The sequence below is a fragment of the Paramacrobiotus metropolitanus genome, unplaced genomic scaffold (genome assembly GCF_019649055.1).
Source record: "Paramacrobiotus metropolitanus isolate TYO unplaced genomic scaffold, Prichtersi_v1.0 Parri_scaffold0000125, whole genome shotgun sequence".
In the NCBI taxonomy this organism is placed as follows: Eukaryota; Metazoa; Tardigrada; class Eutardigrada; order Parachela; family Macrobiotidae; genus Paramacrobiotus; species Paramacrobiotus metropolitanus.
The window spans coordinates 1-109,685 of NW_026570345.1; the positions used below are offsets into that span (position 1 = coordinate 1).

The following is a 109,685-nucleotide window of genomic DNA, read 5'->3' on the forward strand; positions in this document are numbered from 1 at the left end:
GAGTGTAGACATCTTACATTTCGATTCTTTACCCCACACACCCATTGTTCCAAAAACCAAAGCAGAGAAATTAAAATTATCGCGTAAATATCCGTGCTTGTGGTTTTTCTTCGCCTCCGCCATGGTGGCGGCAGCGCCGGCTTCCTGGGATGTCTTGGCGATGTAGCTCGTGGCGTGGCCATGGTATCCGTGCAGGTGACGTCCCACACCCAGGATTTTCCTTGACTGAATGGAACCGAGGTCATGCCATCTGGCCTTTTCTGGGTATCGCGGTAAAGGCCTGGTGGCTCGAGAACGGAAGGGATACTGGCTGACCCACAAGCGCGGTGGATCACATCTCTGATTTCGTTATGACGGGAAATTTTTGCTTTCAGATGCTTGCATCCTAACCCGTGATATCCCCATTTGTCAACAGTGCTGCCGCATTTGCACCGGTGTTCGACGCATACTGGGGCGCCGATGCGCTGCGGAATGGATATAATTACTTCGGTATTCAACAACATAGTGCCGAGACTCGCCACTGGGACTGCATTTAGCCACAACCCAGACCCAGGTTGGGACACAGCTAGTGACGGAGAGATCAGTACGATAGGAATAATTACCGTAATAATCTATCCTACCGACCTACTCAATGACAGAGAATGAGCTAATAATCTCAATGTGGCATAGCTAAGTCTACGAATCTACGCGAAGCGAGAACTGCATCTCCGACGATAATTTAATTAGAAACTCCGAAACTGCCAAAACTCGTAATGAGAGAACTGGTCATGCCAAAGTACTGCCACTCACGGACTTGTATAGACACGGCGCATCCGTGTAGAGTCAACCAAAAGTAGATCCAAAAACAAAAGAGAAACGTCGAAAAAGTACAATGTACGAGTAAAGCCGTCACATTACGTACTGTACTGCTATATTCCGTCACTAGCAGCCGGGCTTTTTGGTTGACGGAATCGGTTTGACGCAATACTGCTTCTTTCTGGTAGAGAACCACCGGGATGTCCCAAGCAGGCCGCGAAGCACGCAAATTTTCATCAGAGAGTTCCGCGGGCCCCATTTCCAAGCTTGTTCCGCACATGTCATGTATGCTTCGCTGTACAGATATGTCATGTGTGGCACCAGCGAGCGTACCGAACTGACCGAGGCAGGGAATGCCGAAGCTGCTAGTCGTTCGGTGCTTCTGATGCCCAAACCGCCCACCCGGACAGGTAAGAATGCTTGTTCCCAGATTTCGTCAGTCATGCTTACGTTGGTAATTCTTTCCAGACTCCTGCGCACAGTAGAGTCGAACTTCGTCAGGATTTCCGGAAAACTGAAGGCTTCGCTAGTTCGTAAAATGTGCATCAGTTTAGGGACAGACAGGCAATTCTTCAAGAGAAACAGTGCCTGATGGGATGGCAAAATAGGCAAACGGGATGTCATCTTGCTTATCATACCGACTTTCTCTTCCCACAGTAGGCCGACCGATCACGTGTGATCCCTGCACCAAGGAGGATGACGTCTTGCTCGGTGAGGCGCTTCATGCTTGGGCATCGCTGAACGAAAAAAGCTTCGGTCAACGCGCGCTGTTCCGGTCTTCCTCCACAGATGTAATACTCACATTTTTCCTCGTTGAGTTGCAGTCCCACTTCAGCTGACATCGCCCGAACCGTGTCGATGTCTTCTCACACCACGTCGAACTCTCCTCCGAAAGTAACATCATCAGGAAATAAAACTTTTAATGTGGATTTCAAAGCTTTTGATATAGGTAGCGTAACGAGGCTGTAGAGCAGGGCAGCCAATGGGTCCCCCTGGTGAAGTCCTTCTTCTGACTGAATAATGTGCTCACCGAAAGCCAAGGAGGTTGGCTTACCGTAGCACTGAATAAAAAACGGAAAATATTCTGGCGTTTCGATTTTCACCATCTCAAGGATCTTGTGCCGCTAAACACAATTGAACGCATTCGCGAAATCCAATTTGACAAGTACACGGCATTCACCATCCTGACTTACAAATAGGTATGCGCATCGCGTGTATGGCAGCCTTGGCTCCCCCTTTCACACCGAATCCAACTTGATATTTGAACAGCTTTTCTACCATACGCTCTTTTAATCTGCGGCAAATGATTTTTGATGCAATATGGCGGATCGTATTACCAACAGCAATGGGGCGAATCCCGCCATTCGGTTTTTGAACCCCAGTCAGCGTAGAGCCATACAGCGAGGGCAGGATTTCGTCAGGTAAATCACCCGAGATCATCTTCGTCACGGCACCTGCAAGTGCTTAGCAAAGTTTTTTTCGTGGCTCGTTCGTTCCGTGTCCTATCAGGTCTTTCACATGTCGAGGGCGCATACCAAACAGACCTCCTGAAGATCCAAGCGAGAGAGAACGGACAGCGTCGAGTATTTCATCAGCGGTAACGTCAGAGATCAAGAACTGTGCTTAAGGCTTGTCAACCGGTGTCGCAGGAGCACACGACCGGGGATGCTTCTCCTGCAACAACAACGATTCTGGGGATGGACGAATAACGTTATCCGTCGAGCATAGGGCTTTGACTGCGGCCGAAATAGCACAGTCCTGGAATTTTCTATTTGCTCTTCGTGCAATGGCTTCGTCAGGATTTAATGCAACCTGGCGGGGACGGATATTGGGGACGGGGGGCGCGTCAAGGCCACTGAGATTTAGACAACCCAGTTTACAGATAACATAGTTTTCTCAGCTGGTAGGCGAAATATCTCGAACGCAAAGGTTCCTAAATTCGTCGATGCCGCCGGTGTGTTACCCGTACCGCATTCGTTAAGCACCGTGCACAAGTGCAGTGTGTTACGTGCTTATTTCGTAAAGGCGCGGATGTTACTGTGAGCTTTTAATGATAGAATAAGCTACAGGATATAGTTGTCAGCAGGCGCTTTATAAGCCGAGCTGAGTTCCAAAACACATATAAATAGATTAGGGCAGGCGCAAGATAGATACGTCTATGATATACATATAAGGAGATATTATTAATAGCTAAGCTACTCGTAACACTTCTTTTCTTAGATTAAGCTGTCCGCAGCTTAGGAAATTAACGAAAAATAAAACGAAAATAAAAATCAAAGAAAATCGAAATTAAAATTATTTCGGCTTCTCTCCTTCCTTTGGCTTTCGCTTCCGCATGTTATATCGTGGTTGCGGGTTATCCGTATCGTCCGGTTGCCTTTCATGGTAAAGGGCGTTATGTCCAAGCGAATTATCATCTTCCGGTAAATTTCAGTCATCGTTACTGAAAATAAAATTCTGACTATCGTCATTAGAAAAATTTGAAGGGAAATTGTCGTCTGCTGATTCTTTAGGCTTATTAGCCGAATAAATTATTTCATCAAACTCTTCCGTAACCGGTTTGATTCTTTCGTTGAACTTCCGCAGGCGGTCAACATGTACAGTATCAGTCTTTTTCTGTCCATTGCGGTTTATTATTTTATAGTTGACAGGAGAAGTTTGTTCGACGATTTCCCATGGTCCACGCCAATTCTTTAAAAGTTTCGTAGCTAATTTATTCTTACTGGTGATTGGCTGATCCATGTCGTTAAGAAGTTTAGGCGGTGTCCATAGTAAGACCAAATCTCCGAACAAATTCTTTCCGAACATGTTGTTTGTTGTAACGAGAGGCATTCTTGTCGTGTGCTGAGTTGATACGGAGTTTCGCTAATTCTTGTGCTGATTTCAACCATTTGTGAACTGTATCTACGTATTGCGGGATATCTGGAATTTCTTGTAATCCATCGTATTTGCATTTGAAGGTCGAAAGGAAAATAGGTTCGCGTCCGTATAAAAGTTCGAAAGGCGAGAATTTAGTGGTTTCTTTCTTTGATGTACTGATGCAGCATACTAAGGATGGTACAAAGGCATCCCAATCGCGGTGATTAAAGCTGACGTGATGAGAAATCGCAACGCTGATGGTCCGATTCATTTTTTCAGTCAATCCATTCGTCTGTGGATGGTATGCTGTTGTGGTTGCGTGCTCTATGTCGAGGTAATTTAACAAATTATCCATAAGTGAGTTAACGAAGTGTTTTCCACGGTCGGAAAGGAGTCTTCTGGGTATTCCATGGCGGATAGCTATAAAATCAATTAAAACAATGTGCGGCGTTCGAGGCGGTTGCGGAGCGCACAGCTTTCGATTCAACCCATTTCGTTAGGTGGTCCATTGCCACGATGAGGTAGGCGTTTCCTTTAGAACTTGTTGTGAGCGGGCCAAGATAGTCGATTCCAACGGTATTCAACGGTCCTGAAACTGGCAGCGCTTGTAAGTATCCAGAAGGTTTCCAGTTTGGCGACTTTGATATCTGGCAGGACTTCCAGGAAGTTACGAATTGAAAAACATCTTTCATGCAATTTGTCCAGTAATACTTCTGATGAATTTTTTCGTAATTACGGGAAACTCCAAAGTGTCCGGAGGTGTCGTGAGCGTTCTTGAGCACTGTCTGTTGTAGTGTTGCAGGTACAACCAGGCGGAAATTCATTCTGTTGTCACGAAAAACAATACGATAAAGGATTTCGTTCTTGATTACGAAGTGCACCCTTCTCTGGCGGTAATTTGCGGTAGTCGTATCTCCACGGAGGGTGTCGATAATCTTTGAACAATACGAGTCTTGCTGTTGCATTAAGGCGATGTTAAAAGATTCTAAGAAAAATAATGGAGTAGGAAGCTGGTGTTAAGGTGGGACGTCTATCGCGTCGTATAGGAATCTTGACAAGCAGTCTGCCATATTGTTAATTTTTCCAAGTCTGTATCCAGTTCACAAGTTGTAAGGGCGTAATCTTAAGATCCATCTGGATAGGCATCTAGTTGGGCTTTTTGCTTTCAGGAGCCCAGTTAAGGCGTTGTAATCTGTTATTAAGGTCTTTCCAGGGTTTCCGACGTAAAGGTGAAAACTTTCTACGGCAAAAACTACGGCGGCAAGCTCTTGTTCGGTCGTGGAATAGTTCTTTTCCGATGTGGTAAGGCTTCTTGAAAAATAGGCTGTTGGCTGAACGTTTCCATTGTTGTCCACTTGGTTGAGTACGGCGCCAAGTCCGAGCATTGAGGCGTCTGTTTCCAAAATGAGATTCTTGTTCGGGTCGAAGTGTGCCAGTAGTGGTTTGCTGACCAATTTCTTTTTGAGGGTTTCGTATCTCTTCCATAAGATCATCAAGAATGAGTAGTGTTGGCACATTTCTGTCGAAACAGTTTTCATCGTCCAAAATTTTATCCAAACCAGGTAATAACTCTATGGATTTATTAAAGTTATTAAATGCCTCCTGCCATGTACCGTAGGCGTACACGATGCGTATAGGTGCGGGTGTAAAATTATCAGGAATAGTCTGTAGAAGTCGCATGGTGAATGTCGATTTACCGGACATGGTTGGGCCAGAAATATATAACGAACACGGAGTTTTAAAACGAAAATCAAAAGTAACTTTTTCCATTCCAAACAATTACAGTTATTCCGGCTTAAACTGTGGTTTATCTACGGCAAAAATGTTTTTGAATTGTGCAAAAAATGGATATCAGTTTTTTACAACCTGGCATTCAGTTTCACCACTTTTTACTTCACAAAATTAGTAATGATTTTATCAAATCAAAAACTTCTTGAATTTGCTCCGAAGAAGTACAGCCAAGTAGTACACAACTGCCGGTATAGAATATGTGTACAGTAGCACCGCACGCTCGTAGCTTTAGTGCAGGGAATATTTCCGGTTCGTACAATCTATGTACAGGCAAGTATTTTGCTTGGTTGTAGAAATGCTCAATGTCGAGAGTCTTCTCGGACTTGTACGTACAGACGGTATTTGCTACATACTGGTCCTTAATAGTGAATTCAAAGCCTCGCGAAAACAACATAGCCTGATAAAGTTTTAACAATGATTTTGCGCCATGAAAGCTTTTAGCCCCATTTAAAATAGCTTTACCATTGGGAAAGACTTGACAGAATGTCTTAGCCTGTAAACGAAGAGTAACGGCATTGAATCCGTTTACACGAACGGCTTCGTGGGGAATCTAAATCAACAGGCTTGGTGAACTGTACCGACAGAATGACGTTGCGGATATCCATGGCTAGAGCAATACTTGCAACAATATCAACTTGAAGCCTTTATATAACTTTCAAGTTAATACTGTTGCAAATAATGGCTACTAAGCCTTTTTCTTTCTTCACAACAAATAAGAAACAAACAATGCTAAGAAAGATAAGCCTATGAAAAAAGAACTATCAAGTCAGATAGAAATGTCCCGCCCCAGTGCTGCACGTAGACTTCCTCCATCAGATTAACAAATCCTTGATACGGCAACTGAATAGTGCGGCGTGGCTGAGAGAAACGAATCATGCGTCCATACTTAGGATGAATACTGACAGTGACGTCCACACAGCCTTGTCCTGGGAGGGAGAATTTCTCTGCCCCCTTGTCCGTGATTGCACGATCCATGTATTCCTGAAGCGTTCCATTGCGTAGCATTCCCAACATAGTACTGATATCGCTGTATGCAAGGCGCACTCCCTTGTCCAGTGCTTTCTTCAACCCAGAACCATCCGGTTTGGCATCGACACTAGAATCAAACACACATCCTTGGGGTTCCAAAACATGCTAACCACGGCGTTGATTTTGTAAACCGTGAAATCATCGTGCACCCCCAAAATTTCTGAAGCGCGTACGTTATCCATTTTTTTGAAACGTTCAGTAAGGCAGACAATCCAATACTAAATTTTACTTGACGAGTTCACTAAACACATAGACTTATAACGCTAAAATTCCACTGGCGAAAGAACTCCAGTGGCGATGGGGCGCCAGTGATGTCTTAAGTGGTATACTTTGACAGTATGTCAATGTACAGGGTCTCTAGTCGGTACAGCAGAGTTTCGCTTTGCGCAATTTTCCACACGTCACCAGCCGTCGTGTTGTTTGCCAGCATGACGATAGCCGAGGCACACTCGTAGTGAAATTCCGTAGGCAACGATTCAAAGTTGAAGTTTTGAATGGAAGCCAATGAGCGGCGAAGGCCATCCCACTTTACGGTACGCAATAGGGCAACACCTTTTTTCGGGATTCTAGCACGACTGCTAGAGTTACCGTCAGCGTAAACGTCAGTGAAGCGATCAATTTGAATAACAGTGACGCCGTTAACCATCAAACACTTTGCCATTAAACCGTTCCCAAAGTCCTTGGTAAATGTACTTCTGTTGTGACAACGATTGCTAGTGTAAAAATTCAGTGCTTAGCATGAATCGTCTCGCAAATATGCCAAAACTTGCAAAAACTCTGATATGGACAGGACCAGAGATTTTTTGTAACAGCGGAATCCTTTTATCTGTATGTTGCCAGAATTTAAAATTTTGAAGTAAAAGATCTGCAAGAGTACTTGCGCTGTGCGGGAACGAAAAGTAAATCGGAAAGCTCAAACGACTCCATGGCTGCAAAATCACCAACTGACAACACTGCTTCGAAAAAGTAGAATTCCATGCAGAGGTTGAATGCTCAAGATTGGCAGAACATGTTTGTGCTTGTCTGAACATGTTCAAACCTGAACTTTGACCATCGCCATTCCTGGTCACTGAGACTTTGAAGTATCGCCAGTTGTGTTCGAGCAAAGCGGTACACATTACGATACAAAATTTCATTTTCACTTTTTGTCAGCCATGGATCAATTCGGCGGTTGTTTACTGGGCGCTCTAATTGGTGAATGTTACGGGACACCCCTGAGGAGACCTACCTCCTGTCACATGAACCTTGCGGGGGTGCGTAACATGGTTTGCACATATTGGGAAAAAACGCTACTGACTCAGGCTTATGGCAAATCACTTTTAAATATCGGTTATTATCCTCCAAAAGATGCCGCTCGCGAATGCAGTATCGCTTTCTACCACAACCATACAAAGCGGGTAGCTTTTGGTGAAATAAAAGATATTATCGCCGCTTGGAAATGGTCCCCTTCTAATGACTGGATAGCGGCTGCGGCCACAGTCCGCAACCGGGGTTCAGAGTGCAATGCCGCCACCTGGATAACGGCTTTTCCTTTATTCTTTTACAACCGAACCGAGCAGATGATCTTTTCTGTTGGTCGTGTCTCCCGCCTCACCCATTCCACCGATGAGGCCGCCGCTGGAGCTCAGTTGTAGGCTTACAACATCAGCTTTGTTTTAAAATATCCACACATGGACGAGATTCAATTTCTTTCTGCCGTTTGTGCCTTCGCTTCTAAGAATCTACCCGAAAGCATGCAGCAAAAATTTTATACACGGATGATGACTGTGTTGGATTTTGTACAGCGCCGTGAAGAACCTGAAAAGCTGGTTAAAATTATTGGAAACGGCTCCGCTCCCTGCGAAGCTATTCCCTTGGCAATTTACTGTGCAGCTGTTGGTCGTCGGGGGCATAACCACTTTGATTCTACCCTGGACACCGTTATGGCCGTGAACGGCTGCACCGATGCCATCGGCACCATGGCTTGTGCTATCGCCGGAGCGTGGTCCGGTCTGTCAAATATTCCTAAGAATTTGTTAAACAATTTAGATGGTGTGTAGAAAGTACGTGGACTGGCTAACGAGTTGTACAAGTACGTTCCTGAGCTACACAGTGACAATGGATCTTTGAGCACTTTTGGAAACTGGCCACACCTCCTGCCTTCCGCCGGAGCCATGGCCCGTGTTGGATTGTACTACACTGGAGTCGAAGATACTGTAAAATGTCATTGTTGTGAATTTGAAATGTATAATTGGTCTCCGGGAGATCCCTATGCTGACCATTCTCGTGTTTCTCCGAATTGTATTTTTGTTAAACAATGTACCGCTGTGCCTGCATATACGAATGCTGTCTTAACAATGAATAAAAGAGGTGGGGAAAAATAAACAAAAGAAAATGGGTAAAGTAAGTGCGGTCCGGTTCGGTTCAGTCTCGGCTCAGCCTCGGTCTCGGTTCGGTTCGGTCCGGTCTCGGTCCGGTTCGGTTCTGACCAATCAGAGAAGAGGGCGTGTCTGACCAATCAGAAAAGGGGCGTGTCTGACCAATCACGTGTCCCTGCCATTCTAGCTTACATACTACTGATGCCTAAGATTTTCGACACTTTGGCGAAGGATTTTGCCGTAAAATGCGTGCACCGGTCGGAGTGCATGGTATGTGGCATGCCGTACTTTAGTACGACTTCTTCGACAAAGAACTTTTCGAATTCCGAGTTTGTCTTGGTCGGCCTGGCTATGGTGAACTTCGTCATTTGGTCGACCACCACAGCAATGTACCGGTATTTCTTGGTTTGGGTCACCGGTAAGGGTCCTTTAAAATCGGCGAAGACGCGGTACCAAGGCGCAACAGCTTCGGTCGGCTGCAGCTTACCGTAGGTAGCTCGCCGCGGTACTTTGCAAAAGATGCACGTCTCACATCGGTCGATGTAGTCATGAATGTCGCTGCTCATACGGTGCCAATAGTACCTGAGTTTGGCTGCATCAATGGTCTTGCGGTATCCAAAATGGTTCCCTGTTTTTCCATCATGGAGGGACTGGATAATGTTTTTCCGCATAAACAGAAGGACAACGAATCTCCTTTCGAGTTTCGCGTTGATTTCGGTGAGTCGGTAGAGCACACCTTTGTCCATCTGATAATGTTCGGGTAACTTGGACCTTCTGTCCATTTCAGTTTGATGTTCCAACTCGTAGATTTTCTTGGCCAGAGTTGGAACGCGATGTTGCATCCGTCGCAGTTCTTGCGCGGTGCGGTCCGTAACTTTTTCTGACACGGTGGGACGTCGGGCTTTGGCTCTCCCGGTATGGGCGCCGGTACATTGATCACCCGTATGTCCGCCGTGCTAAACTCATTCCAATCGCTGATTGCGTTACAACCAGGAAGGAGAAGCTTGTCCCATTCGTCTGCGGGGTCCTCGTCAGTTACTTGCAGCCTGCACACCTTTATGATGCGTGCTGGGATCTTGTCTTTGTAATCCTCGAAGTTTGGGGCTTGGTCCAACTCTTCATGTGGACCTTTGTCATCGTCCCGTTCGAGTGGCCATCTGAATAAGGCGTCAGCGTTGTCACAGAATGTGCCTGGTTTGTACTCAATGGTGATGTCCCGTCCATGTAAGGCTAGGGCCCATCGAGTAAGACGAGGACTGATGCCGGGCCGGTTAGACTCGCATCTAAGCAGATTGGTTAAGTCTCTATGGTCCGTCCTTACAGTGAATGGTCCGTGGTGAATGTAGTGCTTGAATTTTTGGACGGCCCATACTACGGCTAAGCATTCCCATTCTGTTACGCCGTAGTTCTTCTCAGCTCCATGTAGGACACGACTAGCATAGGTAACTGGCATCCAGTCCTGGCTGAGTATGGCTCCGATGCCAGCGCCACTTGCATCACATTCGATGGTGGTCTGCTTGGTCGCATCGAATTTGGCCAATATAGGGGCTTTCGTTAGGGCCTTTTTAATTTCGTTGAACTCGGCGGTGTGGGTGTCAGTCCAGTCGTCTTGACCGAACTTCCCTTCCGCAGGAGTTCATACATCTTGGAAGTCTTCTGGGCGTAGCCCTGGATGAACTTCCGGTAGTAGTTAGCGAGTCCAAGGAACGAGCGAAGTTGGCGCTCGGTCTTGGGCGGTAGTTTCTCGGCGATGGCCGCTAACTTATCGGGGTCAGTATGGACACCGTCCTTGCTGAGGATGTGTCCGAGGAATTGGAGTTTTTTCATTCCGAATTCGCATTTCGACGGTTTTATCGTGAACCCGGCGTCTCGGAGGCAGAGGAGCGTGTTTCTGAACGCCTTCCTGAATTCCTCGAAAGTTTTGCCGAAGAATATCACGTTGTCGATGTATGCAAAGACGCCGCCTTGCTTACGGGCCGGCGCCATGATCTTGTACATTGTCATTTGAAATGTGGCTGGCCCATTGCAGACGCCAAACGGCATTCGCTTGAACCGGAACGTCCCTTCTGGAGTCACGAAGGTAGTGTAGTCCATGGACGCTGGGTCCATTGGGATTTGCCAGAATCCGGACTGACAATCTACCTTGCCGTAATAGGCGTTGCATGCACATTGATCCAGGAGTTCATCTGGATTGGGCAACAGGTAATTATTCTTTTTGGTCACCGAGTTCAGAGTTATGCAGAACCGGGTGCCCATGGTCCCGTCGCCGTTTTTCTTTGAGACGAGGATCACTGGGAAACTCCACGCTGCCATGGACGGTTCAATCACGCCTTGGTCCAGCATTTCCTGGACGAGCTTATTAATGAACTCTCGCCCCTCCCAACTCGTTCGGGTTGGGTTCATCTTGATTGGTGCAGCGTCGCCAACTTCTATGACGTGGGTCACTCCTTTAACGTCGCCGTAAGGCTTTTTGGACGTCGGGAATATGGCCCTGAGTTCCCATAAGTCCAGACGCAGTAGGGCGGTTTGCTCCTCTGTCATGCGGTCGCCAAAATGTGCGTTGGCGATGTGCGCGCGGATTTCGCGCTCCACTTCTGGATCTTCCTCCCCGGTTTGGATGGAATTAATTCGGGCGTATTCTTCGTCCGTGATTTCCTCGTAAGGCTTCTCTTGGCCCATGTTGACTCCCTTCCGGAGTATATGGGGCTCTTTGGAGTAGTTTGGCACCAGTATGGTGAAACTAGTGCCATCATGCTGGACTGGTCCGTCGAGCATGGCCAGACTCCGTTTGGTGTCGTGGCTTCCGAGGTACATAAGTTTCTGTCTTGGGTCGACAGGAAAGTCAATGCTGACGTGGACCGGGTTGATAGACTCCGGTGGGAGTTCCACTTTTGCAGTTGTCCGGACCATAGCATGGTCATTAATGGTGCGGTACCGGCTAGGATTGTTCCCTGCCACTTCTGGCCATGGTAAGGCGTCGTGCCGTCCTCCTTGATGTCTGGCTCGTACACTAGTACATGTGGCCAATTCTTGCACCTTTGTGGAGAACTCTCAAGGACTTGTTTTGGACCTGAATCTACGCATGTTCGCCGTGTCGATCGGTAAGACCAGGCGGTGTGGTCGTCTCAACGACTCAAAGTGGATTGGCCGTCCCGGGTCCTTAGTCCGATAGGACCGGACCTTAATCCAGCAGGTTGAGTATGCTGGTAAAGTGTACCGTTTAGGAAGAAAGACAACTTCTCTCTCCTCCTTAAGGCAGTCAATTAGACGTTCGGTCCGCAGTTTGCGGATTACCGGTGCCTCGGCTCGGAGTTGGAGAATTTCTGAGTCCTCTTCGTCATCACTTGACTCCTCCGATGATTGATTATCGGAGTCCGTGTCCGGTGAGTCACTTTTGCTTTGGACGTCCGAGTCGATAGACGCGGGTTTATCGTCCTGCTCTAGTTTTGGCTTGCCGTTGTCCTCGTTAGAGGTTGGCGCGCCACCGGTCACCGTTGGTGCCGGTTTAGCATTGAGATCCCCTTCTTGGATCTCTGGCGTTCCAGTTTCGATTTCCTGCTTCTCAGGTTCGTCCGGTTCCGCCAAAGTGGTTGGACGGCTCCCGTTAGGGAGCGGCGAGGCTGGTCGGCCTCCTGTCTACCGTTGAGCCGAACGGGTCTGTATGGCCCGTATTACCGCTTCAACGCCGTCTCCACAAAGAGGACAAGTCAGTTAGACTTCCTCCGACGAAGGGTCCTGCTCGTTCTGGCTGGCGTCCGTTCGATGGCCTCCCTATCCTGGGTGTGGGTCATCATTGAAGCGCACTCTTGTCGCTATGTGCGGTGCCGCTTCTGGCAGTGGTTCCGGTATGGTCCTGACGTTAGTTAGGCTTAAATCATATTTTGGCCATATGCTGACGGTTAAGCCAGGATGTTGGACCACTCTCTTTCGAAGTTTAATTATATCGTCGAAGAGGTCGGTGCACATTCGTTGGAGTGCTTTCGGAGCTTCCATGTGGTACTCCATGTATTCCCACACTAGGCCTAGGCGTTCTTCCTCCCATAAAGCTCCTTCTTGGACCAAGTCGTCCAATTCTTGGTCGAATGGTCCATATGTTCGGCTATCTGCGGCCACGTTAGTGGTGCGCCTTTTTGTTGTAGCCAGCCCTCTTCTAGGGCAAGGAGCTGGGTAGCGCGGTATTCGAGGAAATTTCTGATCCCCGTGAACCAGGTTTTGTATCGCTGAACCAGCTTCTCCTTAATTTCTCTATCAGGCACCGGCCGTTGGCCCGGTGCCCCTGGTATCGGGATAGTCTTTACTATCCCGTGATTCGGCTTAAGTGTGCCGGCACGGAATTGAGTCATGTAGCGTTCGATTGCATTGTGGACGCGCAGCTCCCATATGAGGCTTTCAATGGTGTCCAGGCATTCCCAGCAGGTAGAAGGAGAACTTTTCGGGTGATCAAGCCGATTGACTCTCACTTCATCATCGGGTCCCGGTGCCTCTGGTATCGGGATAGACTTTACCGCGTCCCAAACGATTTCTTCGTTTGGCTTCAGGATAAACGTAAGCTTGGAGTGGAGATAGTCACAGCCAAGTAATACATGCACGTCCGTTAACGTCGGTTGGACGAAGAACGTGTGGTGGCTCTTGTATCCCTGCAATGTCACCGGTACGGTGCAGCAGTGGGAGGCCACAAAGGCGGTTTGTCCGCCAACACCAAGGATTTTGGTGTTCCGTCCTAATGGCTCCGTTTTGATACCATTGGCGGTGCAAAACTGCTGGCTGATGAGGGATGTCTCCGCTCCAGTGTTCAGCATAGCGAGCGTGTGGACTGGTCCAGTTTGGACTTTGTGTGTCCATGCTCTAACAGTTTTCGGTTTACGATTTTCGTCGAGACCAACTGTCACTTCCCGCATCACCGGTACAATGGCGATTAGCGACACTGGTCCTGGATCATCAGGAGCATACTTTGGTGCTGAAAGATCCTGTTGGACGGACTCTTCCTGCGGTGATGTTTCCGCTACCCGTAGGGTCGAAAACATACTTTTGGTATTCAGGAAGGTCCGCGAATTATTGATGGTACGCACCGTTGGTGTGGTGCCGAGGGGTCGTCCACCGGTCTGGGGCCAGCAGGTGCGGGGACTCAAGAGGTTCGGCTGTCCACTCTTCTAGTGACCCGACCTCGCTGTCCGTACTTTTAACGGACCATCCTCCCGATACGTCATGTTCGTGGTGCGACGTCTCGCTTTGCCACGTGAACGGTTGGCCTGAGGGTTGACTGAGGCTCCGTAAATTGACTTGGTCGCCAGCTGGACGACTGTCGGCCTGGTCTCACTTCTAGAGCCAGACGGTCCAGGCGTGACTTCTACGGGTTCCGGCCATGGCCACACTTCTAGGGCCATGTGGCTTAGTCGCTGGTTAAGCGCTAAACTAGGATCCGCCGGTCTGCTGTTGAGCGGCCGGTTTGGGATCCACTGCACTTCTAGCAGTTGGGATTAGTTTAGCAATGTACGGGTTAGAGGTTATGTCCGGCGGTTTAGGTTCCGGTCGTAAGACGGGTGAGTTGCCGATACTCCCCGACCTTAGGCGTTTCCCGTGGTTCGGCTGGCTCGGTTAGAGCCACCGCCGTTGGTTGGCTTCACCAGCTGGTCCGGCAGGGGCGGTAACGCTGACCTCTCGTTGGCCGGCGTCTGGTATCCGCGCTTTGCGCCGTTCTGGCGATTCCCGCCACCCGACCCATTTCCTGAGCCGGTGGACTGTCTTCGGCTGCCACTCTCTCCGTTACCACGTTGTGGTCGGGGTTGTTTGGGTGGCACTAAGCCGAAGCGGTTAGGGTTGGCTGACCCGGTAGGGTAGTTCTTTGTGTAGCGGCCCCGCCAATCCAAGTACCACTTCCGGTTAGGATTTTCGGCGTAAGCCTGTTTGCGTAGCCACAGCCGTCGGTTGCGTGGTTTCCCCACAGGCAGTGGCTGCAGGTGATGGTTCCATCCTTGGACCATCGCTCGAACATGCGCTGGATTCGATCGATGTACATGTCCTCTTGTTTACGGGCCTCTTCGGGGCTCAACGTTTGGCGTTGACCAGTCTGGACCTCGCCGCCCCCTTGGCCTCGGTTCTTTCCTCCGGAGCCGCTATTGCCGCCTTGCCTTCCGCTAAAGCTGGCGTTTTGGCCCTTGGAGAAATTGCCTTTTGGCCCTCCACTGCCGTTGCCCTGGCTATAGCCAAAGTTGCCCTGGTTCCGGGCCTGGCCATAGCCGGCACCACCGCCGTTGGGCGGTGTGGTCTCCCGTTGTGAGGATGCCAAGTTGAGAGCAGCAATTGCCGCCCATGTTGCTTCAACCTGGGTTGGCTTCAGCGTTTGTGGAGGGCGGTATGGGGCCGGTGGCGTTTGTGTGGCCGATCGGATGGTTGGGTATCCGTGGCCCGCCTTTCCTTCGTATTCCGGCTTCCCTATCGTATATTGCCGGACCTAGTCCCGAAATTCGGTCGGTGTCTTGGGTATCCGGATGTCCAGCGCACGGCGCAGCGCTGGCTCTTTCACATTCTCTCTCAAGAAGTGAATGGTCATTGTGTCGTCCAGGCCGGCACGTGTCTGGAGAGTCAGCATGGCGTCGTAGTACTGCCCTGGCGTTTTGAACCCGTGTTGGTAACGACGGTGTGTGATTCCGCCCAGGGCAGTGGCCTGCTGATTTTCGTCGCCGTATCGAGTGGCAAATTTTTGGAGCCACTCTTCCACTGTCCAGCCATCTTCGTCTTCACGGTTGGCTTGGCCAGTGTACCATTTCTTTACAGAGTCCGATAGGGCCATATAAAGTCGGCTCATGAAGTCGGGGTCCGGCTTGTTCAAGTCGGGGTCCGGCTTGTTCAAGTCGGACGATTGTTTGCAGATCCGTCGGACCTGTGCGAGCCATCCTTTCACCATCGTTTTGTTGCCGTCGAATTTTGGCAATGCGGTGCGGACTTGGGTTTTTGCGTTATCTTTTCCCATTTCCTGGGCCATTTCCTTAATGGTCTCTCTGGTTGTGAGAGGTGGGCTGGCCCGTGGGAACGGTGCAGGTGTTGGCTGTTGCAGTGGTGTCAGCGGCCCCTGCTGGGGTTGAGCCAACACTGGCTGACCCGGTACGATCTTGATAGCCCAGTTGGACGCCATCCATCCGTACGCTCTGTTCGGGAGTTGGACCAGCATGGGCGCGTTCTGGCCCAGGGCTGGTTGGGCTGCAGGTCCTGGTGGCGTTGCCGCTGTTGGCGGTGCGCCTGGTGGTTGGGGCATGTTTTGGCCCGGGGGCACATTCTGGCCCGTCTGCGGTTGGGCTTGGCCCGTTTGGGCTGCCGCCGAGATAGGAGGGCCGAATAGGCTTAGTTGGCCTACTAGTGGTTGTTGCACCGTTGGTGTACCACTTTGGCCTCCCATCTGTCCTTGTATGGCCGGTGACCCGAACATTGGGCTCGGAAGGCTGGTCCGGTTTAGATCCATGCCGGTTGTGTGAGCCTGGCTTGTGGCCGGATGAGGACTAAAACTGAAGTCCATGTTCGGGAATAAGGACGGGTATAGTGGCCTTGACCCGAAGTAGCTGTGACTGGGTGTTGCCTGGCTTGGGTCAAAGTGTGGCCCGCTTGAAGTAGACGTTTGGGTCTGCGTTGCGGGCGTCACTATTGTCGTTGGACCAATAGTGGCTGATGTGGTGACCGGGATTGGTGGTGGCGGCAGCGTTACTGTCGCTGTGGATGATCCCTGGTTCACCGGGCTGGGAGGCGTAGGTATGGTTGGCCCCGTTGGGGGATGTCCAAATGATGGTCCTTCCACAGCCATATTAACGTGGTAGTTTTGCTGGTGATACACTGGCTCACGGTAGAAGCGTTGGCCCTGCCGCAAAGCCTCGTCGACTTTGTCAGGTCGACGATGTGTATCCGAGTCCGGAAAGGTATGGTACGACGGTGGTTCGGCGGACAACTCGGAATGTAAGTTTTCGAGATGTGATTTCTCCGCGTCTAAGCAGGCGTTCTCCGTGCTTAGCCTTTCCAGGTCCTCGTTGAGTTCGGTTATACGTTGGGTGGCCGCCTGGTAGTCTTTGACCAGGCCGGCGTTGTTGGCCTCCAAGGTGATGATCCGGTCATGTTGGCCCTGGATCACCTGTTTGGCTTGGACGAAGGCCTGCTCCAGTTGGACAAAGTTTTGATGTCCAATGGCGCTATTTTGCTCAAGTTAAACCCGAATGGTTGATTCGGTCTTGAGCTGGCTCTGGAAGGCAACGATCTGTTGCTGGAGTTGCACGTTCTGTGCCTCCTTCTGTTGAACCGTTTGGCTCAACAGTCCTCCTTGTTGGATCGTCTGCATGAGGTTTTGGTGGCTCTCATACAGCAGGTTGTATCCATTCCGCAGGCGGTTGATTTCGTCCTGCAGGTTGGACATGTCGTCGGTAAGACGCTCATTTTCATTCAGGAGGCGGTCCGCCTCTGAATCAGTATCGTCAATTGCGGTCCGGGCCGCTTTCAGGTCGTCCTTGGCTTGGGTCAGCTCAATCCTCATTGAGGTGAGCAATGACTCTGCTTGGGATGCGAGATCCTTGTATTTGTGGATCTCGTCCTGCATCAGCCGTTCGGACGCCAAGGCGGCTTCGGACATAGCCCCCAGCTGTTTGGTCAGGTCCCGTATTTTGGTCTGGAGTTGGTCGACTTCTTCGATCTCCACGGGCCGGGCTGCCTGGATCAGCTATAGTGGGCTGGATTTGGTACGGCTCGTGTCCCTGGTGGGCTGGTTCAAGTCCAACCTGGATGTGGCCCTGTTAAGTTGGGTCAGGTCCACAATTGGCTCCGAGTCCGGTTTGGACTGGCCAGACGCGCCGATGACGTCATTGGTTGGCGCTGGCATTGCGTAGGTTGAGCCATCGACATCAAACATGATTGGCGACTGACTCACGGGCTGTTGGGCCTGGTCATGTGCCTTTGGACCAGCCTTTTTGGCTTGGCCCTTTGCCTTGAGTCCACCATTGGCCACCGTTGGTGCCTCAGGTTGGATCTGGTCCGAGCCCGGTAGGGTTGGACTTGCTGTCAGATCCTGGACGTCAAGGTTGGCCCGGGCCAAGTTATCGGCACCGGTTCCACTAGTGCGTGTCTTGTCCTCACCTGTGGCTGCCGTTGGCGCCTCAGGTTGGACTTGGCCCGAGACCAGGTATGGCCGGTTGTTGCGCCAAGTCCCGAGGGACACTGTTGGCCCGGCTTGTCGGCGCCAGGTTGGCTGTCTTGAGGCTGGTTGGCCTCAAGCAACCCTTCGGAACGCTTCCAGGAATGTGTCGTCCAGGGTGGCGTCCAGACTTTCGTCACTGGTTTCCAGGTCGGCCGGCAGAATTTGGTTGTCCCGCCTGGCTCTGGCCTCGGCCGAACTCGTAGAGCCGGCCGAGTTTGGCTCTTCGGGGTTAGAACTGTTTTGCTTTGCGTTACGGAACCCGTAGGGTCCCATTGGCTCACGCGTTGCGTAGTTCTTCCCGAGAGGCCTGGTGTATTCATTTGGCTGGCGCCCGCCCAAAGGACTGAGTAATCTCCGTTGGAGTTGCTCATGGCTGGTGTATGGCATCACCTTGGCCAAGGCGCTGTGAGTTTGGCCCATGGTACTGGGACTTAGAAGTTTCTTTGGTCTTTGGTCTGGACCGGAACGGTAGGTTGGATCTGGATCGCGGGTCGGTGCTGATCAGGTACGCTAGAGCTCAGGTTTAGCGTTAGCTTCCTATGGCCCTATGTTACGTTACTGACCAGTGTGACGTCACGTACGAATTTGTTTTGCAATTAGCTCTACGTCACGAGTAGCGTGCCGTGAGCAAAATTTAAAAAACAATATGACTCACTACGAGTCTTATAACACGGGGAAGTTTCCCACGTGTTCTGATTGGTCAAATTTTTATGGAAAGTCACCACGCTGACGTCACGCGTTTTTTTCGCGAAAATTCTGGCTGCACAAAATGGCGGTTGTTTTTCGCCGAAAATTCACCAAAAATTAGGGAAAAATTTTGCCAGCGTTCTGTTACACTTTTCTAGTGCAGAGTTTCTCAAGGAATCCGAAAAAGCAATTTCTATGCGAATCGGACTGAAGGTTCGAAAGTTATTAAATTTCAAAGTTAGGTTCTACGCGAAAACCTCCAAATTTTTGAAAGTTCTACGGAAAACCTAGCACGCCACAGCAGGTCTTACCGGCGGTTGATCGTGCCAAACTGATGCACCGTCGTTCCACTTCACCCTCTTCTACCGTGAGGGCCGCAGCGCACCCGATAGGGCGTCAATTGGAATCAGGATCGTACCAAACGCAGTTTTTGCGCTGGGAGCCATGCTGCGGGGGGCTTACTTATAAGCCCGACCCGTAGAAGTAATCCGTTGCGCTGCAGGTTTACAGTGAAACCTGTGTGATGCAGGAAAGGTGATGGTCGCGGTTTGCTGGCCTACTTTTAGGCAATCAGCGCAGTTCGACCGAAAATGCCTTCACTGGGAATCAGAGGTCTCGCAGGAAGGAAAACCGAGCGATAATGCTACCATGTCAGATATGACACAGAAGCAGGATGAAAATGGGGCAAATATCCCTTTATTGTGTAACAATAAAGCAACAACAAAAACCAACAGAAAACCCGATAGGGAAAAAGCTGTGGAAAAAGTAGCTGCAAGCGCGCTCGTGAGAATCGTGATAATTGATTCAGCGTGCTGCAGGTATGCAACAGCTGATGCCACAAAGCATGGAATCGCCCGTAGGCGCTGGGCTACGCCCCAAGAGTGCTGCGATGCGTTGATTGGCCAGCGAGACAGAGTGAACGCTGAGTAAGCAGCGTAATAGCGCGCCACGAATGGCGTGGCCACGTGCGGGCGGGCGACAGAGCAAGCCACAAGAGGTGTCTACCGCCTCGAGTGAGCGGTCTCTGACAAGGTCTTTGCAGAACTTTGGCGTTCCTATTAAATTGCAGACCGACAAAGGTCTTGAATTTTACAATAAGGAGGTAAAGAATTTTTGAGGCCAAAAGGTTTTCCTGTTCTCTTCTGAAAATAAAGCAATCAAAGCATCCTTAGCTGAGAATGGCATACGTAATCTCAAGAAACGTGTATGGCAATTATTTCGACGCCGATAGTCTAAAGTGTACTGGGACGTTTTGAGTGATTTGGTTAAGAGTTACAACAACGCCTCTCCGTTCTTCGCATAAAGAGCCACCTAATGAGGTTAACCAGTCCAATTCTCTGCAAATATTCAATCGCTTATATGCAAAATTATTATTGGGAAAACGGAAAAAGCCAAAATACAGCATCGGTGACACAATACGAGGAGCCATCGACAAAACACTTTTTGACAAAGGGTACGAGTCAACATTTAAGGAGGAAATTCTCAAAATACACCAAGTGTTACCACAACCGCCAGAGCCACTTTACGTATTAGTGGATGAAGACGGGGACTTAATTCGCGGGAAATATTACGAAGCCGAACTCAGTCGTGTCAGAAATGGCTCATAATAGCTTTTATGTTACGCTTCCGTCGGATGCCTGTATGCAGCAGTTTCCCAAGAATAATGCAGCTGAATGGACAACTAAGCTAAAAAGCGTTTTATCCCTACCGGGACAATGGGAAACTGCATTGGTGGAAATACAGTATCCTTATTCAGTGTATAATTTACCTAACCCCAAACATTGCACGTAGACCAAATTACATCCATGGACAGCATCGATGTTTTTGTTATGGAGCGCGACACAATTACAGTACCTGCAGGTAGCTATGAGAAAAGTGGCATCATTGATTTTATTAACGGTAGAGTACCGCGGTTAAAGTCATTTCGCGATTCGTCAGTGGAAAAGAGGCTTTTCAACTCAAACTATTAAAAACGCAACCCAAACTCAAAGTAAAGTTTCCTAGCGTGCGGATTTTTCTGGATTTTCCTCCCTTCTCCTTGCATCTATCACGTATGCTGGGATTCAAAGAACGACGATTTTCTGCAGCCCATTCCGAACAGTATGAACCTTTTTTGATGGAAAAAACAAATTTTGCGTCTGCAAGTACAACACTGTCGGATCAGTTGAAGGCCCTGGCAGAGCTGCAGCTCCTGGAGACGTCAATAATACTGGCCGCCGATAAACTCGTGAATACGCACATTGGGAACCAGTTAATTTTTGTGTACTGTCATGTTGTGTATGTATAATGATTCATAAATATGTTAACTCTTGGTGAATGCTTACGCAACAGTGCATATATAAAGGAAGCGGTCTGCGCAGCGCTCCTCAGGGAGAGCCTTAACATCTCCTAACATCTCTTGAATAAAGTACCGGCAGTTCATGTGTCCGTGTTGTACGTAATACACACACACATACATATATCCGGTATATCAGTACTGCAACAATTGTGACTACGTATTGTGGGCGATGAAACTATGCAGATTTTGCGGGCTTTCCCTATTAAAGCAAGTGTTCCGCGCTTCGAAATTGTTTCGGAAATGTTCGGGGATCCACATTATCTACCTGTTTTATACTAACGACTGACACAATCGACATCAACATTGCAACTGATATGGGGGAACCGGCAATTTTTCAGACTGGAAAGTCAATGGTAAAGCTGCACTTCCGGCCCGTTCAGTATTACTATCGCTAAAAAATTCCCGTTATCCTCTTTGAACCGTCACCATCGTTCTATCCGAATTTATTTGCTGGGACCGCCACGGGTGCCGGTAGCCAGCACGGCTATGGAACCGTCTTGACACGGTATCGCGGAATTTTAATGCAGAATGGTAGTGCTTTTATGCTGCCCGATTTTCTACGCGCAATGCTCAGTAAATTAGCGCATTTTGCGGCTCCGGTTATTAAAGCTGCCGCGCCCCATGCTAGAGCAGCTATGGAAGCAGCAAGGCCTCACCTACGCGACGCGCAACAACAGTTCTTAATGAGTCGTCCAAGAAAGTAGGAGAAAAAATTTCGGAAACACTCACATCGCAACCTCAACAGCAAGGAGGCATAAAACGGCTTAAGCAGCAGCACAAGAAGACGAAGAAGTTTAAGAGACATTCCATACGATTGAAACGGCTTAAACGGATTCCCCCGAGAGAATTAGAGGACGCATTTTAAAATGGCTTATATTTCGGAAGGAAGCGTACCAGCTATGCAGGTTGAGTCGGATTTATTTTCCGTTCCAGCCACTCTTGCGGATTTTGTGCGGACAGAAGAACGCATGCTACCGACCTCAGGCCAAAGAGAAGAAATTAATTAGGAAGAAATTTCTTTTTACATCCCACCATCAACGTCAGCGTTGCTAGTGCTACCAGAAATTACACTAGAAATGGATACTGCAATCAAAAAGCAAATCGCAGGACTCGGGGGGCCACGCGTGTTGAACCACGGATCTGGTTGCACCAGTCAACCTGATAGCGCATTCGATATTCAGCTCGGTAGAGGTACATACACAGCTCGGTAGAGGTAAATATGTATGCGCGTCAATGACATTGGCACCATTCAGAGTACGGTGTTGGCCAATTTACATATTGGAGCAGGAATGTGTTTTTGTGAGATTTGTGAAGAGCTCGAGCTTTCATGGGCTGCGCCGAGGTAATTCGTTAACTTAGAACATTTCAACCTCAACTATGTAGTGTCGAAGTCGAGCGACAATCGTATCCTGCTCAAGCCTACCGACCAAATTTCGCCACGGGTGATTATTTACAATCATATGACGGTCTGTTGGAAGCGCTTGGCCGCTTGCACGCACCGGACGGGGCGCTGCCATTTGACCGTAGAGCATTTGCGGAAGGCTTTGCTATTTGGGGATTCGACCTGACGCTTTAACGGACTGGCCGGGGCCAATGAGCACCGTGCGCCAGGGAAATCTGTCGAACTGTCTGCAGTTTGCCGCCCAATTAACTGAACTAATTATGGCGATAACGATGGTGGTGTGGGATAATATCATTGAAATTAATTCCCATCGCCAGTTGAATGCGGATTTTACTTCATAAAAACAAAACGTAAGTGCGTGTAAGATTTAGCACAAAACTGTTGTTGCTTGAGCGGTACGCTCCAGGGTCGCAAGCGGGGATGGGCACGCCGTCGGCCCCTGATGACGCTGAAGCTAAACGTGACGGATGTGGTAAACAATGGGCGGCCGGAGCGCTTCGCGCTCTCGGTCGTCCGTTGTTTACAGGACAAAATCAAAAAAGCATTTTTAAATTTGATGTGATATGTGGACTGGCACTGCAATGGACTCCGCTGAAATTAGCCATGTGTTACGTTCAAGTGCCGTGGCGCGAGACGTTTTGATTGGAGTTTTTGCTGCGCACATGTTACCGTCGTCGCTGCCAGCCAAGCTGCCATGGTAATGCGTTGTCAATATTCACGAAGCTGCGAAACCTGGCTCACATTGCCTGGCGTTCTACCAGGCTATACCGGGACAGCTGGAATATAGACTCTTTTGGACAAGAACCGCATTACTACGGCCGCCACATTGAAAATTTTTGCATGAACGTGGCATAATTATTTCGCAAGCGCATCGCTTACAAATGGAATGGAGTACCGTTTGCGGACGGTACTGCTGCTTTTTTATTCTTAAACGATGCTCCGGCGAATCATTCACTTCTCTTATTCATTAATTCACCAATAGGAAAACTTCGAATGATCGAATGGTTTGCGCTTATGGTATTTATTATTTCAATTTGAAAACTGTAGTCCGTGATAACTCTCTGCTTATACAGTCTGTTTTCCGTCAGTTATTGCAATAAAGTCACGTCATCAACGCCCGCTTTTTTACGTACTGTTTGTATAATAGTATAAATAATTTGCTGTCCACCAAAGTATTTCGTTACCCCAGCGTGACGTTGCGCTGCATCCGTTTTGATGCAAATAAAATACTTTGTCAGTGGGTAACTTACAGATACAATAGGTTTTTCATCTTATTACGCAGCGAAAATTGGCGAATCCTGGTTTTGTTCTGGTCAGAGAATGGTTTACCATATTTTTGTAGACATTAAGTGGTATACGCTTAATGGGAAGCCAATTATTACGTCACTTGCAATAAATTCTGTCGCATTTTATTGCCTTTATTATACCACATTTGCGCTAGCACCAAACAATTACATTGTTAATAAATAAGGCATTTTTTCTTTGGATACTGATGCTCTGTTCGGTAAAGCTTTCTCAGAGTTAGAAGAGCAGTTAGGTCGAGCGTTTAAAAATAATGTCCGCTATGTTAGCGATCCTGCCGATGTTGTTTTCTATGCAAAAAAGGGACAAAATCGTCTCATTCTTCAACAACTACTAAAATCGGATGTCATTAATCTTGATACACTTGGCTGTCCGCGTTTTGCTGCTTTAAGTAACGACAAGTGCTACAGTCCTAACAACGCTCAAGCTTACTATAACTGGATGCTGGACAACTATCTAAAAAGTCGGACGAAATGCCAGCTTTGCCGTATGCCGATTCCTGAAGACAGAGCTCCTCACCATCGACGCCAACGACACTGCCGCAAATCAAGACCTGATCAGAATTCCTACTGGGGTATGCGCTAACATAATTCGCTTTTTTACAAAGATTTCGAAGGGGTTTATTTTATTGCAGATAACCAAGAAAACAGATGTTGCATCCGCTGCGGGGCTGTGTTACCCTCGAACGTTGATTCCGCCTAAGAAAAACGCGTTGCAAATATTATCACACCCACGAAGTGTTACCGAATGAGTCATCAGATTTTGTTGGCCGTTGTAACTATAAAATGTTGTACGGAATTTTGCTTCCACATACGAATAAGCTGCTTATATGATGCTGCATTTGTTCGAATAACAAAGTGCTGCTCTCAGATTTTTTCTTCACCATGGCACGAATTCCTGATCCGTCAGCACCGTTAGCTGCCCTTGAGACCGACGCGGAAACCGAATTTGCAGATAGTGCTCTTTTTAATCATAACTACGCGCTTTCTTGATCATAATTATTATGCAGCCCCGGCTGGTGCACATGTGCAGTAATTAAGAAGAGCTTGATCCAGGTTTGTATGATATTAAAGAACATTATGAGTTGGAAAAAACCGGAGCCAAATATTGGAAAAAGTTTTCAGTTTTATTTGAGGCTTATAAGTGTCAGATAAACGGTTTTGTAAATTTGACGTTCAAGTACGCAGTGAAGACCGTAACTCTGTTGTTGAAATATATTCTCGAAACGGTGATCTCTGTTGTTGAAATATGTTCTCGAAACGGTGATTTCCAAAATTTCTGCGCACAACTTGGTGAGAATCCGCGTATACCAGGCCGCATTGCAGTACTCAACTTGGATGCCACCTATTCAACGCGATCAACTGACTATCGAGCGATGGATGACAACAATCAAAAGAATTTTGAATTTGAACCAAGCGTTTTCATTGGACGAATCTTTTAAGCTGTCATTGCAGTATACAGATACACCAATTGGCTCATGCAGAAAAAACGTCTCCCGGTTGTTGCGGCAAATTTTGGACAGAAAACGGTGCGTCACTCAGATTCGAAACTCGGACAGTTTATGTATGGCTAGAGCAATTGTGGTCGCTAAACCGCATGCGGATGGCGATAAAGAATTTTATACAAAGCTCTACCAAACCAAGAAACTGCAGGATGCAAAAACCAAAGAATTGCTGCGAGCCGCCCGGTTGCCAAATAGAGAATACAGCTTGGAAGACATTCCTCGGTTTGAAGAAGTTTTGCCGATTTATCAGATTATTGAAGTATCTGGCGATGATGGAAACTCAGTTGTCTACTATGGTGCGTATGCTAAGAAGCAGCTTATTTTGCTTCATCATGACCGGCATTTTGATGTTCTGACATCTTTGCCTGCCCACTTTGGGCATCACTACTACTGCTACCGTTGCATGAAAGGCTACAATCATCGAGAAGACCACCGGTGTGAGTATAAATGTTACCAATGTCTGTCTGCGGTATGCAAGATGCAAAAAGATTCAAAATTTCATTATTCGGACAGTAATCGCGACTTTTATGGCCAAGAATATTTTAAAGGCACGAGTCAGGAACCAGTCCAATCTGTTCGAAGTATTTTGTATGTGGAACAAGCAAATCTTTCGTTTCTCTTGTGAGAATTCAAATGCGGACTAATTACGACGCACCTCAAGATACCCAATGAGATGCTAACAACAGCGATGACGACAAAAACGAACCGGAAATTGAACTGGATATTTACGATCAGCAACATCGTTGTGGGGAAGTAAATTGCGCGACCTGTTCACATGCCGGAAGAAAACCATGTCTGCTGTATGCAGCTCATCGAATTAACGAATTAACGAATTAAAGCAAAACATCTAAATGAAAAATTTGCTTACTTCGACCTCGAAACCTATCAAAATGATACAGGTGAATTCCGAGTGAATCTAGCAGTCATCGCCACCAAGGATGAGAGGTTTGTGCTCCCTGAGGATGGAAACATAAATGGTGACGTCGCAAGTGCTCTTGGGGATTTCATTTTCAGCGAACGTTTTCAGGGATACGCTTTTATTGCGCATAATTTGAACGTAAAAAACATCAAAATTAACAGCAGCAGCAGCTCATTTTTAACCGATTGATATGTTTTTGTTTCAGGGGTTTGAGGGGTATCTTCTGTTAAACTATTTAGTGAAAAATGGCGTTATTTCACACCCATTGATTTTCAGTGGTAGTAAAATTATGCAAATGGATTTTAGCAAACTCAAAATTAAATTTCGAGATTCCATGAACTACGAGCCACCGTCACCAAAGAATTTCGCGAGGGCGTTTGGTTTGCAAGAAACTAAAAGAGATTTTCCACACAAGCTAAATGAACCCGAAAATTGGAACAAGATCATCCCTTGGCTAGATCGGCATGACTACGGTTACCAATCCATGAAAAGATGCGAGCGCAAACGTTTCATAAAATGGCTTCGCAAGGAACGACGCCGTCATCACAATCAGTTTGATTTTAATGCACACTTCATCAAGTTTGTCCAATTTTTATTTATTATAATATTTTCGCCATATTCAGTTATTTTGCAGGTACTGTTCCCAGGACGTTCTCGTACTACAACAAGCATGTGGGACATTTCGAATGCTTTTTCAACAAGTATCTGGTGGATTGTGCCCATTTGCTTCTGGCCTTACAACGAGCTATTTTTGGAGAGGGCAAATGCTAAAGGAGAACCAAATTGCTTTAATCGGTCCACCAGGACAAGGAACAAAATCATCTGCAAAAGCAGAACGTTGGCTACGATCGATAGAATTGGATAACGATTCAAAACTGGAAAGAGAATTTCGAATCGAACACTGGACCGTTGATGGTTTTCATTCAGAAACCAAAACGGTCTACGAATTTTTAGGTCTGTCACATGATATTACGTTTTATTAGTTGTGACGTTTTACATTTAACGAAACATTATATCTGTCTTTAGGATATATGTGGCACGGCTGCGGCGACTGTACCACGAAAAGCACAATGCACTCGTTTATTGGTAAACCAATGGAAGAAGTTAAGAAAGCGTCTGTTTTGCGGCTTGATGCAATGAAAACTTTGGGATACACGCTTGTATCGATTTTGGATCACGGTTACGACATAAGATTTGCAGCTGACAGTGAGTTTCGAAAGCTAACTGAGCTCGCCAACGTCGGGAAGCCGCTGCATCCGCCGGACACTTTTACTGGCGGCCGAACAAATGCAGTAAAACTTTACCACAAATGCGGACCAGGGGAGAAAATTTTTTCGCTTGACGTTATTAGCGAATATCCATACATCAACAAAAATTTGCCATATACATTCGGGTTTTGGTTCGTTAGAGATAGCATTTTCTATATTCACAAAGACGAACTGCCTGACCCACCAACGGGAACTTGCCTCGGCGACTTGTCATCATCGTTGGAACCTAACGAGCACATAGAAGAATTTTTGGCGCTTGGTAAATCATTTACTACCAATATTTAATGATTCTTGAGTACTATACATGCGTATTACTTTACTTTATAGGAACCAAAAGCTAAGCAAATCGTACTAACACTGGTCACGAAACAATAAAAGTGAAAGGATTTACGTTAACGCGCCAGGCTAGAAAACAACTGAATCTGGAAAGCTTGAAAGAATTGCTACTGGAAAGCCTTGCACCGCAGGATGAATTAAGCGATATTATTCGTTAACTATCCCTTCAACATAACGCGGAATAAGCGCAAGTTGGAGGTTCTGTCTACGGAAATGAATAAGCGCTCCAGACTTGCCTACTCAAAACGTCGAATTGTCGACACCGAGGTTCAATCTCGTCCCTGGGGTGATGTTTACGGAGAATAGGCCTTCAATTTCCAGTACCGTACAGTTGTTAATAACAGTTTTAATATTATGGCTAATTTTAGAAAATGCTTCCAGCAATATTATTAGAATCAGCATGATGGCAATGCAGGAGCCAATTGCTGCCTCGCAGAAGTTCTTTTTGCACACAATGCGAGCCATCTTAGCAAAACTATGTTCTGGTAATGGGTTTGTTTTCTTTGCAGATTGTGTCTTTAATAGTTACTTCAATAGAAAAGTTACAATAAACATCGCAACTAAACTCTAGTTGAAGATGTGTGAATAAATGCGCATACCAATAAGTTCCATGCAAATTGCGTTGAATCTATAATTGTACAGTATATACAGTGTACAGTGTACGAACTTACTGATTCATTAAGTAGAACTGGGAACTATAGTTATAAAGTCTAACCGGCAGTGCCGCTCCACGCGGTGAAGGAATATAAACAACCTGTGCACTTCTATACAGTATACATATGTAGTAATCATATGCTCAGTTGTGCTGAATCATATGCTGCAGTTGGGAGCTGTAGGTATAAATTGCAACCAGGAATTGATACTGGAAAGTCCAGCCCCCCACTCCAGTTTATGACGTAACCGACGCCATTTTTAAATAACTGATGAGTCATATCTACTTATGTAGTATTGATTTACTACTAAATCAGTTGCGTTATAAAAGTTTAGCAATCGCGTCGTTTCTCGCTTTCTATAGCGTAGCCGCTATTTAGCATTGCTCAGCTTCTTCGGTAGGCAGAATCCCGTTAATTCTGTTCTACGGCGTAAACCCTCCCAAATTCCCGCTGTATAATATGGCGAACGGCAAAAGCTGAAATCTGAGCGCGAGTCACTTGGAGCATACCCTCACCACTCCACTCGCCAGACCACGTACTGAACCAGAGGTTGCCCATCTCCATTTTATTATGGGAATGGATCCCATTTTTCCCCATTTACCATTTTTCCATACTAAAATGGTATGGATGGGGAAACTGTATTTATGGATGGAGATGGATGGGAAAAACGAAGAAATGGGCGGAAATGGGAAATTTAGAAAGTAGGGCAAAAATGACGAATTAATACATTTCTACAACTATTTTGGTTGGCAAAATTCATAAAAATCCCCGAAACCTTCGCGCTTCGCGCGAAGATTTACGAAGGTCGTAATATTTTACACGTTAGGATCGAGAAAATTTTGGCAAAAACAGCGCTGAATTCTCGCTTTCCGTGAATAGCTGACTGCCAACGAGGTATTTCGTAAGCCGGCGTCAAGCAAGGTTTTGGTTGTACGTTGTAATTTTATTTTTAAAAAATGGGGCGCTGAAATGGGGATGGAAGGAAATGGGTCTGATCCAAAAATTATGGAACGGAGATGGGTGGGAAAAATTGTAAGAAAATGGGGTATGGATGGGATATGGAAAAAGCAGAAATGGGCAACCTCTGTACTGAACTATACATGGCGGTGGTCAGCCTTTAAAATGGAGAATTTTCCAACCAATCGGCTGACAAACTACCGTGACGTCACAATGAGGAAAAACCCAAACACACTGAACCGCACAGGCGCACACTCACTGCACACGTGAAGCTGCGAGCTCTCCACGTCCGGGTGAATTTGATTTCTTACTTATTCTGTGAATAACTAAGGCAGAAGCTCAACGTTTCACCGTGCTCAGTTCTCAGTGCTTTCTTCCGTCTTGATTGCTTCGTTAAACTGAATCCCCGCCGTCTTCGTGCCCGCTAGCAACGAACGGAGAATGGGCGAAGAAGCGCCATGGCCATCTTGCTTACGGCCCTCGCGCTCACGGTACGCAGTGTCGGCCGCAGAAATCGCCGTTAAATTGCCAGTCTCCGAGTTCGCCGTGGGATTGGAAGAATGTCGCTGGAGCTTCTGCGATGTGTCAGTGTGTGGGAAAGTGGATGACTCGCAGAAAGCGGAGTGGATTAGCTGCCACCGTATCGTGCTGATGGCGCGTAGTGCCTTGTTTCGACGCATGCTGTCGTCGCCGATGCAGGAATCGAAGCAGGACAAAATCCCACTGGATGGTGTCACCCATAATTCCCTAAAGCAGTGAGTGCCGCGACAGTGCAGTTGCAGCTTTATCCCAGCCCGAATGAATTACTGAGTGTTTCTGACGAATTGCAGGCTGATCAGCGCCATGTACAGCGGCGAGATCACCGTGAACGGGAGTAATGCCCTGTACCTCCTGCAGGCGGCCGACTACGTGGGAATGCAGACTGTCATGGAGGCATGTAAGGCCTTCCTGCTGCAAAACGTGGGCCTTCAAACTGGTTGACCATCTACCGGGGCGCGCAGCAGCTGTCCTGCCGGGATGTGGCCGAGGAGTGCCTGGCCTTTGCCCTGGAGCATTTCTTGTCCATCAGCAAGTCGGACCAGTTCATGTTGGATGGGACTATCGCGGAGGTGTGTTGTGAAGTGTCCACGATGCTGTCACACGTTGCCGTCCCTGTTAGTTATCCTGGTCTTGTATCTGTATGTATTTGCAGATCAGTACGCTGATTCAGTCGCGGCAGCTGTTCGTGGCCACCGAAGACCAGGTGGCGCATGCTGTGCTGAGCTGGCTGAATCATTCATCCGGCCGCCACCAGCACGCGGCGGCGCTGTTCGCTCAGCTGAAACTGGGCTTCCTTTCTGCGGATTATGTGGCGGGCCTGTCTGGGCATCCCCTGGATCAACAACTACGGGAGGCCGCGTTGGCTGCCGTCAGTGGCAATTACGAGCGGCGCAGTTCATACGGTTTGTTGCAGCTCCATTCAGTGCACTTTGTCAGGATACATGGGTGCAGCAGCACTTGACAACTATTTGCTACGTTGCAGAAATGGTTGTCGTCGCGCTGGTCCACAGCTGTTGTCGCCTGGTCTTCCTTCAACCGCAGAGTGTCCACTGCTGTAGCGTCCGCTGCCCTGCGCCACCTGCACGATGCGCTATTCCGGCCGTTCACGCTGGGAGTAGTGGTGATATTGTGATAACCACTTTCCGTAGTGGCCAGACCGGACTGACAACGGAGGTGTTCCGCTATCACGCCGCCGCGGACCAGTGGGTTCCTCTGGCTCCCTGCAGCCTGTCCATGTCGAAAATGTCGTTGTTTTTCGGTGGAACGGATTTATATGCCATTGGAGAAGAAAGGTTGTATTGCCATCATGAGGAGCCGTCTCGATGGGAGGCCAGAAAGGAGAAGCCGACGCGGATAGGGGACAGCGGACATCTGGTGTATGCAGGGCAGCTGTACATTTTCGGAGGTTTAGTGGACGCACCGGGTGGTCGGTCGGCAGCCACTGACCGAGTCCTGCGTTATGATCCTTTGCCGAACAAGTGGTCAGAGTTGGCGCGGATGCCGACGGCACGTTATCGCCCCCAAGTGTGCGCGGCTTCCGATGGGCTGATCTATGTTGTGGGTGAGTAAGCAGCATATGTAGCCGTAGGATGGTAGTCCTGCCTTTCTCTCAGCGTGAGATTCATCGTACTAAATTCTCAACGACGGGGTCGGGGAGGGCCCCAAGTCCTGCATGGGGTTTCCACCTTTGATGCAGTCGTGGGCTGACTGACTGAGTAACGCCTGGTGGCTGACATTCAGTGCTTGATAGACGGCGCTGCACACCAGGGCGAATGCGCTTGTGTGGTTTCTGCTCTGCTCTCGGCTTCGTCTTGTCCAGTGTCCATCTTCGACGGACCTTCGGTGCGATCAAGTATGATAATGCACTTAGACAAAACCTTCGGCGTTGGCTGCGTACATGATGCAAGAAACCCGTCGCTTTCCATGCTACGAGTGTGATCCGGCTGCCGGTATTCAGCTGAAAGCCTGAAACTGAGCCTTGGTTGCTCGCCCTTATGCGCCGCTGGCGACGACTCCAGTGGTCATGCCGTCACAGATGGTCATCGCAGAAATTACTTGCCGTTGCATGTTTGCAGCGTCTCTCAAATTAAATACAAATCCTTGTCATAGCGGTTGAATTTGTTATTAGTCACTGCTGACAAAATCAGATGCATTACGATAAACCTTGTGTTCTGCAGGTGGATACACGGATTTTCCCACATCAGCTGGCTTGAACTGTGTGGAAGCATTCGACGTGAACGATAATAAATGGCATATTAGACGTACGTCCGCTGGTGTTCCCACTCTTGGTCGTGATGTATGACGTTTGATTTCGTATAATTTTAATCAATTTTCTTATGGATTTAGGAAACCTGACCACCGACAGAGAGACATTCGGCCTCGTCCTGTGGAATGGGCAGTTGTCCGCGCTCGGCGGTCTGGCCCGTCGGCCGGGCCAGGCCGACGCCGGCCCGTGGATGGAGCAGTACGACACCGCCTCCGACACGTGGACCGCGGCAGCCACAGCCAAACCGGCCGCGATGACTAACGGCGATGTTGGCTGCGTGGCCATTCCCCGCTTCAGCGCCTGGCTCACCGTTCTTCAGCTGCCGACGCAGGCGGTCTGGTCCAACTTTTCGGCAAGTTGAACACGCAGCAACAGGATGCGACGTTTCCAGGACGGGCGCAGCAGTGTCCGCGTCTTCTTTGCCACCACTTCTACGTACCGTGTTAACTTTTCCTCCAGACGGCTCTGTATTTCTTGACCACGGACCACTAACCACTTGAGCTTTCCTCAGATGCACCTTCGTCTGCTTTTAACAACGGGAAGGATGGGAAACTGTGAGGTTTTATTTTTTTATTTTTTTCACGTTTAAATTTAAATTTCAGCGTGATGAATCTGTGTATAGCATCGGGGAGACAGACGGGTTTTATTGCTCAGGAGTTGTTGCCAAAAATAATGTGATTTTTAATTGTGTACAGAATCCGTATTGGGTCAGTTCGGCCGTATTTAAAGCTTGTTGTGATGATGAACATTTCAGTATTGCCGAATAAAATTCTCTCCGTGGCGTAACGCGTAAGCTAGTCAACTTAAAGGTCACTAGCGGTAGCTGGTAAGTCAGTTGTTTAGTATGTTGTTGGTGTAGAGTGGAGACTGAGCAGACGAAAAAGTACTGTGTGGACTAAGGACTACTGGGTTCTATTCCCGCAATCCGGGATGAATCTGTACCGGGATGACTTTTCCGCGACAACGCAGTCCGGATACTTTGGAGGCAGGCCATCTCTGCGCTCCATCAGTACAATATAGTAGCTGTATGTGTACGAGTAATAACAAATTAAAGCGCCATAACTATCGCAAGATTCCAAGATCATCAACTCAGTGAACATGTAACTATGAACTGCAATACACTACCTGCAGAAATGTCGACCTGCAGGCAAATGCTGTAGAGCGGTACAAATGCCTGGACCCGCTGGTCGCCGGGAGGTGACCGCTGGAGCTGCGCTTTGCTGTAAATAGCCTGTTCGGTGTCGACTGACTGGGTGGTAGCGTCCTGCTCATTTGGCCTGCTTCCACCGTCATCCGGATGTCATGCACGGCCAACACACGCCAATATTACCTTTGGAAGGAAGGGCAATGTTGCCCGATGCAGCGATGGAGCTGAGGGTGTTCTGCACGCCTTGGAACTGCTCGACGAGTCCGGACGCGGGAGCCGGCGGGGCGGTGGATGTGGATGTGCTCGGTGGTCATCACGTCACTGTGGGGTCCAGGGGAAAAGGTCTGACGCCTAACTGCTGACCGGTACCGGTGCCCGCGTTTGTGGTAGGGGTCGACGGCACGGCCTGTCGAAGCAGCCCCAGTAGCGAGAGGCATGTATAGGCGCCCAGTCGGGATAGCGATCCATGCGGTCGCTCGTTCAACCTGCAAGTGAACCATTACTTGCCGCAAGTTCACTCTTCACTTTGCCATCCAGCTGATAGCAATTAAGAGATCGCTGGGCGCGTACAGTTTCTACAATAACGGCACCCGCAACTAGTGGCTGCCGGTGCGACTGCACAGGAGTGGTTGATGTTCTCCCATGCGGCGGTCAACACACTGCAGCTGTGGTTGATGGCGCCGAGAGGCTGCCGCACTGGACCGCACTGGACCGGTGCACGTGGCCAGTATGCAGTGTATATCCGGTGGATGGAGGCCACTTCCAGAAGACATGCAGGTCGCCGGCGGTCCGTGAACGCCAGCCCCACAGACCGGCGATGGCTTCGAAGGGGCTTGGGGACGTACATGACCGTGACCTTTTGCAGGTGCAGTGTCCGCGGCAGTCCCTCAAAAAGGATCCCAGTTTCCCCAAGTCCGCGGGTAAACTGGCGGTTAGCGGGTGCTGACAAGTGACCTTTCGCAGCACGATCAGCGGGAGCCGAACAGCGTTCCCGTACCGCGCGGAAAGTACAATTTTAGCTAATTGTGCGCCATGGGAAATTATGTAGCTGTTCGGGGTTGTTGTAATAGCACTCATTGGCTTGTATTGTATTACGGTCATAGCGCGCATTATTTCAACCTAGCGTATGGTTTGAAGCTATTATTGCTAATTTGCTAGCGGCCCTGCATCAAAGGATTTAAAAAAATAAAAAAACGCACAAGGAGAGCAACATTTCTGATTTCGTTCACATTCTAAGGCTTCTGATTTAGTTTACAGGCGCAAATTGAAGGCGTTAAGCAAGCAGATTTTCACTGTATCAACTAGATGCTATCATTTCCGGCACAGTAGAAACAACAAGGAATAAGCTGCTTTGTCGGAGCACAACTCCTCAGCAGAATCAAATTACTGCGGTTGCGTGAAATAATATTGCAAGCCGGATAGTAAAGCACACTGCAGTACATTAGTATCAGCAAATATACATATACGCACATATAACGCAGCGGTGACGATCGTGGCGTCCATTTCACAACAGGGGAAAAAAGGGGAGGGAGGAATGTTTAGCGGTGACGGCGGGCGCAGGTTTGCTCCGCACGCCTTCGGGATGGTCGGGAGGTCGGCGCCCTCTGGTCCGCCGCGAACGGGAATGGGCGTGGTTGTGCGGGCGGGAAAGCTTGCTGAGGACAGCGGCGTGACGGTGGCTGCCATGCGGACAAGCCTCCAGCCGACTGCCGGCCGGGGACATCCGAGGCGGGGCAGGGACGGTCTGGATTAGCGGGTAGGAGTAGAGAAAGGCGTGCGCGGCCAGCGGGGACAGCAGCAACTGCGGCCGCTGGTTCAACCTGCAATTATATACACCGGCAGTAGAGATTTCGCTTATTTAGACACCGGTCGCGTTATGCGTACAATTTCAGCATCAACGGCACCCGAAACGCATGTCCGCCGGCGCCGACGGCCAGCTCGTCGCAGGCCAGACGGATGTCTTCCCGTTCCGCGGGCGTCAACTCTCGGCAGATGCGGTTCACCGCGCCGAGAAACTGCCGCAGTTGGCCGGCTTCCGGTTGCATACAGTCGATGCAGACGTTCCACAGGTACACATTCAGGTCGTCGCGAACGTCCTCCTGCGAGCACCACAGCCCGGCGATGGGATCGAAGATGGACGTTATCATGACCTTGTGCAAACGCAGCGTCCAACACGTCTTCATAAGATATCCCAGTTTGGCCCAATCCAGGCGCTGTTGCCGGTGGTTGGCGGTCAGCGGGTTTTGACAAGTGACCTTTCGCAGCCCGATTTCCGGCAGGCGGAGGTGTTTTAGCGACAAGAAGCGGTAGACCACCGCCTCCAGTGCCGGACTGAGGTGGCCGTCCATCAGCGTCAAGGACAACGTCCGCTGGTCGACACTGTGCTTCAGGACGTGGATCAAGCGCGCCCACTTGTGCGCTGGCTCCTGACCATCTTCTTCCGCACTGTTAATCTTTTGCAGGTCGATGGCTACGTGCCGACAAAGATCGGTCAGCGCGTCATACCACGCGCTACACACTCTGCAACAGTCGCAGTTCAAAACTTGTGATACCGGTATGTGCAATATAAAGAAAACATCCATATCAGGCGAAAACATCAGCAAAGATTTACAGATTACGTCAGATCGCCGCTTAATTACTCCACCGTCTTTACGTACCACACTAAATTTTATGACGTTTTATGTCATATAGTATCTTAATCAAAATTTCGATTTTGAAAACCGGCTGTTTAAGGAGTAGGAATGTTTATACCTTGTAACGAAAACTTATCGAAACTGGTAAGCGAGTGATGATCGCACTAAGATATCAAAAATGATGTTTTAATTTTTTCTCAATGAGTTTTATCGGCTTTTTTCTCAATGAGTTTTATCGGCTAGCAGCTTTTCTAACTTCCAGTTTTAACTTCAGCCATGGTTCCGATATACGCACAGATACAGTACTTTTAATACATACTTGGGCCACTGGACAAATCCTTGGCAAAAAAAATTCTGTGCGGCACTGACGGAGCCTCACAAAGCAGGAGGCGTTCGCCCAAAGGCATTCAATACCGCTTTTTTTATGTTTTAAGAGTAGCTACAGTTACTTCGACCGTAAAATGTAGATTTATCATTTATGTACAAGATCATGAAGGCATGCGATATTGCGATATTAGATATATAAACTTGGTACGGATTGACGATAGATGCGCATTGATCTGCATTGTCATCCAGCCGTCGGCCTCAGCGGTGTCAGCGCATTTTCAAGCTAAATAAACGTAACACGGAGAGAACTCGGCACGGTGCCACGAACGGTAAAGATCGGACCGTCGGTTACATCAGCAAGCAACAGTACTGAAAAACCGCTCACTCAGAAACAGCGTATGCAGCTTAACTTCAGGTAACCAGAGCGATTTCGTGCGCTGTTAAAAAAGATCCGTATAGCGGCAAAATCTTCCTCACAGTCTGACAATGAGCGGGATGTTGCCAAAGCAGTGCCTTCCACCGAATGGGAAGCCGACCAGAGGATATTGTTTCACACTTTCTTATCTCTCCTCGGCTTAGCTACACCGCTATCCCGACCAAAATGCAGTGCACACTGGGTTATCCGAGGATTCTTGATTGCCGCGGGAGCAGGCTTAGCTTTAACATACTTCATATGCTTTATTCTTGTGTACACTGAAATTTCCCCGGTAACTATAACCGTTCTCGATCAAATTCAGCTCATCCGTAATCTAATCATGTCTCTTCGTTGTCCGATCTTGATTATCGTATTCTTCCGCTCAGTTAAGATTGCCGACATTCTGAGCGTACTGGAACAGCTAGTCGCTTCCGGTTTTGTGAGCTATCGGAACGTGGCCAAGATGATTCGACGCAAATCCTGCATTTCGGTTGGTGTGGCCGCAGTGGTTTTTATTGCTATTGATTGTACAAGTTGGTCGCATCCGCGATACTCGAGGGAAGCATTTCTAAGCGTGGCGGATATTCATGGCCGCGGTGTGATGCTGTCGCTGTGGCTGCACTTAATCATCTGGGAGTTGATGACAAGCGTACCGATGTTGTACATAACCCTGCTGCAGATGCTGTTTGTTCTTTGTGGTTATTTGCTAGAGCACGGTGTGGACTGCTTTATTGTTGCAATCGAGCAAAACCAAATGGAGCTTAACGTGAAACTACGATATCTTATGGAATTCCGCCGTAAACTGGTCTGCCTGTCGAAGACGATTCACTGTCAGTTTGGAGCGTTTGTGGCCGTGGCTTTCCTGGCTGATGGCTACATTATGGTCAGCCGGATGGCAACCGCGAATATTTTGTCGGACAGACCGAACTTTGCGTCATTATACGCTACGTTAGCCGCTGCCGTGTTTCTGGTAGTCGGGTTGCTACCGTATATACGGGTTCACAGAAAGGTGAATACGGAACTTCGAATTTCTAATGCACAATTTCCAATTTTATTACCCCTTCAAAGGGTTTTTATCATATTTGAACTTTATGGTTTTGTGTTTGTGTAATAGGAAGAAGAGCTACAAAACAAACTATGTGACCTTTTGGACAATGCCGAGGAAATGGTAAGTGTGCCGCTTAGGTGCAGATAAATTACTGGATTCACTTACTCGTTGTTGCTGTTCTGCAGGAGAGCAGTGACGCGGTGAGAAAATGCAAGTCTTTACTTCGCATAAGCGATTCTGGCAGATTGTCCTTAAAGCCGGTGGGAATATGGGAGATTAGCTCGTCCTTGCTTGTTAAGGTTTGTGTAGGATATTCTTGACGTTTGATCAAGTGATCCCAAGCGATTTATGCTCGTTGTTTGCAGACTTTCACTATGATTATCAGCGTTTCCATTGTTGTTCCCGAGTTGCTACCGAAAACGTCCAGCACCTGCCCTGCCGCTGCTGCTGCTGCGGTAATCGGAATAAACTGCAGTGCGTGTTGTGCGTAAAACATGAAACATTTAAGTACAGCGTAGTGGGTCAAAAAATTTTGGTTTTTGTATACACTACAGTGCACATTGTTAATGTTTTATCGGCCGCGCATCATTGCGCGGAAAGCGAACGCTTTATTATGTAAGAAGGTCATTGCATGTCAGAGGTTGATTGCATGCAAGGCGCAAGAACGTACTTCATAGAAACATGACAGTACCCAATGAAAAAATATATTCGTCTGAATGAAATTATGTTCTGTTCTTATACGGAAGCTGGAGAAAACAACCAAAGCTCAGGCATTGCGTATTAAGTTGACACCTTCAGACTAAACCGGGTGAAACGGCCAGATATATAAACTAAGAAAATCTTTGAAATCTTCTTTCAAGGCGGGTTGTGGTTGTCGGCAATATTATTTATTCGCATTTAAGATTTCGGCGTTCGTCGCGGAGAGCTTTCTCGCTGATCTGATTGCCGTTGGCATCCACACACCACGCGCCAATCCAGTCTTGTTGTTTCTTCATCCATTTTCCGTCACTCTCGCAGGAAGGCACCCACTTGTCGGGAACTGCAAATAAAAGTTCGCATACTGTAAACAAAACATGCAAATACTATGTACAAGTAGCTCAACATTTGAGTAACAAATGAACACAGAGCGCATGGCATTCTTTCAGCTCTGTACACAGTACGTGCTATTACTTTGTTGCGCCATCTCCTTCTCGCGGGCTTTTTCACACGTGCAGCGGCCGACGTTTTTATTGCCGGAGATGCTCTTTCCATTGGGCAGCAGAATCGGGACGAACTCCATACACTGGCCGCCCATGATGGTGCTTTCCGCGACCACTACCATCAACAGGATTAGGAGGCTCAGTGGTATAAGATGCATCTTCGTTAGTACTTGTAATAATATTCCTAAGAATTAATTCAGTGGTCGTAAGATGCAGTATAGGGTAACAGCTTTGAAAGCGTTATAAGCAGAAGCGAAGTAAAGTGCTATAAGCCGGCGTTTTTGCAAAGTGACAACGTGTAAGTACAAGATGTACATCACAAAATTAGAGTCTCGAAACCCTGTACCCACATAATATCTGTTAGTAAGACTGTAATATCTGATCTTCGGTTTTATATCAGATAAAAAAGATGCAGCTGCTTTAAAAGTATAGTAGTAAAACAACGTGAAAATTATCAGTGCTATAAGCAGTATTTATATTAACTTTATAGTGTTTATAGCACTGTAGTCGACACAGAGATACAATGTGTGAGCCAGTACTCATTTTGTAATGCACGTACGAACAGGAAAAGCACTGTTCGTATGTGCATTACTACAATACAGTATATTGATATGTAGGTTTATGTAGCATGTACGGTTAATGCATTAAATTAATTTTGTTATTACGTATTTTGTCGATAATACAGCAGTGCGAGAAGTCGATTACGCCTTATCCTTTATGTACATGTAGTTCCTGTCCTTAATGCTTTGTGTACTTTTTGCGTACATCGTTTATCCTTATCCACTGTTTCATTATAAACGTTATCGAAGGTTGTTAGCATTTCGTTAGCAGTTCGATGCTTTGTATTTACTTACCTAATTTCTAAACAAATGAAAAATGCAGTGAAAATATTTCCAGCAGCTTAAATACAACTGCTAAACAAGTAACGGGTACCGGAAAGCGCTGAAACGTACAGCATACTGCGTATTCGTTATATATTTATTATAATTGCTGATATTGCATACCATAATTATCGAATCTGAAGCCCCCCCCCCCCGAAATAGAGGCCCATGGGCTTAATTAAATATCGTAAAGCCCATATTAAGAAATGTGAAATATAGATATGTGTAACCCTGGGGCATGCATGCAGGTTTACGTATGTACCGGTACATTATACGGCTGACTTCGTAAATGTGCGAGCGATATTAATGTACTTAAACGTTAACGGCACATATAACTTTGTGTATCTTTATTCTTGGATATAACACTAACTGCACAGATAACTGACGAAATAAAGTTTTATTCACTATGTATCCATCACATTAAGGCCAACAAATCAGCATCCCAGTTTTTGTTTATATAGAGATACTTTGAACTTATGTTGAATGAAAATTATTACCCCGATACATATGTATTCCAAGTCAACAGTCACTGATTCTTAGAAGAAAATGTACGGAATAAATATCCAATGCGCCACTTGACATTTTGCTCTGAATTCGAATTACGAGCGTAAAGCGTTTTCTTATGAGGCTTTCTGGCTGGTATCAGCAATTCCGCCTTCTACAGCAGTGTCAACTGTGTTGTGCAAGATGGCCGCATTTTACATAGTATACACCCATGAATGTTTTTCCTTATTGTACTTGAAAATTTGGACTGGCGCTTGCTTGCCAGTTTCTTCCCAAAATGGACTTCCGGTTGAATAGTATCCTTTGCGTTATCGTCCTCCTTCTTATCGGTAAACTGAAACCTTCTTAGAAGCTCAGGGCGGTATAGATTATGGAAGGATTGCGTGTTTAGACGAAGGTCATGCGAAATGGGTTCGAATGGAGAATGGACGAATGGAAAATCCCGAAAACCCCTGGACATTGTGGCCCAACGGAGACATTCACTTCTACCTCGATAAAGACTACAGTGAGTTGTTTTTGCACCCCTTCTTAGTAACACCACATTATTGCAATATCCGTTAAATCATATTAATCGAGGATGAAGTTCGTACACGTACGCTATTAATTTCTGCACTGCTTTCATTTTCTTTCTTTCTGCACTGCACGGCGCACAAACTATCTTGTAATCATTTACGTGTTAGCGCGCTCAGTATACATGCACCTACATGCACCTACATGAATTATGCACCTACATGTAGACGAAAAGGATTAGGATATTGAGAGCTGGGCCACGTTCTTGTATTTTAATTTTGTTTCTTATACGAGTATAACTATACGAAGTAAAAGATCCACAATAAATTCACGTTGAGAGCGCTTCTGTTACATAATATTTATAATTTAGCAACGCTGCAGAGAGCGCAGATCAAAACCGCTATGGTGCGCATTAGCCAGGACACCGGTGGCTGTGTGAAGTTCCTGGAGACAACAGCGGACGCTGCGGTTTACAAGCTAAAGATCACTCCGAATAAAGGCGACGCGTAAATTCAGAAACTTCTGACGATGATTTCTGGCATGTATTAAGAAAATAAATTGTAACTATTACAGCGGCGCGGTGGAGCATCGCTGCTATACCGTTCCCGGACGGCTCCGAGCCAACCATACCGGCGAGCAGATTATGGTCCTGACCGACGGTGATGATGGCTGTTTCCACGAAGGACCGCGATCTCTGATGAAATACTTAACATTAAGTAAACACTGCCGCCTAAAAAACTGCGGATTTTGTTATGCGCGTACATCCGGTGTTTAAGATATTAAACCAAGACATCATGCGACAGGTGTGGGGAAACGGAACGAGCACCAGAAAGCCATTCGCAACGATTTCCTGGACATCAGTTTGGACAACGTCTTGCCGAGTAATATACATACATACGACAGCTGTCATTGGTTCAGTATTAATACAACAATGTTGCCAAAGTTGTGATTTGAGCAGGCATGCGTATGGCGTTTCGAACATTTCCACCGGAAGCGGCGTATTCCGCCTGCCCATATTACGACTATTGTAGCATAACACACAACCAGGTAACCTGAATTCCGGGACATATTGTTTTCTGGTTGATTACAAAATATTGCTTTACTTTTTTATTTTGTTTAGCCGCGAGATTACACACAGAAAGGAAGCGATGCTGCCGCGTTTGTTGTCAAACAGCCACCGTACTTTATTCCTAAGATGTCCCATCTTAGCGTAAGTTGCCAAAAAATTCAAGTGATTTGAAGTACTGACCTAGAAAAACAAAATTAATTGTGCACCATGAATAATAAGTAGGTTAAAATACTACCTAATATAAAATTATATAACTGATTAAAATCAATTGCGACAAGCACTATGTACTCGTATATGCATGTCTTTTCATTGCGATGTACTTTCTTATTTGAAGGAATGCGACTGCAAGGACATAACCACGATGTATGGAGGCGACAGCTCGGTTTGCGCAAAACGTAAGCGACGTTACCCTTGGCAAATAATATCATACGTGAAATTATGGCATTAAGTTCAGAAACAATGTATTCTGATAAATAGTGGACTGTGCGGCACAAAAAATGCCGCCACAACAAAAACCTGTACCGGTGCCGGGTTCATCTGGACAAACAAACCAGAACCAGCCGGCCCAGCCTAGTGGAGCAGCCGGCGTAGGTGCCGGGCTAGAAGCGGATGACGACCTCCAGAATCTGCTGAATCAGATACTAGGAATGGAGGGCGGTGGTGGTGGCGCAGGTGCCGGTGGTGGCCGTCCCGGTGTTATCAGCGGGGGTGGGTCATTTGCCGGCGGAATGGGTGGCAACGGTGGGGGCGGTGCACCCGGAATGCCAGGTGGTACCGGTGGCGGTACACCGGGAATGGGAGGTGGTGCCGGTGGTGGCATTGGTGGTACTGGTGGTGGCGGGATGTCCGGGATGGGTGGCGGTGGCGCTGGAGGTGGATCCATGCAGCCGTCGGTGTCTCAGGGCGGAATGAGCAATGATGTCTGCTACACCATCCAGATGGTCGGAATGGGTGGAGCCAGCGGAGCCGGAGGAATGAATGGCGGCATGGGAGGAATGTCCGGAATGGGAGGCGGCGCCGGTGGATCTCCCGGGATGGGTGGAGGTGCTGGAGGCGGCATGGGCGGTGGTATGGGTGGTATTTCTGGAGGTGGAGGAAGTGCAGTTGGAGCTGGCGGCGGTTCTGGAATGGGCGGCATGGGGATGGGAAACAATCCAGGTGGGATGTTAGGAGGAAATGGAATGGGTGGAAATGTGGGTGGAGGCATGTCCGGAGGCGGTGGAATGGGAGGAAGTATGGGTGGTGGTATGGGCGGAGCCGGCGGCAGTTCTGGAGGAATGGGAGGTGGTAGTAACAGTATGACTTTCACCTTTACTATTGGCGGAGGAGGACAAGCTATGGGAAATATGGGAAGTGGTGGCGGTGGAGGAATCAGCGGTAATCCAGGCATGTCAGGATCGAACGGTGGAATGTTCGGCAGCTCTTGGGGAGCAAATGGGGCAATACTGGTGCCACTGGCATGGGTGGATCCATGGGTAATTCAATTCAAGGCGGCTCATTCAACAGTGGGATGTTTGGAAGTGGTCGACCGGTGGGCAGCGGGGGATCGTTCAGCTCTGGTAACAATTGGGCGACGAGTAGCGGCCGTGATGTCGGTCAGACTGGTTATCATGCAAGCACGGCGATGTTACATCGTACCACGACAATCATACATCCCACAACGCACCACCGATCGTCCCTTCCCGTGAACGGCCCGCCGAATGCGCAGTGCTCCGTGACTATGACGCCTGGAATGGGCGGTATGGGAGGCGGTATGGGCGGTAACGCTGGTAACTCTGGTGGTAACGCCGGTGGCAATGTTGGCGGAAATATGGGCGGAAACTCCGGTGGCGCTGGAAATAGCATGGGTGGCGGCATGGGCGGTAGCTGGAGCGTTAACTCCGGCAGTTCCGGTGGTAATGCTGGTGGTGGTATGACAAGTAATTGGGGAAGCAATACGGGCGGCAATGGCGGGGGTGCTGGCAGTAATATGGGCGGCGGTCAGGCCAGCAGCTGGAGTGTAAATATGGGCGGTAACGCTGGCAGTGCCGGAACTAATGCTGGTAGCGGTATGACCAGCAACTGGGGCGGTAACATGGGCGGTAACGCGGGTAGCTCCAACGGGAACATGGGTGGAAATGCCGGCAGTTGGAGCTGGACTAGTTCAGGCGACAGTGGCAGGCCCCCTGGAGTGCCCCCGGGAGCAATGAGTAGGCGTAGAAATTCAAAACTTTTATAAGCTGAAAAGGCAATCAAAATAAAATTTGCCGGGTTATTTAATTATAGTGTCCGCCAAGCCAGGAGATCCCATTCCGATTGGATCCGGTCAGCGGTTTAAACGAACCATGAACAACGACCAAGCGTACTATAAGTGGCCGGGAAATACGGTGCCCTACTGTGTCGATCCATCTTACAGTAAGGGTGATTGCAGATGTTTGTGCCGTCTGCGCAGTAGTTTTAATTTTTATTCTGTGCTTAATTATGCGTATGTTTTTTGATAGTTTAATTCTTTTAGATCGTTGACTTTTTCCTTGATTACATATTTGCAACTGTTTTACGTATTTTTTACTTACCGGGCGATTTTTTGTTGTTTCCACCAGGTCCCCTGGAACAAGCGCAGATCCATGCCGCTTTCAAAGCAGTTCAGGATCAAATGGGTAGCTGTGTTCAGTTTGTCAACACCAGTGCGGATAGTCCGCTGTTCAAGGTCAAGGTAGCTCCCAGCGATGGACAAATGTGAGAATCGGCTATGCCTTGTTTTGTCAACATAAAACGTAGCCGGCCTAACTGAAACTGTATCGCTGCAGCGCTTCGCCGCTCGGATCAAAAGCCTGCAGTTCCCTGCCGGGTGCTTCGGCACAACATATTAGCAGTGGAAAGAAGGAGCAGATCATGGTGTTATCCAAGGATTCCAAGGACGGTTGCTTTGATGGAACCCGACATTCGCTTATGAAATTGTAGTGTTCTGCTATTCATTGCGAAATTTTTCATAATATTACATAGGAAAATTTAGTGAAGTTAGGATATCTGCGTATGAAACATGTTGCACATTAAATTAAATGAAGCCTTTTTTATTAAATAATCTCTTGCACGTACAATTCTGTAGTGCCGCTATCGTTTTGGGACTACGCAGCATCCACAACCGGCCTGATCGCGATAATCATATTAACCTGATCCAAGGCAACATTCCACCAGGTAATTTGATGAAAAACAGCTAATTCTGTCGCTCGGAACGTTGTATTAGTTATTTCTGAAACAAACTAGCGCTTACAGTAATTGTTTTAACCAAGATATTCCGTAATTTGCCTGGCCTTTCCGCTTTTGGTGACGGCTGTGTTTTTTCTCCAGGTAATCAAGCCGCATATGCAAAATTCACCGAAGCCAACGCCACCAGCAGCACGTGTCCCACGTATGACTACTGCTCCATAACGCATAATAAAGTAATTACACGTCTGCACAGGAAATATATTGAAAGGTCGTGTAATTCTGCGTATGTTGGGTATAGATGGACGAATTCTCCAGCGCTCCCGGCACCCCGGCCTTCACTGTGCCCAATCCGCCGTATTTCATCCCGCGTCTGGGCGAACTTTCCGAGTGCGATTGCAAAGAACTCAGTGCCCTTTACAGATGCAATATACAGTGCAAGCCATGTAGGTTTCACTGATAATAATTAATAAAGCGCTGGATATGCTAGCAGAGGCTCAACTTAAAAAAACCGTAAAATACCGTATTAGAATTAACACAAGCAGCATAAGCACAAGTATATCGGATGACTCTTAGTGAACTGTGCCGGATTACCGCTGCCAGCGGGCATGTCTCGTCCTGGCGCTGCTCCACAGCCGCAACCCGGCGGACAGCCCGGACAACCCGGTGGACAGGTCAACCCACTGCCTCCTACGCAAGGCCCGGTTATCGATCTCTTCCCGCCCACGCAACCCACCCCACCACCCCGGTTTTACCCCGGGACCACCGGTGGCTCCCATTACCCAACCGGTGCCGTTACAACCAACCCTCCAATAATGCCGCCTACGCCGCCAATCAACATTCCCGGAATCTGGAGGAAATGGCGGTAACGTTGGGATCGGTGGAGGTAACATCGGAGGCGGAATCGGGGGCGGAATTGGTGGTGGCAGCACTGGAGGCGGAATCGGAGGTAACTTTGGAAGCGGAACAATCGGATCCGGCATTAATGGTATCAACAACGGGATGGGAAATAATCCACGCCCGAATCCAGGCGGTCAGTCCGGACAGGGCGGCGGACAAGTCACGATTTCTATTCCGACCACGGTGTCGTCAGCCGGACAGGGTGGTGGCTTCAAGATTTGCTACAGCGTACCAGCGCAAGGGCAGTCGATGGCATTTAACGCAGCTCCGGCGATTAACCTCCAAATCGTGCTGAATATGGTCGGTGGCGGCGGCGGTGGCGGAATGGGGGGAAATATTGGTGGCACCGCTAATCTGCCCGCGACAAGCAACTGTCCGAATCCGGGTACAATGACCGACCTTGTTTGTACGAATTTCAGAATTTCTAATTTTTCAACGGTTTGGATTGTAGGTAACCAAAATCCTAATCAGCCACAGCCAGGAAATCCAAACACGCCGGGCGGGGGTGGCAAACCAGGAGGTGGAGAAACTCCAGGAGGCGGACCAAAACCGGGCGGAGCAGATACACCAGGAGGTGCTGACAAGCCGGGAGGCGGGGATAAACCAGGAGGGGATAAACCTGGAGGAGGGGATAAACCCGGAGGTGGAGACAAGCCAGGCGGCGATAAGCCTGGAACCGGAGATAAGCCTGGAACCGGTGATAAACCGGGCGGAGATACTAAGCCAGGCGCCGGCGATAAGCCAGCGGGCAGCGGTGACAAACCAAGTGGCGATGACAAGCCCGCGGGCGGTGATAAACCGGGAGGAGATAAACCCAGCACCGGAGACAAACCCGGAGGAGACGCGAAACCCGGTATTGGCGACAAACCAGCTGGTAGCGGAGACAAGCCTGGAGATAAGCCGGCAGATAAGCCAGGCGACAAACCGTCGGATAAGCCATCCGAGAAACCCGGAGATAAACCGTCGGATAAGCCAAGCGACAAACCAGGCGACAAACCTTCCGATAAGCCCGGAGACAAACCTAGCACGGGGGACAAACCAGGAGGAGACGCCAAGCCCGGTAGCGGCGATAAGCCAGCCGGAAGCGGCGGTGATAAACCTGCAGACAAACCAGCAGACAAACCATCGGATAAACCATCCGATAAGCCTACTGATAAACCGGGAGACAAGCCATCGGATAAACCTTCTGATAAACCGGCTGATAAACCATCTGATAAACCGTCTGACAAACCATCCGATAAGCCATCTGATAAACCGTCGGATAAGCCTTCCGACAAACCGGCTGATAAACCGTCGGATAAACCGTCCGATAAACCGTCGGACAAGCCGGCGGATAAACCGTCCGATAAACCGTCCGATAAACCGTCGGACAAGCCGGCGGATAAACCGTCCGATAAACCGTCGGACAAGCCGGCGGATAAACCGTCCGATAAACCGGCTGATAAACCGTCCGATAAACCGTCTGATAAGCCGTCCGATAAACCATCTGATAAACCAGCAGATGACAAGCCTGCCGATAAACCAAGCGACAAGCCTTCAGATAAACCGGCCGATAAGCCGTCAGATAAGCCTAGCGACAAACCTTCTGAAAAACCAAGCGACAAGCCGACCGATAAACCAGCCGATAAGCCGAGTGACAAGCCAGCAGATAAGCCGTCAGACAAGCCGGGAGACAAACCAGCAGACAAGCCAGCGGACAAGCCCAGTGATAAACCGAGTGACAAGCCTTCAGACAAACCAAGCGACAAACCAGCCGATAAACCGGAGGAAAAACCTGCTGATAAACCAGGAGAGAAGCCAGCTGACAAACCAGCCGATAAACCCAGTGACAAGCCGTCCGACAAGCCAGCGGATAAACCTGCTGATAAGCCGGGAGACAAACCCGCCGATAAACCCAAGCGGAAATAATCTTTTTTAAAAAATAATGGGCTGCGAGTTACTTCTCGCTACCTTGCAGTGTTTGACTTGCGAGATGTGCAAATGAAAAATGCATTAGGTGTTGCACTTATATAATATGTAGTTACCTATTCCCTGTTAAAATCATCGTTAAATAGCCTAATATTACATTAGGTTTCTCGCCGACTGTCGAGAAGCTGGCGTTATTTGGTGTTCGCCTTTGGATTTAAATTTATTTTAAAAAATTCTCTATTTGGTTTCATGAATAGTTTATATTAAAATGTTTTATTTCATGTAAATAATGCGAGTATCGATAAGGTTTCAGCGCGATCCACTATGAACCAAGAGGGATTGCGGCTGAATTGCCAATATTTACGTTTCAGATCCAAAATTATAGTTTAAATTGGGTATCTTGGGTACTTTCAAAAACATTATTCCTGCACAAACAAGGGAAACTACTGTATTTTGATTTTCATACAAAATGACTGACATAAAGATTCTACAGATTCGCATCGATGCCAGCTGCTGCCAGCTACGACATAACCAACTTGGATAACAAAAAATTAATAAACACCAGAACAGCTTTATTTGATAACGTTTATGCGCAAAATATATAGGGTAGCCTGACTGAGTTCAAGTGCTGTATCCGTCATGCCAACGTGAATGTTTTGCCAGAAACAATGTGAGCCGCTGCTTGTGGTAGTCCGGGCATTCTTATTTTATAATTGTTCCAAAACAATCCTCAAATCACCGCATCATTAAGTCGGAAGTACCAATGGAGACTACGAGGATCTTGTTTGTCCTGCTTCTCATACATGCATTTGCTGCAGCAGGTAGGTGCATATTCTGTCATTTAGAACTATTTGTGTACCGCAGAAGTACTCGATGCTTTACGGTGACAATGTTCTTATTATTTCGACAGCGGAAGCCAAATGGGTCAATGTGAACGGTCGGTTTGTTAATCCATCCTTACCATGGACGCTGTGGCCCAACAACCAAGTGCCGTTCTATATTGATCCGCTGTTTAGTATGTACAGGCTTTCAATTATGCATGTTCGCAGACGAGAACATATTGTTAGTACAAGTATAGCTATTCTGTTCTTCTATAACTACCTGTAAAGACAGTAAAGTACTGCAGCACCTGAGGAAGAAAAGGATGTCCGAGCTGCCATGCAAATCGTGCAGTCCAGTCTGGATGACTGCGTTGTATTTGTGGAAGTCTCACCCGTTTCGGAGGTGTTTAAGTTGAGGATAACCCCTTACAACAACGATCGGTAGGTTTGCGCCGTATATTCAAGATTTTACGCTCTCGGTGTTTCGCAGTTCCTGGCGAACAAAACGGGATGATATGTGGCGCTCTTTGGCAGTCACGCGTTAAGTGATCGCTGCCGGACTTATCCGGGGAAGATGGCCAATTTTGAGAAAGCCGGCTGGACGGAACAGCCGCTGGTGCTAACGGCCGGACCAGCAGGCTGCGTGGGCCAAGGACCTCGTCCATTACTGAAATATTTCGTATTAGGTAGTAATCCCGATTCCCGAGCGAACTTATGTGAGCTTTCCTTTAATTCACAGTCAGTTACACAATATTCGTTATTTGTAGTACTTGGCAAACGCAACGAACACCAGCGGCCAAATCGCGATGAGTATGTACACATCAATGAGGAAAATTTGGATGCCGGTACGTAAATGTTTTATGTAGTATTTCTGTATGGGTTGTGCCCAATTGTGACTTTCTGGTTTTCAACAGCTTCGAGGGTGGCTTACAAGAAGTATTCCGACGACGAATTCTTCTCAGCCTGTTCCGATTACGATTATTGCAGCGTCACGCACAATCAAGTAAAACAAATTAAATGTTATTGCTCTTCTCGTACATTTTAAAAGTTTAAGTCAGTAACACCTTTACATTGACTTGCACGGAATAGCGGCACTACTGTTTACCACATTTGAATTTTAACAGCCGATGGATTTCACAAGCAACGGAACGGCGGGATTTATTGTCAAGAAAGAGCCCTATTTCATCCCCCAGCTGGATCATTTAGGCGTAAATCATTATGTTTGATCTTCTTTAGCGGTTTCTAACTCTCCTCTCCGTTGTCAGGAATGTGACTGTATGGATCTGAAAATACTCTACGGCTGCACACCAAATTGTAAAAAACGTAAGGTCTGTGCTGCTCTGATTCCTCCGCCATTGTACAGATCGCTTCCAGTTGGTGTTCTGTAGTGAACTGTGGGAGACTGAAGATGCTGCCACCGCCCATGGACGCACGGGAACAATGCTCGCCCGGCCAAGCCACACCCATACGCACCCAGTCTATCTGGACATCCGTGGAATCCTCTCCCACAATGCATCGGGTTTGCTACACCATATCTGCGTCAAGCGGAGCGATGTCGCGATCAGTGTCAACTACCATTGAGCCGATGGGGCAACAGCGCCAGGCCGGTGGTTTATGTCAAGTGACTGCCAGTACCGGAGGAATGGGAAACCCTTCAGTTGGATTCAGTAAGTGATGCAGTTACGTACTATCAATGAATAAATATATTACTAAAGCTATGCATTGCTAGCAGTAAATATATTCTAATTTGCAAAGGCATTACAATGTACCGTATTTATTTATATTTATGTAACATATTGGTGCTATTAAACTTGCACTCAAAATGGCGCAACTCCACGAACCTGTTATGAAGTTTTTGCTATTTCCCGAACCCGCCATCACTGTTCTGTAGACCTAGGTTAGTTTTTTGTGATAGGTATCTCATTCGGCATGCGTCAGAAACGAGAGATCCTGAGCCCAGTTCCAACACAACGAGCACTGAATTTTGACCCAAAATTTGCAAAATGGCCCGGAAACACTGTACCGTATTATCTTGACCCGTCCTATAGTAAGCCGAAAATTGCTTACTATTAGACTTGCACTGCTGTTTGCTTTGACCTTTTTAACACTTTTTCTTCTCAGCCCCTGAAGAACAAAAGCGCATTAAGGATGCATTCACTCAGCTGTCGACGGAACTCGGCGGCTGTATCGTGTTCTCAGAAGTGCCAGCAACTGCCCCCGTATTTAAAGTGAAGATTACTGCAACTGAGAGTATTCCGTAAGCTCACCGTTTAATGTATCTGCACGTACTGTGTACAGCTTCATTATGAAATGTATTTGCTAAGAGGAACATTTCCCGCGCGCGGCTGCCACACGTTGCCAGGAGCATCTCGTGATCGCATCGGTGTAGGAAAAAACGAGCAGGAGATGCTGATCCGCACCGGTCCCAATGGATGCGTCAATGATAACCAGACTCTGTTGCGCCTGTACGTTTGACATAAAGGACATCTTTAACTAACTAGTGGAACTGATTTGACGTTTTGATAGTTGAATTATTTAAAACGAGCGTTCGTCAGCGTTGCTGCTTTTCCGTTGTAGAGCAGCAATGGTTCTGGGAAAACGCTACGAGCACCAACGTCAAGATCGTGATGACGCGCTGACCATTAACGATGCCAACATTAGTCCAGGTATCCACAGGTTATAAAATAAATAATTTCTGGTCATTTAAGACTTCGTGGATTATGAATTCGCAGATATGAAATCGCTATTCGACAAGTACACCTTCCAAAACGCGTCATTGTTCTGTGCGTACGATTATTGCTCGGTTACGCATATCAGAGTAAGTACTGATTTCATCTTGATAGAAAACGGAGGAAAATATGCCTCAGATTTATAGATCGAAGAATTCTCCGGCACGGTCCCTGGAGGTGCTTTCAGCGTAAAGAATCCTCCTTTTCGCATCGCTCGGCTGAATAAGCTTTCGGAATGCGATTGCAAAGAGCTCAGCGTCATGTACAACTGTCCGTTGGAACGATGTGTACCTCGTACGTTTCCCGGTTATCTCACTGAAACACGCTCTGAATTACCGGTAATCTTTTCATAGTGAACTGTTCTGCCATCCCTCCTGCACTGCCACCACCAGGCACCGTGTTCTCCCCTCCGGATCGCAATGTATCCAAACCCAGGAACTCCTCCCAACAACCATAACGCGCCAGTGAATATTAACCCGTCGCTTCCGGCTGTGAATAACAACGTTCCCAACGCCCCAAACCCACCGTCACCGTTCGTTACCATCACGATACCGACAAACGTCGCACCGGGTGCGGACGGGAACATCCAAGTTTGTTACGCGTTACCCGTGCAGAATGTTCCCATAACCTTTACCGTCACTCCCGGACAGTCGATTGGGATTAGCGTGGGGAACATCCAGACGATGGTGACCGTTAACGGTTGCCCGAATACCGGTAATCAGCAGCAGCAAGGTTCTAGAATTTCTGGTCGTTAATCTGGTTTAATTGCACAGAGATACCTCAGCGACCAGAATGGCCTGTGCCAGTGATTACTCCTCCAGTGTTCACTCCGCCACTTCCACTGCCAACAGTCCCGAGCCAACTCCCGACACAACCACCTTCGACGGCGGCGACGTCTCGACCAACCAGTGCCATGTTGATTTCGACACCAGCAAACATTCCCTCTAGTTCTCCGAATGTTATGACCAGCACAGCGCAAACCACTATGGGTACATCAACGGGAAGCACAGCTCCATCGTCATCGACAGCAAGTACCATCACGGCGCAAATGTTTACCTCCAGCATCGAAACCTCATCTGCTATCTCCGCCAGCACTATAAGTATCGTCAGCTCTACCACACCGTCATCCACCATTGCCACCAGTTCTCAGGGATTGACTTCGGCGGCTCAATTGCCATCCAGTTCAACGCCGTCCACCCCCGTTATTTCTAGCGCCATCACTGCGACTACTTCTGTAACTTCTGCCAGCTCTATTAGCATCCCGAGCTCTTCAGTTACGACGCCCTCCACCGTTGCGACCGCATTGCCGAATGCGAGCACTGCCACATCTGCAGCCACATCTGTTGCCAGTTCCGGCGGAAGTACTACTACTCCGCCGCTGCCGACCGGACCCATAACACCAGTTGCCCTAAGCACTTCTACAGTAACCCCAACAAGACAATCTTCGCTCCAAACGTCAGCATCAACGCCGTTTGCGGTTTCGACATCGGTTGTAACAGCGGCCTCTTCGGTTCTCACATCCCAGCCGACCAGTGCGACTACTCAAGGAGCCAGCAGCACTGTAAGCGGCGCAGTATCCAGCACCGTGGCTGTTTCTATCTCTTCTGGTGGATCCACAACTCCGTCTACGCGAGCGGTAACTGCGTCAGTGGCAGCTAGCTCCACAGCTGTACCGGCCACCGGGCAGACCCGGGAGGCTGTACCGGCATCAGGGAGCAGTACGGCGCAGTCGGGGACGCCAGTGACAACCGTTGCGAGAACGAGCAAAGGTAGGCAAGCAAGTTTTGGGTTGCGGTATAAATATTTACAACAATTATATGCAACTAAGAACACTGGCTCGGGTATTGCGGTTGGACAGTGTGATCAAGGAAATAGTACTGGATGTGTAAAAGTTTACATATGGCAACATACTTTGTTATTTTCAGTTCCGACTATAGTGGACGACCATCGACCACAACTGGACCCCACTTTCTTCGAGTACGCTTTCCGGTCGGCAAATAAGAAACCGACAACCGTAATGCTAGAAATGTAACGGCACTCTTTTCGTTACACGTATTAATCTTATCTAAATTTTGTCAGTTATTTTTGTGCCCTGGTTTTGCTAAACGCTCCCTTTTGATATATTTTGCCCGTAAAGATGAGATTTCTAAAGATACTGTGCAAGCTAAAATATCAATAGTCACAAAAATCACGTTTTTTTAAAGAAACTACTCTACGCTGACCAGAACGGTTATTATGCAGTTTCTTAGTCATCTTACCAGTTTACTACTGCTGTAGTTACAGTTTATACATACAGTACTACACTAGCGAAACTTAGGTAGAACGTCGTCTCTTCAGCAAGGTCACGAAAAAGGCGTCACATCATTGTTCAAATTGTTTAGCTGAGCTGAAATAACCCACACAAAATATATGAGAAACGCGTCACTGCGTCAGCATCGGTTTGCAATCCGGCATATCAGTATTTACATATTATATGAAAAAATTAATTGACTCAGTCGCAAAACCGGCGCGCAAGCGCTCACCCGTCCCTTGGGTTATATGTACGGACTACGGAGTACTTACACCGAGTAGCCGCCCCTCTGCGGCACCTAGTCATTTTAATAACATGCTAATCAGACGTCAAGCTTGACCAAGTTTGCTTATAAAGCAGCTGCGCGAAAACCCAACTGAAAGTAAACATAGGTACATGTTGCTTTGTCAAACACCTCCGATGTGCTCAGTTGTATTGCTTAATCCTTGTTATCAGCTGCCAATGAATCACTCGCTTCCCTGAACCAAATAACCACAATAAGCGTTACTGACTTTTTCAATTCTTTTTCAATACAAAGTTAATCAACCACAAGACATGTACACGTATAACGAGACAACATTAAATGGCAGTATTTTTCCGCACTACATCAACGGCACCAAGATCGTTCCTCCACAGCCGGAATGGTACTTTACCATCTACACCGTTGTCACCGTTCTGCACCTCCTACTGAATATTACCGTTTTTGTCCCTTTCATCCTGCAGAGATCCCTCCGTACCCCATTTACTGTCTACGTCATCTGTCTCTTAATTTCCAACATCATTCAAGGCAGCCTTCTCAACATCCTGGAATTGGTGGGTCTGGATCACGGTGTGGTGACCAACCTGTCGCCGGCGTTATGTGCCCTGTATGAATACTTGAACACCGTGTTCTCCGGTGGTTTGACGTGCTGTCACGTCCTGATCACGATTAACCGGCTGTGGGCGTTTATCTTCCCGGTATCGTATCGGCACCATCATACCGGCAAAATGGCCGTTCTCATTTGTGTGCTAATGTGGACGTATGTACATGCTCTGGGTTTGCCGTATTATATTATTCATGAACTGTGTTACCGGCCGAATGTCCACATTTTTGGGTGTATTGTAAGTTTATTTTGTGATAATTATATGCACACCGCTGGTGTCCTGATACCAGTACTTAATTGTTCGTGATTATCTCATTTGAACAATTTTCAATCGCGCTGATCGTGTAAAATGTCCTTAGCTTTTCTGACGTTTTTCTGCAGTTAAATGCATAAAGGTAACAATTTGTTCTTTATTACCTGCATCCTGTTTTTTTCGGCAGCTAAACGAAAATTCTGGAAAAGTTTTCGATGAATACTTATAATGAACGAGACAATATAGTTTCTTTTATTAAACTCCATTTTATTCCACAAGGATTTCATAAAATAGAAAGCCAGATAATTTGATGAATTTTGTCAAAAGTTTCCCGGCAAACGGCTACGCAGAAAATCCTGCAAATTGATTTACTTTTCCGGGAGTGGTTTATAATTCTGCAGGCCAAATCACTGAGGCCAAACTCTCTGTTAATTACATTGTACAGATAGTATTTTTGGAATGGCATTACTGTGTAACGCATTGTGCATTACTCGGGGGGTTTACTTAATTTTGCGGCGAAATAACATGCTCCTGATTTTTTGCACATAATTCTTCTGGCATCACTTTCTGCGTAAAACCTTGTAAAAATTGTAGTTTTTGTTCTGGCAAACAAAGTTGTGTGAATTTCTGCAGACTAATGTCACCGCCATATCGGCGTGGAACGGCGTGGTCATCGTCACCCTCTACGTCATTCCGACCGCGATTGTCGTCTGCGCCTATCCGTTGTTGTGGTATTTCCACCACAAGCGCCAGAAAATCGCCCACAGCACTAAACTAGTAACATCTGGCACCAGAAATAGCGAGGCGTTCAGTGCGCTGACCTGCTTGACCATCAGTGTGCTGGTGTGCTGGGTACCGACGGATATCTACTACTTGGTCAACGATCTAACCGAGCTGGATGTCTCTTTCCTGGATGAGGTGGCGTCGGTGTTGTTTGTCGTACAGGGTACACTAGATCCGGTGTTATTTGTGGTGTCTCTCACGGGACTGAAGGAAGCATTATGTAAATTCCCCCGAAAAATTATGGCAAATATTGTCAAAAAATTCCGGTGTTCCCAAGCGAAAGATTAATAAATTATTTAAACCGGCAAACCGAAGAACGCGACTTACATGGTAGCGCGTCGTTTGTCGGGTGTCTGCATGACTGTATTCATTATAAAATCACAATGCTGAGTCTGGTGAGAAACACTTGACATGCCGCTAGAATCCATTATCCAGCGATTATTAAACGTAATAGCGTTCGTGTTCGCAAATGTATCCAACGGAAATCCACCTTGTGATCTCAGTTTACTGATCCGGGGAAAAATTTGCACGTTAGCAGAGCGAAAGAATGGCGGCCATCGAAAATTCCATTTTGAACGTCCTATTGGTCATCGTGATCACATTATGGCATGCTGACGGTTAGTTTGATTGTAAAACTATTTATTTATAAAACTACTATTGGAAGAACTATTTTTAAGTGATTTTTTTCAATAAATATAGGTGCTCGGATGCACAACAGTTCCAGCCATACCCATTCAGGACTGCGAACGGTCAACGTGAATTATGTATTCCAAAAGTGGCCAAATAACACGGCGCTTTATTATATCGAGCCGGGAGCGTACAGTGAGTGCTTTTATTTATAACGCATCTGATAAAAACTGTTGTACAAATATTTGCTAAGTAAAATTTGAGTAATGTAATTATATTTAGTCTTATTTTTATTTTATTTATAATTTTGTATGATTATTTTTGCGTTGAAGGGTTTTATAATGCATATTTTGGGTAGTTTGAGTATTTCGATGATCATAACATGCGTTAAATTCCTGTTGCATAGATGATACGGAATTGGTGTTAATTCGACGCGGGTTACTGCGCGTAATGTCCGACATCCACATGTGCGCCACATTCGTCGAGGTACTGCCCAATGATCCGCGGTTTAAGCTGCGCATAACACCGAGAAATTTTGACAAGTATGTGCCGCATAATCCAGGAGCCGATTATTGTCTTCATGTAATTCTGGGTTGTACACTATTGTAGTGACTCCTTAGCCGAGTACTGCTATTCGTTGCCGGGAATGGCGGAAATGCAGTACCGGCGCGGCGATGTCGAACAGCGCCTGGTTATCACGCGGGGCCAGCATGGATGCCTGAACAGCCTTCACCGGGTCATGAAACTATTCGCGATTGTACTGGGGAAACGTAATGAATATCAGCGTCCAGATCGCGATTTGTATATTGCCCTGAATCCTAGCGCAGTTATTAACCGTAAGTTCGACTAAGAAAATTAAATAAAAATTAAGCTTGAAATTTTGATCTTCACCAGAAAAAATCAGAATATTTATTAATTTACTATGTTGCAGTGTAGCAGATTTAACAGTTTCCGTGTTTTTGACAGCGATGCTGCAGCACGCGTATAGACCTGTAGAAAAAATCAGAATATTTATTAATTTACTATGTTGCAGTGTAGCAGATTTAACAGTTTCCGTGTTTTTTACAGCGATGCTGCAGCACGCGTATAGAAAATACGAAACTACCGAGGCGTTCTCGGTGTGCATGTATGATTACTGCTCCATTACCCACGCGTCGGAGTACGAATATTCCCAAACGGGACAGCCGGCGTTCACTGTGCTCCAGCCGCCGCATTTTATTCCCCAGCTGGAGGTAAGTGTAGGCGGTAAATAAACATGAAGAAAGTTTGCTCAGACGTCAGGTGTTGCCTGATATATTCCAGCGATTAAGTGAATGCGACTGTCAAGAGTTGATGGATCTCTATGGATGCCCGACTGAACGATGTGCCAAGCGTACGTACCGAAAAACTAGGCAATCGAGAATAGCAAGCAAAATTTATTCGTAATAAAATTTTTGCTACGTTTAGTTACCTCCTGGCCATCGGTGCCGTTTGCGGCCGTGGTGGAGTAACGCTTAAAAATATGTTACTTTGCTGATTAAATAATTACTATAATTAATACGTTTATTACTAATATTAGTATTATTAATAGGTACGTGAACACAATGAATTCCAGACACTTTTTAAATTTATTGAAGACAAAATTTATCAACACCTTTTTTATTACAATGTGTGGTAAACCATAGTTATGCTGTATGCATGTTATGCTCTATGAAATAAAACCAGAGCTGATTCGAACAAAATAGTACAGTATATGCGGCAAATTACGTGTTAAGTGTTCATTCTGTAATCCAGCTGATATATACTTAGTAATCGTAAATTATATAAACTGTGTTTTTTGTAGCATTGGCGTTGAACAATACTTATCGCTGCTGATCTGCTGAATTGCTGTGCTAATCTACAGAATTCACGTACAAATACTGTTAAACAGAGTGTTTTTAATTTGACTTCGTCATTTATTTTAGTCAACTGTGCTGCCGAAGTTCCACCGGCTAACCCTGCCACCTTTCCCACATTCGCACCCAACCCAACAATCCCAACGTTCCCGACATTCCCCACGTTTCCGCCTCCTCCACCGGTTCCACCCTTCCAGACATTCCAGCCGTTTCCTACATTTCCCACTTTCCCTCCGCTTCCTACATTCCCGCTTTTCCCCACGTTTGACCCCAATCCGCCGGCAACCACACCGGCACCTATGACCTTTCAGCCCTTTCCTACGGGACAGACCTTCCCACCGTTCCCAACTTTCCCACCTTTTCCCACATTTGGCCCCAATCCTCCCGCTACCACACCGGCACCGCTTACCTTTGAGCCCTTTCCTACGGGGCAGACCTTTCCACCATTCCAAACGTTCCAGCCGTTCCCAACGTTTGACCCAAATCTTTCCATTACTACACCGGCACCGCAGACCTTTCCGCCATTCCCGACGGCGCCACCGGAAGTGACCACCACGGTATCGGTCACCGATCCCACGACCACCATCTGCTACACAATGCCGACGGTAACGGCACCCGTGCAATTTGCGGCGGTTACGACACTCCAACCCAGCGTTACCGGAGCGCCAGTGGCGACCACCACATGCACAACGCAGATCGGTAAAATACTAAATTAGTGTTTAAATGCGTACAATAAAGTGTTTAAATGCGTGTTAAGTGTTTAAGTGTTAATTAAGTGTTAAGTGTTTAAATGCGCATAAGTTCATTTTACTGGTATAAAGCATTAACCGTGCCTACCGCGAAATACGATGAAATAACCCAGATTACAAATTTCAGCAAGGCAACGTTTTTTGTAGGAAACTCTGGAATCGATCGTTTCCAAAGCAGGGCATCATTTCGCGGCGACAACCTAGAGCTTTTCAATAACGTTTTCGAAGCACCGGGTGCGTAATTATTTTTCCATATAATCGAGTTTCTGATTTGCTGGGGTTAATGTTTGGTTATTTATTTAAAAATTTAGCGCATTATCGGGAGAAGCGAGCACCCCGCCAGCGGATAAAGAAACGCCCATTCCTTCGCGTCACGGACACCGATCCAAAGTATCAGAAATGGCCGGACGGTATCGTCAAATACTACATCGACAGCAAATACAGTAAGGCATCAATATCATTCGGCATATACTCTGTATGCGTATAAACATCAAAATCTAACGGATACATAGTTATAAATGTACAAATAAATATGCGAAACTTGCAAGAAAGAATACGGAAATACAAAATTTAAAATGTTAAATTAAATAATTTAATAATACGCTACTTAAAATTAAAAAGTGCCGCATTTTAATTAATAAACTACTTTAGCTCCCATGGAAAAACAGTACATCGAGAGAGCCATCAACACCGTGACCGCCAACTTGAAAGGCTGTATAAAATTTGAGCCGGTCTCTCCTGACCTCGAAGAATTCAAGCTGAAGATCACACCGGTGACCGACGACGGAGCGGATGAGAAGCAGTGCTATTCTTTTCCCGGCATTTACAAGGAATTCATGTCCGGCAAGGAACAGCGCATGGTATTGGCGCGCGGAACACAAGGCTGTCTGGGCGGGACCAAGTACAACATCCTGAAATACTTTGCTCTTGTTCTCGGCCAGCGGACGGAGCATCAGCGCCCGGATCGCGATGATTTTATCGAAATTATTAAGGATAATATACAGGACGGTTAGTCAAAGTCAGTAAAGCGCTTTCGATGGCGACACTCTCATGTCTGTATAATTAACAGTAAATATTTATTGTGTATCTAAACGTGTTATGCATGTATACCTGAACATACAGTAGAATAACTATATAACTAAAAGTAATTTTAATAAAAAAAACGGTTGCACATACGGAACGTACAGATATACATTGTAAATGTAACTATTCCATGAATTTAAGTGGATAGTACCATATTTATTGTGCATTTAAAATTAATCTACAGACTCTGTAAATGGCTGATTAGTTGCTTGTTTCAGTGCAAATTAAACAATTTTGTGTAATTTTAAAGGGATGGAATTTGCTTATGACAAATATGACTGGAGCACAGCGACGAGTTCATTCAAGTACGACTATTGCTCGGTAAGGCCAGCAGTTATAAAAGAAGGAACATAATATTATTGTATAATCATATGAACACGGGATTCCGGTTCCGTTCGAAAGGTCACGCATAATCAACCGGAAGTGTTCGCCAAACCGGGATTAGAAGCGTTCAAAGTAAAGAATCCGCCGTACCGTATTCCCATGCTGGACTATCTGTCGGAAGGCGACTGCCATGAAATCATGACGGCATACAAATCCGATAAAAATAAAAAATGCGACGCGAAGCAGTGCGATCCAGGTAGCGTATGATGCCTGAGCTGCAAGCACGCCAAGCAAGGTGTTGTCTGTGTTACAGTTAAATGCTTCGACATGACGACAACAACGACAAGCACAAGCACAACCACAACAAAACCGACCACGACAAAGACCTCTCCGACAACCACCACGAAAACAACGACGACAAAGCCCACTACGACAACCACATCGACAACACCGTCCACCACAACCAAAACGACGACTAAGCCAACCCCACAACACCCAAGACGACGACGGTGACAACGACGAAACCGACCACCCAAACGACGACGCCGCCTACAACGAAACCGACAACAACAAAAACGACAACCACACCAACCACCACCAAGACGACCACGACGCCAACGACAACCAAGTCGGCAACGACTCCAACGACTACCAAGCCGACAACGACAAAAACGACGACAAAGCCCACAACAACACCGACAACAACGAAGCCGACAACAACACCTACTACTACGAAACCGACGACAACAAAGATGACGACAACACCTACTACTACGAAACCGATGACAGACCAACAACAACGCCACGCTAACGAAAACCGACGACAACAAAGATGACGACAACACCTACCACAACAAAGGCGACCACGAAACCGACGACAACGAAGCCAACAACCACCGCGACAACAACAAAACCGACGACAACCAAGCCAACAACCGCCGCGACTACAACGAAACCGACGACCAGACCAGCAACAGCCATCGCTACAACAAAAGCAACGACGACACCAACCACCGCTAAACCAACTACAACCACATCGAAACCAGCGGCTACAACAACCAAGCCCACAACGAGAATGACGACCCCAACCACCACAAAACCCACAACAGCAAAGCCCACGCCTACCACAACAAAGCCACCGACGACACCAACAACACCGCAAACCACTGTCACGACTACCAAGACTTCCCCAGTAACAGCGAAACCAACCACATCTGCTACCACAAAACCCACCACGAAACCGGCAACAACCATTCCCGTCACCACCAAAACCCCGACCACAATTAAGGCGACTACCCCAAGCACGACAACCAAACCAACCACGTCCAAACCAACATCACCCTCAACTGTAGCACCTACGACAACGCAAAAGCCGACCACGAAACCAACGACTCCGGTAACATCTAAGCCAACAACTACCGTTGCCACAACGAAACCTACGACAACCACGGCGAAAGCGACCACTGCAGCGTTGAATACCAAGCCGACCCCGACCCGACCCACAACGAAGTCGACCGTAATATCAACTCCGACTACAACAGAGCCTTCGACACCAACAACGCCTCTGACATCGAAACCGACGACAGTTAGTGTGACCAGTAAGTCGACGAATCCGCCAACAATCGGGACTCCAACGACCCGAACATCCATATCTACCACCGCCAGTACGCAGTTTACTGCAACCACGAAAGCGACAATCACGACGGTGGCAACTTCCGCCGGTACGTTACCACCTGTGACCGTTGTAACTAATCCGCCAACACCTATGGTAACGCCACCGCCGACACCGATGCTGACGGCACCGCCCGTCACGTTTTCAACGAACTCCCCAACACCGGCACCGACGACTGAGTTTACCACGACAGCGGCATCGATGACCACGCAGAGCAACCAAGAAACGACGACAGTCTGCTTCAATGTCAACGCTTTGCCTTTTGCGCCAACCACGGTTTCGGTGCAGGCAACGCTCAGTCCGAATAGCAACGGGCAGACTGCCATCGTAGCGAATACGCTTTGCTCTACGCCATCTCGAGCTGCATCCAACTCGAGATCCAATGAAGGACGAGCGTTTTACTAGATGCTATTTTAATTTTCAAAAATCGACGTGTAATCAGCGGTTTTTAGTAAATTATTTTGTGGCGCTGTATTTCTCAATCTGAAGCTTATTTATTTGCCTAAGCGATTTCATTTATTATAACATTCTTCAAAGTTCACACAATCTTATTGCTAGTTGTAGCAAACCTCACCCATTACTGTTCAGCAGTATAGCAACGGTCATGTACTCTTATTAGATCTTATGATACGAACAAATGGTTAGCAGACAATCGTTTACATACATCGTCTGCAAATGCCGGTACATAATTCGATCTAATACGCGCTAGCGTAACCGTCACGCCGTGGTTGAACGTTCGATGAGCGTCCCATGGGCATGACGTGCCAGGGCGCTTTACCGCACTGCTCGCTGTAGGTCTTATGGGCTTCAACGATGCCGTCCCAAAAGTCCACCATGGCGCCGGTGTCGGCACTGCTGCTTTCCAGTTGTCCCGCTTGGGTCAGCTCGAAGAACTGAGGCCGCTGTTTTGAACGGGACCCAATAATTCTTCTAACAGTAAGTAACCACAATGGTTATTGTCAATCATATTTGTTAGAACGATTTGTTTTCCTGTTTGTGCAACACGCTGGTAAAAGTTTAGCGGCAAATAAGTGTTTCGAAATATATTAACCCTACCCTATATATGCGACATCTTGCAGCATCTGGCGAATACTACTGATGACCTGTTTATTAGGTTTCAAATGTGGCAACTGTTGGGACGGGTAAAATATGTTGCTGACGTCAAATGTATGAAATGCACCTGCACAGTAATAAGTCCACTTGTACAGCAATCAGTTGTAAATGATTTTGAACTGTAATATTACATAAGGTCAACACACCTAAGTTATTCCAGTCCGGATTGTAGTTGAGTCGAAACAGGGTTGTCGCTGCTCCGTTTACATTAGGAGCTCGTTCAGCTTCATAAAACCGGACTTCCTTGCCGGCCGGGTAGCCCATTAGTGCATCGGTAGCCAGCTGCAAAATTTTGCTCATAATGTGATGTATCCATTTGATCTTCTTTACATAATTAAAATTAAACTGGTTGGCCCGCGATTCGACCAACAAGGCCCTCTGCAGGAATACATGTAATTGTTGAATAACATTTTAAAGCAGCTGCGCTTAGTTCGATATACTGTCTCACATAATACAACTTCCACAGCGTTGTCGATCGATCATCAGATGCGGACAGATTGTAATGATCAGCCACTGTTTTCGCCAAATCGAGGTTCGGTGTGGTGCAATTTGGCGCGCCGCCGTTGGGCAGAAATTCCTTGGCGATCATGAGTATGATTTGGCCGAAATTAACAGGTGTTTTTGGATTGAACAGTTCTGGATGAATAACTGCAAATACATGTAGGAATCAGAGACAAGTGATTCCCAATCGGAATGTCATTACGACGCGTTTGGTACTGCTTAAAATCATTGAAGCGTCCTCGTGTAAATATCCCGTAATAATTCCGGGACCCTTTGATGCGTCGACTGCTGCTGCTTGGACGGCCTGGAATGGGATGTCCTTCAGATGGATGCCGTCGATCACTAAAGCGTATGGAAACATCCGCTGAAAATGATTGTAATTAATCGATGTTCTGTTATTTCAAGCGAACCACCCGTCCATTGAAAAACGCTTTTCGTCGTACGCATATTTCAAAAATTGATACAGATAACAATTGCATAATTATTTACAATTTTGTTTACCAATAAACGAAGCACTTTTTTATTACCGAATTAAAATTGAAAAAATAGGCAAAGAAGCTTTTTTATTTTGTCAGTAAATTTGTAAATTACAGTAAATGAAATTGGAAAGAATCTAGTAAAAACATGCTACGCTCCGTGACAGGATAGTATTCAGAATAATATTAGATTAAACGTAACATATGTTTCTGCCTTCCTACATAATTGCAGTGTGACAGAGCCGCTTGCACTCACCGGGTTGCCGAATTCAAACAGTTTTGCCGAATCGAGCAGCTTCTTCACCGGCTGACGTTTCAAGCAGTCGATAAGAACTTTGAAGCATCGAAGGGACAGCCAACCTGCCCGGCAAGTTCCACAGCATCTCTCTTTGGTTCGCGGACATAAATCGAATCGATAAGAATACTTCCGCTGAATGATACGGAGGCCCGTATGGATTCTAGGGATGCCAAATAGCGTAATCGCTGCATTCAGACACGACACTACCTGGTACTGTAACACTCAACGAAATAACCACTCATATATGTCAGAGATATGCAAAAATATGTGCAACGTGCAATTAAACAGCTAAACAGTATTACATATTATTGCACCGATTATCCGGTTACTTACTCCGAACATTGGCATCGAGAAGCATGGCGGAAGTGGCGAACGCACCAGCGCTTTCACCAAATATCGTGATGCCCTTCGGGTCACCATGGAACTTGGCAATATGGTTTTTAATCCATTGCACAGCCAATTTGCAGTCACCAAGGCCGTAATTACCACTGGCAGCATCGTCACCGGTGCTTAAAAAACCTGTTTTTAAACAATCGTTCCAAAGGTTTTCCGTTTAGTTACTTTGTACTTGTTATAATTTAAAAATTTTTTCGTGTAATTCAGTCCCGTTTACCATATAAGATAGTTTAAAGACTAATGTTTTTTATTCGTATTTACCGAAGACCGACAGCCGGTAGTTGATGGTGACAACGACAGTTTGGGTTTCTTCTGCCAACTGTGTAGCGTTGTAATCGTCCTTATACCCCACTGTAATAGCACTGATGATAAGCCGCTGGGTTACGCACAAGTTTTCTTAAAGTTAGCCAAAATGTTTACGCTGAAATCCGCCGCCATAAATCCACATCATAACCGGGAAGACATCTTTCTGGGACTTTACAGGCGGCACGTAGATATCCAGATACAGACAGTCTTCGCTCATAGTCTTATTGGCGTTGCTGCCCCATGCCGCTGGCAATGGTCCTTGGGGACAAATGGGACCTTGTCGCAGCCTCGAAGCATTGCGCAAGTAAGAGTAATCCTGATTTTCCTTGGAATGCTGCGCAACGAAGGGGTTCAGTTAACAAAAGCTGATTATTATTAATAGAATTATATGTACTCGACAACTTTACTTCGAAACGCCGAGCAGTTCCATAGCGAATGCCGTAATAAACATATCCGACAGTCTTGGGATTGTTAACCGACACGTACGGCTCGCCGACAACGCTTGCGCCTGGGACGACTTCGATTTGTCGAGCTGATAGGCAGTTTACATACACAGATAAAAACAGTGAAACGGTAAACTGCGCCGGCATTTCCCTGCTGTGTCTTAAATAACAGCAAAAGAATAAAAGTTTTATCGCTGAATATTTTGACAAACACAATAAAAAGCATCGACACAGGAATTTCTCAGGGATTATACTGACGTTATAATAACCGAGAAATTTTTCTAAAGCCGCCCATATCTAGAACGGACATGATACCGCACGAGACATGTGATAAATCGTTTTGCATTACCACACTTACGTGCCTAGTTTACAGCATCATGCAACATTTTGGCGCAAAACGTTCACAGCAGACCGTGCAAGGCTCTGTAAAACGCTTATTTTTAACTGCAAAGCCTAAATGATTCTGTATGGTACGGTCTAGTGAACAATCGCTTGCAGTTACTTGGGTTACTGATCTATCTCACTTACGATGTGTTACACTTCTTTGTAGGAGTTTCTTTATGGCCTGCTAAGATCATCAAATTACGCAACGTTTACAGTATACCACCAGTACAATTAAACCTATAAAAACATTTTATTAACATGTTGTGAGTATTATGGCGCTACGCTTCGTGCTTTCAGTTGTGTCAATTAGAATAAATAAACGTCTTCACCGACATGGCGAAAAGCTGTTTCAGTTGTGCAATCAGTGGTGTGTTGGATTTTACAGAGCCTAAGACGCTAGACTACTGCTGTAGACCATTTGTACGAAAAGTTAAGACAATACTCTTTGTCCATGGGACCGTCAGGTCATGCCTGCAACTGACCAACCGATGTAACTCTACTTTCCGTCGGTCGCTCATATTTGGCTGATTTTTTTTCCACAAAAATGAATACAAGTAGGGTACTTACAATACTAGTACAGTACTTGGCTCATTTGTGCGTACAGAGGGTTATTCAGCCAAGTGTGGTCACTTTTTGGAAAATTTCTGCTTAGCCGTTGCAGGCTTATTTTACTTTTTTAAAAATTTTATCAGATAACCACAACATTTAATCATATTCTGAATTCAACCGAGCCAAGATTTCGCTATCCTGTAGCCCAGGAAAAAATTAAGTTTATCCCCCCCATGTTGGCAACAGTTGACCAGTTCAGCTATAGGAAATGGATTCCCTTTACTCAAAATTAATTTAAAATTTGGGTTTTCGCCATAATCCATTGAAAACCTGTCAGGGTTTCGAACAATCCTTTTCAGAAGGAATTACTAGTTTTTCGATCAGGAAGCAACATCCTTGTTTTTCAGCAGTGCTCCCGGGAGCACATCTCTGGTTCTGGATGACTTCTTCCTCTCTGCCAGGCTTAATCATGGAGCGTCCTTTTCGATCAATGAACATTGTAAATTGTGAAGAAAGACCTGCGTTACAACTTTAGTTTGTGGAGGAACGAAAAGGATAGCTATAGCTCCGTGAGTAAGAATTCGCACAATGAGCATGGCTCCTGCGAGTGTCTTCCTGTTTTCGCGTTTTTCCAACCGTCCTACCGCAAGAACGCGCAAGAATATGGAATCGTTTTTGCTGAAAAATATTCGGATCGTCGTTTTTACAATTAAAACCATCCAGATTTGAAAAGCAGACGATCCTTTTAAGGCCAGATCATCGAAAGCCAAATTTTGCCTGGTCAAAGGTTTAGAGTCGGAGTCTTTAGGTCAGTAGCCAATCTTGCGGGCTGTTTAAGCTCGATTGTCACAAAAATTTGCAAAAAGCATCAAAACTAATTTGTCATAATAAAACAATTATTAGAATCTGACTCTGCGCTACAGCTGAATTATAGGAATTTTTTTAATGCGCTGACCACACTTGGCTGAATAACCCTCTGTACTTACGGTATATAAAACGGTGTGCACAAGCGTACGCTTTTTTGCGAGCTTTGTTTGGAAAGCCGAATCGCTTGTATGTATGCGCATTATGTGATAGAAATTATCGTATTTTTTATGAAAGAATATAGTTATTTTACTATTCAAAATCATACAGCTCTTCGATGCTTCTTGAAACACATCGGTTGAAGAGTTGTGGTACATAAATGGCGGAGAATAAAACATTCGTCAAGCCACTTCGAAATGTCTTTGTACACCTTTTCTTTCAATATGCTCCATAGTTGCCACTGGGACAAGGGGTCTGAGCTACTTTATCCCAAAACTCAGCCATGCTAAGAATGTCGTAATCGCCGGTGCGCCATTCCGCCGACTGCCCCAGCTCCATGTATCCGTATCGGGTGTCCGGAGAAAACGCAGTGCCTTCCAATTTCCTGTTCACATTGACACTTTTGTTAATAACATCATATTCTAAAAGCTTTTTATTGCATTCTTCTTTATGCTAACTAAAGTAGCCAAGTCATAAACGCGAAGGAAAAGAACTAAAGTTGAAAAACATACCCAGTGTACGCTACTTGGCGTAACACGCTTTGCAGACTTGTTTTTAATCGCGGATCGTATGTTTGGTTAGGGAGCAGCAACGCCGGGCCGAATAAGTAAGGCAGCTCCATCATATGGAAAGCGCCTGTGTGCAAGAGTTTCAGTTAACAATGTACATATGCAGGCTAAATACTTCTGTAAACGAGGACAAAATTACTAACCTAGACCTTGATAATGCGAATCATAAATGATGCGCAATAACTGCACGGAATTCCCAGCCAATTTCGCCGCGGAGTACAAGAGCGCCTCTTTCGCTGCCGGATAACCTTGCGTCGCCTCGCTGGCCAGCTATCGAAAAACGTTAACAGCTGATGCACCCACTGACAGAAGTTAGCTTACATGAAATAATTTCCATAATTTGTCTTCCCGTGCATCGGTTTCCGTAATGTTGTAATGCTGCATGACGGTGTCCGCGAGGGCATAATTGGGTACTGCACATAGTGGTCTCCCGCCTCTGGGAAGAAATTCCGTGGCGACAACCTGGCGAATGTCGTTTACGGTTAGTGGTTTGTCCGGGTTGAAAAGATCGGGATTTGAAGCTGGATATAAGAAATACAGAAGTACACAACTTGTTTTGATTGGTACAAAGTGTCTGTATTAGTAAAACTTTATACTTGCCAGAAAGAATGATTGACATATCTTCTCGGAGATAACTTGTGACGATGTGGGGAATTCTGGATGCCGATGCGTTCAACGCAGCCGACAGTGCTTGCAGCGGCGTTCCATGAATATGCTCGTTGTCCGTTACCAGAGCCCACGTCGAAGCAATGTAAGATAAAAGCTTGACATTTATGGAGCTTGACTTTTGTTCGGGTAGGTTTTCAACATGAGATATTACAGATACGGAGTTAAATATATTTTGTAACTATTATATTTTAAGGCACAACATAGCGCATTTTATTCTTCATCAAATATACGCATAAACTTGATGTTATGTTGGAGACAAAATTAGGTAAAACGCGCAACAAATTTTGCTTACTGGGCTGGGTGGCTGGACTGCCCGGGCAGCATGTGCCAGTCGCTGGAACGGCAGAGCTTTTAAACAGTTAACCAGGTTCGTTGTCGTGTCTATGGGGCATCCAGTTGCGCCACCCAAGCGCTGAGCGTTGTTCAACGGATCACGGATGTAGGCCCAGTCCATTAACATACTACCGCTGAGCATTACCACATTCTGGATCATATCTGCTTAAATAAGATAGTTACAAGCGCAGTTAGACTCGGACAAACCGTTTACCTCGCAGGATGGGGTCCAAGAGCATCACGGAGATAAAAGCTGCCCCGTCACTTTGTCCGACTAATGTCAGTGCATCTGGTCGTCCAGCGAATCTGCCAATGTTCTTGCGGATCCATGTCAGCGCTGTTATACTGTCACCAAGTCCGAAATTACACTTCGCGGCATCGTCGCCGGTACTTAAAAAAGCCTAAAGAGCAGACAAGAAACGGTACCGTAATTCGTAAATTTGGAATAACAAGATGTTCTCAGGGCAGATGATTGGTAACTGAGGGACGAAAAAACCGGTGAGAATGTAAAATGTGCTGGTATTAGTGAATAGTGAATATATACGTACAGTAGTACCAAATGCAGACAGCCGATAGTTGACGGTGACAATGACGGCACGAATGCCATCCGCCAATGTGGTTCCATAACTTCCATTGTATCGATCCTTACTTCCAACTGCAAACCAAAAGTTATTGTGTTTAAAAAATTAAGCTATTTATGCTTGTCTGGCAGCTGTGTGCAGATCAGCGAGTTCGAGCAACGGTAAAACGTGTAATACACTCCGTGTACCAGTACGACAGTCACAATCATCTGAACTGCCATTCATACAAGTATCCAAAATAAGACTGGACTGTTCAGCAAAAGCTAGTATAAGGCGCAACGGTTGTAATTTCTTCGATTTTTTGTGCCGGTGTGCAGTGATAAGCATGGTTACACTGTATGTGCGTAGCTCCTTAAATATTTGATGTTCATTGTACCTTGCAAAGCTCCGCCATGGAACCACACCAATACGGGAAAGGTCTCCTGCACATTGCGCAAAGTAGGCGGGGTGTAAATATCCAAATACAGGCAGTCTTCGTCTACAATTGTATCGTCAATTAAAGGAAATCCTGGCAAAAAGCCTTGTGGACAAGCGTGGCCTTGTTTTAAGCGAGACGAATTTCTTAAATAAGAGTACTCCGTGTTTTCCACTGATGCCTGCAAACGTAACTCATGTGTACTGTACAGTGCAGGCAGACATTGACGTGACCGTTTATGTAGGCGATAAAATTGATAAAAACCCAAAACTCTCAGAATGTTTTGAAATACCAACAAAATGCGCTATGCTTACTTCGAAGCGTTTGCTGATGCCGTAGCGGATCCCATAGTAGACATATCCAACCGTTCCTGGATAGCTTTCGGACGCATAACTTTCACCAGTGAGCGGCGTGTTGTCTGGAAAAATGGCAGTTCCCGGTTCACCGTTAGTGTCTTTCAGAATCAGAAAAACTGAGAGTATTAAAGGGAAAATATTCGCCAAGATAATCGGCATGCTTGTAGGTGTAGGTAACGTGTGATCTACCAATTCGCTAGCGATACCGCTAAAATCGTTGGAAGCATGATTATTTAAATACGCAAAGAAGTAAATTTCCACGCAATGAGTAGTTTTGTTCGTACGACCTTTTTACATAATTATTATTGTTCGTTCTGTGCGGAACAGACGGTCAGGTAAAACTTTGCTGATGAAAACTGCTGTGGTGGCCTTGTGAGAACGCTTTAATCCTGCCGGTTTTCTCAGCAATCAATCACTAGTACATGTATTTGCTACATTTAATGCACTAAGACAAGCAATCAGCTTTCGTTGGCCAACTTTATTAGTACACGTATAATTCGATGCATAAAAAACCATTTGCGAGCACAGAATCGAACATAAAATTTATCCCTGTCAGCGCATATTTACACATTAATCAAGGTGAACTTCTGATTGTCACTAAATTTCTTATCCTATTTTTTCCTCATGGGCCGTCAGCAGAACACTTGTAAGTTGACCCCTGGTTCGACGCGCGTTGGCTTGCATCCCGGAAAAATAAATAACAACAGGTATCAAATATTGCAATAAGAAGCAAATTTCCACAACACGAAACAGTAAAAAAGGCTTACCCATTGTTTTGCCTGCAAATCAATCTGATACGGTATGTGAAGCGCTGATTAGAGCCGTCGTTGTATTGATAAAACACGATGTGCCGCTTGGTCGGATCGTTGACATCGAAAACGTCAAATACGATGTTGGTGTAATCGCAGCGGACGAAGAATGGCCGGTTAGGATCGAAACCCATGTTCCAATAAAGGGTAAAAAATCTAAAAAAGGCTTCTGCAAATACAACCCGACCTCTTAGAATTGGCACAAAATATGTATTTGTACGCACAAAAAGGGATAATTGAATTCTGTTGTTTTTACGCATTAAATGTGTGAGCTCACGTGTTTCTCGTACCCCTTTGAACGGGTACTCGTATGCATAGAATCTTTTACACAAATTTTTTTGGCAAAAGAGTATAGTCCTTCGTCGCGAGTACAGACTGTATGTCGCGATAATTAGTCTGCTTGTTGATTTGTTTGCTTAATTCCTGTGTGAAGGTTAACATTCCATTTAAAGCATTCGCATAAACGCTGCGCTAAGTTGCAGATGTTAAGGCAGTGGACAAGGGATGGATTTTAATATCTTAGTTATGTGATATTCTGATAGCATGTCGTGCAGCTAAATAATCGCTGTCAAAACCGCATCAGCACAGTATTGCTCATCGTGGATGCGCAGATTACAAATTTATGATTGTGGTACGTTCTATTTAAGCGGCGAATGCCGGAGATAGCACATATTTGATCAAAGACATAGCTTTCTTTACTCAGTGTAAATACGCAGTAAGAATTTCAGGAAGTGTATAAAAGCGAGTCGAAGTTATCACAAACTGTTAATTCGCTATTTTGTAAGACGTAAGCATGCTTCACATGGCCCTTTGTGAGAGCCTGAGAGGAGTGTACTCGTAATAGAGGGTGTTATCCCAAAAGGCGTTTGAAACACCAAGTCAAACACTATCGAATTTACTGTGTCAGCACTCGTGCATGTACTCGTACAAAATGATACAAATCCCAAACGCAAAGAAACATTTGACACAGATTTTGCCTTAAAATTACGCTTTAACAGGCAGTTATTTAAACGCTCCCGGACACGGCTGATTGGCTATGTCCTGCCAATAATTCAGCATTCCCGCAAGGTCATACGTGCTGGCTGACCACTGTCCATCCAGGCCCAACTCGTTAACTCCGTAAGCGCTGTTGCTCTGCAGGAAAGCGGGGCCGTCCATTCGTCTAAAAGAGACAGCAAACGACGGCATCATAAAACTGAATTATCTTGCCGATTAATTTCCATTACGAGTACAGTTTGTAGTTTTTATAACCGAAGTATTACCCTTTGTGCGCCACTTGGCTGAGCATGCTCCGATAGCTGACTGTCAGGCGAGGATCATATTTTTCACCGGGGAAGAGCTGCCATTGTCCGAAAATGTAGGCTAGCTCCATTGCGTGAAACGCCCCTAAATCAAATACCTTAGTTAGGCTTAGTTAGTAATCAACGTATGTAGCGACTGTACAAGCTTGTCCGGTAATTTCTGTCGTAAAGGTACAGAATACAGATAGCACATATTTAGCGCGGAATTTGCGCTATAGCGATTGCCACTACACTACGTTTGGCGTAACACGCAAATTTGTGTACTGTACTGACACCCTGCACTCGGAGAAAGTTTTAGCTGTGCAGCCACGCGTGCGTTGTACGACTGCGTTCACTGCTCACATACACGGCTTGCAACTGCATGCAGACTGCTGGCTATTGGCCGAACGCAATCGGCTTTAAATCCACCTGTCTACAGTACCGTGCTGCTCATACTGTACAAAATTTCTCCAAGTGCAGGGTGTCAGTACAGTATCTCGCTGTTTTGAACCGGCAGAAATTACCGGGCAAGCTTGTATATCCACCAACACAATGTCACATGCTCTAGATGCGTCGTGTCATGTTCACTTGAAAATTGTTTTAATTAATAATTCACAGGTTGCCTAATAAAGTTAATAAGTACGGTAGCAGGTTGTTCAGCAGACGAAATTTATTATTTGCAGCGCCGTATTAGTTTCCATTGTAACGTACCCCATCCTTTGTAGTGCGAATCATATATTGTTCGAATCAGCTGTACTGATGGTCCTGATGGCCAGGCGTGTTTGGCGTACATCAACGCTTCCTTAGCTGCTGGGTAACCTTGTATAGCATCGGAAGCCGGCTGCAACGAAATTCATTCCAGAACTCTTAGAGCACAAATTAGTTGTCAGAATTGTAGTTCGTAGCGCACACGATAAAACTTGTCTGAAAAGGGCTTCCTCCTGTCGTGTTCCGACATATTATAGTGTTGTATAACACGATCGCCCAAGTGTGTGTCGGGTATTGGGCAAAGCGGTCGTGCGTCACGTGGCAGTAAATATTTGGTGATAACATTACGAATGGCACGGAAGGTCAGTGGAGCTGAATTAAGCACGTCCGGTACCACCGTACCGACACTGAAGAACAGTAATTAAAACGCCATACTTATATATTTACTTACTCTAGAATCAATTTATTAATGGATTTACTTTAATACCAAAAACAAAAAATATTTAGAAACGTTCTATCTGTACTGTATTTTTTATTCGATAATGAGTAAGATGATCGTATTAATACATATTTGTTACTGAACGCAGATAACTGTTTTGATCTACTGTCTTATAGGCGTCGTAAAGTGTACCTAACTACAAAGTCAAAAGACTACAAGACTTACAAGTTAATGTTAAAGAGGCATCTTCGCGCAGATAACTGGTGATAATATTTGGGACCGGTGTATCCACTATCCAGCGTCTGTTGGAGCGCACGCAGCGGCAAGTCTTGGATGTTATCGTGGTCAACCACAAAACCGAAAGCCGCATTAACCTACAACAAGTTTTCTCAAACAACGAGCGCATGTATATTAATTCAGCCTTACCGGTATCTGGACAATCGTCAGCTGAGCCTTCTGGAACTGATTCTGTGGTAGCGCTTTCAGGCAGCTGACCATTCCAGTGGATGTATCTGTGGGACCTCCCGCAGCCGTAGCGACCTTCTTCGCGTTGGTCATCGGATCACGAATGTAGGCCACCGTCGGATCCACCAGCACGCTGCCGCTGAATGCTACAGTTGCGTACGTCATGCTTGCAACGTGAACGTCGTGCTGCATACGTCATGTCAGCTTACCGTCGTTGTCCTTGACAATCAAAATTAGTTCTGGTAATAATTATTGCAACATATGTCATCAACATACCTTGCGGTCTGCAGATACATAAGTATCGGTCTAACATTGCATAAATACAGCCTTGTTTTCAGTATAAAACAAAATTAGCGCTTTTGAAATCACCAGGAAGTAATATTGACCCTGTAAAATGTACCGCGAATAGCAGGATCGAGCAGAACCGTCGACACTAAGGCACCGCCACGACTTTGTCCGAACAGCGAAAAGGCGCTTGTGTTGCCGCCGAACTTATCGATATACTTTTGGGCAAATTTTATAGCCGTTTTACAATCACCGATTCCATAGTCGCCTTTGGCAGAGTCGTCCCCGGTGCTCAGAAACCCTGATACGTAGGTTGGATAAGCCGCACCAACATACTGCACAGTTGCAACATTTGTTTTAGGTACCGTACGCAGCCAACCGGTAATTAATGGTGACAATAATTGCACCAATGTCGTCGGCTAATGATGTTGAATTATATTGATCCTTAGTGCCAACTGTAAAGCGGAATCTAAATAAATGAAATAATAATTTTCATTTTAAAACAAACAAACCTTGGAATCCTCCACCATGAATCCACAACATTACGGGAAACGTCCCTGTTGAACTGGAAGCTCGTGGTGGAACATAGACGTCCATGTACAAACAGTCTTCATCAAAAACTTTATCAGTTACTGGCGGCAATCCCTCGAGAAATCCTTGCGGACAAACATTTCCTTGCACGGGTCGTGCAGCATTTTTCAAGTAAAGAAAATCCGTATTTTCAACCGAGGCCTGCTCAGTAAACCGAAAAGCCGATACATAAAATTAAAATGTTTTATCATTAAAATTTGAGTCCAAAGATCAACTGATTCTTAAATTGTTGACGAAAAATCTGACTGTAAAATTCAGAAACTGGAGTCAGTGTTGTGCGTCAGTAGGCGAAGCCAAAAACCGGAAGGCGAAAGTATAATAATGAATTTTATACCTCAAAGCGTTTGCTGGTTCCATAGCGAATGCCGTAATACGCATAGCCGTCGTTACCGGGATACTTGTCGGATGCAAACGGCTCGCCCGTAAGCTGTACGTCATCGCGCAAGTTAACCACGCCATCAGCTGCCAGACTCATTATGATGTTAAGTAAGATTATGCAAATCGAGTTCAGTGCCGTAAACAATAAGTAATAAGTTTTGGCCATTTTCGCGATTTGGTTCAGATATTTTACGCCTGTAGCAAGCGCGTGAATCAATTGAGATTCGGCAAAGTAGATAGGTTCATGTCTAAGAGGCTTTCTCTGGAGAAATAAAAAAATCGAAATGTTTGGTACTGATTACATGAACGATGATAACTGGACTGTTAGTTCGTACTTCGTTTCGTTACAACCTTACGTTAGCCTTAAGCGCTACCGAAGCGCACAGCATTTACTGGGTTACAGTGGTTTTTTTCTTACCGAAGAATGTTCTTGTCTAATTTTATGTCATTTTCACTTTTAGATATTTTTCGCTAATCACTGTAGTGTCGTCCACTGCGAACCGTTGACAATTTTTCGACGAGCCGCTACGTCGTAGATACCGTATTACGTCCCTTCAATTAAATATTCTATTATCTTCAAAGGCAGAGACATGTCGCATAAATTACAATGAATGCCAAAACAGGTGCAATACGCTCACATTTCGTTTCATATAGGTCATAAACCAGACAGAGACTCAGGTAATAAACAAGAACCACCGTAGCTTCTGCAACTGTATTAAACCGATGGCAGGCGAGACATCACGTGAGCGATCGTAAAAATCCGTCATGAGTCTCACGAGACGTAATCGGTTTTGGCGCCAGTGCTTTTGCGCATACATCGCGAAACATCGCGTGTAGCCGGCAAAACAGTTAACATGTTAACGGTTAACGCATTAACATGTGAGCCGGGCTAGAATGTTAACGTTAACATTCCCGCCGGGCCCAAATGTTAACGACCAAAATCAAGCAAGCTATTCACTCAATCTCTGTAGCAAAATTATAATAATTATTATTGCAAATCACGAGTCATGGGCTAAAATCAAGTTCAAGCCACATTTACCTACAGTAAATTACACTTTAAGTCCCGTACGAGTTGGCTGCTCTTATGTCTTGTGATGGTTATAAGAATACTCACCTTGTTCGCGCAGTTGACCAGCCATTAACTAAAATTTAGCTCAATCACATTAAAGCCAGACTTAAACACCCGTAAGATTTGGCTGCTGATCTGATGTCCTGAATCCAGATAGTGCTAACAAATTTACACTATGGTAATAACTCCGGTGATTACGATTTAATCTAGGCTCCCTTTGATTGCAACATCGGTCTGTGCTTGTTTTCGCAGGGCATGGAGCCCAACTGTTTTAGCGCGTTTCCGGTTTGAAATTTTAATTTCTGTCCACAGCCTTCAGGGATTTGGCCTGGTACATGGTACCAAATTCGCGTACATACGCGAAAACTTATAGTTTCGCGCACCCCCAAACACATTAATTTTAGGTTTTGTTTTATGATGTTTTGTAGCCAGATTACATTTGTATAAACTGGCTTGAAAACCGTTTGTACGCGCAACATCCGGCTCGGGAATTAAAATTGTGAGAAAATTCCAAAAAGTTTTAATGCATTTTGATGTACCAAAAGTCTCGTTATCAGACGATCTTCTTCGAATTTTGCATATAAATGCACATATCCATTAAGGTCGTTTTTACACCGAACCAAATTTTGAAATTCATTTTCAAATTAAAAAAATGGTGCAACTCTGGTTGGGTGTAAAAACGATCTTCATTTGGTTGATAATGAGACTTTTGGTACACCTAAATGCATTTAAACTTTTTGGAGTTTTCTAACAGCCATAACTCGCGAAATCAAAATTTGCGTCCATAAACGGTTTTTACGCCTGTGTATAATATGTCTTCAGAATCTTAAAAAACAAAGGAAGTGTTTCAAAGTGCACGAAAGTTTAAGATTGTACACGAATTTAGTACCACGTACCGGGCCAAATCCCTTAATGGCGCCATAATACGTGCCGGCTGGAATGTTAGCGTCGTTATACTGTAACACGTGTCGGCTGAAATGTTAACGGAGTTATAGCATATGCCGGCTAGAATGTTAACGGCGTTAGAACATGTGCCGGCTCAAATGTTAACGGCGTTATAATATATGCCGGCTCAAATGTTAACGGCGTTATAACATATGCCGGCTCAAATGTTAACGGACCTGTAGCATGTGCCGGCTGGAATGTTAACGGAACGTAACAAATATATAGTCAAAGTAAAGGTTGCATTAAACCTTTTTTCTGTATGGTCAGCGCCGGTACCCTGCATTCTGCACCACTAACGCGCGTGCCGGATAGTGATGTTGACGTGTTAACTACTGTAATTTAATTTTTAAAGGGAAATTTTAAAGTGACAGGGCAAATTCAAGTTTTTAATGACGCTGTCCACCATAGGCAGGCTGAATAAAGCAGCTAAATTCAGTTTTGATCCGTCCCATTCCTCTAATATTCCGAGATTATTATTCTTTAATAACTGCATCTTTAAAAATACCATACTGTACCCGCGCAATGAGAATGCACTGCAGAATGTGGTATACCGAATTCGCCAGACGAAATTGCAGGCTCAACATGAAGGCATTAACAAAAGAACGGGGCTTAATTGGGTTATTCACATTAACATAGGTTAAAAGCAAAATTACGCAGTTCATCATTTCAACACATAATACACTTCGTCCAGTCTCTTAACAAAATGAAAGCGTTAACAGGCGAGTAGGTGTAATGTTAACGGCGTTAACAAGCGTGCCGGGCTAGAATGTTAATGGAGCTAACACGCGCTGGCTGTATACGTCAACAATTCTTACGAGAATACCGGACGCTTAAAACGATGGGTATTTAACATGAGGTTTCCAACGATTCGGTCATTTTGCGGTAACTCGCATGACGCGGCCAGTAGACGGTTTTGAGTTGTGTTAACTTAAAGATATATCAGAAAAATATTACAATACAAGTATCGGTCGCGCTAGCGCGCGACCAGCTGTGTTTGAGGTATTGAACAATGAAAAAATATGTACAAAATATACTTCGTACAGCAATAAAAAAAACTTTGTTTCAAATATAACAAGAAATGTTTCAAATATAACACCCCACCGAGGCCAGCTACGAAAGTATCTTAAACATTAGAAATGCGGAAAGTTTTCAAGCTTTCCGGTTAAATTGGACCAGTTTTATGAAAGCTATGAAAATCTCCGTAATTTTTTTTTCATGGTTCTTTTTCACGGTTATAAAATGGATGGAGTGGGATCATTTACACGATGCCCATAAAAACAATTTTTCGGCGCAGAATTAATGGAATCTTGTGGGGAACAGTTAACGGTCGCCCCAAGCGACCTCGCAGGCTGTATCTTTAGCTACCAACTGTAAGATTTTTTCAGCCATCAGTCAAGCTCGTTAGTAATTACCAAAATAAAATAAATTCATATATATTAGATTTCGAGGTTAGTGAATGCCCAAGCTACCAGCAGTATCCCAGAGCCGCTATGTGAGTAAATACGGTAAACGGGCCACGGGCCGGCTTTTAGATATTTAGAAGGAAACCGTTATAGGCAACCCCTAAAACCCCCGTTTATTATAGGCAAAAATTTTGAGTTGATATTGTATTTAATAATTATTGCATATTATAACACAATAAAATATTATTTACATATTCTGACATTAGTTATTATCGTTTTGCACGGTTGCTATTAAAGTGAAAACTTCGGCGCCGAGGCCATCGGAAGCCATGAACACTGATATACGAGTAGTATTCGCATCACTGGAAAATGTTAGAGGATTCGAAGAATTATGGACATTTTCGTGTGATGGCAGAAGGAAACGCTGTGTAGCCTTTCCTTGAGCAAGTACAAAAAGATTTTTTAAGAATGTGGGCAGTGTGCACCATTGAGGAAACAAAAAAGGGATGCCCTGCTGTCGCCGATTGTCCACCCCCCAGCTGTACCGTAGCGAACAGGTCAATGTAGTATTTCCAGTTGTCCAGCTTTAGTTGTCGGGTCAAACCAGTGCGGTCCAATGGTGTGCTCCCACATTGTTGAACTGATCTCTGGAGCATCGCCCTCGAACACAGCACTCCTAAAGCCGCGGCGAAAGGGTTTTTGGCAGACGTTTTAAAAGCTGATAAAATCTCACGGTGCCTTAAACGGCCAGGAAGAAGCCAACCTTTCTAACACGAAAGATGACCTTCTGGTTACAGCAGAGACGCGGTACTAATTTGCTCTATATTGGCTGATTTGCTAAATCGTTTTATTATCGGCTGGAAGCCTGATGTATTATCGTTTATATCATCGGAATGAAGGCGTTATTATTTATTATCTGAGAACATCTATCGTATACAATATTCATTTAAAAAGGGTGCCTGTAATAAACGGGGTGCAAAAAGGGGTGCCTAAAAGGGCACCCTATTTACAATTACATATAAATTAGACAATTAAGACCGTGAGATATTGAGGTACTTAGACATTTCTAGACGTTCTGAAAATTTCGAAATTCTGGAGGCTCAGAAAAATAGGGGTTACGGCCCCGCTGCGCGGGGCCGAGTCGAAATATTTAGAAATATTTAAAAATTCTAGAAATGTCAAAGCTTTGGAGCCGACTTTAAAAAAATTTAGTTATTTTGGGGTACGAACATGTATTTAAAAACATCTTAAAGGTTTCAAGAATTTAAAAAAAAATTACAATTTTGATGGAATTGACAATTTAAGTAACTACACAGATCTGTAGTTTAGGTTGCTAGGCGGCCAAACATGTTTTTGCTTATTCGAGACGTTTCCAGAATTTATTGGAAATATCTATCCGGCAGTCCAATTTAAACCGCTTGTTAACACCGTTAACATATGAGCTGGCACATGATATAACGGTGTCTCATTTGGGGAACCGTTCATTTCGGAAACTGTTCATTTCGAAAAGATGTGCATATCGGACATATCAGAAATGTTTCCTTCGTTTTTCTTATACTATGCTAATGCTATTCTAATGATTCGGTTCCCTTAGGTTTTCTTAAGTTAACATTCACATTATTTCTTAGGATTCTTAGGTTCTCTTTCGTTTTTAATTTTCTAATGTTATTCCTGTTTTTTTAGGTTTTTTAAACATTAGGTTTTCTTAAAATTTCTTAGGTTTCTTAGGTTTGTTTTTGTTATTCTTAGGTTTTATTAAGTTTTTTGGGTTTTGATAATGTTTTTAAGCTTTCTTATTTTTGTTATTTGTTTCTCAGGTTTCTTTGATTTGTATGTTTTCTTACGTTTTTACTAGTTTTTTATGGTATTACTAGTTTTCTTCTGTTTTCTTGGCGGCTTCGGAAATGCTGGCTTTCCGAAATGAATGGTTTTCGAAATGAACGTTTTCCGAAATGAATGGTTTCCGAACTGAGAGGGTGCCGTTATAACGCCGTTAACATTACAGCCGGCACGCGTTATAACGCCGTTAACATTTGAGCCGGCAAATGTTATAACGCCGTTAACATTTGAGCCGGCACATGTTATAACGCCGTTAACATTTCAGCCGGCACATGCTATAATGCCGTTAACATTTCAAGCCCCTGTACGCTCACGCTGTTGATTTAGTGTCGAAAAAAAGAAATGTTTACTGCTGTACACAAATCTCTTCACGGCACATGTGGTCGGCATCCTACAAACCCAAGTAGGTACTCGTAGTCGGAATCCATATTTTTAAAACGTTAACATCTTCGCTCGACATCTACGAATGTTTATTACCGCAATGTTGACTACAGCCTATCGAAGGGGTAAATTATTAAATGCTCGTATATTGTAAAAATCATAACAAAACTCGTATATTGTAAACAAATGCTCGTATATTGTAAACGAAATTCATAACAAAACTTTAAATAGCGTACCGGCTTTGTATTACATTACATTTTTTTGTACGAGGCCAGTCAATCTAAATGACCGTGACATATTCATAGCCGCAGCTCACCCATTGAGATTGCATGCTTAATCGCATAAAAGAGCAAGTTACGATTTAATTCGACAGCGATAATCGTAGGCATGCATATTCGACATGCATAATTTTTAAACAATGCGAGCATCCCCGCCGAGTACTTATGTTTTCAAACTCAGTGCAGATCGCAGACTAAATATACAGAATAAAGAAAATACAAATAACGAGTAGCCTTATACGTAGAAAGTATTAGCCTTAGCAGAAAATTAACGCGTCTTAATAATAATAAGCGTTTTATGCGTTTGTACAAGCGTTTAACGAGAGCGGTTTATGTTGATGATTTAGGGGAATCCGATTACCGTACAGTTATAGCGTGAATATCCCAGCCCGGCTCGCCTGTTAACTGCGTTAACAAAAAGCTTTACTTCCTTTAAAATTGCTTTTCCTTGTTTAACAAACAGCAAGCGCAAAAGAAGTCCACTTTTTGAAATTAAAACCTTTGTTTTAAATGTGACTATAACACGACCGCTTCATGAAAAACTGCAAAATTAATGTCTCAAATTTTTAAATAACGTGCTCTTGAAAATAACATAAATTTTCGTCAGCAATTTTAAAGAATTATGTATTAAGGCGCAGTTAAATTTATAGTTTACGTTTTTCTCCAACTATTGCTATTACAGCTATTGCTATTATTACTGCGTACAGTTTTACTGTACATTACGGTGCCGCACCGAATTTTGCTACTTTAATTTACACGAACAAGATCAGTATTGTCACTGCTTAAGAACAGGCAATTCGTACAGGACTTCAGACCGGGTCTAAATGTGATTTGAACTTGATTTTAGTCCATGATTCGTGAACTGCGATTATTTTGCTGCGGAGATTGAGTGAACAGCTTGCATGATTTTGGTCGTTAACATTTGGGCCCGGCGGGAATGTCAACGTTAACATTCTAGCCCGGCTCACATGTTAATGCGTTAACTGTTAACATGTTAACTGTTTTGCCGGCTACAATCGCGGAACGGCAGATGGTGCTAATGCCGCTACAGTCTGGTAACAAGCCCGTTTGAAAAACAATGGCCACTGACCACTACAGCCGTGAAAACCGATAAACACTGGCTTGAAAAAATTTACCTATACTTGCTTACTTAGCGATACCGCTAAAATCGTTGAAAGCATAATTATGATTATTTATTTATCCACTCAAAGGAGAATATTTCAGCGCATTGGGTACTGTTGCCCGTACGTTCATTTTACGTGACTGTTATTGTTCGGTGCAGCAACTTCATACCGTCAGGCGATCTTCGGTGCCCAAATCATGTTTCACTGTCCGGCATGATTGCCCTTTTATTAGCCTTTCAGTACGAGAATTCGCAGTTGTGTACGGAACGGACGGTCGGATAAGATTTTACTAATGAAAATGGTTGCGGTGGTTTTGTGGGAATGCTTTAATCTTGCCGGTCTTCCCAGCAATCAATCACCACTACATGTACTGGCACAGGCAAACATACAGATTTCGTTGTCCAGCTTGGGCTGCTTCGTTAGTACACGTATAATCCGCCACATAAAAAGATGATTAATTTTAAAAGCACATGCAGAGACGCACATCACAAACTTTTTTTTCTCAACACAACGCCGCCTTACACATTAACCAAGGTAAACTTCTGACTGTCATCTCTTTTTCTCTTTTGTCCCACATGGGCTGTGAGCAGCGAGCTGACCCCTGGTTCCATACAGCTGCCACGATGATCGGGATGACGTGGCTCGATCACCAGGTCATCGCCGCATTCTGACTTGATACGTCCACTTTCTTTGATTCTCCAACGCTGATTCGGCCCACCATTTGGACTGTACGTTGTAATACGCATTTCACAGCCCGGGTGGCGGTCAACATCCAGCACTAGTCTGTAGAATATATTAAGTCAGCATAGTCAACACCATTTTCACTGTCTGGTTAATTAAATTTTACCACGTTAGCTTTTCATCCCGGATAAAAATATAACAACAGGTATAACTAATGCAATAAGAAACAAATTTTAACAACATAAAATATCTTCTAAGGGGCATAAATTGAATACTACATATCAACAACTAGATGGCTGCAGAACAGTAATTTATAAATAAGCTTACCCATTTTTTTGGCTGTAAATAAATCCATTACGGTATGTGAAGCGTTGGTTAGGGCCACCGTTATATTGGTAGAACACGATCTGCTGCTTATTCTGATCGCTGCCGTTGAAAACATCTAAAACGGTGTTGGTGTGATCGTGTCGAATAATGAATGGACGGTCCGGATCAAAACCCATTTTCCAAAAATTTTCCCAAAAAGGATACGAAATAGCTACAGACAGAAAACACGTTGGTGAACTGGCTTAGAATAAGCACTACTGGTAAGCCGAACAGAAAACTTGAGCTCTGTTTATATTCCTCGCCAAATGAAAGATTTTGCAGACACGTGTTTCCGTCCCTATTGAACGTTTATATATAGAACTCTTAAGCGGAAATTTTATCGACAACTGAACATAGTTCTTTGTCAAGAATACAGCTGCGATAGTTAGTTTGCTTGTTTACTTGATTGCTTGTTGAATTCATATGCGGGGTTCAAGATTGCATTCGAGGCATCTGCACTAACGCTATGCCAAATGGCAAATGCTAAAACAATGGACAAGGGATGTGATTTGATGCTTTAATTCTGATAGCATGTTGTGTACAAGTATAATAGTCCTGTTAAAGCGCATCCAGCACAGTAATTGCTCACCGTGAATGTGCTGATTACAAAGTTATGATTGTGGTGCATTTCTTAAAAGCGGTGAACTTAGCAGATAACGCGTACTTACAGATACCTAGTCAATAATAGTAATTAATAACACACATGTTGGGAAATAAAATTTTATAGTATGTATCTGTTATGGACTTGCAAACTTGCGCATCCTGCATTCGTACTGTTTGCGCGGGTTTAAAATTACTAGTATAAGGTCTCATACGCCCTTAGGGCAAGCGGGCGGCGGTTCTTAATTTTGAGTGTATCAGGCAGCGAATGTGTGAAGTAAAGTCTTATAAACACGTAAGCGCAGAAGCTGCAGAATTAACCTTGGAAACTGATTTATTCTATATAAATCTAAGGGGAGTGCACTGCACATTTTACTATTAATACGTTTTACTCCAAGAAACTTTCGCTTTCGCGTACTCCCACATACTTTTTTACATTCTTTTATGACATTTTCTCGAATTGAATATACCCACAAGAAAGCTGCTGGTGGACGCATCATTCAATTGGAGAATTATAGGCCATAAAATTTTAATAAGTTTTTAAGTAAACCCGTATATCAAAGGTCGCATTATAAAATATAAACTACCTTGTTCAAAAACTACATGTAAATGCGCATAAATATGTTCACCGTTTTTATACCGAACAACGGCGCATTTATTTTTCAGTTTTAAAATAATTTCCAGGAATTACAAAAATTGTTTTAAAGACTGGAAAAAGTAGCGATACTGTGTTTTTTGCAGAGTTCGCTTTCCACTGCATTCTTGGAAAGCAACAAGACACTGTTAAAAATAAAATCACAATATTATTATGCATTTTCGAAGAGAAAAGCCTTGTGGCAACCATTAAAAAATTAATCGAAAGTGGTGTTCGGGTTTACTGCTATTGTTACATTAGGAGAAGTACTTAACTTGAGAAATTAGAACTTATTCAGTTTGGAATCATATCTGAAACTAAAAACACAGCCTCGAAAATTTTCTGCGAATCCTGAAATTGATAATAATTCAGATACAGAATCGAAAAAATAATATAGAATTCAGATTTTGAATTGAAAATTGACTATTCACTTAACGATTCAGCAAAAACAAATTTTAAAAGTTATGAGATTAGAAACTTAAATTTGAAAAGCTTTGCGCGCAAATTTATTTATTATTTAATACTTTGGAACTCAGTTGTAAGTGAAAACGATTTAAAAGTAAATTCGGGAAATAATTAGGTGTTGAGAGCAATAAACGTTGAGAGCGTTGAGAGCAACAAGTTTGAGCGATAATAATAATATGCAATAATAACGTTAAGAGCCTTAATTTGAGAGCAATAATTTTGGTTAAAAGCAACATAATAATTTACTTCAAAATTAATAAGATGTAATATAATTATGGATTTCGAGTTAGAAAACTCTATTTTTAATTTTGGAATTTCTTGAAATTTCTTTTAATTGATTTCACATTGGTCGGTTACGTTAAATTTGAATTCTACATTTTACAGCGGCACACGAAATGTGTGAATCCAGTTTTTCTGTGTTGGGTTTCAAAAGCAGTTATCATTCTCTTCAAAAATAATTTTTTCAATATATGTTTATCTAAGGTATTCTAACGTTCGATATTCCTCCAATCAGAGACTTAGAAAATAGGAAATTTGGCATTTGAATATTTCCGTACCTTGCTCCTGAAGTTTTTCATGATCCTTTTAGCCGGCTATTTAATTATTTTGTTTTTAATTTATTTAACCAGTATAATTTTTTATAATGGATAGCTTGTAGACTTGTACAGCTTAGGACAAAAAAAGACGCATAGTCCCACCCACCGCTTTCCGAACGTATGCGGCGCAGTGCGCTGTACGACTCAGCTAAATATCCGATTGTCGTACAAGTGCACTTGCCACATGCGTACGGATATCTGGGTATGGGGTTATGCGTCTTTTTAGTCCTCAGCTGTAGTTGTTTAACCTTTTGGAGGTGAGTATTTAGGATTTGAGTGAACCAGACACTACACAAGTCTCCCTCGACCTCGGGACTTTTTTCACAGCAAATCTGACCTCGGAATTACTTTCATCGCGTTTTTCTGATAAAGAAACCGTCTTTCACAATTTTTTTCGAAAGAAAAAAATGGCTGACTGCCGTGCATCCATACGCCCTCGAAAACTTTCGGCGGTTGCAATGGCGCCACTAAAAAAACTTTTTTGTTTTTACATTTTAAACACTTTATTTAGGTGAATCGATATCACTGATTTTGAAAATGTTGACAGATTGAAAATTTTTAAAATGGTATTAGTTATCTAAGGGAAGATTTTACGATTGAAAATGTTTAGGGAAAATTCCCTAATTTTGGTTTTAATAAAAAACACTTTTTGCCGCGGCTCAGAAAATTTTTCTGACAACATAAAATTATTCAGAATCAGCGACATCGGTTCACCTATACAGACTGTAAAAGGCGTTTAAAATGAAGCAACAAAAATTTTTTGTGGCGCCATTGGAATCGCCCAAAGTATTTGAGCCCGGCATTTAGAAATTTCTTCTTTCAAGAAACAAATTTGGAAAAATGGTTTCTATTTCAGAAAAATGCGATAAAAATTATCCCGAGGTAAAATTCGTTCTGACAAAAGTCCCGGTGTGGGTCTCGTGCTGTCACTCAACTGCAAAGATATTTACGATTTGCCGTTTAAATTTCCAGAGATATTCAGAATTTAGGTACGTAAATTACAACACCTGATATTCAACAATATTATTACAATTTGCAATCATAATGTTGAATACTCGTATCTAGTTAGCTGAATTACCGTATCTACAGGGGTGCTACGCCAAGTTCGGGCACTTTCTCTCAAAAATTGCTACAGTCACCCGTCAACAATTTCCAGCATAATAAATTTGTTTAGTATCAGCGTATGTCTCCATCATCTTTTGCACTTCAATCCTCCACGCTGATAGCGTGTTTCGATTTGCAGCAAGTTCGAAACTGGAGCAGACCTGCTTAAAAATGCGGCTCGACCCCTGTACCATGGGAGCCTTACTTTCTGTTTATAATTTGCTTAAAAATTACACTGACGTCCTTATCAATAGAAAATAAGCCTAACTTGTTTGTTGTTCAGTGTTCTTGCAAAATAAGCCCAAGGTCGTGTGAATGCATTAAAATCCACGTGACCTTTGCAATGCGACTGTGGGTATAGTTAAAGTAGATGGTGACCCTCTGTAAATGCTTGCCCTGCGCATGAAACCGTGCAATGTTATCGATGACAGATTTTTATGAAATCCCATCTGGAAGGTTCTGAACACTTATTTAAAAGCTTTCATCCGCACAATAAGTTAGAGACAGTTCGCTCTTGCATACTAAAACAGCAACCATAACTTTTTTTGCCTGTCGCTTTGTTCGTTTTTTCTTTCAGTTGTCCGGCACTTTCATCTCTCTACCCGCATAACGTATGCCCATCGAAACTTTAAAATCGCTTAATGTAATCAACGTTTCACCCACGAAACATATCCACTCGAGGTTACTTATGTTTCTGCGCTAGGCAACCACATCCTTCGGTGGGTACGTTATAACATACAAGTCTATGGGAGATAAAAGTTGTTTCGGGGTCACCCCGATCCCCGATGATGCAAGGTTCTTTTGTTAGCCCGTAACAGACACCTTTTGGGCGACTTATTAGTTTTAAGCAAATCCCGTGCAAAAATTTCAACTGGGGAATTTTTTATAGAGGTTGTTATAAACACCCCAGAAACGCCCTCTGCCCCTCCCCTTTATTACCTTTATAGCTCGTTACTGACTGATTCTAAGATTTTAATTTTTACATGACTGGATGGGCCATAAAAAGTTACACTAAAAAAGTGTAGAACGAAAAATGGAACTACGCATCGAAATACTTTATAATTTATTTTACACTACTGCCCGAACTTGGCGTAGCACCCCTGTAGTTAGCTGAACAGTTACCGTAATTTTCGGATTAGAAGCTCGGGGCTTTTAAATTTTCATCGATACCCAGGGGGAGGCTTATATGGTGGAGTATTTTGAAAAAAAACAAAGGGGGGAGTATTGTGCATCAGGGGGAGGCGAGGCTTATATGGTAGAGGAGGCTACAATTCTGGAGGAGGCTTCCATTTCGGAAAATACGGTAAGCAGTAAGCACCGAAAAATATGTGGAGCTATATAGAAATGCTGAGGAATGTTTAGGAATATTCAGAATTATTCAGAATTATTCAGAATTATTTAGAATTATTCAGAATTATTTAGAATTATTTAGAATTATTTAGAATTATTTAGAATTATTTAGAATTATTTAGAATTATTTAGAATTATTTAGAATTATTTAGAATTATTTAGAATTATTTAGAATTATTTAGAATTATTTAGAATTATTTAGAATTATTTAGAATTATTTAGAATTATTTAGAATTATTTAGAATTATTTAGAATTATTTAGAATTATTTAGAATTATTTAGAATTATTTAGAATTATTTAGAATTATTTAGAATTATTTAGAATTATTTAGAATTATTTAGAATTATTTAGAATTACAGAATCATTTAGAATATGTTTTTGGATTCGGATCCGGATCGTGGCTTATGGTTGGTATTCATACGTAGGAATTTGAAATATTATAGAAGTTTATGCCATAACAGATCTTTTAGGAAACCGAGTTTGAGACCTAGAGGTGCCCATCGTCGTCACTGCCCGAACATTTTAGTTTGACCCAGCACGTCAAGATGTGCATATGCCGTACATATCGTGGTGGCGACCTCGGGGATCCGGGTTGGAGGTCCCCGAGTACTTCAGTTCGACTCAGCATCTCAAACTGTGCATATACGGTACATATCGTGGTGGCGACCTCGGGGATCCGGGTTGGAGGTCCCCGAGTACTTTAGTTCGACTCAGCATGTCAAACTGTGCATATACGGTACGGGTACATATCGTGGTGGCGACCTCGGGGACCCGGGTTCGAGGTCCCTGAATACTTCAGTTCTACTCAGCATGTCAAACTGTTCATCTACGGTACATATCGAGGTGGCGACCTCGGGGACCCGGGTTCGAGGTCCCCGAGTACTTCAGTTCGACTCAGCATGTCAAACTGTGTTGGGATCAACATGTAAATCGGTGGCGACCCAAAGGTCAGGCGGCGACCCAAAGGTCATGGGTACTCCTCGTCGCATCGAACCCTCAATATGTCTTGAATTAGAAACGCGGGCTCGCTTCGCTCGCCCGCTTGATTATCAAACTCAGCACAAACAGTACGAATGCAAGCAAGTGCCAGTTTGCGAGTAAATTATTTACAAACTGCTAATTCGACACAGCATAACATATTTATATGGCACTCGCCACTCTGTCAGAGGAGTGTACATACAGATACAATTGACATCACTGTAACTTTTGATGTTTAAAGCACCAAGTATTATAAACAATATGGGATATACCATCCCAACACTGCTGCATGTCCCAAACAACACAAAATCCAAACACTTATCCAAGATCCAAAAAATCTTTTGACACAGGTCTTAATTCACCATTGCGCTTTAATAAGCAGTATACGCTCCCGGACACGGCTGATTGGCTATACCTTGCCAATAATTTAGCATTCCCGCAAGGTCATACGTGCTGGCTGACCACTGTGCATCCAGGCCTAACTCGTTGACTCCGTAAGCGCCGTTGCTCTGCAGGAAAGCGGGGCCGTCCATTCGTCTACGAAAGGAGACAGCAACGCCGGCAACACATTACTGTCTTATCGAATAATTTTTATACGACATTTATAGTTTTTAGTTTTTACATATAATTAACGTATTACCCGTTGTGAGTCACTTGTCTGAGCATGTTCCGATAACTAACAGTCACGCGAGGATCATATACTTCACCAGGAAAGAGCTGCCATTGTCCGAAAATATAGGCCAGCTCCAGTGCGTGAAATGCCCCTATACAAATAATATTTGTACAAGCAGTTATTATTTTTCCTGCGCAACCAACAAAATATTATAGATGAATTCGTAACGATGGAGTGAAAACTACTGTAGGTTAATATTTAGCGGACGTTCTGCATCGCTATCGCAACCTTACCCCATCCGTTGTAATGCGAATCGTATATGGTCCGAATAATCTGCACTGACGGTCCTGATGGCCCGGCATGTTTGGCGTATATCAACGCTTCCTTAGCCGCTGGGTAGCCTTGTATAGCATCGGAAGCCAGCTGAAATGGAATCCACTCCAGAAACTCTCAGAGCACAAAAGTAATCAGTGGTAAAAATTCCATTAGATAGCGTACGTGGTAAAATTTGGTCAGAGTATCATTGCGACTGTCCGCGGCTGACAGATTATAGTGCTGCATAACACGATCGGCCAGGGCAGTGTCCGGTACAGGACACAACGGTCTTCCGTCGCGTGGCAGCAGATATTTGGCAATCACGTCACGGATGGCATTCATGGACAGCGGATCTGCACTAATCACGTCGGGCACCGACACTACAGAACGGTGATTTGAAACATTAACGGTGAAATTGGTCAAGGCTTTCACTTTACGCTGATATTGCATAATCAATTATTGATGGATTTATTTCACTGCTAACATTAACAGTAAGTATTTTTAAAAATTTTCAACCTTTCTTTTATATTGCCCTGCTTATATATCCCTGTATACCACTATTAATTCCTTTTAATTAATTTATAGATTTAGTTTATCATTATTATTAATTTAATTTGATCTCAATATTTACTTCCATTAATATCAAATAATTTTGTAACTGAAGACGTAACAATCAACCCGAATAATTTACGCTTGTTTAGAATTTTGAAGTAACATAATTTTACAGGCAGTTCCTGATTATGTATAGTGGGTGTATGTAATAAAAAAAAGCTGGAGACATACAGGTTAAGGTCAAAGCGGCATCTTCGCGAAGATAACTGGTGATGACGTTGGGACCGGTGTATCCACTGTCCAGCGTTTGTTGCAGCGCACGCAGCGGCAAGTCTGGTAAGTTATCGTGATCAATAACGAAAGCGAAGGCCGCATTAATCTACGTACAACAAGTTTTTTCAACTGAAACCACGCATATGCTGCTGTGCATATCATCAACTCTATATTACCGGAATCTGGACGACTGTCAGCTGGGCCTTCTGGAACTGATCCTGCGGTAGCGCTTTCAGGCAGCTGATCATCGCAGCCGATGTATCCGTGGGACATCCCGCAGTCGTAGCGACTTTCTTCGCGTTGGTCATCGGATCACGAATGTAGGCCACCGTCGGATCCACCAGCACGCTGCCGCTGAATGCTATAGCTGCGTACGTCATGCCTGCAAATACAGCATATACCGTCTTCGTCCTTGACAATCTTTGTTTTGTTAATTACAAAATACACACCATACATAGTATATATTTTGCAACCCCACGGATACACGAGTATGTACAATATATCTATATACTTAATATATTCGACATTACATAAAATACATAACCTTGCTTTCGGTGAAAACAAAATGAGCACATTTGAATGCATAAGACGCTGAAGAAGTTAGTAATTTATGACTATGGATATTGGCCATGTAAAATGTACCGCGAATAACAGGATCGAGCAGAGCCACCGAGACCAAGCCACCGCCGCCACTTTGTCCGAAAATTGAAAAGCGTTTGCGTTGCCGCCGAACTTCTCGATGTACTTGTGGGCGAATTTTATAGCCACTCTACAATCTCCGATCCCATAGTCGCCTCGGGCAGAATCATCCCCGGTGCTCAGAAACCCTGATACGTTTAAATTAGATCAATCACACCAATATAAAATATACTGTGGCCAGCTGGTTTCCAGACGCACCGTATGCAGCCAGCCGGTAATTAATCGTAACAATGATTGCACCGATGTCATCGGCTAACGACGTTGAATTGTATTGGTCTTTGGTGCCAACTGAAACAGAACACCGTAAAAAAATACAAAAATATCTATTGAAATTATACAGTAAAATTAACCTTGGAATCCTCCACCATGAATCCACAACATCGCGGGAAACGTCCCCGAGGAACTGGCTGCTGCAGCTCGTGGCGGGACATAGACGTCCATGTACAAACAGTCTTCATCGAAAACTGTGTTGGTTACCGGCGGCAAGCCATTAAGAAATCCCTGCGGGCAAACATTTCCCTGTTTTTGTCGGGTGGTATTTTTCAAATATGTGAAATCAGTGTTCTCCACCGAAGCCTGCAAATCAAAACAATTCATTAAAAATTCAGGTTCAAATATCAAATAATTTTAAACTGATGTTAACCACCAGAAGCCTGGTTTTAAAAGTCAGAAGACGGGCCAGTTTGTTCGTCGGCGAGCAATGCCTAAAACCTTGAAGGGGGAATAGTAATTATAATAATATATATACCTCAAATCGTTTGCCTGTTCCATACCGAATTCCGTAGTATGCGTAGCCGGTGCTCCCTGGATATTTGTCCGATGCAAATGGCTCGCCGACAAGCTGAACGTCATCACGCAAGTTTACCACACCATCAACGGCCAGACTCACTTTAGTGTTTAGTAAGGTTATGGAAATCGTGCTCAAAGCCAAAAGCCATAAGAAATGATTTTCGGGCATCTTCGGGTTTTAATATGTTGCACTTTTGGCAAGCGCGCGATGCGGTAAACCAAAATAACAGATTCTGTCAGGTTTTCCTTGAAGAAAACCCTCGGTGTATTATTTTCAGCGATTAGGAGGTCGGTAAAATTTGGTTGTAAGTTCGTTTCTGTAACGTATTGTCGTAAACCGGTACCAAAGCATACATGTACAAGCCCGTCCGGAGTTAGAGCACGACAGAGAACAGCGAACAATGTAAATTCATGGGTTACGCCAAACAACATACTACGCCACGACACGCCACACTCTTTTAACACGTAACATGCTTTTGGCTGGCTGGTGGCTTGGTGCAAGCCATTTATTTTAATGATTATAATCGTAATTGCCTGGCGGAAGGTGGCTCGAAAACAGTCGGTGCAGAAAGGGACAACTGACTGCGGAGCGCATTTACGCATTGCGGTCGACGTAGTGTTTAGTGGCCATCGTGCTAAGCGCTAACATCGCGCTTATTATGCGTTAGCTGTTCTCTATCGTGCTCTAACTCCGGACGGGCTTGTACAGGTAGATTTACAGCGGTTTTCTTTAACCAGAATATTGATGTCTGATTTATGGCTTTCTTATTTTTAGTCGTTTCTCTTTAAGCACTACAATATCGTGCAACATAAAACCAGTGACACGTTTTCACCAAGCCCCTGTAGATCGGAAGTGGCATAATACTTTCCTGCACGTAAACATACACGTTGTTCGAGACATGTCGTACGCGTATAATAAAAGCCAAAATAATGTTTGTCAGCATATTAAGCTAAGATTTATGTTCACTGGGTCATAAACCTGCAAAACCTGTAATAAACAAGAAATTACCGGAGTTTCTGCCGTCTACTGAACTGACAGCAAGCGAGACATCGCGTGAGAGTTCGTTAAAAGCCCGCCACGAATCTACCGCAAAATGGGTTTTGGCGCCGTTCTTTTGTTCTTAGATCACGGAACATACACACCGGCAAATGCGGTATTTAATTGTGCTGATGCCGCTACAACTTGGTAGCCCGGCTTTATATAAAGCAGAAGCTACTACTCTGCCCAGAATAATATTCGAAAACTTCCCTCACAGCCATGAAACCATTTTTAACATGCTGATAACACAAGTTGTTAGGAAAACAAATGAACTAACGACCTGGGTGGCAAGACTGCTGCTTGTTGCGCACGGGTTCTGCGCCACATCCTCCCAGAATCGAAGCATATCGCGGAGATCGGTGCCATCCACGGTCAGCCACTCTCCTGCTTGGTTCATTTGCAGGTACTGGCTGGTTGCACTAAAGTTCGGCCCATCCATTTTTCTACAAACGACATTTAATCGATTTACTTTAATCATTAATGCTTATGTAGCGTTCGGTAATCAAAGAATTAAATCTGTACGTACCCGTTATACGCCAACTGGCGCAGCATATCCCGAAAGCTTTTACAAGTCGCTCATCAAAGGTCAAATTTAGCTGTACAATGGGGCTGAACATGTGCATAATCTCCAGGGTATGGAACGCTCCTGTATTATTGTGGCGAAAAGTTATACCAATGTCGATGCAAAGCAGTTAGCTTTATCTTGCAGTTAAGTAATCTGTTATTGGTTCTTATCATATTTTCCCTTTATTAGGCAATAACCTTGAAATAACAAAAAGTATTATTATTCTTATCCGTAGCTTGAATGTCAAATTTTCGAGAGAAGAAGGGTTTGTTGCTTTTTACAACCCTGCCAAGCCAAGTTGGGGCAGTTAAAAAAATTTCTCCACTTCTACCAGTGAAGTGAAACATTTTTATCAAATTTTTGCATGATAGTTCTTGGTCTATAGCACCTTCACTGATTTTGTTTCCATGCAAAAAAACTGAGGGTCAGGGAACGGGATCCAAATTTATAATTTAATTTTTGGTTCAAAAGTGGCACTGCTTACAAAGAAATAAAAAAGTTTATTCGACAACTATTTAAAAATTGAAGGAGGCTGAGGAGTTTTAGTGGATAGCGTAGTTGCCTAACGGAACCTTCCTAGCATTTGTTTAAGCATTGACATCCTGTCTAGAAGGATCAGTGCTCTAGGAAATCACATTTTCCTAAAGGAGCTTTTTAACATACAAGTCTATGGGAGATAAAACTTGTTTCGAGGTCACCTCGAGCAATGATGGCATAACGTCCCTATGATGAACCCTCACGCTTGGCACCCCTGTAGTTTGGCTACAATTTATTACGTTTGCTTTTGCCGTTACATTTACATTAATTTTAATAATAAACTGAATAGCAGAATTAATTTATTGAGCGAAACTTGATGTACATTCTAGTGCTTTTTTACCTAGACCCATTCCAGGATCGTAATCGATGCGGTATAGCTGGCTCGTGCCTGTTCCATTGGCGTACAGTAAAGACTCACGGACCGCTTGGTGACCGAACTGCGAATCCGTGGCTAACTAATCATAAAGAGCAAAGCAGTGTATTTAGTATCCGCACGAGATAAATGCAAAAACTTTAATGATGTAAATATATTATTATATTTTACGTGAAAGAATTTCCAAATGGTGTCGTCCCGGTTGGTCGTGCTAGTGATGTTGTATCGCTGCAGAATGCGATTGATCACGGCGGGGTCCGGTGTTTGGCACTGGGCTAGACCGCCTTCTTTGGTCGGGAGATACCGTCTAGCCACAATGTTCCGCAACTGGTCCATGGTAACCGGTTTGCTGGGATCGTTAAGCTCTGGTTCAATGCCTATAGCAAAAAATTAATAATTTATTTTCTCAAATTTGTGCCACGCATTGCTACAAAATAATTAAGGAAATGGAAAACATGCGAATCATCGTGCGTTGGTACCGGAGCAAAGGTACAGAGCATATCCGTTTATACGTGCAAAGTTCCACAAATAATTAAATTTCGGGTGAATTTCGAAAATTTCTATATAAATAATTTATGAAATTTCTACGTTAGTCAATGCAATACACATATTTGGAAAACCGGCTGAAATTTTGTCTTTTAGAAGATCACCTTGCAATAAGAATGAAGTGTCTTCGCGCAGATATCCCGTTAAAACATGAGGAGCTCGTGTAGCAGAGCCGGCTCCTGCCTGCAACGAGCGAATGGGCACATCCGGGATGTGCTCGCCATCCACGACAAATGCATACGGAAGAGTCTGTTAACAGCAACCAACTGTTTAGATGTATTGACGTTTTACATGCCTGGTATATTAGCGATCTCGATTACCGGACTAACACCGTCGTAAGCGGAGTGCCGCAAAAGGTCATCCAGTGGCAACTGTTTCAGACAGTTGACCAGTTCCAGTGAGCTACCGGTCGGACAACCGGCTTTCTGTGCTACTTCGACGGCGCTCTTCTTAGGCTCACGGTTGTAAGCAATGTCAATGAGGATGCTGCCGCTGAGCAACGCCACCGCACGAAGCGAGCCTAATGTGGAAAAAGTGTTTCACATCGGGAAAATTTTAAATTATGTACACTGATGATTATCGTGAGTGAAACAAAACTACGTACTTCGGATAGACTTTTCGCGCCCGAGAATCAAGGCGGACGTTAATCCAGCTCCTGCGCTTTCGCCAAAAACGGTCAGCGCGTTAGGATCACCACCAAACTTGCTAATGTGCTTCTGAATCCATTTCACCGCCACTTTGCAGTCGCCCAGACCGTAGTTGCCCTTCGCGGCTTCGTCACCGGTGCTCAAGAAACCTTTACACAGTAGATTGTTACCCGTTAACCACAGTTAATTTCTTCTAACAAATCGCTACCTAAAGCGCCAACGCGGTAATTCATCATAACTACAATGGCATTAATATCGGCAACCAATGAAGATGCATTAAAAGTGTCCTTGGTGCCCCCTGCAAGTAACGACCTTTAATTTTAGCTTCAAAATAAAATGTTATTAACAGTACAACCTTGCAGTCCGCCACCGTAAATGAACATAAGCACCGGCAACTGGGGACTGGTGCCAGCAGGAATCGGCGGAACATAAATGTCCAAGTATAAGCAATCTTCCGACATTACTTTTCCATCCACTTCCGGCCCGGTTTGTGGACAAACCGGGCCAAATTTCGGTCGCGTAGCATTAAGTAGGAACGAGTAGTCTTCATTCTCCGTCGAATGCTTTGAAGTTGAACACGAGTATTACACATACAAGGGTATTGTATAATTATGTACCGTTAGGAAGCCAGTATACCTGAAAACGTTGCGCGTTGCCGTAGCGTACTCCGTAATACACGAATCCAGGAGCAGTTCCGGTAGAGCAGCACGCTTCGCCCGTTACCGTTGCGGTTGGACTGAGCTGAACAGTTCCTTGTTGGGCGTTGACCAACGATCCAATGAATACGAAAATGAAGGCAAGAAACATTTTGTGCGTGGTGATAGCCCTCCAAGGATATGACGTATCCAGCGCAACCTAAGGAAGGAATGACCAGCGCTAAGGAAGGAACAAGGAATGACCAGCGCTTTTATCTCATTCGGCTTTTAGCGGCTTGGTAAAGTGTTATGCCGAGTACATAGAAGTGCTACCAGCTAGTTCTTAGACGGTTTTCGCTGTTTAGTTTACCTGCAAATAGTGCAAGTGAGTGTACATTAAGAGCACTTTGCGGCATGGTGAACTGGATGATCCATAATACACTTTTCACTCTATGTAAACTAGAAACCTGTTTATGCTGCCAGACAAGCAGACAGTCCAGCTGTAAACCCAGCTAATAATTGCAGAGTGAAAAAAGCTGAAGCGACGTATTATGGTAAATGCTAGCACCCGACCACCTTATTTGAATAGAAAACTCCAAAATGATGCTATTAACGCAACTATACCTTACATACAGCTAATGCAACGAAATTGTTATTTATAGACTACAGTAATAAGTAAGTAAAACAGTAACTGAGTGTTAATCACGGTAGCCTTAACGATTTTGAAATAGCCAAGACGTTTTACTGAATTACAATAATTTTATGTTGAGTAATTTTATTGGTACACCATGGACTTAACGTACCAACTTGGAAGTAAATCCTCGTATTTTCAGTCGGTGGTCATTCGTCGTCGATTTATGCAGTTTTATAGTTTTTGTAATAAGACTACACGGAAAAGTGTTGTAAAATGAATCTAATGGAGGCAGCGAGTATATTCTGCTTCTATTGTATGCTGTACACGAACGGCTGCACTGCACTTCCGGTAGTAGCGATGGCTGCATCGCAGTGATGTAATTTTGACATACTTGTTGGCAACTTGGCATTGTTGACTTTTGATAATCTGTCGGCGTCTTGTATTATCAACTGCCGCTCGGATACTCGTACTTATGCAAACAAACAATCTTTATCAGATACAGTACAGATACCAGCACGGTAGCCGTAAGATTGACTGAAGTAACACTCAGAGCCAATGAAATACCAATGAAATTGGCGATGAAAACAAAAATCCGTATTTAGAGCACAACTGACCATTGCCGGTTCCCATCTCCATCGAGAATTTTATCCTAATATTTGAATGGCTGTGTTCAAATCAATGAAATATGATACAATTACTGTATATGTACAACAGCTGCAGATGTGGAGACTGATATGGGACAATAATATTATACATTATTAATCTGTAGTGCAAGTACATTAATGATTCTGTAGTACATTATTGTTATTACCGGTATGCTGGTGCAAAAGCGCTTCATGGCTTTACATATCCGCGTCAACTGCATGTTGACTGAGTCACATAGCAAAAGAAACGCCGACTGTTATGTTGGCGAGAAACGTTATTTAATGTGGTAAAACATGGTGGCCCAGCGTACCTACAGCAATTCTTCAATACCCTTTTACGGTTCAAACAAACGGTACGCAAAAGGTTCAACTCTTTTCCTGTTTTTTTCGTGCTGTGTAACAGTCTTTACCCGTAAAAAATGCACTTTTGTAAACGATCCAGCTGGTATTTCACAATATCATACCACTTCACTACAGAAACCGTGCAGCGATCAATTTCAGAATTATTTTTTGCGTAAGATACTGTAATAATAACTGCCGACTGACAATTTGCACGCAACAGAATCACACTTAATGCCCACAAATGCTTCGCAAACATATGCTTAACGGCTTTAAAAACAATCATCCTTTTCTTTTAAAAACGCGCAGTAGGTGAAAAAAGTTTTTTGCCCTGTAAATTTAACATTCGCTCATCGTACATTTTTAACAAGTATAATCGCAACAGCCAATTTATAGACTGCCGGTCAGAACAATACGGCGATACTTTTACGTACGTGCACCCGATGTTGTGAATACTCTTATCTGTTTTGATAACGTCTTAAGCATGTGATGCAGCTATGGTGTAAAAAAATTTTAATTTACGGTGATGTTCATGAAAAAAGCCGGAGAAATGCAACTGGTGCGCATTTTTGTTGCTCGACAAAATACAAAGCCAAACAGATATACAAATCAGATATCACGAAAAGTGATTACAGAAAGTGTCACGAACGACTATCCACATCAAATACCAAAAAAATGCAACTCACTGCAGGATGAAACGTTCAACATCACCGCGTAACAATTAGACCAGTTCAAATAACAAAACAAGGAGCGTTAATCCGAAAAACGCAGGCACGCTGCGCTCCTTAAAAACAGCAACATCGAACTACTAAGCAACATAATACCTCATGTAAACAAACGTAACAATGAGAACCAGTCCTCAAAAAATTGTCCCCCACTGTAAAAAAGGTAACACTATAAAAAAGTAAAACGGCAGCACGCAGTGGGGGCATACAGCTGGAGCCTTCTACACCTCCATCGGGATCTCCATTGCCATCTCATCCTCCACCATCTGACTGTACGCCCGATTAACACGATTACGTCAGCTGCACATCTGGGCTGGCGAAAATTTCGCTTCCTCGGCCAAAGCAGTGACCGTAATCCAGGTATATCGCTCGTTATGGTCACGTTCCCGCTGCAGCGCCGCGTTCTGCTGCGTCAACTGGGTCTGCAGTGCAGCATTTTGCTGGATCAGCTGGTTCAGCAAGCCTTTCACTTCCCCCACGTCGGTGCCGATGGTGTCGACCTTCCCCTTCAGTTCCGTTATATCCGCTTGCATAAGAGTGATGTCCCCCTTCATGATGTTCATCTCTCCACGCATCGCCGTGACGTCTTTCATAATCTGGTCAACCTTCTCTTCCATGGCGTTGTACGAGGTCTTGAGGCCCTGAACTGCTGTGTCAACATCCTCCAGCCGCTTATGGACCGCGATGATCTCGTTGTAGATCTTATCATTGATGACAATAACTTTGCCGAGTTCTTGGAAGAAAATCCGGAATGCCAGTGCGGTACGCTGCTCCAAAAAGTGCGCTATCAGGCGATGCTTCTCGATAAGGTGCTGGATTTCAGCCTTGTCGGTGGGCAGTGGGTTTGTGGTCAGATGCGCGGTCAACTGCTCTGCCAGAGCGTAGTACTGCTTGAGAGCTGCTCCGGTATCCCCTTCCAGGTGGAACAGCTGATCCAGAAGAGAGCGCTCGTCCTGCGCCGGCACCAGTGCCTTCTGCAAACAATTGCAAAATCAGGACATACCGCTGTGCATTAACCAAACGGGTGTCTAACGTACCACATATGTACAGTACTCTGTAGTCTGTACATAGTTAATTCGTTTTACATAGGTACTCGTATCTCTGTAATATCTTCGTAACAACAGGAACAGCAGAAGAACTAAATTTACTTTCCTTAACTATTTTTAGAAAAATCAAAGTTAGTACATACCATCGCACGTGCCATTTCGGCGTTTTGCTCGGCGTAAGTAGGCATTCTTTGCCAATGCGACATTTGTGAATCCTGTTAACAAAACACCGAATGCATATCAGTACGTAAATCCATAGCAAATCTTCAAAACTGTTAGTATTTTCACTGTAATCTATCATGCAAAAAATGCTTTTAAAGCGAATCCATCAACAACTTTTGGAACTCTGGTTCAAGTAAAAATGTAATGCCTCGATCGTTCGCGCAAAATCGTGCATAAATGATTTTCAGAATACTCTAGCAGGAAATTAAGTTGAAGGAAATCTGATACTCGCTACGTGCACTCAGGTACCGAAGCGAATTCGTAATACGTGCATACTATACAGTTTTACATAAAGTTTTGTTTATGAAACATTTTTAACAAGATAAACAACAAAATTAACTTGACGTTTCTATTTCTACACTTCTGTATTTTGATCTGAGCTGAATCGTTTTCATTTTTCCGCATTAGCCGCTGATTTGCTCGGAAAAACGCGCGTTACTTACTTGGCGCATGTTGGATATTTCCCAAAAACTGTTCTGTAAAAAGTAAATGTTTTGCATTAAATGTACTAGTTGCAGCCTCGAAGTTTCGGTTAATGAAACACGTTCTTGATGCTGCTGTTATTAAATTTTGCAGCCCTTTTCCACAAGAAAAGCAAAAGACAATAACTTGCATGCAAAGCAGAGCATGGACAGGATGAGCCATATACTGTATTTTTGCTATATTTTTGAGATATCAAAATCATGGTGAAAATCTCAGCAAGTTAAGTTTTTAGCCAGTAAATCGCATCCGAAAATACAGTCATTTATAATTTAGGATACTGACGAGCTATCATATACAAACGAAAATACAGCCAGGTTTTTCTTTTGCAAAGTGCGAGTATGCCTAAACAACTACATACACAAGGAAGCTCTGGTAATATTCAACCAGACATGCGAAAATGCTCAGCGTCAGTCGCAGCCTCCCAGCGCATGCTGCGCAGCGATTTCCGATACCATCCCACCAAACAGCGATACCACCAAAACTATACTCGTTCATGTCAGTTCGTAGCGGCGAAATAGTACTTAATTAATTACCGTAAGTCCGATAATTAAAAAATATTAGTGCTGTATTTAGCTCTGTGATACGGGAAATCACGTACATCGATAATCAGAATCTACCCTACGGTAGAGTAACTGCAGCATTACAGTAGTAGCATTTGCCGCAGAGGCGTAAACCGATTCCCAAGCATTCACTCAGCGTGAGAAAGCTGTTTCATACCAGTCACACTCACGACCAATTATCAGCATCTGCATATCTAAATCCCGAGCTTTAGAACGAAAACTTAACATAAGACCGAACGAAAAAAATAGCTTCGAATAGGTAACAATTATACGTCGCAATATTTGAAATGAGGTGTGCTCGCTACTACGAACTGAAGAAAAATTAATTGATCGCAAAGATTACGAATGTAGAGCGCCACATCCCAACATAGGTGCAACTGTACGAGCACTCGCAATTAATTTATTCGTCATTACATACGGTTGCAAAGCAAAAAGACAGTCAAAGCGTCCACTTACGTGTTATGGAAAAAAACGGGAGAATTAAACGCTCAGCGAGCCACAGAATCTTCTCAACAATCTGCAAAACAAAAAAGCGGCGTGTTATAGAGATTAGCGAACGATCATGTGCACTGCACTTGTGCAGTTTACTGGCGAACGAAAAATGGTAATCACATTGTACTTCTACCGGGTAAATAAAATAAAATATTATATAAATAAATAAAAACGATAATTATGTAAATAAAACAATGATTAAGTATTTAAGTAACCGAGTAATTAATAAATTAAATAAAGGCTACAGCGACTTTGCCATTCCTGGTTCCTGATTCCCACGGCTACTGGCTACTAACAAAAAAACAACAAAATCTGTGCAGGAACATTGCATGGACGATACAAGTAGAAAGATTGCAGCTATCTTGATAAATAACAACGCGAAATTCCGGCAACTGTGGTAAACGTCAGCGTAACGATTAGCGTATGCTAAAATTAATAAAACAGGGGATTTTTCCGAATAAACTAACGACGGCTTTTGCAGTAATTTTCAAAATAAATTCACGAATCAAACAAGGTAGCATCACACTTCTCCCTTAAATAAATTTGCTGCTGACTGTTAATTAAGTACTCAGTGATTAATGCTACATGGTAAGTACAGAACATGACTGCGCCAGTACCGGAACGTAGTACGATTAATGTGCTACGTATGTAGTACATATTGGGAAAATGAATGTACGTTAAAACTGCAGCAGTATTCCTGTACAGTAGTGCACATTTTTATTTACTTTTAAATTATTTCAATAGCGCGATAATAATATCGAGCTGTAATTACAGTTAAATTAGATTAGTTAATTAGATTAGTTAAATTAAAACTGCAAATAGATCCTAGTGGCTAGCGGCGATGCCATGATTTAAGTTGCGTTAACGCACGCGCCCGTATCGGCGCACGCGACGTGCGCAGAGCGAGCCCGCCGTTTCTCCCGGCCGATGACGTCACTGCTACCGCAAGAACCCGCAAGGTACGGCTGCATCACCTCGCCGAAGTTCTTTGATTCTCCGGACAAACAACGAAAATTCTCGATAGCAAAATAATGATATCTTATGTACTACGCTTCTAGAAAATTAATAAGACCTTTGTCCGGCTGTAGACACGATTCTCTAACGAAATCGACACACTCAAAAGCTGGCTCAGTAAATAAGAGAAAACACTCATATTTTGTCCAATAATTTGAATAATTCCTATTATTTTACAAGCTAGCGGCGCCGAGCAAGACAGAAAATGAGGCCATGAATTATCAAAACGATAGAAAGCATTACTACACTCTAAAAAAACGAAAATACCGAAAATTCCGCTGCCAACGTTCAAAAATGGAGAATAAATTACCAGTATTACGCATAAATACCGTTTACGTTTCTCTGCAAATTTCGTAAAAAACTCTGCGACTGCTACCAGCTAGCTACTGCGGAAAACAGGTACTTATTCACAGAAAAAGCGAAACACTTACCAATGTCAACGGGGTACTCCGATGAACAGCGCAGGACTTTCGGGTCACAGAGTAGAGGAGCCTGGGAACATACAAGTGATTCAACGCTGTTTACGATCCTGCAACCGCTCATTAATTTGCAAAGCAAATCAATGATTATTAGTGACTGGTATGAGTGGTATCAATATAATTTTATCATTTGTATTAATAGCATCCCTATTTAGTACTTACCTTGACGGCATCGGAAAAAACGTTATGTAAAAACGGGTAAGAAATTGGGAAAAAGACAGGGTAATTTTGTAATCGTTAAAAATAGCAGGCAGGAAAATTGCTCAAGTGAGGAATGCAACAGAACAGACTGCCAGTTTCAACTCTCAACTCGAACCGTCGAGCGCATATTGCTTGCTGTACGGTCGTACCTGTTGCATGGGACAGTCGTACCGGACTACCTGTTGTACGAGCTAACCCCGCCCTGGTCCAGCGATCTCTCTGCCCGATTTTATAAAAACGCACAACGGGAACGACGGTTTGGTGTTTCGAATTCGGCAGCCGATGCGCGTTGGCAGTCAAAAATGCGCCAGCCCACCTCACTGCGTGTACGACGCCCAGTGCCAACAGTTCCGTGCCCAGATTTTCCTTCCCGTCGCGAATTCCTTCTCGCAGTTCTCGGAAATCAAGAATCACTCTGCGCAAATGCTGATACGCGATTTATGAAACCAGACAAGTAAAACTGCGTGGTTGTCTGCGAAAGATGCTCGCTTCTACGAGCGCTCGCTAATTAAGGTCACCAATTAGTGTTAAATTGTTAATTACAGTAAGTAAAGCTGTAGTAGTTAGCGATCATATTTTGCGGCAACGAATTGTTTTTGGTTATCCATTATTATCGGTTTGTTTTGTCGCTAATTCCGTTTCTCACACAGAAATATTTACCAATGTGCCATCAGCCAGCACTGCCCAGCAGCCACAAAAAATGCGCTGGACAATTTCGGGCGAACGATGCGCTGGACAATTTCGGGCGAACGCCTGGGCTCGGCTTTTGTGTTTCGACTGGCCATCAAAGGCTGCCGACATTCCACCTCGCATTCCATGGTACACAAAACGAAAAAAGTGAACTCTGTTCCAGCAGGCTGGAAATCTGAAAACCGTACACTCAACAATCAGCCTGAAACTGGATCCATCCTTTCGTAATGCCAGGCTGTGAGAAATAAAATTAATTTTCTGATAAAGCTTGCATCGAAAATTATCAATCATTACATCGATTATTTTAAGTACTGTACGGATTCGTTTTTTTCAATCGCAGTACATATAAATTTTATGTGAAATCAGACTATTTTAGTTTATACAAGTCCGCTGGAGATACCGTATTTACAGAATTGGATTATTAATCATATCCAAATTAACACTTGTAAAGATAGCGGTAGCGGAAGGGAACGGAACTTTTTTAAAGGTAGCGGAACTTTTAAACGTACGCATTTTGAAATATTCCTAATTTTGAAACAATATATTCATAATTCTGAAATAATATTCCTAATCGGTAGTCAACAACTTACTGTTAAAGTATGCATCAGCTTTAGTGCACGAATTACCAAATGATACAATTATACAGCCCGATGTATTGTACTGTACCTGTAAATGTAAATATTGTAGATATCGCTACGTATGTATATAAATCGTGTACTTATTAACAGCGGGCGCCGCACTCATGACCAGATATGTACCGTTTTGAAACTATTCCAGAGCAAATCATAAAATACAAATCTAAAATCCCTACTACTTGTCTGTATTAGAAAGGACGACAAATTTTTCATATTTCAGCTACCTCTAGTAATTATGTAAGAAAATTGCAAAGAAAACTAATTCCGGCTTTTGCCTAGACAGCGTACATACTCGTCTTTTTAAAACTAACGAAGACTAGTTTCAATTTTATATAAACAATAAACAACAAACAACTTGTTAGAGTTATACTATCATGAGCGAGGAAATCGTACGTACAGCGAGTCAGTGCAGGCACATTAATTTTGCTGAAATGTGTACTTGGGTACCTCTCGTCTTAATCGCATAACTTTTGCGAAACAATATTCCAGTGTTCCTTATTCAGTATTCTTTGTTAATACAGCTTACGGATTATTTACCGGTTTTGTGTCGTTGCGTTTATACGTTGCAAAGGGTACGCGTAACACTGGCACTTGCACAGGCTCGCTGTATCCAGAGTAAATATTAATACGCAGCTGGAGCAACTCCGATCCACGTTATAATTGCAGACACCATCCGATGTCTTCTGCAGGACAAATATATACTCGTAGCAGAAAAAAGGGAAGCAAGCCGTTCCGTAACGTGCAATAATAATCGTGATCATTGTAATTTGTATCCATCTGTCAACAAGTTGAACAGAATAATTCGGTAATCCTTTCGAAAAGCCAAATTAAATAGCACTGCAAATTCAGGCAATCGTTTTAATAATAATTGAAATTCGAACAATCATGGGACGCAAGTGGAAGTATCATGGTACGAAAAAATAAAAAAGCGAAATAAAAAAGCCTGCAAGTCTGATCACCACTGCACAAGACAGAAGCTCACGTTTTCCGATTGAGCGCGACTGGCATGAAAACGGAAATTCTGCAGTACTTTTTTAAAATGCAGAATCTGATAAGGAAAGAACGCTTCGGCATGCACATTACACAGCAAAAGCAATTATAGCAGCATGTCTGTCTGGTGGATAGTGAATCAACCATAATTATCTGGTCATGTTGTTGATCTCCAGTGTTGATGTTTTCCGGCGTGTACATCTGGGATCGGCATGGTCGTTCATTGGCGCCGGCCGGTAAGCGAGTGCGCTTCGTCGAACTTTGTCCTTTCGGATATTGAGCGGTCAAGGGCACATGCGAAGCTATTTCATAATTCAGGACCAGAAAGTTTCCACCGAAAACTCGCTGACCTTGAACTGTGAATCAGCCAGTCGCTCGAACATTGCGTCCTTCCGGGTTCAAGGGATGGGTAAATATAAATTCATACAAACGGCTACGTATTTGGATAGTATAATTATATGTTTTCCAAGCATTGCTCCGTACATTTACTCGTTTATTACTGCAAGCAGCACACTGTACATTTTACAAAGCGATGAAAATAATGTAATCTATGTACAGATAATACCTGCAATGTTTTAATCCATTTGCAAAGTATTTTTCTAGGAAACTTAACTCCCGGTGCAGAGACCGAGAGGCTGAAATTAAAATGCCGATTTGTTGCTTAAATTATGAAATTAATTACTCGCCTCGAGAACATTAATAATTCCGCCAGATGTCGTGGCTACGCCATCACTGCAACGTCAGCATGACGGTGTCGAAACAAAATGTGATGACGGCGTTCATAATTATTGGCGCCTGTTGCAGAGTAAATGCGTTCGCGCACTTGAGCGTTGTGATCGGGAGGTTGGCAGGCTCCTTCCACCTGTCACCGTTCAAGCCACCTCGCCATGTCAGAATGCGGACGGCGATGGTCACTGAACGAGCCGCGAAGACGCACAGACCTTCAACACGCAAGGCAGGGGATCAGACTGTGAGGTAAAACTGATGTTGGATACTGTTACGTTAATGGCTATCTGGGCGACCTAAGCGACTACCTGCACATCGCGAGGGAGCGCCTGGTCCACATCAATGCTCCCACTAATTGTCACAGAGATCACTAACAGTTTGGCCTAACCTCGAAGGTAAGCCATTGCTTCCTGTGATGAGCAGCGACCAATGCACTACTCCTTAAGTCTTCGAAATGGTCGACCTCCGCCATGACCTTTCACTCGGCACATGTATCCACTATCCAGCGCGGCTCGTCAGTGTAAGTGTAAACGTCCATTCAGCTATCCGTGGACGTTTACACTTACACTGACGAGGAAACGGTCCGATACAACAAGCCGTCCGACATCGTCTTTTGACATTGCCTCATGTTGCGGAATTCAGGAGTCTCACACTGAAAACTTGTTTTGTCGATGTCTTGCGATCAAAAATCAAAATTAATGAAGCACTTGAACGATCACGTTGCCGTTGTTCTCCTGGAATCTGTGTCCTTGACTGGGTAGTGGTGGGTCGTCTCCAAGTCCTGTGACATGCAGCGGCTCCAGAATCATGGTTTGGGTCTATTGTGTGGTGCCGATGTGTGCCCGAATACGCTGCGCCGGTTTAGGAAATGTCCAAATCATCGTGCCGATTTCTGTAGGAGTTACCAGCTCGGTACTATGTATTCTGGCTGAGCAGGAGCTGTTCAGAAATGACATCCTTCGCAAGTTGTCTCCGGTCAAAATGCATGCGGGAATGGTGTCGCCGCGGCAGAGCCTTTGCACATCCGCTCACGACAGGACTACTACCGCTAACAGCGAACGCGCACATAACTATATGTGTACAAATTCGAAAACCATTCCAGGACAAATTCATATAAATCTATAATCACTTACCTCTATTTTCAGCAAATTTCTAATAATATTTTCAGTTTTGGTTAATTCAGAAGCAGTATGTAAAAACATGCAAAGAATACTAGTTGTGCTGCCAGCTTACGTATATTTCAAGAATAAGAAATTTAAAATAAATTTACATGAACTTGCTTTAATTTTTCAAAAACGTGTCGAAGTGTTAATTACCTTATGCGCGAAAATCGTACGTAAGGCAGGTACAGTAATCAAACTGTAAGCTACAATTACTTACTGCTTCGTTAATTCTGATTTTTGATCATTGACAAAACAACATTTCAATATTCCTTGTTCCACTTTTGGGTATTCCTGATAATTAACACGATTTACGAGTTGTGTACATACCGAATTTGTGCAGCTGCGTTTCCACGTTGTACAAGGTGAAATGGCAATGGTACGTGCGTACAGGCTCCTGAATCCAGATTTAGTACGGAGACAAGAATTAATATCCAGATAAAATGATATACATATACTCACTCGTACATTTGTGCAGGTAAATCCGCAAGATGGGGCTAACTGTCAGAGGCACTACCTTCAATCCTGCACTTCATAATTCCAGAATTCGTCTGGCATTTTAGACATACCAAACAGTATGCAAATCGAAAGTAAGACATTTCCCATCCTCGTAATCACAACCATTATATCGGTCACCAAGATGAGCAGGATAATTCGGTAACCCTTTCAAAAAAGCCAGAATTAGGGCAGTTGCATTAATAATCTGGGCAATCACGGGACGCGAGCGGAAGCACATGAACTCGCAAATCTGCGGAATAAAAAGGCCTGCAATTCTGACGAACACTGCACAAGACAACAAAGTACAAGTTTTCCTGCTGAGCGAGCGTCATAAAATTGATAAAAAGGGAAATTCTGCAGAATCTGGTAAAGAAAGGACGCTTTGGAATGCACTTACTAAGCCATAAATAACAGCATGTACGTCTGGTGAGCGGTGAATCAGCCCTTCTCATCTAGTTATGCTCCAGTACTCATATTTCCGGCTTGTGCATCGGGAAGCAGCATATTCGTTCACTTCGACCGGACGGTACCAAGCGAGTACGCTTCGTCGAACTTTGCTCTTTTGGTTATTGCGTGGTCAAGGACACATGCGACGCTATATTTCACAATTCAAGATCAACAAGTTTCCGCCGGAAACTCGCTGACCTTGAACCGTGAATCGGCCACTCGCTCGAACATTCCATCTTTCCAGATGTGTATAGAGCGCACGCAGGTGGCCAGTCTGGACTGATGGGTTGACGTCCGCATTCTCGAGGGAATACTTGAGTTACTCTACCTGTATTTCATACAAAAATACTATGTTTCGCAAGCATATTTGTCTATTATTGCAAGCAGCACACTGTGCACATTGAAAACCGAAAAAACACAGTCTGCCACGTACTATTCTCAAAATATTAATATTTTTAATCTGTGCTATTTGTATTAGTACTATTTATAAAAGCCTATTTCTACATATTTTAACATATTTAATTTTGAAATACGGTATATTTATACACTGGAGGGCTATTCAACTCCCGCTGCGGTGACCAAGCGGCTTTAAAATGAAAATGTAATTTAAATGCCGAATTTTCTGCTTAAGTTTTACAATGAAATACATACTTCAATAACACTGATAATTCCGCCAGTCGCCGTGGTCACGTCATCTGGGCAACGTCTGCAAGTGGGATGACGCCATCATGACGGCATCCATAGTTATTGGTGCTATGGTGTGAAGTAAATGCTCTCCCGCGCCGAAGCGGTGTGATCGGGAGGTTGGCAGGCGCGTCCGCGACCCTCCGATGACGGCGTTCGAGGTCCCTCCCGACGTCACGATGGGCACGGTGAGGGTCCTTGAGCAAATCACAAAGCTGCGCAAGCATTTCACACCTTAACTACAAACATAAAAGCATCCGTATTGTGAACTGGAACTTCCGGAAGTGTTAC

The 109,685-nt window shown here is 44.6% G+C and overlaps 15 protein-coding genes across 22 annotated transcripts; 7 read left to right on the forward strand and 8 right to left on the reverse strand.

The window, feature by feature from the left end:
- Positions 1 to 29,695: 29,695 nt before the first annotated feature.
- LOC129598610 (kelch-like protein 38) lies at positions 29,696 to 30,677 on the forward strand. The gene is made up of 3 exons (XM_055496590.1): positions 29,696 to 30,118; positions 30,194 to 30,472; positions 30,556 to 30,677. Exons 1-2 carry the CDS (start codon positions 29,805 to 29,807, stop codon positions 30,342 to 30,344), a joined length of 465 nt encoding a protein of 154 aa, XP_055352565.1. The 5' UTR covers positions 29,696 to 29,804; the 3' UTR covers positions 30,345 to 30,472; positions 30,556 to 30,677.
- Positions 30,449 to 32,530, forward strand: LOC129598596 (kelch-like protein diablo). The gene is made up of 5 exons (XM_055496576.1): positions 30,449 to 30,472; positions 30,556 to 30,805; positions 30,886 to 31,464; positions 32,081 to 32,164; positions 32,250 to 32,530. Exons 1-5 carry the CDS (start codon positions 30,449 to 30,451, stop codon positions 32,528 to 32,530), a joined length of 1,218 nt encoding a protein of 405 aa, XP_055352551.1.
- Positions 32,531 to 38,324: 5,794 nt separating this feature from the next.
- On the reverse strand, positions 38,325 to 39,352 carry LOC129598586 (U24-ctenitoxin-Pn1a-like). The gene is made up of 2 exons (XM_055496563.1): positions 38,910 to 39,352; positions 38,325 to 38,778 (listed from the first exon to the last, which is right to left on the reverse strand). Exons 1-2 carry the CDS (start codon positions 39,094 to 39,096, stop codon positions 38,627 to 38,629), a joined length of 339 nt encoding a protein of 112 aa, XP_055352538.1. The 5' UTR covers positions 39,097 to 39,352; the 3' UTR covers positions 38,325 to 38,626.
- A 1,159-nt stretch (positions 39,353 to 40,511) lies between these two features.
- On the forward strand, positions 40,512 to 46,092 carry LOC129598594 (uncharacterized). The gene is given in 17 exon segments (XM_055496574.1): positions 40,512 to 40,652; positions 40,715 to 40,828; positions 41,204 to 41,339; positions 41,407 to 41,549; positions 41,637 to 41,714; positions 41,792 to 41,880; positions 41,954 to 42,043; positions 42,237 to 42,297; positions 42,380 to 43,584; positions 43,587 to 44,091; positions 44,168 to 44,296; positions 44,482 to 44,617; positions 44,689 to 44,838; positions 44,988 to 45,076; positions 45,230 to 45,321; positions 45,387 to 45,531; positions 45,662 to 46,092. Coding segments are annotated over 17 exon segments (3,507 nt in total). The 5' UTR covers positions 40,512 to 40,600; the 3' UTR covers positions 45,955 to 46,092.
- On the forward strand, positions 45,957 to 48,189 carry LOC129598591 (cell surface glycoprotein 1-like). Its single transcript, XM_055496569.1, has 2 exons — positions 45,957 to 46,370; positions 46,437 to 48,189. The coding sequence occupies exons 1-2, from the start codon at positions 46,088 to 46,090 to the stop codon at positions 47,891 to 47,893; spliced, it is 1,740 nt and encodes a 579-aa protein (XP_055352544.1). The 5' UTR covers positions 45,957 to 46,087; the 3' UTR covers positions 47,894 to 48,189.
- Positions 48,190 to 48,579: 390 nt separating this feature from the next.
- LOC129598590 (uncharacterized) lies at positions 48,580 to 52,039 on the forward strand. The gene is made up of 16 exons (XM_055496568.1): positions 48,580 to 48,714; positions 48,804 to 48,908; positions 49,020 to 49,155; positions 49,249 to 49,400; positions 49,482 to 49,559; positions 49,629 to 49,717; positions 49,839 to 49,922; positions 49,980 to 50,037; positions 50,103 to 50,381; positions 50,630 to 50,761; positions 50,836 to 50,971; positions 51,039 to 51,179; positions 51,292 to 51,380; positions 51,447 to 51,532; positions 51,590 to 51,737; positions 51,797 to 52,039. Exons 1-16 carry the CDS (start codon positions 48,657 to 48,659, stop codon positions 51,898 to 51,900), a joined length of 1,875 nt encoding a protein of 624 aa, XP_055352543.1. The 5' UTR covers positions 48,580 to 48,656; the 3' UTR covers positions 51,901 to 52,039.
- Positions 52,040 to 56,142: 4,103 nt separating this feature from the next.
- Positions 56,143 to 60,951, forward strand: LOC129598589 (uncharacterized). The gene is made up of 13 exons (XM_055496567.1): positions 56,143 to 56,249; positions 56,332 to 56,454; positions 56,666 to 56,801; positions 56,869 to 57,095; positions 57,328 to 57,491; positions 57,562 to 57,631; positions 58,203 to 58,832; positions 59,030 to 59,116; positions 59,194 to 59,325; positions 59,534 to 59,890; positions 60,216 to 60,286; positions 60,368 to 60,545; positions 60,603 to 60,951. The coding sequence occupies exons 1-13, from the start codon at positions 56,180 to 56,182 to the stop codon at positions 60,800 to 60,802; spliced, it is 2,445 nt and encodes an 814-aa protein (XP_055352542.1). The 5' UTR covers positions 56,143 to 56,179; the 3' UTR covers positions 60,803 to 60,951.
- A 134-nt stretch (positions 60,952 to 61,085) lies between these two features.
- LOC129598592 (salivary glue protein Sgs-3-like) lies at positions 61,086 to 62,605 on the forward strand. Its single transcript, XM_055496570.1, has one exon. It carries the CDS (start codon positions 61,122 to 61,124, stop codon positions 62,364 to 62,366), a length of 1,245 nt encoding a protein of 414 aa, XP_055352545.1. The 5' UTR covers positions 61,086 to 61,121; the 3' UTR covers positions 62,367 to 62,605.
- On the reverse strand, positions 62,402 to 65,957 carry LOC129598593 (liver carboxylesterase 1F-like). 2 transcript variants are annotated; one of them, XM_055496573.1, is made up of 11 exons: positions 65,853 to 65,957; positions 65,459 to 65,654; positions 65,166 to 65,385; positions 65,007 to 65,096; positions 64,683 to 64,868; positions 64,308 to 64,509; positions 63,792 to 63,939; positions 63,523 to 63,722; positions 63,221 to 63,356; positions 63,018 to 63,141; positions 62,402 to 62,891 (listed from the first exon to the last, which is right to left on the reverse strand). In XM_055496573.1, exons 2-6 carry the CDS (start codon positions 65,639 to 65,641, stop codon positions 64,367 to 64,369), a joined length of 822 nt encoding a protein of 273 aa, XP_055352548.1. In that variant the 5' UTR covers positions 65,642 to 65,654; positions 65,853 to 65,957; the 3' UTR covers positions 62,402 to 62,891; positions 63,018 to 63,141; positions 63,221 to 63,356; positions 63,523 to 63,722; positions 63,792 to 63,939; positions 64,308 to 64,366. The 2 variants fall into 2 exon arrangements, with proteins under 2 accessions (XP_055352548.1, XP_055352547.1); XM_055496572.1 differs by having other exon boundaries at positions 65,459 to 65,886.
- Positions 65,958 to 67,556: 1,599 nt separating this feature from the next.
- LOC129598609 (uncharacterized) lies at positions 67,557 to 68,406 on the reverse strand. Its single transcript, XM_055496589.1, has 4 exons — positions 68,341 to 68,406; positions 68,163 to 68,289; positions 67,963 to 68,086; positions 67,557 to 67,835 (listed from the first exon to the last, which is right to left on the reverse strand). Exons 1-4 carry the CDS (start codon positions 68,401 to 68,403, stop codon positions 67,670 to 67,672), a joined length of 480 nt encoding a protein of 159 aa, XP_055352564.1. The 5' UTR covers positions 68,404 to 68,406; the 3' UTR covers positions 67,557 to 67,669.
- A 3,759-nt stretch (positions 68,407 to 72,165) lies between these two features.
- LOC129598603 (uncharacterized) lies at positions 72,166 to 74,604 on the reverse strand. Its single transcript, XM_055496584.1, has 7 exons — positions 74,475 to 74,604; positions 74,036 to 74,293; positions 73,835 to 73,983; positions 73,373 to 73,577; positions 73,174 to 73,303; positions 72,445 to 72,568; positions 72,166 to 72,344 (listed from the first exon to the last, which is right to left on the reverse strand). Exons 2-7 carry the CDS (start codon positions 74,264 to 74,266, stop codon positions 72,185 to 72,187), a joined length of 999 nt encoding a protein of 332 aa, XP_055352559.1. The 5' UTR covers positions 74,267 to 74,293; positions 74,475 to 74,604; the 3' UTR covers positions 72,166 to 72,184.
- An 8,074-nt stretch (positions 74,605 to 82,678) lies between these two features.
- On the reverse strand, positions 82,679 to 83,746 carry LOC129598579 (uncharacterized). Its single transcript, XM_055496556.1, has 2 exons — positions 83,376 to 83,746; positions 82,679 to 83,150 (listed from the first exon to the last, which is right to left on the reverse strand). Exons 1-2 carry the CDS (start codon positions 83,549 to 83,551, stop codon positions 82,886 to 82,888), a joined length of 441 nt encoding a protein of 146 aa, XP_055352531.1. The 5' UTR covers positions 83,552 to 83,746; the 3' UTR covers positions 82,679 to 82,885.
- Positions 83,747 to 89,316: 5,570 nt separating this feature from the next.
- Positions 89,317 to 92,640, reverse strand: LOC129598584 (uncharacterized). Its single transcript, XM_055496561.1, has 10 exons — positions 92,343 to 92,640; positions 91,945 to 92,170; positions 91,793 to 91,882; positions 91,538 to 91,722; positions 91,072 to 91,277; positions 90,854 to 91,001; positions 90,254 to 90,450; positions 90,049 to 90,178; positions 89,783 to 89,906; positions 89,317 to 89,679 (listed from the first exon to the last, which is right to left on the reverse strand). The coding sequence occupies exons 5-10, from the start codon at positions 91,273 to 91,275 to the stop codon at positions 89,514 to 89,516; spliced, it is 969 nt and encodes a 322-aa protein (XP_055352536.1). The 5' UTR covers positions 91,276 to 91,277; positions 91,538 to 91,722; positions 91,793 to 91,882; positions 91,945 to 92,170; positions 92,343 to 92,640; the 3' UTR covers positions 89,317 to 89,513.
- Positions 92,641 to 93,494: 854 nt separating this feature from the next.
- Positions 93,495 to 97,727, reverse strand: LOC129598576 (neuroligin-1-like). 2 transcript variants are annotated; one of them, XM_055496553.1, is made up of 11 exons: positions 97,533 to 97,727; positions 96,727 to 96,945; positions 96,446 to 96,653; positions 96,299 to 96,388; positions 96,048 to 96,239; positions 95,764 to 95,963; positions 95,548 to 95,692; positions 95,069 to 95,274; positions 94,865 to 94,979; positions 93,949 to 94,068; positions 93,495 to 93,865 (listed from the first exon to the last, which is right to left on the reverse strand). In XM_055496553.1, the coding sequence occupies exons 2-11, from the start codon at positions 96,895 to 96,897 to the stop codon at positions 93,816 to 93,818; spliced, it is 1,497 nt and encodes a 498-aa protein (XP_055352528.1). In that variant the 5' UTR covers positions 96,898 to 96,945; positions 97,533 to 97,727; the 3' UTR covers positions 93,495 to 93,815. The 2 variants fall into 2 exon arrangements, with proteins under 2 accessions (XP_055352528.1, XP_055352527.1); XM_055496552.1 differs by having other exon boundaries at positions 93,496 to 93,865; positions 97,529 to 97,726.
- A 1,182-nt stretch (positions 97,728 to 98,909) lies between these two features.
- LOC129598568 (uncharacterized) lies at positions 98,910 to 105,941 on the reverse strand. Of its 6 annotated transcripts, none has more exons than XM_055496541.1 (7): positions 105,427 to 105,941; positions 104,225 to 104,429; positions 103,316 to 103,376; positions 101,835 to 101,895; positions 100,779 to 100,811; positions 100,257 to 100,328; positions 98,910 to 100,041 (listed from the first exon to the last, which is right to left on the reverse strand). In XM_055496541.1, the coding sequence occupies exons 5-7, from the start codon at positions 100,785 to 100,787 to the stop codon at positions 99,364 to 99,366; spliced, it is 759 nt and encodes a 252-aa protein (XP_055352516.1). In that variant the 5' UTR covers positions 100,788 to 100,811; positions 101,835 to 101,895; positions 103,316 to 103,376; positions 104,225 to 104,429; positions 105,427 to 105,941; the 3' UTR covers positions 98,910 to 99,363. The 6 variants fall into 6 exon arrangements, with proteins under 6 accessions (XP_055352516.1, XP_055352515.1, XP_055352517.1 ...); XM_055496540.1 differs by having other exon boundaries at positions 103,714 to 104,429; XM_055496542.1 differs by having other exon boundaries at positions 100,779 to 100,806; positions 103,526 to 104,429.
- Positions 105,942 to 109,685: the final 3,744 nt, after the last annotated feature.

Bases quoted from the DNA above. Each gene is read 5' to 3' on its own strand.
- LOC129598610 (XM_055496590.1), top strand. From the start codon at position 29,805: ATGGGCGAAGAAGCGCCATGGCCATCTTGCTTACGGCCCTCGCGCTCA. The intron at 30,119-30,193 runs GTGAGTGCCGCG...GACGAATTGCAG, and splicing joins ACCCATAATTCCCTAAAGCA to GCTGATCAGCGCCATGTACA.
- LOC129598596 (XM_055496576.1), top strand. From the start codon at position 30,449: ATGTTGGATGGGACTATCGCGGAG. The intron at 30,473-30,555 runs GTGTGTTGTGAA...ATGTATTTGCAG, and splicing joins TGGATGGGACTATCGCGGAG to ATCAGTACGCTGATTCAGTC. The intron at 30,806-30,885 runs GTTTGTTGCAGC...GCTACGTTGCAG, and splicing joins CGAGCGGCGCAGTTCATACG to AAATGGTTGTCGTCGCGCTG.
- LOC129598586 (XM_055496563.1), bottom strand. From the start codon at position 39,096: ATGCATCTTATACCACTGAGCCTCCTAATCCTGTTGATGGTAGTGGTC. The intron at 38,779-38,909 runs GTAATAGCACGT...TTTTATTTGCAG, and splicing joins GAAGGAGATGGCGCAACAAA to TTCCCGACAAGTGGGTGCCT.
- LOC129598591 (XM_055496569.1), top strand. From the start codon at position 46,088: ATGGGAAATAATCCACGCCCGAATCCAGGCGGTCAGTCCGGACAGGGC. The intron at 46,371-46,436 runs GTACAATGACCG...TTTGGATTGTAG, and splicing joins AAGCAACTGTCCGAATCCGG to GTAACCAAAATCCTAATCAG.
- LOC129598590 (XM_055496568.1), top strand. From the start codon at position 48,657: ATGGAGACTACGAGGATCTTGTTTGTCCTGCTTCTCATACATGCATTT. The intron at 49,560-49,628 runs GTACGTAAATGT...GGTTTTCAACAG, and splicing joins TGAGGAAAATTTGGATGCCG to CTTCGAGGGTGGCTTACAAG. The intron at 50,972-51,038 runs GTAAGCTCACCG...GTATTTGCTAAG, and splicing joins ACTGCAACTGAGAGTATTCC to AGGAACATTTCCCGCGCGCG.
- LOC129598589 (XM_055496567.1), top strand. From the start codon at position 56,180: ATGGCGGCCATCGAAAATTCCATTTTGAACGTCCTATTGGTCATCGTG. The intron at 56,802-56,868 runs GTATGTGCCGCA...ACACTATTGTAG, and splicing joins ACACCGAGAAATTTTGACAA to TGACTCCTTAGCCGAGTACT. The intron at 60,287-60,367 runs GTAAGGCCAGCA...TCCGTTCGAAAG, and splicing joins TCAAGTACGACTATTGCTCG to GTCACGCATAATCAACCGGA.
- LOC129598592 (XM_055496570.1), top strand. From the start codon at position 61,122: ATGACGACAACACCTACCACAACAAAGGCGACCACGAAACCGACGACA.
- LOC129598593 (XM_055496573.1), bottom strand. From the start codon at position 65,641: ATGCCGGCGCAGTTTACCGTTTCACTGTTTTTATCTGTGTATGTAAAC. The intron at 64,869-65,006 runs GTAAATACGAAT...GTTTAAAAACAG, and splicing joins CTACCGGCTGTCGGTCTTCG to GTTTTTTAAGCACCGGTGAC. The intron at 64,510-64,682 runs GTAAGTAACCGG...TGGCATCCCTAG, and splicing joins TCTCGATGCCAATGTTCGGA to AATCCATACGGGCCTCCGTA.
- LOC129598609 (XM_055496589.1), bottom strand. From the start codon at position 68,403: ATGCAGCATTACAACATTACGGAAACCGATGCACGGGAAGACAAATTA. The intron at 68,290-68,340 runs GTAAGCTAACTT...GTTTTTCGATAG, and splicing joins AATTATGGAAATTATTTCAT to CTGGCCAGCGAGGCGACGCA. The intron at 67,836-67,962 runs GTATGTTTTTCA...CAATGTGAACAG, and splicing joins CGCCAAGTAGCGTACACTGG to GAAATTGGAAGGCACTGCGT.
- LOC129598603 (XM_055496584.1), bottom strand. From the start codon at position 74,266: ATGCAGCACGACGTTCACGTTGCAAGCATGACGTACGCAACTGTAGCA. The intron at 73,578-73,834 runs GTAAGTCTTGTA...ACTGTTCTTCAG, and splicing joins TGCCTCTTTAACATTAACTT to TGTCGGTACGGTGGTACCGG. The intron at 72,569-73,173 runs GTACGTTACAAT...TATTTGATTTAG, and splicing joins TTCGCACTACAAAGGATGGG to GGGCGTTTCACGCAATGGAG.
- LOC129598579 (XM_055496556.1), bottom strand. From the start codon at position 83,551: ATGGGTTTTGATCCGGACCGTCCATTCATTATTCGACACGATCACACC. The intron at 83,151-83,375 runs GTAAGCTTATTT...TATATTCTACAG, and splicing joins ATTTACAGCCAAAAAAATGG to ACTAGTGCTGGATGTTGACC.
- LOC129598584 (XM_055496561.1), bottom strand. From the start codon at position 91,275: ATGACGTACGCAGCTATAGCATTCAGCGGCAGCGTGCTGGTGGATCCG. The intron at 90,179-90,253 runs GTACGCTATCTA...ATTCCATTTCAG, and splicing joins CTCTGACCAAATTTTACCAC to CTGGCTTCCGATGCTATACA. The intron at 89,680-89,782 runs GTAATACGTTAA...CTCCTTTCGTAG, and splicing joins AGACAAGTGACTCACAACGG to ACGAATGGACGGCCCCGCTT.
- LOC129598576 (XM_055496552.1), bottom strand. From the start codon at position 97,726: ATGCAGCCATCGCTACTACCGGAAGTGCAGTGCAGCCGTTCGTGTACA. The intron at 95,964-96,047 runs GTACGTAGTTTT...TTTCCACATTAG, and splicing joins GCGCGAAAAGTCTATCCGAA to GCTCGCTTCGTGCGGTGGCG. The intron at 95,693-95,763 runs GTAATCGAGATC...TGCTGTTAACAG, and splicing joins CTTACGACGGTGTTAGTCCG to ACTCTTCCGTATGCATTTGT.
- LOC129598568 (XM_055496539.1), bottom strand. The intron at 100,042-100,256 runs GTATGTACTAAC...AATTGTTTGCAG, and splicing joins CCGAAATGGCACGTGCGATG to AAGGCACTGGTGCCGGCGCA.